Source organism: Scardinius erythrophthalmus, assembly GCF_964197995.2.
Source record: "Scardinius erythrophthalmus genome assembly, chromosome: 12".
NCBI classification, from domain to species: domain Eukaryota; kingdom Metazoa; phylum Chordata; class Actinopteri; order Cypriniformes; family Leuciscidae; genus Scardinius; species Scardinius erythrophthalmus.
In genome coordinates this window covers 34,937,772-35,049,871 of record NC_138232.1, presented here as the reverse complement: position 1 = coordinate 35,049,871, position 112,100 = coordinate 34,937,772, and the positions used below count along the sequence as shown (strand labels likewise).

At 38.1% G+C, this 112,100-nt stretch overlaps 4 protein-coding genes across 7 annotated transcripts; 3 read left to right on the top strand and 1 right to left on the bottom strand.

Moving 5' to 3' along the window:
- Positions 1–25,127: 25,127 nt before the first annotated feature.
- atg9a (ATG9 autophagy related 9 homolog A) lies at positions 25,128–34,870 on the top strand. The gene is made up of 16 exons (XM_081381389.1): positions 25,128–25,256; positions 25,562–25,623; positions 26,035–26,188; positions 26,969–27,012; positions 27,144–27,208; positions 27,351–27,500; positions 27,614–27,755; positions 27,987–28,735; positions 28,898–29,051; positions 30,148–30,327; positions 30,435–30,674; positions 30,886–31,121; positions 32,169–32,286; positions 32,488–32,692; positions 32,782–32,924; positions 33,614–34,870. The coding sequence occupies exons 3-16, from the start codon at positions 26,086–26,088 to the stop codon at positions 33,620–33,622; spliced, it is 2,538 nt and encodes an 845-aa protein (XP_081237515.1). The 5' UTR covers positions 25,128–25,256; positions 25,562–25,623; positions 26,035–26,085; the 3' UTR covers positions 33,623–34,870.
- A 1,891-nt stretch (positions 34,871–36,761) lies between these two features.
- On the bottom strand, positions 36,762–90,642 carry pcnt (pericentrin). Of its 3 annotated transcripts, XM_081381190.1 has the most exons (56): positions 90,428–90,642; positions 86,165–86,338; positions 85,386–85,580; positions 83,885–84,034; positions 83,359–83,454; positions 81,346–83,268; positions 80,981–81,169; positions 80,426–80,521; positions 80,204–80,347; positions 79,173–79,428; positions 78,989–79,068; positions 78,638–78,872; positions 77,719–77,819; positions 77,517–77,628; positions 77,070–77,316; positions 75,378–75,456; positions 74,879–75,095; positions 74,011–74,210; positions 73,340–73,773; positions 70,403–71,006; positions 69,990–70,298; positions 69,687–69,839; positions 67,336–67,482; positions 63,340–63,500; positions 62,986–63,167; positions 62,221–62,438; positions 61,262–61,424; positions 60,959–61,150; positions 60,703–60,729; positions 60,059–60,291; positions 59,789–59,908; positions 59,175–59,195; positions 57,572–57,808; positions 57,209–57,376; positions 55,791–55,943; positions 55,447–55,608; positions 53,100–54,095; positions 51,915–52,085; positions 50,511–51,011; positions 49,518–49,620; positions 49,199–49,371; positions 48,921–49,115; positions 47,203–47,373; positions 46,913–47,096; positions 46,579–46,801; positions 46,348–46,498; positions 44,458–45,156; positions 41,973–42,143; positions 40,859–41,014; positions 40,312–40,473; positions 39,871–40,097; positions 39,228–39,319; positions 38,976–39,123; positions 38,552–38,682; positions 37,464–37,586; positions 36,762–37,246 (listed from the first exon to the last, which is right to left on the bottom strand). In XM_081381190.1, the coding sequence occupies exons 1-56, from the start codon at positions 90,473–90,475 to the stop codon at positions 37,203–37,205; spliced, it is 13,047 nt and encodes a 4,348-aa protein (XP_081237316.1). In that variant the 5' UTR covers positions 90,476–90,642; the 3' UTR covers positions 36,762–37,202. The 3 variants fall into 3 exon arrangements, with proteins under 3 accessions (XP_081237316.1, XP_081237317.1, XP_081237318.1); XM_081381191.1 differs by lacking the exon at positions 37,464–37,586 and having other exon boundaries at positions 38,500–38,682; XM_081381192.1 differs by lacking the exon at positions 37,464–37,586.
- A 1,234-nt stretch (positions 90,643–91,876) lies between these two features.
- Positions 91,877–97,468, top strand: cUnh21orf58 (chromosome Un C21orf58 homolog; the record flags this gene model as incomplete). Of its 2 annotated transcripts, XM_081380612.1 has the most annotated exons (9): positions 91,877–92,067; positions 92,224–92,281; positions 94,164–94,237; positions 94,596–94,778; positions 95,002–95,113; positions 96,046–96,182; positions 96,279–96,463; positions 97,063–97,112; positions 97,227–97,468. In XM_081380612.1, the coding sequence occupies 8 exons, from the start codon at positions 92,014–92,016 to the stop codon at positions 97,109–97,111; spliced, it is 852 nt and encodes a 283-aa protein (XP_081236738.1). The 2 variants fall into 2 exon arrangements, with proteins under 2 accessions (XP_081236738.1, XP_081236739.1); XM_081380613.1 differs by lacking the exons at positions 97,063–97,112; positions 97,227–97,468 and having other exon boundaries at positions 92,014–92,067; positions 96,279–96,467.
- Positions 97,469–97,892: 424 nt separating this feature from the next.
- Positions 97,893–108,327, top strand: senp2 (SUMO specific peptidase 2). Its single transcript, XM_081379842.1, has 17 exons — positions 97,893–98,374; positions 98,855–98,910; positions 99,031–99,137; positions 99,243–99,321; positions 99,524–99,608; positions 100,099–100,255; positions 100,337–100,443; positions 100,522–100,610; positions 100,800–100,857; positions 100,952–101,030; positions 101,684–101,833; positions 103,130–103,261; positions 104,812–105,018; positions 105,261–105,340; positions 105,535–105,619; positions 106,744–106,839; positions 106,932–108,327. Exons 1-17 carry the CDS (start codon positions 98,211–98,213, stop codon positions 106,995–106,997), a joined length of 1,797 nt encoding a protein of 598 aa, XP_081235968.1. The 5' UTR covers positions 97,893–98,210; the 3' UTR covers positions 106,998–108,327.
- The last annotated feature ends 3,773 nt before the right edge of the window (positions 108,328–112,100 follow it).

Sequence of the window (112,100 nt, the reverse complement as noted above, 5' to 3'; positions counted from 1 at the left end):
GTCATCTCACATTCCCTTTAAGGGCAGGCGCGTTTGTTCTAAAGCGGATTCCTATTATAACGGCGGATTTGCCAGGCGCGCGCCAGGAGCGGTTCACTGCCGAAGAGAGCAACGCTCTCGTCAGGGAGGTTGGGGATGGAGAAACACACCCAAATTAACTTCGGTTAAAAAGGCGTATGATAATTTGGGTAAATGTGTAAGCTAGATGTATGCTTTTATAATAAATTGTCTATCTATCTATCTATCTATCTATCTATCTATCTATCTATCTATCTATCTATCGTAATAATGTATGATTTGCAAAAATGAAAACTGCTGCTTCTGTGTATGAGGGAATCAAAGTGCGCGTTGTGCACACGCTACATTGATTATGGCCAAGCTTGCGCCCTTAAAAATAGCATATGAATAACATGCGCAACGCGCCACTGACTTTAAACTATTTTTTCCTGGTTAGTGGCGCAATTGTTTTCTAAACCTGCAAAATAGCATGAAGGAACGTTTGCGCTGGAACACGCCTCCTTTTTTGCGCTGAACCGCCCAGGGAGCGCAAGTTCATTCCCTAGTTTAGCGACGTGCTTCTGTGGAGGGAAAAACACGCTTTGCGCGGGTGCAAAATAGGAATGATACATGCGTCGGTGTACAAAGTCAATTGCGCTGGGTGCAAGATAGGGCCCAATGTCTGCAAGAATATAATTATGAACTTTTACACAGTTCAGGGAATTTTAAACTGTTAAACTGTTTTAAAAACAATAATATTCAAACGAAGCCAAAGAAATTAAATAAATGAAAAACAAAATAGGTATCAAGAGATAATACCTACATCCAGTTATTTTGAACGACATCAGCCGATAGTTTGGTGGCTTCTGCTTTTTTTCTGCTGCTTTTAAAACACTGTTAATTAATTACACAGCTTTGAATTAAATTACTTTTTTTGCTAGTAAATGTGTATTACGCATAAAGTGCTTTATAACTTCTCAGCTGAAAGATTGAAAATATAGTGGTTACAGAAAAATGTAAAGGAAACACTGAAATGAAAAGCACCATATATTAAGAAGCATTTAATTTAATTCAATAATGACAACTGCTTCTAATGAGTTTAAAGTAGTATATTATTATAATCAACAATAATACAGTATCGATTAGAGATTAATTCAATGTAATGCAACGTAGAAAGATTTGTTGGTTTGTGAAAGTGTCAAATTGTTCCTTTTCAGTGGGTGACAGATTTTTCATGCTACAAATCGCAACTCTTCTGTCATTTTCCCACCAACCTGTTTTCCTCCCTCTTTTGATTGACAGGACATAACTGACTCTGCGGTTGTTAATAAACAACTGCTCAATGTCTTATACCGATGACTAGCTAATACATTCGGTACCTTCCACTTCCTTCCTTTCTACTTTCCTCCCCTCATATCTCCTTTATCTCACTCTCGTCTCCTAACCTCATGGATGTTCACACATAGAAGTGTGAAAATGCCATTACACTGCACTTCCTGTGCAGCTATCAAATATACATGACAGAAGGAGAGAGAGAGTCAGAGAGAAGAAGAGTGAGAGAAATTAATGATAGATGAAGCTGTTAGGCTTAAAGTTGTGCCTGAGAGATTCCAACCATATTGAAGAAAACAGAGAGATGATGAGGAGGCTTTGCTACACATTACTACGCCTCTCCCCTCCTCCTTTAATTTATGGCCTACATACTAACTCCCATTAAAGACACACTGGTTTTATGGGGCATTTTATTCTCAGCATGAACAAGGTCATTGATGTTAACAGGAGGAAACTAGAACACAAGAGACTAGATGAGATACAAGTCCAAAATGGATCTTGAGATTTTCTGAAGGAAACATGCGGTGCTAAGGTTAAGTTATTATAATGTCCTGAGGGATGTTAAGCATGTTTATATTTGGTTGCTAGGTGGTTGCCTACTGGCCCAAGTCTCTATGCATATGAAAAAAGTGAAAATCATGGTTTCGAGTTTGAACCTGTTTTGTTAAGTTTGCCTAAAAGTAAATAACACTCCCCAAAGAGAAAATTAATTTAAGACACAATTTTGGGTAACACTTTATTTTACAGTGTCCTTCTTACATATGTTACATGTACTTACCGTACTAATAAGAGTAAATTATGCATAATTACATGCAATTAACCCAAACCCAAAACCTAATCCTACCCTAACCCTATAGTAAGTACATGTTGTTAATTATTATTACTCGGTACTTCAATATATAATTACACTGTAACAATGACACTTTAAAAAAAAGTGTAACCCAATTTTGTTTACATATTTTCGCTTGACACCAGAGTGTTGATGTGCAGAACACATACTAACTGGTTTACTGACTGCAGAAATTATTGTGGGTTTTATTCATTTTTCTGGTGTTTCTTTTTTATAAGTAACAGAAAATATGCTGCGTATAAAAAGACATCACAATAAAGTTGTCTTTTATAGTAAGTAAACAAAATTAAACAGTGACAAAGAAAATTTTATGTTTTTGATCTTAAGTGAAAATTCTGCTTTCATATTAGGCCTATAGCTAATTTAGCTTTTTAGTTTGTGGTGAAATTAAGTTGCAAAAAGCCAAAATAAAATTATACTGACCTAAATTAAGTAACATTTTTGGCTTATGTCTAAAGAAAACATATTGAATAAGTATATGGTCTTCATAATAAATGATCTTTTTACTTTGTATAGATGGTTTTGTCTTGGAAAAATACATGTTTTTGATTAAATTTTAAATAAAAATTTATATAAATATAATTTGAGAAACACAAATAAACTTGGCTGTAAAAACAGTTTGGTCCAAAAAAGTTGGTCCAAACTATAATTTCTTTTAGTGTGGAAAATATTATTATTTTCAATAATAAAAAAATATTTAAGACATCAATATATTTATACAATATGTGAAACATATAGTGCTGGATTATCTACTTTGGTTTGTGATGGGCAGGCACAGACTGTTTTTAGTCTCTAACTCCACACTCTTTTCTCTTAATTCTCTCAAATCCTTTCTCACACTGTCCTTCACACAGTCTCTCTCACTCTTACCCCTATGCCCCATTTTGATTTAAAAGCAAGAACACTGAAGACTAAGAAATGAGACACCCTTCTGAGACCCCCTCCCTGCCAAGCCAGTATGTCTTCTTTTTTTTAAAGACCTGCTGACAGATTTATACATCTAGAAAAGGAGCGAGACAGAGATCTAAACGGTCAAGCGGTTCACCATGGCAGTAGAGGAGTTAATTGTCCATCAATGGCAGATATATGTTCTCTGCTGGACAGAGTGGGAATGTGTGTTCATGGACCACAGGTACTAGGGGTGTGACGAGACACTTATCTCACGAGACGAGACGAGACACGAGATTGGGTTCACGAGAACGAGACAAGACGAGATTTTTGCACAATATTACAGAAATCATTACAGGTCTAAAACAAGAATTTTTAAAGAGTAATGTCGGAGGAGCTTGAGTTTGTTGCTCAGCCCTATTTGTTTGAACCGCGAGAGGCATCTACTCTCACCTAAGCTTACGCTACGGCTATACATCATACGGCGGAACTTGACTCTCTCGTAAATGCGTGATTCAGGATGGCCGTTACCGGAAGCAAGTGATTACAGTTTATAAAGTTACGATTATATATTTTTCAAACAAAAACGTATCGCGTTGCTTTTAGAAAGCCTTGATTAAGCCCCTGGAGCCGTATGGATTACTTTTATGATGGATGGATGCATTTTGGGTTTCAAAATCTCTGTTACTATTCTTTCCCATTATAAAGCTTGGAACAGCCAGGATATTTTTTAATATATCTCTGATTGTGTTCGACTGAAAGAAGAAAGTCATGTACACTTAGGATGACTTGAGAGTGAGTAAATTATGGGATCATTTTAATTTTTGGGTGAACTTACCCTTTAATTTCTCATCAATTGTCATTATGTAGCCTATACTTATGCATTGAACCTAAATTGATTAGAAACATCCAAAAATTGCAGTATTACAGTAAAGAGATTATGATGTGAACCACAATTGAGTTTTAATTTAATTAATTATTAAAAAAAAGGAACACATCTAGATGCATTACAGTCATGAGAATCTAGGGAATAATGTGCTTATAATTCATGAAAAAATGTGACGTGGACAAATTGTGAGATTCATCCTTAAAAGCATAGCAGTGTCTCATAATAAGTGGTCTAAAAAAGTGTTGGGTTAACATGGTACACCCGTGAAGTCATCCATTTTGGTTCTAATCTCAGCAGGGTGAAATCACAGGGGAAACAATGCTAAATCAGGAAAGCCAAAGCTGCAATTGTAATGGCAAAGGGAGTTAATTACATCGCAGGCCTAGCTGTTTGCGTTCTGATAATTATAGGCCTATATAGCCAGCATGAAAGAAAACACACAAGCTGGGAATCTACCAAAAGGCGACACGCAGGCTTGTGCAATTTTTTACAGAACACATCATTTCCCATAAAATTTCCCTAGGAAGATTCAGACAGACGACCCTGGCCTCTATAAGCATTATAAAGGTACTATAATCACTATAATAACCCACTGTGTTACTATAATCCCACCAAGCTGCCACCTCTCCATCTGAGGGTTTAGCACAAGCACACGGCTGCCATAGCAACAGAGGGGCAGGGTCCTGGCAGCAGGTGTTGGGTGTGAACTAGGGCAACAGTGGAGTGGACAGGGCAGTAGGTTATATATTAAAATTGAAATATTGCATTGGGAATTTGGACTGATTTAAGGCACAGATGGATAATGACTAACACGGGACTGATTATTGAATGCCTGTGCAGAGGATCAAGAAAAAAAATATTCTAGTTCAGGTTGCAGGGAAAAGTCACATGCAGCATGGGTATATTTTTAGCCTGCATGTTTGTGTCTGTACTGTCGACGTAAACCACCTAACCTCATTTCTGACTGGTACTTCTCCCTCTCCCATACACACTTATTCTTCTGCATGTGCAAAGGCCTTCCTCTCACCTTACTCAGCTCATCTTCCTGAACATACAGAAATTTCTGTTCATATACTGTACAGTACTGTTTAAAGGTTTGGGGTTGTTTTATAAATGTTTTTTTATGTTTCTGAAAGAAGTCTCTTATGTTCACAAAGGCTGCACGCACAATTTCTAGTAAAAAAATAACTTTAAATAACTTTATTCCATTTGAATATATTTTAAAATGTAATTTTTTTCTTGTGATGGCAAAGCTGATTTTTGATTTTTCATTACTCCAGTCTTCAGTGTCACATGATCATTCAGAAATCATTGCAATATGCTGATATGGTGCTCAAGTAACATTTCATATTATTATCAATGTTGGGAAGAATCCATGATAAATTGGTACAAACATAAAATGCTTGGAATAGAAAGTTCAAAAGAATATCACTTATCTGAAACAGAAATCGAGTTATTTTACAAGTGTTATAAATATAATAAATGTTTTTATTGTCGATGTCTTTGAAAAAAACAAAACCCAAACTTTTGAACAGTAGTGTATATCTATACACAATCACATTACACAGTATTACAAAACTAACTTTAAATAGTTACAATATTAGCCACATGATATTATTATGTGGAAAACCTCTTATAACAGCAACTCTGTCAGTATAATTAGCACCTGCCAACTAGCCTCAACCTCAAACGGCATGGTCACATCAGGTCAGACTGTCTCTTTCTGTTTCAGTTCTTGAGCAGACTGACCTGTATTGTGGACCAGCAGCTGGTTGCAACAAACCACTTTATAGATGCATACCTTTTAGATGTTTTCTCAATTTAAAATAATTGCTTAGCCACCAAAAATGTAAAATTCTGTCATCATTTACTCCATAGATATTTAAACCATCATCATCTTCTTCCGCTTATTTGGGGCCGGGTCGTGAGGGGCAGCAGTCTAAGCAGTGACACCCAGACTTCCCTCTCCCTAGACACTTCCTCCAGCTCTTCCAGGGGAATACCGAGGCGTTCCCAGGACAGCCGGGAGACATAATCCCCCCAGCGTGTCCTAGGTCTTTTTTCCAGGGTCTCCTCCCGGTGGGACGCGCCCGGAACATCTCCCCGGAAGGCGTCCAGGAGGCATCCGGAACAGATGCCCAAGCCACCTCAGCTGCTCTACTCTGAGCTCCTCCCGAGAGACCGAGCTCCTCACCCTATCTCTATTTCGGCCGCCTATATCCGGGATCTTGCCCTTGATCCACAGCTCATGACCATAGATGAGACTAGGAACGAAGATGGACAGGTAAATCAAGAGCTTCGCCTTGCAGCTCAGCTCCTTCTTCACCACGACAAACCGGTACATCGATTGCATTACTGCAGAAGCTGCACAAATACGTCTGTCAATCTCCCGTTCCATCCTTCCCTCACTCATGAACAAGACCCCAAGATACTTAAAACTCCTCCACTTGAGGCAGGAACTCTCCACCAACCTGAAGCGAGCAAGCCACCCTTTTCCGACTGAGAACCATGGCCTCGGACTTGGAGGTGCTGATTCTCATCACAGCCGCTTCACACTCAGTTGCAAACCATCCCATTGCACGCCGAAGGTCCTTGTCTGATGAGGCCAACACGACAACATCATCCTCAAAAAGCAGAGATGAAATCGTGTGGTCCCCAAACCGCCCAACATGCACCGGGAACAAGTCTGACTTACTGCCGGCAATGCGAACCAAGCTCCTGCTCCGGTCGTACAGGGAACGGACAGCCCTTAACAGAGGGCCCCGGACCCCATACTCCCAGAGCACCCTCCACAGGACGCCGCGAAGGACACAGTCGAATGCCTTCTCCAAATCCACACAGCACAAGTGAATTAGTTGGGCAAACTCCCATGAACCCTCCAGCACCCTGTAGAGGGTATAGAGCTGGTCCAGTGTTCCACGACCAGGATGAAAACCACACTGTTCCTCCTGAATCCGGGGTTCGACTATAAGGCGAATTCTCCTCTCCAGTACCCTGGAACAGACTTTCCGGGGGAGGCTGAGAAGTGTGATCCCCCTGTAGTTGGAACATACCCTCCGGCCCCCTTTCTTGAAAAGAGGGAATAACACCCCGGTCTGCCAGTCCAGAGGTATTGTCCCCAACCACCACGCGATGCTGCAGAGGCGTGTCATCCAAGACAGCCCCACAACATCCAGATACTTGAGGTACTCAGGGCGGATCTCATCCACCCTCGGTGCCTTGCTACCGAGGAGCTTCTTAACTACCTCTATGACTTCAGCTTGGGTGATGGACGAGTCCCCCTCTGAGCCCTCTGCCTCTGCTTCCTCAATGGAAGATGTATTGGTTGGATCAACCGTCCTTCAACCGTCCGACGATATCCCCAGTTGAGGTCAACAGCTGCCCACCTCCACTGTACACAGTGTTGATAGGGAGACTGCTTCCCCCTCCTGAGGCGCCGGACGGTTTGCCAGAATCTCTTCGAGGCCAACCAATAGTCATTCTCCATGGCCTCACCGAACTCCTCCCAGGCCAGATTTTTTGCCTCCACAACCACCTGGGCTGCAGTCCGAGTACCGGCAGGCCAGGCCAGATTTTTTGCCTCCACAACCACCCGGGCTGCAGTCCGAGTACCGGCAGGCCAAGCGGATATTTAAACCTAGATTCCAAATTCAGCTGCTCCACACATCGACGCGTCCACCATTTTGGAATGGTCAACATTTATTTAGATATTCATTAGATATTTCATTAGATATTCACAGATTTGTATAACTACTGTTGCAGACTCACAATCAACTTGCTCTCCAATGTTCTGGGTTCACGGCCTATATAAACAGCAGCTAATGAGGAATCTATGTGTATAAATATCTATGATTTACCACGCATCACCCTCATGTCGTTCCAAGCCTGTATGACTTTCTACCTTCGGTGGAACATACGTTTTTTTTGAAGAATGTTGATAACAGTTTCGGTTCCCAATAGCATCCACTGTATGGACATAAAATACAATGGTAGTCAATAAAAACCAAAATTATTTGGTTACCAGCATTTTATCTTCTTTTGTGTTACGCATACATGTTTGGAATAACATGGCGGTGAGTAAATGATGACAGAATTTTGATTTTTGGATGTACTATCTATTCTCCTCGCCCAGTTCTTTATATAAAGTTGGATATATAAGTGTGTCCAACTTCATCCACATTCACACAGTACACTCAAAGCGATACTATAGCAAATCTCAACTGCTTGATTGCTTGTATCATGATTCATCATGACTGTCTGTAAAGCTGTTTTGAAACAATGTGTATTTTTACTTATCTTGCAGTCAGACATTTCTAATCTAAGAAAATAAGTGTGTCCCTTATTTTCCACGGCTAAAGGGCCTCTGGTTCTAAAATGTGCCCGGGTTAAAACCCTGTAATGATCAGAGGCTGAGATTAAATGGTGGGATTGAGGCACCCTCGTTTCTCTCTGCATGGGGTTTAGATCATATTCTGACAACCTCAAAGACAATAACTTGAGTAAAAGAAAAGTCTATCACTCCAGACGAGTGAGACTTTATAGGAGACCATTCTAATTATACACAAGGGACCAGAACAATGACTAGACCATATAATGATGCCATGAATGTACAGAGATAGAGAGAGGAAAAGGAGGAATGGAGACACAGGAAAGGGGAACACATGCATCAGCTGTGGTAGAAAGAGATTTGCACTTTTCCCTGGAGCGGTCTGTCAGATCTGCTCTTCACAGGCAGGCGGAGGCGGCTGATCTGGGTCAGGAGAGAGAACTTTGCTCAGTGCTTCTCTCTGCTGGTCTCTCTAACTGAGAACACAAGTGTGCACACATGCAGTAGACCTCAGTTTTTCATGTCTCTGTGTCCATCCTGATTTTGAGGCCCTTCATAGTCACTGCATATCCTGTAATATGGTTATGTGGGTGAACTGGAACTAAATATGTATACAATATATTAAGGGAGGGATAATGTAGTCAGACAATCACTATCGCAAAATAAATCCTGACAGGGTGTATCAGGAGACATTATCCTGCTTATTATGGCTACCTACACTGAAAAAATGTATATTTTGTTTTGGACCAAATTATTATTATTTTTATTTATTACATTTTTGGATTGGTTCAAACCTTAAATTGTGATTTTATATTAATAGAAATATATTTATTTTCCCAAAGACAAAGCTTTGCATTTAAACAAAGTAAAAAGATTATTTATTAAAAAGACTATACCATACTTCATATATTTTCTTTACACAAGCCAAAATGTTACTTAATGTATGTCAATGTAATTTTTTTCCAACTTAATTTTACCAAACAAAAGCTAAATTAGTTATAATATGAAAATAGAATTTTCACTCAAAATAAAACTAAAAACATTTAGTTAGTAATTGTTTAATTTGAATTAGTTTACTTAGTATAAATAAACACAGGAATATTCATGAAACAAAGTCTTTTTATAATGTGCATTCTGTTATGTAAAAAAAAGAAAAAAAGAGAATAATTTTACATTTAATGTTTTCTATGGGGAGTATTATTTGCTTTTAGCCAAACTGAACCAATCAGGATTAAACCAGGAATCACGATTTTCAGTTGGACCAATATGAAGATGCATTTTAAATAAATTATACAGTTGTTTTAATTTTTATGATTTGAGTTGAAATTATTTGTGATATACGAGAGACTTGAAACAAGCACAGCCATGTAGAAAAAAGTCAATTGCACAATTTATCAAATGTTGCATAAACATATCTGACCACCAAATGTCTTTTGTAAAAACAAACAAGAAATATTTTCCTTGGATGTCTGAGAACAATTAATAGTTTTAAAATCCCCGGTAAGATACAGTGTCCTCCACTAATATTTGCACTCTTTGTAAATATGAACAGGCTGCTGTGAAAATAAATCTTCGTTGTTTACTCTTTTGATCTTTCATTCATAAAAAAAAATCACAAAATTCTAACCTTTCATTGAAGTAAAACAATTGAAAGTGGGAGGAAACTCACATTGTGAGTAAAAAGAATATCTCTGAAGTATTTTCCAATTCATATTTAAAAAAAAAAAACTCAGCACATCGGGGTGACTGTAGGAGCATGAAATTGTCCAGCCATGACTTCCTGTTCCACAGGAGTTTAAATATGAGGAAACACAAAAGGCCAAATTCCCTTAATCATTCATGACAATGAGTAAAACCAAGGGGGTGAACTGAAGAGAAGCACCACCAACATGGATCTGGGAATCTGAAGGATTTGGAGAGATTCTGTATGGAGGAATGGTCTCTGATCTCTTGCCAGGTGTTCTCCAAACTCATCAGGCATTAAAAAGAAGAATCAGAGATGTTACAGTATATTGGGAAAATGACGTTGCAATAATTGGGTGCCAATAAATGTGGCCAAGGTGAACAAGAGAAAAACATTTATTTCATAATGTTTCAATATTTTACTTCAATGAAAGGTTAGAATTTTGTGAATTTTTTTAATGAAAGATCAAAAGTATAAACAATGCAGATTTATTTTCATAGCCACCTTTGCTCATATTTACCAAGGCTGCCAATAATATTAGTGGAGGGCTCTGTAAATAAAATACTTCTGGTTTTATTCAATTTAATTCCAAATGTAATGGTTCTGGTGAGATTCTGAAGTATGCATTAAATTGACATTTTTTACTATAATATATATTTTTACTAGAAAATAATAGGCAGCTCCTTACAAGAATCCATGAAAAATGCCTTTTCTAATCTGAAACTGAGAATCTGATACTTAAGGAAAGAAAACTTTCCAGGATGAGAGGTGACACACACACACACACACACACACACACACACACACACACACACACACACACACACACACACACACACACACACACACACACACACACACACACACACACAATGTAGCTCTGATGCACAATCATACCACATTTAAGGCTTTTCAACAGCAACCAAACAAGTACAAGGGGAAAAAATAAAAAGAAGACAGAAGATGATGAATTGAAATGGAAATTGATGGTATTTTTTCCAAAGCCTAACAGTATGTGATAACAAGCCAGTGCTTATAGAGCCCCCTACTTCAAACAACCTGAAATTAGTGCATTGCAGCAATGGATGAATCAAAAGAGAAGAGAGACAGCAGTGAAATAATGTTGCGTTAAGAGAGAATGATATGAGAGAGGGAAAGAGAGAGAGATTCACACTGGAACGAATCAAGGCCCTCGCTCTCAAATGAAGCTGCTATGGAAATATAGGTCACACATCTCCAGTGGCTGATTCCCTCAGAACCAGCGACACCGAGAGCGAGAGAGGACACCCAATTCATGTCATCATGAAACATGAATTCTGCTCTGACCTGGAAGAACACACACACACACACACATACAGTCTCTGTAATGCATGTAATAGAGGATGATACAGATTTATCATATGACACATCAAATGATCTTTATTTTCTGCTCTGTATCAAACATCTGCTGAAGCTCCTGCCACCTGTCAACAAATCACATTTGTTTCGCATAAAATTTCTCACGATTTATCTAACCAACAACTTCATATATGGAAACACCAATATTACAATTGTGCCTGCCTGATACTGAAAATAACCATAAAGATAACCAACAAATGGCCAATATTAAAATTCTATAAGTTGTCTAAAAAAAAAGATAAAGACGAAAAGGCTAAAGTTAATTTAGGCATGATAACATTATAACATACAAAATGAAAACTACAAAAAGACAATCCACCATCATGTGAGGATGATATCCTGAATATTTGTCGCCATTAAAGACTAAGGTGAACTTTCAACTGAAACCTCACAAGAATCCATAAGAAAACTGAATATTCATTTTGAGATCATGTAACTGGTATTAAAACAACTAGATTAGTAGGTGTTGGACGATGTTAATCTAAATGTAAAAATAGGTCAAATTAGTTGGACATGCAATAAATGTCCAAATAAAACCAATAAAGGATAAATAAAATTTGGTACCAATCCATCATGAGTTCCAATTTTATATATTAAATTTTCTACACTATAATTCTATAAAAATAGCCAAAAGCCATAAGAATGTAAATGACATGCCAACATCCATTCCATTCAGAAGTTCAGAGATAGTCAGTGTTTGCTCTATTAGCTTTGTTCTTATATTTCTCCATTTCCCCCCTCAATCCTTCAGCACTCTTTTCTCTGACTTCCTGTCCTTTTCTGCTTTACCCCCCAGCCCATGTTTATAAATAGGTCTCTGTGTCTGGTGAGAAACAGTTTGAGTTGGCACTCTCCACTAACCACTGCTGATGTTGCTTCAGATTGTGGACAAGCCAATGTGGCACAATTGTGTCTGCAAGTATTAGTTTCTGGCTAAGTAATTCTAAGAGACTCAACAATTTTATAAAGGAATTCAATTAAAGCCAGAATTTGACCTGAAAAAAGAAAAGACCAGGACAATTCCCACAGCTCAGGTGATTTTGTGTGCACATGGAAAAATGTTTATAAATCACTACCAAACCAAATTGAATGCAAACCCCAAGTTTTACACACATACACTCTCAATTGGACACTCTTTTCAGTACTGAGTGTTGTCAAAAAAATTATATTTCTCAAATAGAATGGGAATATCCATCCATGATTTTAGGATTTAGACCTACTATCACACAGTGTTTACATTTCATCAAGGCCAAGAATAAGTGAGGAACTCTGGTACTCTTATCAAAGGTCAAGGTTGGGTTTGCCAAATTGTTGTGACCACAGGATGCCAGATTGGGAGAAATTCAGTCGCAGTTGATTTGGCTGTTACACCCAACACCATTATGGAATGGTATTCTTTGGATAAAAAAGTCTTCCAATAAAATATGCTCTATTACATAAAAAAAAGAAAGAAAAGATGAACCTTAAAGAGACAGAGTTTGAGGATATTGTAGTTTGAACTGAGATTTTAAAAATCATGTGCATAAAAATAAAACCTCCTCTAAAGATGTAGGCCTTCACACATCTTCACATACAGGTCTCATCAATTATATAGTCAGTACTAAAACTTTAATCTCTGGTCTACATTAGAAAATTGCTATGAAAAGGAAGCAAGTCCACTATATATATATACACTAAAAACACTTTGTTTAAACCATTCATTTATATATATATATATATATATATATATATATATATATATATATATATATATATATATATATATATATATATATATATAAACTGTATACATATATATGCTCTGTATGATTCCAAAATTACATTCCAGGCACTAGGACCATGGGGTGACCCAGTAAAATAAAGCATGCCTCCTTTCTAATGTTGCTGTGGGGACTAGAGGTGTGGACTGTTGAGTCACCAAAATGATAACCTGAACTGTCACCACAGAGCAGACAGCAGAAAAAGGTAGAAAGAAAGAGGGAAAATAAAAAAAGAGAAAGAGAGCATGCATGTGCCTCTGTGTTGTGCTTTAAAGGGTCACTGAGCTTTCAGTAGCCTATCTTAAAAAACACCCCTGGGCTCCTGACACATTAGGATGTTGGGCTGAGATAAGGATATTAGTGGATGGGTCAGGCGTGTATTTTGGGGGGCTTAGATGCTCCACTGCATCTTACATGTATTACATCATTTAAAATATCAGTTTACGCACAACTCCCTTGGGAGGGAAGTTTAACCTCTGACCCCTACATTAACACTGGCTAAGGCTATTACTTTTTTTGTGACTTATGGACTAATGGATGCAAGCCATTTTTAGGGACCAGAAAATCAAAAGACAAGTTGCTGTTGACTTGGCCCAGTAAACAACAACCTTTCAACACTGAGACCAACCGCACAAAAACACACTAAAAACCACTCAAAACACAGTAGAAACCCCATTGGAAACACCTGCCAACCACCTGCAACACCCATCTGGCAGCCATTTTTGCATGGGTACCATCTATCTAGTTGTACTCATGCTAGCTGATGTATCACAAGCATTGCATTTATCTGAACCACTTGGAAAGACCAGCAATTAGAACCTATACAGAGACAAGTTTCACCATAAATGCCCCATAAATTAAATTAATAGCCTTTCCAGATAGTGATCTGTGAAGGATCTAAAGATCAATTTCTCCTGCTCTGTTCCATAGACAGGGAAGTTCCTATCGGCCATCATATAGCCTATTTTTTTGCAGTTTCTTATAGCATATCAAAAAACATGGATTCCAACTCCTCTCTCAGGTAAGTACAATATCCAGTGTTTGCATCATAAATTAATGTCATTTACTCACTAAGCCTTGTGTGCTGTCCACTCTGACACAGATTAAATGCTGACTGCTTAAAACCATTTGAAACATAGCATGTGCTCAAGAGGATAAATGGCTTAATGGGGATGCTGTAATTCAGTATTAGATCAAATGAAGGTGTTTGTATGATGTGCAAAGAGTGTATGCATTTAAAAGACAGAGAGAAGGAGCAATGACAAAATCATCCAATCAAGTAAGATTTGGGCATCCCAATCTAACTGTACTGTAAATGACAAAGATAAGCAAATGGTATAGAGAGATAAGCAGAAATGAAACAAATAGTTTAAAATGATATTGTGAGGCCTGTTCTGCAGAATTCAGATCAGGTAAACAAAACCACCATGCATTCACTCAGGGTGGCATGTTCATTAAAATTTATGAGCCCTTCTATATATGTTCCTGAACAATTCCTATCAGGCTCAAGGTGAAAGCTCTGAATATGGAATGTGGTAATAATCCCAATTATGTTCGGACAGCCTTCACAACACAGTCACGCGCTGACTTTGAGAGATTTCATGTCATTGATTTAAAACAAATAATGTAGATGCATGAAAATCAACAATTTGGAAAATGTGAGAGGTTTAGAAAACCTTGCATAGCACCCTTGAAGAAGCATCATATCAGATAGAGACCCTGCCTCTGCTTCAATGCGCGAGCCCCTTCCCCCCTCACGCGCGCCACAGCCCAGGCGAGCGCGAGACACCTATGCACGCGACATCACCATAGACTACTGTCAACGTGTGAAATAACGAACTGGTCGCTTTTAATGAAACACTTCAATGACAAACAGTAAAACGATTGTATGTATGTATATGTTATAGGCACTGACACTGTTATAGGAGGAGACGGCATTACATGCAACATCCTGAGGCACAGCCAAGGATAATTATCCACCGGTCTTTACATCATAAGACTACTGAGGACATTATTTCACAAATATAGCACATAATCTATTGTTTTTGCATTACACATAAAGCACAACAGATGAAATGACACATTCCCTTCATTAGCCAACAAAAATGAGCCCACCTCTGCAAAGAAGGTCTCCATCTTCCCTCAGAGGATGCAAGAGGATCCAGCTAATCAGTCACAAAACTGCAGAGGATTCGAGAAACGTTTGACAAGATGTATGTCTGTTCTGCAGTTGCTTTCCATTCACGAATGTTTACGAAGAGCAGGGAGCTGCAGTCCTGCGTGAGGTGGCAATTCGAACAACCGATGGCGCGAAAAAACGGCCGTTGGCAAATAACAGCCGGTGGGGAAAAGAAAACGCTCAGGTGTTTCGTTTCTTTAAGTGTCTTTTCTATTTACTCGAAACGCCGGTGTCCAAACACATGCCTCGCTGACTCCGGTGTCCGCACCAGAGCAAATGAGCCAGTGTCCGCTCGCGCATCTCCGGTTGGGCGGCGCACCGCGCGCAAAGACAACCCCCTAAAGTGTGCCCTTTTTACCGTGCATACCGGTAGTAAAATGAAGAAAATATGGCTCCGCAGAAATAAACATGACAGAAATTACTGCTATACTCTGAATCAGTAATACGGCATACAGTATAGTGCGTTATTGATGCACTATATGAAGTGAGATCGAAAGCGTTATATGTTAAAATACAGTAGCCTACAACAGGCTTCAGCGAGATTCCATCATCTGAATGATCAGAAATCCCATGTGTTGGATGTGGTACTGCTCGCGCCTCAGATGGGTTTCCATGGTAGCACTACTGACACATATTTCTGCATGCGCCATGCAGTGGGTGGGGTGGAGCAGATTCACTCATCAATTCACTTTTATAGAAGGTGTTGCGGTGTCTGCAGGGCAGGCTTACCCTAAAAACAAGTTCATATTTGCAACATCTTCAGATTAAATAAAGAGCCAGTTTGGTCACTCTCTGCATGAAAGTCAAATATAAAGCAGATGGTAGATGTATTAAATCATTAAACTCTTATATCCCACAGCTTGAGAGACATAAAATATAATCCAGATTCATTAGCTCAAGAAGAACAGTGTAATTTAAAATTTTCATTCAAAATGACAATTTTTAAAACTAGGCTATATGCATGTGCAATGTTTTTAAATGATTTGTTCTTTAAAGAAGTTCTTAATAGTTGTACATAAACATGCAAATACATAAAGACACAATCATTATTTTCATTTTTAAAAAAAGTTTTACTATGTAAAAGCATTGTTTGTTTGTTTACAAACATCGCTTGACTTTCTGAAGTCATTATGACATTTACTTGTGGTTATACCGTTTGACAATCTGAACTAACCATGTCATTAAAATAGCAAATTAAATGATATTTTAGGAGACTGACCTAAACACAGCGAAGCAATTTTTACAATGACAATTTTTATCTTAAAAAAAAATAGGTTTTAACATTTTAATCAAGAACTATATTCTAGTTTTTTTGTTTTAATGTTGAGGTCCAAAAACAACAAAAGAAAAAGTAAGACACTTGAGTACAAACCTGTAAATGCTCTCGGCCTTAGTGTAACTTGTGACTCTATAGAGTTGTAAATCTTTGTGATGTTTTCAATTTAAGGAGACAAAGAGCAGGTTTTCCTGAGGTCTTACAAGCCATTTGATAGACACTTTTCATTCAGAACCTAATAGCACACTAACTGAAGGAACAGCTCCCCTGGAGCATTGTGGGACTGCATGTCATTCTCAGAGTTAAAATACTGTATTTATCGAGCAGAATTATGATGAGAACTGGGTTACCTCTTTTAGGAATTGAACTTTTAACATTTGTGTTATTCAGATCCTTAACTGTCTTTAATGTACAACCTCTGTCTTTTTTCTTTTGGTATTGGAATTCTTTCTTTCTTCTTCTTCTTTTTTCTTTACCCTATTTGAAGGCGAGTCATCAGATGAATTCATTGCTTCAAGCTAACCATAACTTCGCCCCCAAAGAACATTAAATACATTTCAGAAGGTGCCAAAAAGTCTCAGATGATATTCATGATGCACATGCATTGTAATCCATGCAGGACAAAGTATCAATACATTGTAGCATGTGTGTTTGAGATAGACACACACTGAAGATTGATGACTGTATCATCTGACAAACAAATCACTGAATGAACTAAATGCAAGTCGTGCTCAATTTACACCCTAAAGCACGCACACACACACACACACACACACACACACACACACACACACACCTTTTAGGTTATTTTTCTTTTTTGTCAAAATGAGTATCAGCTATGCGAGTGGTACCACCTGTTCCATTATGGATTTTAACCTGCGGTCTTTTGGGAGAAAAGGTGAGGGGGATTGGTTACATAATAATTTTTTGCAACTTTATTTCAGGCAGTCAAATTGTTTTAGTATTGACACTGATTGAGCTTCCTGGCAACAAGAACCAAAATAATATTCATGATCATCTATTTATGCTTGCCAAATCCATCCACTCATGTGATGGCAAGAAGCACGCTCGTCTGTGCTCCAGACGGTCAGACTATAGAGCCCAGAAGCGGCCTCCCCTGGCCAGGCCTCTCTATTGTATGCTCATGCCTGTCACTGGGGGCCCTGAAGGTTTTAGGGGCCCCCCAGTAAGAGGTGTAGCCTGCAGCACACCACCCGTATTGCAGTCGCCTCTTTGTCTCCTCCAGCCTTTTATCCCTTGCCTCCCATTGTGGGACGTGAGCTGGGGTCGCACCACTGTAACAGAGCCTCACGTTCAGAGGAAGCTTGTCTCTTTTGTTTCATCTTGCTGAATGGAGCTGCTTTATTTTTAAGTGTTGGGGCAGTTCCACATGGTCCCCCCTTCACTAACATCACTCTCCTACTGTGACAACTCAATTAAACGTGAATGGGCTTCTTAATCATTCACCTGATGCTTTGCTTTCAACAAGCATGTGTTGCATGATGCGCATAAAGTTCCCTAAAACAGTAAAACAATAAAGTGACACACTGGCAGGCTTAAAGGAGGAAGATCCAGTAGGATTCCAGGTTTAACAGATGAGCAAGAGACAGAGAAAATGTCTCGGTTACGTATGTAACCCTCGTTCCCTGAAGGAGGGAACGGAGACGTACGTCGAACTGAAAGGGAACTAGAAAACTGAGAGCCATATCCCAAAAGTGTACTTCAGAATCAAATGTCATTTTAATGTGACATCAATCGGACTCACAGGGTGATGTCATTTTAAGTGGATAGGCAGATGAGAAGAATGTGATATACTATGTGACGAGCCCTGCGGTTGGACCATCATAGATTTTCTGCACAACTGGTTTTGTGCAATAAGACCAGATTACATAAAATGGCCCTTTCAAAATGTAATTCTTTTAAATCCCACTTCCATTCAAATTTAGAATTGTAATTGTGTAATTTAAATGGGTTATAATGTACAATGTGAGAATTATATTTACCATATACTTTCAAGTTTAAAGAAAACAGAATACAGAATTCTAATTAAAATTAAACACCATAAAACATACACACACACAACATCATTTCAGAAACATTTGATGATTTTGATAGGCTAATTAATGTTTGAAATGCCACCTTTGCATAGTTACATATTAAATAAAAACATTTATATATTTTATTTAACTGAAAACATACTTTTTTAATAGAAATAAATTCTAATTTGAATTTCTAATTTCCAACACCATACAGCCACAACATATTTTCAGAATTATTTAATTATTTATTGCAAAACACGTTGCATAAATCAATGTTGCATGATTGAATAACTTTGAACTGAAATTCATTCCTCTTCTTGTCATTGCAATTCAAATTCGAATTCAAAAGCCTGTGGGCGTGGCCAACTGCATTCAAATTCCAACTCAATTAATTCATTAGTTAAAGGGATACTCCACTTTAAAATGAAAATTCTGTCATTCATATACTCACACCCTCATGTTTTTTCAAACCTGTATGAATTTCTTTCTTCTGCTGAACAGAAAGGAAGATATTTAGAAGAATGTCAGTAACCAGTTTCTGGTCTCATTGACTTCCATAGTAGGAAAAAAATATACTATGGAAGTCAATGGTACCAAAAACTGTCTGGTTACTGACATTCTTCTAAATATCTTCCTTTCTGTTCAGCAGAAGAAAGAAATTCATACAGGTTTGAAACAACATGAGGGTGAGTATATGATGACAGAATTTTCATTTTAAAGTGGAGTATCCCTTTAACAGAAACAGCAGGCACCTGAAAAGTTTTCTCCATATTTTTGGGCAAAATAACGAATAGAACAATTGGCTCCTAATTGTTCTATTGTCTTAATTGTTCTATTCTTTATTTTGCCCAAACATATGGAGAAACAGATGAGAGACAAAGACAATTGTCATAGCATCTTGGGCACCACTGACAAGTTTTGCAACTATAACAACCATGTTGCCATGCCAATAAAAGAAGTATGTTTTTTGTAATAGGGCTGTGATGCGCTGACGTCAGATGGCACATGGACAGCTTTCAAATATGAGAGGTTGTTGATGAACTAGTGCTGTCTGTATGCACAGTTCTGTTCCATTTAACTGTCCAACTGTCCCCGAGTCATTGCAGGGATGGATTATTAGTTTTAGTTTTGCACCCCCATCGAGTTGAGTCCCCTGGGCTAGAACTTAAACTGTTCCAAATAAATAGTGGCATCTGAATGAGCCACCTGAGCAAATAGTACCAGCATTAAGTTGTGAAACAGTTAAACAGGCACATTTCAATTCTATTCTTTTTTAAAATACTTTCAGGCTTGATCTTCTCACTTGAATATGCTTTCTCCTCTCTGCAGTCTGGTGTTTTTACTGCCGAATCAGAAAGTAGTAAAAGCTGGTCGATACTGCTGTTATCACTGGGGTGAGAAACAAACATTACTGTCAATCAAAGGCACTAGCCAATAGCCATGCACCATAAATCCCCCTGATTCAGTGAACCAACAGAGGCCTTAACGTAATGAGATTTTCCTTTTGTCTAAAGCGTAAGAACAGATTAAAATCTCAGTGCTTCTAGCAATATGGTATATCTCCCCCAGTTTTGATCAGGTTTGTTTATATGCACGGAATTATGTAACTTAGTTGATGTTTAGTTACCTATTAGAAAAAACAAAAGAATCAAATTAGAATTTGGAAATAGTTTGCCTGCAAATATTTTTATCTCCACAGGCAATGGCCCAAAAAGAAACATTCAGGTGTAACTGTTTAACAGAGACAGACAGACAAGAGTCTTGGGTAAGATGACAAATATACATGAGACTAGGCGGCAGCATTAAAGAATTGAGAAAGAGCTGTCAAGACAATTTTCACTTCTCATGGAATAGATGTATAGCAAAGCAAAAGCATTGTATTTTTGATCATGGTGATGTCAGAAATATGGTTAAAGTCAAATGTCATTGGAGTAAATATTGGTAGATATTGGAGTAAAATGCCCAAATCATCTTCTGGACTCAATGGCTCGGGTCTTTCCTTCAGTGTATATCTATGGGACATTTTCACATATTTAATGTTCAACTAGTTAGACCTGCAGATCACTTGGGAAGTTTAATACTGGGCGTTAGGGTTAGTTTGTTCAAAACCATAAGCAATAATAACTGTGACACTTGCTTTGCTAAACAGCCATGTTTAGGTATTTTGATGGAATGGTACACGTTTTAGAGAAATAAGCGAGCGCACATCTTCACCACTGATCTCAGATCAATCAATAGCCATTATTGAGCTAGACGGCCATGAGACTGTTAATGCTGTAGTTAAGTGCTGGGTGTTGTGTCTGGAGGCATAATAATGGTTCTGCAATGGACAGGGAGGGTGTATTTTATGATGCCAGAAATCATTTTCATTGATCGCTGGTGAGTCTGTAAAAAATCTGACAATTTTTTTTTTTATTTACCTTAATTCTTGGTATTAAAAAAAACCCTCAATATATATTTTTCTACTTTAACTTTCTTCACAAAAGTTTAGGTAACTTTCAAAATGTCTAGAAGTCTCACTGCCCTCAATTTTGGGTTGCATTAGAGAATATGTGTGTGATCTGAAACTATAACCGGTCCACAGGAAGAACATCCATGGGAAAGTGAATATGTTTATTGTTTTTACAGAGAGCTACAAGAAAGGAATCAAGTTTAGAATCCTCGGATCATCTCAAGATTTGAAAGGATTGCAAACAGAAAGTGAATGGATTTATGATTTCATTCATTTATGAAGCACTATAAACACAGAGAGTGTGTGATTCCGCTGTGAATATATCAACAAACCTGTCTTCTAATCTATTTATTGGGAATGTTAGAATACATTCCCTTCCAGCTCTTGCCATTAAAGATGCTGAAGCTTTCCATCTTCAAATTGTTATAAACCACAGCTATAAGATAACTACAAAAATAAAGACACACACTTCAGCATGGCTTCCCTCACATTCCCATGCCAAATCCAAAATTATCCAATATTTCAAAAAAAAAAAAAAAAAGGAATCTGCCCCCCAGCATACACTCTCTATTCTATTATCCCTCAATACAGAAAATGATGCTTGTCCTAAATTTATGTGTGCACCTTGATCCTCTACAATCCTTAATATGAAAATGTCTGAAGCATAACACAGTCAAGCCCTGTGCCATAAAGCATATCTCTCCCTCACAAACATGCACACACTGCTCTCCAGACTGAAGCACGGACTACAGGAAATGAATACATGTGTGTCTTCAGATCCAGCTTCTTCAAGACCTGCATCAGAGAGAAGGGCATCAAACCAGATAGCACTGTATCTATTTTCATGTTACAAGCATTTATTTTTCATTTGCTATTAAGTAATGCAGTAGTGGGTTGTATTATTTTTTCAGTTTCACTAGTCCATATTCATAGTTACAGTTCACTAAGAAATAAGAAAACTAATTTCTAATAACTGTTAAGACCAACAATAGCTCAAAATCAGTACATGTATATTTACGTAATATGCAAATAATATGTTTAATATATTGATGCAACACAGCATCTTAAAATAGAGATGAGATAAAGTAGAAAGAGACCGGATAGAGATTGTGCAGAATGTAAGATGTTATTGAACAAATGATCAGAATGGTTAAAGATGTTCTTTGGAAGATGGTTCCTTATCTCATAACTAATGTAAAAAACAAAGATCCATTGATTTTATCCTGATGAAGATGAAAACATTAATTTTTCTTTTTTTTTAAAGAAGTTTTTTTTAACTAAATCTATTTGTTTTTGTATTGTATACACTAACTTGTATACACTTTGGTCATGCATTTATAAATTCAGTGCTGTGTGAACAATTTTGCTTTTACATCGATTTTTCTGAATACGGAATGAAAATGACGTTGTTTTCTGTATAAACATATTATTTATGTTAGTCTGTACCATATTCATAAATTTATATTTGCTATGAGCTGAAAACTCAAAAGTATAAGCACTGTGAGGATCAGTTGGGACTTTCATGACACTTTCACTAACTTTTGATGTGCTTTTATGTGATGTGCTGTTTATGCACCTTGTGCATTATAAAGTTATTTATAATCATATCATTCTATATGACAATATCAACATAGTAATACCGCATAAAAACACACAGGATATATTATGGCTGAAATGTAATGTTTATGCAGTCTTACAAGTCCCCTCTTAATGCTTAGGGAAAATATTGAAAAACTGTACAATGCTCCTATATGGTTTACAACAGAGGCAGTATAGAGAATGTGTGTGTATAGATGAATATGGTTCCAGCAGCAGTTCAATTTAATTAAGGATCCCCAGAGGAATGACTTCATCTCTGAGTAAGAGGGGTCTCCACTTATCATGTTTCCCTTCCTTCCTCCGGTCAATCCCAGTATGACAGAATTTCATCTGAATCAGTCCTCAATATCACTAATGCATGCAAAGGTCAACATGGGCAAGCATGCTGAAATAAAACCACAATCATAAATCCTGTTTTTCATCTTGTGTGTTAAATGTTGGTAACTGGTAACTGGTACACCACATACACCACTACATGTTATCAAGTAATGCAATTTTTCTGACCCAGTTGAGTTTTTATAGAGTAGGCTACTTGCCATGTTGCTGTACACAATGTTAGCCGTTCTAGACCAGGCTTAGACGTGCCCTCTATTCATACAATTATTATTATTATTGTTATAATTATTATGAATCACTATGAAAACCATATGGACAATTATTATCTTTATGCAGTATTGCAGTATTTATTATAAATGGTTTATCCGTGCAAATAATTTTTATTCATGTGCCCTCATAATCTGTTATCGACAGATCTCTTCTCTAATGACGTATTTACTGGCGTGAAGGCGGGACAATTTCCATTTCACTCGGATATACGTCACAATATAGGGAAGAAAATAATATCGCAATTTCCATTTTTTGCCGACTTTAACAGTTTATCAACTGAAAGAATTGACTTGTGTCCAATTTGTTTTATTATGCAATATATTTAGGTAGAAATTGTATGCATATTTCAAATTTATTGTTGTTTGTGTGTACCAAAAGTTGATGAAGACCAGATTTCTGAAGAAACAGACAGCTTTTACGCATAACCATGGTATTTTTTACCTGTCGATCAAAAGCAAAGGAAGCTTGTAGGGTGTATCTGTTTCCAGTAGCTCTCAGCTCCCTCCAGCGACAAAAAGCTTTACCGACATAGGCTTAAGATACTCGTCTTGTTTTTTTTTTTTTTTTTTTTTTTTTTTTTGTTCTTGACGCCTTTTGGCTTCTTTGTTTTCCTCCGTCTTCATTTTCCTGAAAGAATATTTGGCTGTATAAAGGGTTGTTGACAGATGAGAAATCGTAAACTTTTTTTTTTTTTTTTTTACTTCCGGCTTGCCGTATATGGACTGCTCGCTGTGAACGCGCAAAATTATTGACGGGGAGAAATCACCGGCCAGTTCTGATTAGCTAAATACTGAAGTGTAGATGCAAAATTATTAACTGAAAGCGTCTTATGACTTGCTAAACAAACAAGCACACAAACTTTATTTTACTGTTTACAGACACTATGGGGATGTTATTTCAGTTATTTAACACCTAGGCTACTCAAAAACATATTTTGATATCAAAAGTAACAATTGTGTTTTATTTAATTCCTTTGAAGTTGTACTGCACTTTGGTACACTCTGTGTTTTTTAAGGTGCTTTATAAATACATGTTGATTTGATTTTTAATTGTTTTACAATTGTACCACTATCTTACATTCTATAATAGCTTTCTTGTAAATGTGATGAGGGCATTTTTTTGATCATTGTTCTGTCCTTTTGAATACATCATGAATAGCCTACCATGACAGAGAGTGCACAACATATTTATACTCTGACTCTTTCCATAATCCTCTGTACCATAATCCTTAGTTTCAGCAATGAGCCAATAAAGAAACACATTAATTTTACCTTTGTCCTAGTCCATTAGATAAGCACTTTTTCTTCTGTACCACCCGTATAGGCTACACTTTGCGATTTAAATCATTTCACAATGCATTTATTCTGCAGTTAGTATGCAACAAAGCTTGACAGTAGGCCTATCTAAATATTGGCCTTTTTCTAAAATCATATCACTGCAGGCTTAAAATGATTTAAGCAGACATTGTTCCATTCAGTTATTTTTCCATATAACAACTAGTCACAAGGTGGAGCCATTGTATAGTGTAAACATGACCAAAATTTCGGCACTTTTTTTGAACTGCTTGATAACCTTATCATCTCTGTTGTTTCTTGTTCCCTCAAAACATTCTGCAAAATGCTTAATTTGTTGTCCTGTAAAATACAACCAACTATGATTAATCACTTTTCAATGTTTAACCCTCAGTGTAATTTAAATATTCAGGTGCGATTAATTATTTCTGTGTATTTATTCTGGGTTATTGAGATGGATGTTGTTTGCGGTATTATCTGAAAGAAGACCCGCCTCCTAATACCATTGGCTCGTTTACACCGAAAACCTGCTTCTGATTGGACAGCAAATGTGTCACACAGTGGACGCGGCCTCCATACCGTGCGTCAGAATCGAAACCAAAAATGCTTCAAATTGGAAAACAAAAGAGAACTTGGCATTTATAGCAGGGTGCGAATCATAAATCACCGCTGCTCACATTCGAATGAGGTAAGATTTCATCCAAATAATATTTCTGAATAACGAATCGCCTGTTTGTTGCTGCATAGGTGGTAGGTGTTTCTCAATGTGACGCGCATCTCATATTTTCCTCAGGCTTCTGTTGACATAAATAAATAGCTGGTTGCCTCCTGCCATGGATAATAACACACATTAGCTATTTTAAGCAAAGTATTAAAAGTCATTTAAGGATAATATATAAGCCTTCTAAAGGAGACTATGCGACTGTGCTTTGTTTTGTGCCTTTTGCAAGAATGGACTGAATGTGTTTATGTTTTTTGCGCTTTCATCTATAGGAAGAGCAGAATTGGTCCGGTAGTCCTTTTGGTTTCATAAATGAAATGGAGGGAGGTACAAGGTAAGAGTTGATCTTGTAATAAACCGTGTTATATTTTTAAATGCAGAGACGTTCCTTCAGATATCATTGTGTTTTTCTGAGAGGTTGGCATATTTGACAAAGCTGTCAAACTAGTCCAGCACTTGTTTTAAAACTGCTTACGTAATGGCAACAAAATCCAGTGATTTAAACATAATATATTTTGGTGAGTGTGTTATTTTATTGGTTTATTATACCGTGAATCATATAATGAGCGTGGGCCCACTGCTGTTGCGCAATGATGTTTTTGTGGGCTGGGCATTTTTTAAGTGCAGCCTGTCACGTTTATATATACTTGAATGACCTGAAAAGACAAATTAGACCACACTTATTCTATCATGTTTTGTGTCGTACCCCAGTGGGTTGCTTATAATAAGTGTTCTTTTAATCCAGAGGCACTAGAAGGGATCGCGTGTGACAGGAGATTTGGGGTCTGACAGCGGGATGGCCCACTTTGATACAGAGTACCAGCGCCTGGAGGCGTCCTACAGCGACTCCCCTCCCGGAGAAGAGAATCTACTGGTGCATGTTCCAGAGGGATCCAAATGTAAGATCCACAATAATTTAAATAAAGCAACAGTGCCATATAGTGTGTATGTCTACTGTATGACAGAATCATATGCTTTTATTCTTTTGGCAACCTTGCTTTAAATAAGGGGTTTTCAAACTGGGGTCCGGGGATTCCCAGGGAGCCACAATGGAGTGCTAGGGGTCTGTGGAAGAGGTTAGAGAAAAGTAGTGTAAAAAATATAAAAATAAAGAAGTGATAAAAATAGTTAGTAATAAACTAAATAAACAAAATTGTGATTTAAATAAACAAATACTTTTGATAACAATATATTACATTTGTAAAATATAAAAATAAATAAATTTGTTATATAGCAGTATAAACATAATATAACACAATCGACAGATTAAAAGTGCTTTATTTATTCAACATATTAATCTCCAACACGGTTGTACCACAACGCATACTCGCGTGGTTTCATAAAGCCACTGGAGTCACATGGATTACTTTAATGATGTCTTTACTACCTTTCTGGGACTTGAAAGTGGTAGTTGCATAGGCTGTCAATGGAGGGACAGAAATCTCTCCGATTTCATTAAAAAGATCTTCATTTGTGTTCTGAAGATGAATGGAAGTCTTAAGGGATTGGAATGACATGAGGATGAGTAAATAATGACAGAATTTTCATTTTTGGATGAACTAACCCTTGATGTGGGTTAAATGAGCAACGGATATGCACAGGGTTCTTACCATAGACACTAGAACTAAATCTTTCCATGTTGTTTTTCCATTTTTAATAAATACATTTGTTTATTGCAGCTCCGTGGCACCACATTGAAAATCTAGACCTTTTCTTCCAGAGAATATCCTTTGCACACTGAAATGAATTGCTTGTTTATGGGTTAAATAGATTTTCAAATGTTAGATCAAGTAGATTGACCTAAAATTAGTAATTACAGTCAACATGTCTTATATTTTTCTTAACATTTAATAAGTCTATAATCTACACCAGAAGAATGGATTTACTTGTATGCTGCTGGGTGAAATATTTGAGCTTGTGTAAGTATCAATTCATTTATTAAACATGACATTTTTGTGTAAAGTGATTGGACAAATAAGTATTGTCTGTTAACAACAGATCAGTGATCACATTAATTTACCCTTCTGAATTGTCATGTCATTTTTCCACTTATTTTTCTAGGCAACTGGTGTTTGTGGTGGCATTCACAGTGTTCCTGGCTAACTGTGTGGACTATGACATCCTTTTTGCCAACAAGTTTGTTAATCACACTGATTCCTCAAAGGTTACGCTGCCCGATGCATTTCTACCAGTGGACGAGTGCAGTGCTCGGTATATTTTCTATATTAAATGTCACTAATGTGGCGTTAATGTTATTGCGTCTTACTACTGTTTCAGTATAATCCATCATAAATCACACCATCCTTTGTCAACGTATGTTTTAGGATCCGTGACAATGTTTCGGTCATCTTCATCCTTATCATATCAGGGGTCTTTTGGCTCCACCGTCTCGTCAAGTTCTTCTACAACATCTGTTGCTACTGGGAGATCAGATCGTTTTACATTAATGCCCTAAAAATGTCCACGGTGAGCTTTTCTGCTAACTCACTATAGCACATTTTCTAAACCGTTTTGGTTCTAACAGACAGCACTGGAAGAAAGCATGCACACTCCACTTTTATGAGTTCTTGCTGTCTTCTTGATGCCAGTAAGCCACTTAAATTGCTGATAATTTTTAGAGAAAACGTACCAGAGGAACTGATGAAATTCTATTATTCAGCCTATTTAAATGTTTAATCAGCCCTTTTCTTTTGGTAGGCGGACCTTCCTTATTTTACCTGGCAGGAGGTGCAGGCAAGGATTGTTGAGATACAGAAGGAGCACCAGATTTGCATCCACAAAAAAGAACTGACAGAGCTTGACATCTACCATCGCATACTGCGATTCAAAAACTACATGGTCGCTATGGTCAATAAGTCACTTCTTCCTGTGCGCTTTCGTTTGCCTCTGCTGGGCGACACTGTTTTTTACACCCGTGGCCTCAAGTATAACTTTGAGCTGATTTTCTTCTGGGGCCCTGGATCTCTTTTTGAAAACGAGTGGAGTTTGAAGTCAGAGTACAAACGAGGAGGGAACCGTTTAGAGCTAGCAGATCGCCTGAGCTCACGGATCTTGTGGATTGGAATCGCCAACCTTCTCTTGTGTCCAGTTATCCTGATTTGGCAGATTCTCTACGCGTTCTTCAGCTACACTGAGGTGATCAAGCGTGAGCCGGGAAGCCTGGGTGCTCGATGTTGGTCTCTGTATGGCCGTTTTTACCTCAGACACTTCAATGAACTAGACCATGAGCTGATGTCGCGCCTCAGCAAGGGCTACAAGGCCTCCTCGAAGTACATGAACTGCTTCATGTCACCACTACTGACGGTGGTGGCCAAGAACGTGGCATTCTTTGCTGGCTCCATACTTGCGGTTTTGATTGCTTTGACTATTTATGATGAAGATGTATTGGCTGTGGAGCACGTGCTCAGCAGTATCACATTACTTGGGGTCGGCATCACAGTCTGCAGGTGCGCAAAGAGAGGAAAATATAGTATTTTACAGCTAAGAGTGACCAAGATTAAAGAGATCACTTGAACCAAGTCTTTGGACATTTTTGTCCTACTTATTTACTGGCGAGATTTGACTTTGAACAGTTTTGTGCTCATTCTTTTCTCCTTTTTCTGCCCCAGGTCATTTATCCCAGACAAGCATATGGTGTTCTGTCCAGAGCAGCTGCTTAAAGTGATTCTGGCACAGATTCACTACATGCCTGATCATTGGCAGGGTAATGCCCACCGCTATGAGACCAGAGACGAGTTCGCACAGCTCTTTCAGTACAAGGCTGTAAGTCATGCAGCAGTTAAAGAAATTCTTCTATTTGCACCCAACACCAGTGTGTTATTATTGTTAATGAAAACAAAACGATCACATTTTTGTTAACTGAAATAAAAATTACATTTGGAGAAACATAATTACAGTTTTATAACTTTGTAACTAAAATAAAAATCAAAAGGGCCAAAAATTTCATTTTAGTCTTTGATACACAACATGCTATATACATTACAGAGTCAAGACACGATTATGGTGACGATAATGGCATTTAAATAGTGCACATGACTAGACTGGGTAAATCCAGCCCGATCTGCTGGCGATTTGATTTCGCCCTGCAGCTCTGGCTGGAAACCTGTACATTCTTCTGTCCTGCTTCCGTTACAAATTATTTGCGGGGACCAATCACAAACTGGCTTATCCACCTGGCGCGCTATTAGTGGGTTTAATCCAATCCAATTCCACCTCGACGATGCTAAGTGGCTTCTTTGGTTTAGCAAACAAATCGCTCCAGTGGGTGTAAATACCACTCACTTTCATGTTTTTTTTTGCACAACCTGCAAAAATCGCTCTATGCCATTGCAGCTTCTGCAAACCACTGATCTGTGCTCCAAACCAACACTTTGTTGACACGTTTCCTGCCTGGTGTTTTCACTGCAAAGTACGTCACCTGGATCGTTGATCTGATTGGTTGAAGAACTATCCAATTGCATACAGAGTCATTTGAACTATGCCCGTTGATCACGCCTCTTGTGCAGTAGAAAATACAGAGCAGACTCCCCAGACCAGAATCTCAGACTCCCTAGACTAATGTTCTTCAAAGATTGAGCTTGGTCTGGTGATAGCCAGACTAGCAAATTACGTTTTGGAAGTTTTGTTGAGTCCCCTTCTGAACGTGATTAATAAATAATCAAGCAGTTAAATAATTAATCAAATTAATAAATTAACCTCAGTTAACACTAACTTTGGCAATCATTGAAGACCAGACCAGATGATTGAGTTTTGACATTTTGATAAAAAATTGTGTAGAAAAAAATAAAAAAATGAAATTCAATCAATAACATGGAGTTAGAAAATAGATTTTCATTTCATTGATCTCTTGTTTTTGTAGGTGTTTATTCTTGAGGAGCTTTTGAGTCCTGTCATCACTCCCTTCATTCTCATTTTCTGCTTGCGCCGCAAATCTCTGGAGATCATAGATTTTTTCCGAAACTTTACTGTGGATGTGGTCGGTGTGGGTGATACTTGCTCTTTTGCACAGATGGATGTCCGTCAACATGGTCATCCTGCAGTAAGTGAAACTTTTTTTTATTTCCACTTAGTTTCATTTTTGTGCTTTTGTATCATCCTAGTTCTCTCTTTATTGCTGACTCTGATGTTGTTTTTGGTCCACTACAGTGGATGTCTGCTGGGAAAACAGAGGCCTCCATCTATCAGCAGGCAGAAGATGGGAAGACAGAACTGTCACTCATGCACTTTGCGATCACAAATCCACACTGGCAGCCCCCTCGGGAGAGCACACATTTCATCAGTCTTCTGAAAGAGAAGGTGCACCGCGAGGCCGCCGGAGGACAGCAGGGAATCATAGCAGAGAATCCTGTCTTTCAATCAACCCATTCACTACAGTCTGATTCAGAGGTATTCAAATGACTGGACGGCCAACAGCTATCAGATTATTACATTTAATATGATATAATATCTTTTATTAATACTTCATATTAGGCACTATGATTGAAAAATGGACCAAGTAGAAAACCCACTTTTAAATTCAAATACAATATGATTATACAAATAACTGGATGGATTCTTTTTTTAAAAAGATCTAATTTTGGTTCTTTTTTTATTTCAGCCTCGCAGTCTTATTGCAAATCTCCTGATAGGACCCCCTTCCCTGGCCTCGCTGCATCTGGGTCGAGAGGGCTCCATCAATCCTGTGTCCATTGGAGTGAGTGAGGGAGCTTCCGCCCTCCGATCCCTCTCTCCGGTCAGCACGAGTCTACACCTCCGAGGCAGCTACCCATCCGCCAGACTGCCGCGACAGGACCATCCAGCTGTGGTGACTGGACGAGCAATGACAGGCTCTGGGTAATGATTCAATTAAAGTGTAATATAATCATTAACATACCCTATATGATATAATAATAGTCATGTGTTGTTATAAAATATTATTATTAATAATTATATACTTATTCAGTTTTAATTTTTCTTTTCTTTTCTTGTGTATTCTAAGCCTAAATTAAGGACATTAATTGTGTTTTAATTGATTTTCTGAATGGCACACTAGACATTTTGTTGTGTGGAATGCGCTTTAAAAATTTAGATAAGAGTTACAATTTATGTACATACACACCTGTTGAGAAAATGTGTGCGCAATTATTTGTGATTGAGTCCGGTTAAGGTTTTTTTTTCTTAAGGATTTCTTATTAAGAGGGAAGCCAAATTAATACAGCTTGATAGAATCACATAATTTTTTAAAATAGCAATTTTGACAAAACATTTAGATACAATGACAACCACACATTTACAATTTCAGAATTGGTGATCTGTATATGCTATTGTTCAAAATTTTGGGGTCAGTATTATTTAAAAAAATAATACATAAATACTTTCATTCAGCAAGGGTGCATTAATTTGATTAAAAGTGGCAGTAAATACATTTTTAATGCTACAAAAGATTTCTATTTCAAATACATGCTGCTCTTCAAATAATACTGAAAAACAATGCATCATGGTTTCCACAAAAATATTAAGCTGTTTGTTGACAATAATAAGAAATGTTTCTGAGCACCAAATCAGCATTTTAGAATGATTTATGAAGGATCACGTGACAATGATGCAATATTGATGCTGAAAACTCAGCTTTGCATCACCGGGAATAAGTAACATTTTAAAATATATTAAAATAGAATAAAGTGTAATAATATTTCATATTACATTTTTTTATTTTGTATCAAATAAATGCAGCCTTGGTGAGTACAAGAGACTTTTTTCAAAAACATAATTTTTTCATCTATTCCAAACTTTTTAATGCCAATATATTTTTAAATTGTCCCTGTCTGTGTAAAAATTATTTGACTATCATTATATCGTTCATTTGTTCTCCCTCTTACCTCTTGGATTGTCCTTGTCTAGCACTGACGCCCGTACCATCAGCTCTGGCAGTAGTGCCTGGGAAGGCCAGCTAACCAGTATGATCCTATCAGAATACGCTTCCACAGAGATGAGCATCCATGCTCTCTACATTCATGAGGTAAAGCAACAAAAATCTATTGATTCTACATGTATGGAATTTAGCAGAAGCTTCAATTAGCATTGTTCTCTGCTTTTCCTTTACTAATCCATCCAAATCAACCAATTAACCAAAAGCGTTTGTGATTGTCTGGTTCTGTTGAAAAATGTCAGTCTGTAGTCCGCACCTGAAGATTAGTAACTATATCGAATGTGTATGTAGATGCATAAGCAGCAATCGCGAGGTGAGCTGTCTCGACACACCTGGCACAGACAGGAGAGTGACGAGAGCAGTGAGAGTGTCAATGAAGACATGGAAGCTGCTCGCAACTTCCCTCGTTCCAGCACTTTCCCTAGTGCCACCAGCTCACACCAGCAGGGGGCAGCACATCACAGCGGCAGCCAGCGACGCTTCGACGGAACCTCAGGTACTAGAAATGACTGTTCGCAGATCACAAGAACGAAAATACGACCCCTCCACAGTCTTTACATGAGCGACAATCTATGTCTCCCGCAGATCCTGCTTCTGGAAGCTTTCGAGTCCAGAGGACACCTCGTATGCCTATGGGCGGCTGGTCTGAGGAGAACCAAATAGGCCGGCATCACGACCCAGTGCCCGAGGAGGGGGCTGAGGATGATCAACCGCCACACATCCATAAGGTATAACCATAGACTGTAAACCAAAATGTCACCGAAATAGCCACTGCCATCTTGGGCTGATGACATCATTTGGAGCCAAAGTATGCGCAGTAGTGATTGGTAGGTGGAGCCTCGGTATCAAGGTCTTGCCCATACCCCCGCAGACTCAATTGCAAGCACACACCCCTGAACTTTTTAAACAACTCATTTGGTCAATGCGAAACAAAAAATCAGTTATGGAAAATTAAAAGATAAACCTTGTTAAACCTCTTACCGAAACTCCCGAAAGAATTCCACTGGTGATGATGCCACACCCCTTTTTTATAGCATCACACAATTAGCTAAAACCAAACTTATTAGAAAAACAAACGTCAGTTCGATCTTCCTAAAATGACATTGGCTCACGTCCCATTCGTTTCATGGAGAGGGTGGGGTTTATGACCTATACTGCGCCACCAGGGGGCGATCAAAATGTTTTGGCTACCCTTTCAGGACTTGCAGGGTTTCCAGGGCTACTTTTAAATTGTTGCCAAGGTTTTTTTTTTGGGGGGGGTTATTTGGGAGAAATGCACTCTGGGCTAATTTTGATTGGCCATTGGGCTAGTTTAGTTGCGCAGGCCTGGCAACCCTGCTTGTGTGGCACACATGGAAGCAGCATTGATCTGTGCTGGATTCCTAATGTTTATTTCTGTGTTCTTTTTTTCTTCTAGGTGACTTAACAGGTATATCGTCGATGAAGTACACAAGAGAGACTCACACCATCTATTTTCTTTTGGACAGTGATCGGAAAAGTCATAATTATTCACTCCTGGATAGAACTCGAGATTCCAAGCTTGATCATTATGCCACATTGTGGCATCGTACTAAAATTTCACATGCATTACAATGGTTCTTAGTACATCATCAAAATATTAAATGATTCAAACATCTTACATATTGATCCACTTGATTAAAGGTGCAAAACTGATCCTGTAATTTTTTTTTTTTTTTTGCCATTATATTGTGAATAGGAAAGTCCTTGGCCTTCCGATGAGCCCATTGAGTAAACTGTCAAGTAGGATTACACTCAGTTGACCTTGACATTTCTGTTCTCGTCAAAAAGTACAGGTCGTGTTGATGCTAGAAGTTTGTGCTTAGAATTTCTGAGCTAATTTGAATAGTTTTGATAGGAAGAAGGAATATTTATAACATGCAATGTGCCATTATGAACTTTAACGCTTTGCAAAATTAGATTTTATTGTCAATCCCAGATATCTGTGAGGGGGGGAACCACTGAAGATCACTCAAGCATGGCACTGTAAAAAATAATGCATGCTATTTAAGTTTTATTATTTGCACAATATCAAACAAGAATGCACTTTATCATTTTTCAGATGCAAAGGATGACACAAAGGCAGTGGGCAAATCAGATTTGTTTTTATAAACATGCAGTTTTAAAGGAAGTTGTATATTTCTGTCTATAGGATAAGCATTATATATTCCAGATACCTCAGGACCGGCTTGTTTTTGGCACTGAAGTTGCCCAAAAAGTGCATGACACTTTTTTTGGGTGATTGACAGCTGCACCTTCCATTCTCAAACCCATAACTGCTAAAAGAAAGTTGACTAACCTTTGTGTAATTTTGTGTGACTGCAAAGATGTTGGATCTCGTTCATAGACCATCAATGCATAAAATAGCAAAAGTGTACATTGTTTCACTTAAACTTACAGCATTTCTCATATCTCACACTGCTTGCATACATCGTGCTTGCATAGAGATTGTTCAAGGTGCAAATTGTGCATGACCCTTGACCTTTATACTGGTATGTGTTTGTAATAATTGGCCTGTGAAATGCTTCTGTGCCCTTACCTAATCTACCAACTGCAGCTGTGCATTTTTCATTTTCTTTCGTTTTCAGTTTTCTAGGCTGTTGTATATTTACATTTTGTACAGTTTAAAATGCATCAATAAATGTATTTAATAGTTTGTGTATATTTTAATTTCAGACAATTATTTTTTTTAAAGTGTCAAAAGTGCAAATACTGTGCCAAAAATAAAATCATCCATGGGGTAAATAATGCATTTAGGGATGCCATTATATTTTCTGGTCAAGAATGGTTTCATAACGGATTCAGAAAAAGAAATAGATATGATTTTGAATGCAAACCTCTTTAGAACAAATCTAATTGTTTTTACACAATTCGAGAGTTACAGGGTTGAAAATCAAACGACCACATACATTTTTCGCTAGTAAAAGCAACGAAAATTTTTCCGCCCGAACAGGGACTTGAACCCTGGACCCTCAGATTAAAAGTCTGATGCTCTACCGACTGAGCTATCCGGGCTCTGAAGAGAGACTTGAACGCCCCCTATTTTCACCAACCCCTTTCTTCATCAATATCACCTTATCAAAAACAACAACGATATATGCTATACTACAATGTGTTAAATGAGTTGGTGTAAGGTGGGGTATGAACAACATCAAACGCTCAACGTGAGATGAACTACAGCTGCAAGCACGGTGGTAACGCAGTTAATACTAGCACTAACGTTATAGAAAGTAGTATAAAAAAACATGTTTCCTCATTTTTATCAATACCAAATAACCACAATCCGGTTTCAGATTTGGAAAAGATCTGTAAATACGTGCCTTAAACTTCGCAATTCGATTAGTTGTTCGTCTGCATTTCATCTATTCAGACCGTAATTTCAGCGCATGCGCAGTGGCATGTCGCCGCGCGCTGTTAAGAAACAGGCCGTTGCGAGAATCATTATTAATTTGATATTAACGCACACGCTGTATTAACAAATGTCTATCAATGATCTGCACATCACTCACTTTTCAGTCGGATCCAGATGGCGTTCATGCACTCATGCGGATTTACCTCACATTGTGACATAGGCAAAATACATTTTTGGGACCCCCTATAATTTACCTCATGAAATGGCCAAATGGGGACAAAAAACACTAAACTAACCACTTTACACTTTTTAAATAATTGAACACGTGTTGTCAAAGTGGTTTTTTTATGGTCAGACACTTGCATGCGTCATTATATTATTAACATTTTACCAAAATCAAGCTCAAATGGAGTAACGAGGATTTTGACCAGCGAATACCGGACATCTAGGCCTAACGTTACGTGTTCTGTTCGTCATTACGGTCGCATCAGAGGCTGGACTGTAGCTATGGTGTGTATGTGGGTGCTCAGTTTTAGACATTACTTGTGAGTCGACAAATGCTAGAATACTATCCTCCACATTATACTGAGAACAGAAAATGCAGTACTTATTCAAACAATCCGTTTTTCGTTTACCTTTGCATTGTAAACAAGCAGAGACGTCCGTCCGAAGTGCGTGCGCCACAGAAGCAGGGCGGAGTTTTGAGGTTTTGACTGAAAGTTTGAGGATCCAATGGAGTTACGAGGTTTAGTCTCAAGCTCTTGTTCATACTTTTCATTGGTTAAATATTTGCAAAACCCACAGACAGACGTAAAGGTTGACCAATACTAATTATTTATGGAAAAAATCGACGATGTGTCAGTGTTTTACAGACACGTGAAAGATTTGTGCATTGTGATAACGTGCATAAATCAGTCCTCATTACTGAAAAAGTCCAGACAAAATTAATGCGTAAAAAAGGCTTCATTACCTGCATACAGCAAAAAAGCGCTTCTCATTGGTTTACTCAAAGTCTTCCTTTCATTATTAACCATTTTATTATTCATCATGTGCTTGCAAAGTTTAAAAAAAGTGTTTATTACTAAGAGGTGCAACAGAGGGTTAAAATTGAAAGCACACATTAAATTTAGTACAAATATAATGAATACGTTTAGAAGAGCTACTCCTAGTATTTTAATATAAATGACACAAATCTCAATTTAGACTAAAATATTTATTGATTTTTATAGAAATACCGTCCATAAAAAAGGCAATATAAAACATTTTACAAAACATGTCCAACCAGTGCATTTAAACAGTGACATCCAAAAAAAAAAAAAAAATCACAAATTCAAGTGCAAAAGTCTTAAATGCTTTCTGTGGACAACATGTAAAAAAAAGAAAGAATATAAACTGAACATTTACAGACCAATCAAAATTGTTTACAAAAAAAGTGACAAAATAACTAAATAGCACTGGTTGCAAAACAATAATAATAACAACACATTATTGGTGATATTGTTTTAGCTAAAATGAAAATGTATGACAACAACAACACAAAGACAGCAATTAAAAGCCATTTATGAATGTAAAAAAAAAAAAGAAGAAAAAATGTAAAATTTAAACACAGACTGGCACAAGTGATCGATTTCTTCATTCATCGGTCAGATTTTCTGGCATATGGAAGCATTGATGGTGAACCTGAAAAAAAAAAAAAAAAACATGATTAGAAATGACATCAGCCCTGCATATGCCTAACCTGCCAAGCGCAGCACAAGGGAGTATCCGTGCAGACGAACAGGCATGCACACCTCTGTGAAACAAGAATATCCAGAACGTGACTGATCACACAAGAAGGTGAATTTGTCTGAACTCCTGTGACTGGGTAACATGGAAATCAGGCCAGACCGTCACTCACCTAAAGGCCGCATGGACCCCGGTGCCAAACAACTCAAATACAGCCAGGTTCTATTTTCTAGAAACCACTTCTGCCGAAAGCTCACGGTATCGGGGAGGCTATGCCTCCTGTCCGCTCTGGGGACTGTAAGATGGTAAGGTCAGAGGTCACAAACGGCCATTATTTCATTAACGTTTTGGACCCTTTCACCATCAGTGTTAATAGGGATCATAGTAAAACAAAAAAAACGAACCATCTTGTGTAATCAGTTTCAAAAACAAGGTCTAAGTTGGTTTATAAGTCAATTCCACTACCATTTGAATGCAAGACCACAATTCAAGAGTGATTATAGAGTGACATGCTTCAGTTGTCCAGTAGAGGTCAGTGCAAGTTTTTCTTCTGAAATATTCCAGGTTCATACAGTCAATAAATACATAATTCAAAATATATACTACTGTTTAAAAGCTTGCAGTCAGTAAGTTTATTTTATTTTACAGCATTTAAAATTGACTTCCAAAAGATTTCCATTTCAAATAAATTCTGTTTTTTTTTTATTCTGTTCATCAAAGAACCCTAAAAAACTAACAGTTTCTACAAAAATATTAAGCAGCACAGCTGTTTTCAACATTAATAATAAAAGTTTCTTGAGCATCAAATCAGCATATTAGAATGATTTCTGAAGGATCATGTGACACTTAAGGCTGGAGTAATGATGCTGAAAATTCAGTTTCGTCATCACAGGAATAAGTCACATTTTAAAATATTAAAACCGAAAAAATTAAAAGCCATTTTAAATTGTAATAGTTGTTCACAATATTTACAGTTTTTCCTATTTTGGATCAAATAAATGCTGCCTTGGTAAACATAAGATACTTTTCAAATACATTTAAAAAAAAAAATCTTACCAACCCCAAACTTTTCAACGGTAATGCACTTTTGAAAATGTATAGACTTATCAATTACATGTGCCTTTTTCTTTTCTTTTTTTATTTACAGAAAATTGTTTGCTATGGGTAATCAACATGATTCCACAAGTTATTAGTTGCAATTTTCTTACAGCAGTTAAGATTGAGATGGTGACAGTATTGTTTCCACTGGCCTCATCCTACCTGGATGACTGCCTCCCAGACGCTGCTGGACAGTCTCCAGATGGTGAATATACTCTGTGAGGGAACGTTCCTGATCTTGGGAAGAGCTGAAGGAGCGTTCGGCTGGTCCCGGCACAGAACTTGTGTACATTCTTGGAGTAAGAGAATAGGAGAGGAGTTAAGTCACTAAAACTATTTGCTTATTAGAAGGAAAAACAATCTACAATTTACAACATCTGAATATGTGAATGAAACGGATTAGAGTATGTTTTAAAAATACTGTTTCATTCTTTCAACTTAAAATTTTAATTTTCAATTCAATGTTATGTGCTGTTTCTTTGTAAATATTTGTGAAATTTACCAGCAATATCTGAGTGAAAATTGTTTCTACACCGATTTTTCTTTCAGTGTAGATCAACACTATTGTGAGTATAAGAAACGTCACCTATTATTCAGCCTGAAGGGTGATTTGATTGGTGGGACTAGAGACGAGACCACACCCCTTTGAGCGAAGGCGAGATCACGGGTGGGTGGAGAGTTGAACGCAACTCCAGTCTGCTGCGGCCTCAGCACTTCAGTCCTCAGAGCAGGAACTAAGAGAGAAGGAAAGACGGCACACGAATGACTAATGATTTAAGTTAACCAATCAAGCCTCTTAAATACTCCAGCTGAACAAGTGAATCACGTTACTGCTAACCTGTGCTTGGTCCTGTTCCATGCCCGTTAACGGTGGCACTGCCTGAGATTTTCCTTGTAGCTCTTTGCCATTTCCTGGTCAGGAACTTCAGTCTAAAAAAGTGGTAAGAAAATAAGTAAATCACCAATTCATAGTTTTCAGTCACGTGACTAGTACAGAAGCCTGCAGAGAAAAACATCCACACAACTGCCAATATTTCATCTGTTTCAAGCCACAAATATTTAATCACCTCTTGAAACAAAAACAAAAAAAGTCATAAACTTCAAGTACAATTTTAACTTTTGAAGTCACAGAGAAATGGTAACAGCATCAGATTTTGATCCCGTATTTTGACATGCATTCAAGTAAAACGTAGGGTAGGGAAGTAAGGAAGCTAGGTTCCATCCATCCATCGGTTGTTGGGATTTTGAAATCTGCAGATGAACATTAACTTGCAGGTTCAAATGGACTAAATGATTGGAGAAGTTCTGCATGTCAGAACTTTGTTTTCAGTTTATTTTCACCGTAAGGTCCAGCAATGACATGCTGCTTAAACACTGTTCACATGTATTTAGCAAATAGATGAGGTGAATTTTCACCCAAACATCATACTAACCCTGCCAGACACATAGTTGGGAATCCATGATGGCATTTTCTTTTTTACCTTGAGATAGCGATGACTACTCTGACAGACGTTCTGAAGCGGTTTAGAGGTTTGGAGACCTGCGATTGGCTTAACGTCGGCTGTGCGCCCATACGAGCTATGAGCGCAAGCGTAGCCTGCTCGCACTCTTGAAACCCTCCCAGCAGCAGCAGCAGATAGCGCTTCTGATACACCAGCGACTTCCTGTAACTCTCTGCTCGCAGGTATCTCTCATAGAGCCGCTGCACCTACAGGAACAAGTTCATAAAGCAAGCAGTTCAAACGGTTTAGAATCACATTTATAAAAGAAAAATAAAGTCAGCTTTAATTTCATGAAACATTTTTAATTAATTGACATTTATTCAATTAATGGCCTAAGCTTTTTCATTAAAATATACCGGTAAAGTAACGTGTGGGATAGGTCTACGACTTCATAGGGACAGATAGTACGTTGTGATTTACCTTGTTGTTTGAGAGATCATTGATGGGTCTGTTCTCATTGCTAGCTGTGACTCTTGACAGTTCAGCTTCTGCTTTTCGTAATGCAGTCAGAAGAGTCGCTTTTTCCTTCTGCCAGGCCAGTTTCTCCGATGACACGCACTGCTCTGCAACAGGAGACTTCACCTGACCGGACAGACAGAAATGCACACACAACCATCACAACTAAAATCAAAACATTAACATACTAAACATTAACACAAACACACTCCCTCAGATATGCAGATATGTGACACCATAGAAATGATGAACTGCAATTTTCTGCCATTTTCAACCATTACACACTCTCATTCAAACATTTTGCAATCGGTTGCATTGTGTCTTGCTTGCTGTTCGAAACGGTCCACCGTTTTTAATAAATCAAATCAAGTTTTATTTATAACGCAACCATGGTTGGCCAAAGTGCTGTACAGAAAATTAAGAGAAAAACAAAAACAGAGCAAGAAATTGAAAAATTACGGTAGATTAAAAGCACAAGAGAGTTTTCAGCAAATAAAAAAACAAAGATTACCTGCTGGTGACTCAAGCTTTGCAGGTCTCTCTCCAGACAGGATATAGTGTGTTTGAGGGAGATCTTCTCCTCACTCAGAGCAGCGAGACACTCAGAGAACTCAGAGTTCTCCTTCAGCAAACGCTCCATTAGAGAGGGAGTAAATGAGGTAGAGTCCTATGGAACACCGGATCAAATACATTACAATATCCAACATGTTATGCTTGCTTACACAAACAACTGTCACATAAAGTTCACACAAAGAAAAAAATAATGAATGAAACCAACATAGGTTGAACTGAAATAATAATTATCGAAAATAACCGCTTTTATAATCATTTAGCTGCCAACACATGAAGTAAAAAAAAAAAAAAAAAAAAAAAAAAGAGCTGTGTGGCTGTTCAGGGAAACCCCTATAGATGGCACGAACAGCATAAGGGACTAATCACTACATCACTTCACAGGAAGTTTAGAGGGAAATTTACCCACCTGTCATTCACATCACTACAGTACTGCAAGTTTGACTAAAATAAAACGCGGTGAAAAGATGCTGAGGCTCAGCCGTCATTGAGTCCCAGGTATTATTTATGCAGTTGTTGTTTACGGGTATAAAGTAAGCAAAACATGACAGTTACAGTCATGATTCTGGTTAAATAAGATAAGACATTTAATATATCCAAATTATATTTATCATTCAGTCTAGCACTTTCATATATGACAATTTATTTGATTAATACATTTATATTAGCCTAAAATACACATGGATACACAAAATACACAAACCAGGGTTTTTCTGCAACACCTACTGTCAAGAGAGTGAATTCACGCGTCCATTCAACCCGTCTGATATTTTTCCCCCATTGGTTTTAACTGACAAAAATCACATGCGAAAATCTGAATGTGCGCCGAACATCTGTGTTGGTTTCGTACTAACACAGTACCACAAATCTATTTTTCCTTATTTTTAAAATGTGTTATACAACTCATACATGCCATACACTTTCATCTGAGTGAAAGCCTGTGAGAATCAGTATTTTTGGGTTAGGTTTGGGTTTAAAATCTGACAGTACAGGTCTGACACACTGTCGCACGGGTACTTATTCTTCATTCCTAAATTTGGTATGGGTATTGTTACCTGAGAGATGTTTGCGAGTGTGTTCTGGGCGAAGGTCAGGCCGTTGGAGTGCGTGTCTCTCTGCAGGCGTTCTGATGTGAGCTGTTTCTCTTCCTGCTCCAGGTCAGCAAGCGTCTGCTGCAGCTGCCTCAATCTCTGCTGATCCTTCTGACGCAACAACTCCAACTCCATCTGAGAGAATAAAAAAAAAAGAAAGAATTTAGAACACTGAAGTTATGATGCTCACGTACATATCAAATAAGGTTGGGGTGAAAAAAAAATCGATTTTCATTTTGATGATCTGATATTGATTCCTAATTTTCTTGTGTGCGTTTTTTTAGATAATGTGTGAACAAATCTCAGTTGTAGCATGCCTCTCATCCAAGCTTTATGCCTTGTTACTTCTGATATGAAAAAGTCACAGCATTTATTGTTTGGATTTCATAATAAAATTGACAGAATTTGAAGGCGTGGCAGATCGTTGTAGCGCATGAATGAACATCAGAAGGTTTGTTGATACAGATTTTGGGAAGTTGTGCTGGTTGTTTCATGTTATATTGTATATAATCTGTGGGTGTCAGGGAGCCACTATCAACATACTGTGTATCGAAATCGCTTTTAAATTCGCGATCACACATAATCTGTGGGGCTGGTCCGAATACCATTTTTTGAGCTTCGTTAGTAATGAACATCGAATATCCGAAGCTTCAGAGAGAGGGTGCTGAACATATTCTTCTCTCTAATAAAGGCAGGAATCTCTATATCTGTCTGTCCGTTTGCATTTTGATTATTTCGAGAACCGTTCATCCAGTCGACTTCACAAGGGAGTGCAGTGTCGCATTCAGTGCAATATAGATGGACACGCAAGACACGACACATTCAGAATTAATAAACTTTTAATAAACTACAGAACAGCGCGAGCGGGAAGCGGTGCACCTCACACGGGCAGGGCTTACATGCTCCGAGAACGGACACTGCACTAGTAATATAAAACACACACACACACACACGTCTGTTAACTTAAGCAATACTTTTAAGGTAGTCTAATATTTTTCTGACTAACAAATTACTGACACAGTAAAGGGTAGATTTAAATAAAGAAAAACTAAATTTAAATAAAGAAAAACCAAATTTAAATAAAAGAAAAAACTAATTTTAAATAAAGAAAAACTAAATTTAAATAAAAGAAAAACTAAATTTAAATAAAAGAAAAACAAAATTGAAATAAAGAAAATCAAAATTGAAATAAAGAAAATAATTTAAAAAAAAGAAAAATGAAATAAAAAAAACGATATTAATTTAGACTGATAATAACGGGTAAAAAGGCTAATACATTGTTTCTATTATTCTATTTTCCACAACGTCAAAGCAATGCAGCTTAACCCAAAACACAAACTTAGGCATGCACCGCTGTTCTGCGCTCTAGCCAGAGAATACTCGCGTTGCAGGAACACTTTAGTAGGCCAAGAAGAAGCAAATATATTTATTAAGTATAAAGAGGTTGGGTTCCTTCAACTGTCCATCCTATTAAAAATGGCTAGGCTATATAAGATAATTGTAAAAAAGAGTATTGTATTTCGCCAGATTTAATAGTGTTAAACATATTCAAGCGTGAATGATAACCGTTTAGAGGGGGATGCCAGGTGTGCAAAAAACAAACAAAACAAAAGAATTTTCGAATGTCAAATTTTCAAATCGAATACCAACCGAACGAATATTCGGGTCCAGCCCTAATAATCTGCATAGAGAAAAGATATTTTTTACAAATGACGCTCAGGATATGTTGCGCTTACTTTTACTTTAACACCAAATGCTCTGCCATCGTCTTGTCAGTCATTCTCAGTCTCGTAATTGAAATCTGACTCCTGCTGCTAATATTTAATAAAACGGGTGGAATAATATTTGCGTTGTCATTTGCGGTGCGGGTCCAATAGCAGAAACTATTTTGACTCAATTTGTATTTTTAATAAAAGTTTTATTTTTCATGCTGCTAAGAGGACCAACGGCCACGTATAGGCTGCACGGCATAGTATCAGGAGAGACAACCACATTTAAATGCAGAGTGAATCTGCTCAAATGTCCCCGATATTATATGACAGTAAAGGCTCATATTTGGCTATGTGTTCTTTTAAATGAATGGCGTCTGTATAGTCTATTAATCTATTATTCAAAAATAGCCTGTATGGGCAGATTGTTCACATATAGGCAAAAGTTCTTCATTGTTTACACAATGGATGCACATTCTCCTTTTTTTCTTTTAACAATGTTGGGCTGCGTTCTCTGTGTTCTTTTTCTTAAACGCATCAACTGAGAATGCCTAATGTTGGTTTGATTGCTTGTGTTACATGAGAAAAAAAAAATTGTCAACCTGATGTAGTTGATTTAATGCGGGTGCAGTTCGGGTTGCGGCCTTTATGTCAAAAAGGTTGGGTACGGAATTAAATTAGTGTTGGGTGTTCTGTTAAGTACTGCGGATATAAATGATAAATATCAAGAATTAAATCACCAGTTTCTCATTGGTGCGTTCCTGTCGCCGTTCCTTTTCCACTTGCTCCTGTTTCTCCTGTCTCCTCTTCCTCTCCATCTCCTCCTCCCTCACTCTCTCCCTCTCTTTCACCACTCTCATCTTTTCCTTCATCCCATCCAGCTCCACTTGTAAGTGAGTGGCTCTCTCTCGCTCTGCCTCTAGAGTGCGCCCGACCTCCGTCTTCTGAGTCTGCAGGCCCTCCAGAGCACCACGGAGCCTCCTCACTTCCTCCTGCTCCTGGTGCGTCTTCCGCTCGGCCTCCTCCGCTTGCCTGCGCTTTCCTTCCAGGACCTGCCCTTGCAAACGTTCCAACATGGCTGCCAGGTCTTCTCCCTGACGCCGCTCGTGTTCTAGTTGTGCCCGTAGGTCCTGAATGAACTTTCTGTCGTGGGCACTGGCCGCTTCCTGTCTGCGGGCTTCCTCCTCTAAACGCCGTGCGTGTTCCTGGGCCTGGCGAGAGAGTAAATCCGAGAGCTCCGCCGATCGAGAGCGTTCCTCCTCCATGCGGGAAATTGCAAGTTCAGTGCGCTCTCGCTCCTGGGCCATTAGGGCTTCACAGCGAGACTGCTCGATCTGGAGCTCAGAGCGCAGGTTACTGCATGTGATGCTCTCCTGGTTCAGAGCGGAGTTAAGCTGACTGACACGTGATGCTTGCTCGTTCAAAGCCTGGTGCAAAGACTGTTTTATATAAATGTAAAAACACGCATAAGGGCAAATGATCAATTTTAACTGCCATTTATACACATTTAACCATGGCAGTGATACATATCATCAAATAGTAATTTGGTTAGTCACTGCATCAAACAAAATCTCAAAACATCATCCTCAATATCACCAAATAATTCACAAAGTTAAATTATATAACTACTATACATTCATACATACACTATACTCAAGCAATTTATTATATACTATATAGCAAATCTCAGATGAGTGATACAGTATATAGCTCTTTATATAAAATGTCCATCTTTGAGAGTATACTATATACGGATAAAGTAAAATATACCATATACTCCAGTAAATCTCAACTGCTTGATAGTTTATATCATCGTAAAATGTTAACTATATTATCGCCTAGCTCTAATCTGCTAAAGGCATCTAAGGTATGAAGATATTAAAATATAAACATTAACATGAATTTCTGTAATTTCTTTGACACCATGTGTACTGTGAAATAAGCTATGCAAATAAATTTGACTTGAACGATTTTTAAAATAAATGATTTAAGTAAAGCAGTGTTTTTGAATAAATCTTATAATGAATTTTTAAGTAAAAAAATGTTTTTGTATTGGACCAATAATATAATATTTTTAACAGTAATATTTTCTGTTTAAAATACTTGACTGCTTTTGTGCCTTAATAGACTGTAGTAGGAGCTACAGCATAGGCGGCTGAGACAGTATTTCATTGGTTGGATCTACTGAACAGATATGCCCCTGTACTGAAAGAGTATGTTTTGGACATAAACTATGAAGCCGGTTTAGGTGGCTAGCCAGGGATGTTTCAGTTTAGTTTGTGCCAACCCTGAGTTTTAGGCACTGAAAGTGGTTTGGATTTTAGAAGTGCTTATCACATCACCATAGTAATTACACTCCACGGTTAACCTGCTCTGGGACAGGTTATGTTCTACGTAAGAGATCTCAAACCAAAATTGGACCAATCAGCTGTGAGCAAAGTGGAAGTCACTCTTGATCTAAATGAAAAGGTCACCATTTAGTAACAGATTTTTTTTTTTAAGAAAATAATCTGTCTTTTAGCAATGATTACTATTATTTATATATTATTTAAATAATTATTGAGATTTATTCACTGAGATTAATTAAATCCCCACCAAAAGAAGGTTAGTACATCAAAAATGTGTATTACCTCCTGAGTTTGGTGGTTTTGCTCAATTGTTTGTTGACTGTTGAGTCTCTGCTGTTGAAGGTCCTCTTGCAGTTCCTGAACTCTAGCCTGCTCTTTCTTCACTGCCTGTAGACAGGCCTGATGCTCAGCCTCATCATTTTCCAGCTTCAGCCTTAAGGCAAAACATTTTTTTTTACGGCATAAGACTTAAGTGATCATTCATTTTCAAAGGTTTTTCAAAGTTTGCCATACCTGAGCTTGTGAATTTGGCTCTTTAATTCCTCTTGAGATTTGTATGCTGACTGAAGCTGAAGTCTGGTCTCCTCTAGCTCCGCCTTCAGCACTGACACAGCCTTTAGCTCTGCCTCTAACTGTCTCTGCTGCTCCAGTCCTCTACTCTTTTCAGCCTCCAGTGTGGAGCGCAGATCATTTGACAGTGTCTGTTCCTTTTGCAGCTGCAGCTGAAGATCTTCAACTAAACAGTGCACAAAGTTAAAATCTGCCTTGGTGACCAATTTTGTTGGTTTTTTAATATTTGCTGTCATTTTTTCCACTTTTTGACCATAGATGACTCTGAAATATTTACCATCTCTATGCAGCTGATGTTGTGTTTCCGTGCCCTGTTCTTTTGCGGAGTGCAGTGAATCCTGCAGTTGACGCAGCTGTTCTTGACTCTGCTGGCTGCTTGCATGCAGGCTACGCACCTCAGCCAATAGACTGTGACGGTCTGCGTTGAACAGCTGCTCTAAAGATCTCCACTGCTGCTCCTCCTGAAAGAGAAACGGTTAATGAATAACAAAAGCACTTGAATGCACTTGATCTATGTCAAGATTAAGATGGAGTGGAAACAGCATCACATGCTGGGCTGCTCAGCACCTGCTTCTGAAACAGTTTCTTCAACTGGTCCAGCAAAGGGGTGAGGTCCATCTGAGTGCTGGATGTCATGAAAGCCTGAAGCTGAGAGTGAAGCCACTCGCGTTCACTGTCAAACACACTGCGGACCGCATGCAACAGCTCGCGCCTCCAGTCCACGTCCCCACTGTCAGTCTTCATGTGTGTACACACAAACACAAAAATTCAAATACAAGTGGACTGTTGAAACACACACATACTGATGCAGACCATAACTCTAGACTACACTGTGAACTCTGGATCTGTTCATTGTGTTTCCATGTTACGTCTTTACCCCTACAAAGCCTAATCAACATGATCAAAACTTTACTGAAAAACCTGTTGTACACAATCTTTTACATGCCTTTATACATCTGATTGATTTGTATTTTTTTAGCAAAGTAAAAGGGCTTTTAGTATAATTCTAAAACTGTCCACCTTCAGGTCAGGATACACATCTTTTTACTGAGAAATCTTTACTGATTATATAGAGTAAACATAAGAATAAATTTTATATTGTTAGTAATATTTCAAGATAAACACTTATTGGACTGAAGCAACCTAGGTGTACTTTATACATCTTTTTTTATCATTTTAAATCTGAGTATCAAATATTGTACATCAGGCTTTTGAGGATTTTTTATCTGTACATCTCTCACTGTTTAAAAAAAATTAAGTATTAAAAAGAGCTTTTGACTAAACCACGTAACTCCATTGGCTCAAACTGTCGGCGAAACCTCATAACACCACCCGCCTCTATCGTGAATGAAGTGCCGCACGCAGTTTGGAGATAGATCGCAGTTTGTTTGCAATGCAAAGGTAAATAAATAACTGATGTTTGAATGAGTACAGCATTTTATTCACTCAAGAAACATTATGTCTATAAAGGCTAATGTTTTTTCTGTTTCTGAAGAGTGGAGAAGAATCTTAGTCTGGTATTTGCAGTCTAGTTGTAGCCAATATATGGTTTTAAATACCCTGTGCATAGCATTTTATCTTTTATATGTTGATATTTTGGCCAAATGTATTCAACAAGAAAAACTGAGCACCTATATAGCTACAATAAACTTGATAACCTGCAAGCTGATGAAAATGTAACGCAATGCACTTATTGCCTCAGATGCATTAGAACGGGAGCATCTGTCATTCACTGGTCAAAAACCTTGTAACTCCATTTGATCTTGATTTTCATCAAATGTTAATATTATAATGACATGTGCAAGTGTCTGGCCATATACAAAGCCACAATACCAACTTTGACAAAATATCAGGTTTCCACCCGACAGCGACAACCTGTAAATTTGTTGTTTTATCATCATCAACAGCATCATATAGCTACATACATGACCTTATTATGTTCGTATATGACCTTATTATGTTCCAACCTGACTTAAGCTCAGGTTTCACCTTAAATGCAAGTACCACTTTTAATGTAATTTCCAGTTTTAATATGCCATTTATGCATGTTTGTGCAATTTTGCTGTGCTGTGGGATGTATTACTTATTAAAACTGTGCCGTAACCAGAAAAAAGGTTGGGAAACACTGATCTAACCAGCAACCAATAGATGGAACCAAGTCCACACCCTACACTTTTTTATTTTTCTAGGCTGTTTCACTTGGACATGGCACAATACCGTCACTAATTCCGTTTCATCGTGACTTTAAGGATCTATCAGGTAAGCAATGCACAGATGAGCCTCACCTTGGGTTCCCTGTCAGCCATCCTGCAGAGCAGCTCTCTGAGCGATAGGATGGTCTCCTGTAAGGCCCGTCTCTCCCTCTGCCAGGAGGGGGGCGGAGCAGGCTCAGAATCTGGCCGAGACTGGCCAGATGGGGCAGGGCGATGGGACAAAGACAGGATTCTGCAGCTTTCCTGGTAGACACGTTTCAACATAGCCTATGCACGGTACAGACACAAATATAAATCACCAAATCATTTCTTGATGTATGAGTGAGGGCAGCATTGTGAGGACCGTTTACCTGTAACTCAGGTGTGAGGGCCTCATGGCTTTCATTCATGCTGCCTGCAGCGCTATCTGTGTTTTGAGCAGGTGACATTCCTCTGCAGCGCAGATACTCCACAAAATGAGCATCTAAACGCTCTGTATTCTCCAACTCGAGCTTCAGCATGGCCTCCAATTCTGAGCTCACGTCTGCACACACACACACACACACACACACACACACACACACACACACACAAATACACTTCAGAGAACTCAAAACAGGATTAAAAAAAAGTAACCTCTATTAAACGCACAGTCTCTCTTTAACAAACTCATGCATAAACACAACTCACTGCTGCCGTATCCATCGCTGACCCACTCCGGCACAGACTCGGGAGAGGTGGAGCCAAGTGGAGACCGAGATAGCGTTACATTTGAACTGTCCGATTCATGAACCTTAAAACATAGCCCCGTTATCACACCAATCACTTGCCAAACATGATGTCAACTGAGAGAACAAATAGCATATGTAGCACCAACTCCAACTACTGACACTTGTTTAGGACACATTCTACAATTACAAAAATCATAGGGAGCCAAAGTGTGAGAATTTTCAGATCTGTTCGAAAAACGAATAAAATTCACCTAGCAAGAAAAGTGGGTGGTTTCACACCCATGAAGTAACATTTTCTTGTAAGAAAACTTAACATTTAAATAGCAAATGTTGTTTTCAGGCATTAAGGTTGGGCTATAAATCAATATTTTTAAATCAAACAAAGAAAAGAAAAGAAAGAAGGTTCATGATACAGACACTCAAATGTCTTCACTATAAAACTGCAAAATAAAACTTAGAAGTTTTGAGAACTTGGAGAAATTAGAAAAACAGAGAACTAGCAACAACAAATCAAAACAATATTTATTAAAACATTTAATTTATTACCATTTCATCTGTTTTGATATATACTGTATACAAGCACTTTATTTATAAATTAATTATTTTTATGTGATTACGTTTTAAAAGACTGGTGAAATTGGTAAAGATTTATGAATTCATTTAATTCATTTATACATTTCTGATGATAAGTTTATATTAAAATCAAAAAACAGAAAATTTAATGGGGTCCTAAATTAAAAAGGTAGGCTACCTTATTCTTTGAAGTTAGCTTGTAAACAAGTTGTTTGCACGTTTGTTAGACCTCAAATGAATGTAATGAATTTCCTTCCCCGTTAATAGTATGAAAAATACTGATATTTAATGATATTGAAAAAATGTGGTGGGCTGGTAAAAATAATTTTTACTGTTGAGCCCTGGTACATTTCTTTTGAAAAGTTAAATGCATGCTTACCTTTTCTGCATCCAGTGAGTCGAGCACAGAGAGGTGTTCGGACAAAGAAAGCGAGCATGGGGATGCAGAGTTAGCGATGGGTTGGACTTCCTCTGAAGGTGGGATAAACATGTGTCTGCCGTGTGGTCTCTCCTTGTCCTGGTCCATGGGTGAAGCCTTGCTGTGGAGCTCCAGGCTGGCGTTGTGTAGTGCGCTGAGCTCGGAGAGATGAGATACCTGCAGACGAGAGGGGCGCTCTTCGCTGCAGTCCAACCGCCGCAGAACTTCTGGGGAAGACAGGGAGGCGGAGAGGGACGGGTCACGGGAAACTCCTTCGAGGAAGCAGTGGACGTGTTTGGGATGGTGGTCCTGCAGGTTGCAGCGCTGTCGGAGCTGCTCTAGCTCCCTCTGCTGATAGGCCAACTCTTCTTCCTGCACAGCCAGGTCATCCTGCAGACTCCGCAGCTCCGCCTTAAGGTGCTGGTTATGGACCTCGAGATCAGCCAACGCACGATCTTTCGTCTGAAGGTGAAAGATCAAATCAGAAAACTAGATTTTTTGCTGCCATGTTGCTGGGGTGTTGAAAGTCAGTGCCAGGTTTACTGCTACACTTCTAACTAGGGTGTCATTATACCACAAATTACGTAAAACTGTTACAATTTAAAAGCAGGCAGCATAATGGAATTACATGGCTCTATGGCATACTCAATTCTATCAAAGTATTAGTTTACCCAAAAAAGTCAATACTGTCATCAATTATTTACCCTCATGTTGTTACAAACCCATAACACAAATTAACATAAATGAAATTTGAGATTTCTGTCCCTCTATTGAAAGTCCACTGCACCAAAACTTTGGTGCTTCAAAAATTCATGGATTGCTCATATGGATTACTTTTACAATCTCAACTCTCAGGTTTCATTAAAAATATAAAAAGATGGATTAAAGTCTTGAAGGTTTGGAACAACATGGTGAGTAATGACAATTTTCATTTTTGAGTGAACCAATTCTTTAATATTAGTATTAATGTAACTAATATTGTTGAAGTGTTTTGTCTTGTTGCTAGGCTGATTGCTTAATAATGTGGATAAAAGATAATATACAGGTAAGATTATACAATTATTTTGAACTAAAAATCAATGTGTAACAATTAAATTGCAAACTAAACCTCCATTGACTGATCATCCGATCAGGTTCAGGACCAGGTGACAATATTTTCCCTTACTTAGTGAACTAATTAGCCAGTAAACTCATTATTTTGCAAATCAGGGTTGATGATACATTACTTGGGTAACAAGACTTTGGCTGTAAATAGGCAAGTCCTAAATTTGAAAATAAATAAATAAATAAATAAATATTTTAACAGATGAACCAGAAGATATCCTAACATGTGGATCAATGAAGGAAATAAAATACTGGACATACCTGTCCCTCTTCCAGTAGCTTCTCAGCTCTCTCTGTGCTGTTACTAAGACCCTCCTTCACTGCTGTTAGCTCCGCCCTTAAAGCATCATGCTCCGCCCTCAGGTGGATCAGCTGCTGTTCCCTCTCACGTAAAGCAGTCTCAGCTTTAGCCAAGGTCTCTTCAGCACATGTCTGCAAACAAAAACACTGAATGTCACAGTCCTTTACACCACTCACTCAAAATGCATTACATCAGCAGTTTCAAACTCACTTCATTTAGCTATAGCCATGCTGTGAAAAATGAGTAACAACCTCATTTTTAAAAGTTTAAATGCACAGCAAGTCTCTTGTAAACAAACTATTCCCAGCTAGCAAGTGAACATGAAAGAATTCAAATAGATAATGTCCAACGTTACAAGTTAAAGCAACCAGGGTTTTGCCTCCTGTTCAATCACAACAAAAAGTACACTTGTCACTCACTAGCAAGAAACAGTTATTTGATAAAATACCTCTCCATTGTACTCAGAACCCAGCAAATATAAATAGAGCGTCTCTCCACCTTACGTTGTGATTAACCAATCCAAAATTTAGATCAAGCTTAAAAATAAACAGTTTAAAAGACTTCAGACAGACTTCCTCTTTGTAAATGTACTTCCTGTGTGAAACTCTCTTGTTGCGTGCCAGAGGGCTGGACTAAATCAGTCTGTTCTCATTCCTCCCCCTTTTTTTCCTGCTGTAATTTCAGGCACTACAGAGGCTGCACACACAACATGGTTGATCTGTGACTAATTAAAGGCTCTGGAAAGCTGAAAACCGAAAGGCAACTTCCCAAATAACTCAGTGTTTACATCAAAGCACATGGAAAGTTTAAAGTTTACAGTCCAAGTCCATATCAATTACAGTTTGTTTGTATTGATGTGTTGCTCCAATTCCACCACAAAGAGAAATGAAATATATACACACACACTGTGTCTCTGTGTCTCTGTGTCTCTGTGTCTCTCTCTCTCTCTCTCTCTCTCTCTCTCTCTCTCTCTCTCTCTCTCTCTCTCTCTCTCTCTCTCTCTCTCTCTCTCTCTCTCTCTCTCTCTCTCTCTCTCTCTCTCTCTCTCTCTCTCTCTCTCTCTCTCTCTCTCTCTCTCTCTCTCTCTCTCTCTCAACAGTGAGCCAGGTTTAATTAATTATTATTAATTTTTACAAGTATCTCACCAGTACTTCTTTTTGGGCTTCCCCTTGTTTAGCCACCATCTCCTCCTGTTGCTCATGTAGTTCTTTTATGTAGTTTATCTTTGATGTCATTTCCTGTTTCAAGTGCTCTATTTCCTCCTGGAGATATCCCTCCCGTTTTCTCAGAGCCTCTCTCTCCATGTACAGTTCTTTTTTGCTGGTCTCCAAAACACTGATGTTGGCTCTGCCTACTTGGACGTGCTCCTCAAGCTCTGTGAGCGTGGACTGTAAAGCGGCCAGATCATTCTCATACTGCTCCTCTTTGTGCTGCAGCTCTGAGATCTGGCTTACCAGAAGCTCCTTCTCAACCAACTGGTTCTTCGCTTCCTCTTGCAGCCTGTCAAGCTCCTGCTGGACCTCATCTTTTCTCTCCTCCACCCTTCTCAACTGGAGCTCAGATTCTCTCATGCTGGACTGATGAGCTCGCTCTGTATCTTCCAACTCTTCCACACGGGCCGCCAATCGCTCAGCTTCTGTCCGTTCCTCCTCTAGCTGTACTTTCAGCTCATTCGCCTCCTGTTCCAACAGGACCACCTTCCCCCTTTCCTCACCAAGACTCCGGCCAAGCGCCTCCACCTGACTTCCATACTGTTCCTCCTGGGAGAGCAACAGCCTCTGAAGAGAATCCTTCTCTGCGACGGCACGTTCCAGCTCAATCTTTAACTCCTGCAAGCGAGCACGAGACGACTGTAGCGTGTGGCTGCTGAGCTCCTGGCACAGGCTTTCCTCAGATGCCCTCTGCTGGCGGGGATGAGTGGACCAGGGAAAGTCCGACGACTCTGGGCTGTCAGTGCTAGGGTCACTGACCTCGTGATGGTTGGGGTCAAGCTGGCTCAACTCCTCTTGAAGCTTGTTAATAACCTCATGGAGCTGCTCGGTCTCCTCTTCCTTTGCCTGCCGTAAACGTTCCTGGTCACAACGAAGACGTTCGACCTGAGAGCGCAGCTCTTCTATCTCAGCTTGCTTTTCCTCTAGTGTCTGAAAATGGTAATGAGGACCAGTTACAAGCCAGCAGCATATTTAATCAGTACAAAATAAATTAAGGAAGTCTTCAAACTAAGCAACTAAACCATAGTTTTACTTTCCTTGTGATAACTGTACTTCAAGTCACTTTTGATTATAGAATAAGCTAAAATATACATTAAAAGGTGCAGAAAGAGAGCAATGAAGTTTTAGAAACATGAAATGAGATGTGTCTGCTTCCTGAATATTAGGTATGGGAATTTAAAGGAATGTTTCAGATTCTTCGATATTCTAGTTACATTAACAATTATTTCTGTGTTTCTGAAGAATTTGTGTGTGTGGGTTGGGAAATAAAAAATAAATATGACAAATGTAATAATTTTCGAAAGGTTTGTTTACACAAAGCTTTTCACAGATGTAATGCAATAATGAATCCTATATTAAATAAATACTAAAACGAATAAAATATGCTAACATTTTTCAATCAATTTAATAAAAAACCTCTGACCACAATAATTCTGCCCTACAAAACAAAAAAGGCAGTAACTGCATTTTTGGTCAAAAATGAGTTATCATTTTCATGACATTCAAGGCATCCTTTGTTATGTGACAAAACATCTTATCTCAAATGTGTGTCATTTTGGAGAAAAACGGTAATAGTTTTTGGAGAATCTGTAGTTACTGCCTTTTTCCTTGGTATGGTGCCACGTTTTTGGTAAGTAATACAAAGCAAGTTTACAAAGCAAGAATACAGTAACTGCAAAATAGGGGTAAAATATCAAATTAAATATGAGGATTGATATGTACAAAGAATAAGCTAATATAAAGTAACAAAACCAATTGTTGCAAAACAAAACATGTCCAATAATCTACCTACAACTACTTAGGCTGGATGACAGGATAACTTTAAAAGTCATTTTTCTCAGTTCTGCACTCCGTGTAGTTACTGCCTTTTTGCTTTGTAGGGCAGAATACTTGTGCATAACATTATTAAAATCAAAAGTTAGTTCGCAATGCTTTAATGTTAACAAATACATGAACAAAGCGAATTATGTTTTATTAACTAACATTAAGAAAGATTAATAAATACTGTAAAAATTGTATCGCTCATAGGTCCATGTTACATTAATGTTAACGAATAAAACATTGTTACCATTATTATTATAATTATAAAATATCTTTACTAGGCTTTTAATTACTGTTATAAACCTTAAGTGCTACATAACTCTATAAAATATCCTTGGTCGAGTCAAGTTATTGGGTCAAACTTATTCAGTAACAGCTCTGACTGAATTTATGTTTTTGATTCACTAAGAAGATCTAATGACTAAAACTCATGTTTAGGAATCAGACACACTTGCCGTACCTTATTATCGTTGGTCATGTCCAGCTCCTGCTGCAGCTGGAGGATCTGCTGATTTAAGTGGTCGATCTCCATATTCTTCTCCTCCAGAAGGGCAGAAGGTAGCTGAAGGATGGATTCATCGCTGCCCTCTTCTAGCCGCCTTGTCAGAGTGTCCACAGTCTCCTAAAGGACAGACACAAAGAGGACCTTTTCACATTCTCCATAAAACTCCCCAAGCATATTATATGAAGGTACTGTGCTATGAATACAATTTATCCAAGGTCGTGAACATACTGGCCACAGGCCACCACAATAAGACTACCAGACTACAGTCATTATACAACTATACGGAGCCAGAGCCTTACCTGCAGGTGTGTGATGCGAGCGTGGAGCTGCTCTTCCGTAGCTCTGCTCTCTCTGTTTTTGAGCTCCAGCTGTAGTGTTAGTTGTCCGACCTCTTCCTCCCTCACTACTACATCCTTCTCAAGCTCACTTATACGCTCCGACAGCAACTCCACCTAAGAGACAAAAAGTTTCAATGTAACAAAGAAATACCATTAAGTGGACAAGAAACAAAGTTAGATCTTACTCATAAATCTGAGGTTTTGTCTTAGAAATAGAAACCATACAAATGTTCACAGTTCATTTCTGACAATGCCTGGTAAGCCATAGAGTGTAATGTTACTGCTAAAATCAACCGTGTTCTCATTGGCTGCAATTCTCATTTCCGCAGCACAAAAAAAATTACCATATGCAAAAAACATGTTGCACCTACAGTTGTGTTAGACTATGGTGTTGTGTCATGTACTTTTAAACTCTTAAGGCCCCAATATAATTCAAGTGAAATCAAAGAATGAACAATATAATACCAGAATATCTGTAAAAATAGCTGTAATAAATATGGAAGTTGCTGCAATTGGTGTGGCTCTTTTTTCATACATCATAAATTACTTTTGCTAAAAAACAGTCATGTTATCTTGCGCTCAGGAAACGGAATTGTGTGAGACTTCGGGGAGGAAATCTCGGGGAGGAAATCAAAGCAAATCATTCTGATGACAGACTTGGCTAAGGCATTTCAGAACGGTCAAACCAACAATTGAGATGCTGTGCGATGTGATTGGTTCCGCTGGTTAGTCCAGTTATCCAAACCACATCCACTGTTGAGGCAAAGTCACTTGAGTTTGTTGCACATCGAGGGATTTATTGGGTAAATATGTTTCCATCATAGTTTATGTGCACGTCTTCTCATCGGATAGAGATATCCGCCTCAAGTGTGTGGATAAATTGTTTAATATTACTGGCATATTGGTGATTCCATCCAGCATTTTTTTTTTATGTTTAATGGTGTATAAAATAGATAGCTTTAAAGCACTATATAAATAAATGTGGCTTGAATGGAGTGCCGAATTGCAAAGCTTGTGCAAACATTTCCATAATCAAAAGCTTTCTTAAATGCCGTCATTTTCTCACCACTGTCATTTTTGTTGTGTGCTTATTTTGTTGTAATTGAGAGTGAAGCGTGTTGCACATTTCCATATTCATCTAATCGACACTCAGCAGTTTTTGGATGTCTGCTAGCAGAATACCACTGCAAAGGTATTTCAAACTTTTTACCCACAAGCAAAGAATGAAAATGAACCAAGTATTTTGTTTATAGAACTAAATTAAAGACCTCTAAACTCATTGTAAAGCAAATGCAAACATGTTACTTGGATACTGTTACTCTGATTGTTCAATCATGACATTCCATAAATCTCTTTCAATCTGCTTAATATACACACACCTGTTGTTCTTTGGTCTGCAGATCCTGTTGTGTAGCTTCCAGCTGTTCCCGGAGGTTAGGGTCAGGGGTCATATCAGGGAAGCGGTGTCTGGTTTCATCGAGTTTGGACTGTAAGGCAGAGATCTGGAGCTTATTAGCATACTGCTGCTGCTGCAAAGCTTCTTTATCCTGAAAGAAAGAACACACAGATCAGAATGGGTTAGAACTATAGGTATTGGTGCAAAATGGAAAATTAATTGAATTAATTAACTGAAGCAGTGACTAGACAACCTAATTCTGGGCCCAAATGTGTGGCAGGTTTTTTTTGTATAAATCAGAATACATGCAAGACACATCTGAACTTGTATTTGTAGTTTTGTGCACCTGTGTGAGCTCCTGAAGGTTCTTGCGTGCTTTCTGAAGTTCTTGCTCCAGCTGTGTGACAGTTCGGCTGGCCTCCGCACAGCTCAGCAACGCCTGCTCCAACTCACGGATACGAGTTGCCAATTTCTCAATCTCTTCATTACGCTCTTCTACATCAAGCTGGCACTGCTCTTTTGCTGACAACAGTATACTATAGTCTTCTATCTTATCTTTGATCAGAGCCTGAAGGTTTTCCACCTGTAAAAATCACACGAATACAGAATATGGACCTAAATAGAGTGTGTGTGAAAATTTTAATACAAATCAGGGCTCCAGACTTACATTTGAGAGCAGGAGCACTGGTGCCACTAAGTTCAACAGATGGTGGCACCTGATTTGGTAGCGCACATTTGACTATAAAGCACTGAGCTTGAGTTGAGATTAAAATGAAATTAACTTTTATTAAAGTCACCCTCATGTCGTTCCACACCCGCAAGACTTTCGTTTACGCAAATGAAGATCTTTTTAATGAAATCTGAGAGCTTTCCTTTCAGCTACGCAACTACCACTCTTAAGGCCCAGAAAGTACTTTACGTGAGTGCTTTGTTTGCACACACACAATTTTTTTTTTTTTTATTAACAAAATTTCACTCTCCAACGGACGCTCAACAGAGCACTTGATAGTTGTGTCAATGGAGGAACAGAAATCTCTCAGATTTTAAAAAGATCTTAATTTGTGTTCCGAAGGTGAATAAATGTCTTACGGATTTGGAACGAAATAAGGGCGAGTAAATGATGAGAAAATGTTTATTTATTACCTTACCCAACCTTATTAAATTTACCATTGTTCTTCTATACAGTATCTATAGTATTCTATAGTATACTGACCAACAGCTTCAGTGGTTATAAAAGGATCACTTATTACTTGCCTTCTGTGTAATTCAGTTGCAATTAAGAATTGTTTTTGGAAAAAACGTCTTACCTCCTTTAATAATAATAAAAAAAAAATAAAAAAAAAAAAAGATTTCTTGATACATTGATTATTTTATAATAGTGATTTCATAATGTCTAAATGTAAATTCAAACGCAAAACCAGGGCGAATAAGTCAACAAGTGCTCTTCTGCAGCCACCTATTGGTTATAGTGGTAATTTCATGTCTTTTTTCATTTTTTAATAAAAGGCTTTGGGCAAAGTAGAGGTGGCACCAGTGTGACCTCTAACAAAATGTATTTACACTGGCAGGAAAAAAGGTCATGTGGGAATATAAGTGAATAAAACAACAGTTTTGCCAAGGATGGAGACTTTTAAAGGGGCTACAAGACAATCATAAAAGGAACAGATAAAGATGAGCCAAGATGGACGTAAGCAAAGTAAGCAATGACATTTGAGAGGAAAGAGGATAAGCATGTTTTTGAGTTTCAATGGGTGGATGAAAGTGGAAAAAAACAATAACATGAGTTACAGATGCAACTGATGTACTGCATATCTGCTGAAAAAAGGTTTGACAAGCAAGACAACGTAACGCAAAATAACTATCACATGCTCTACTACTTTAATGCATGCATAAGCCATGCATATCTGCTACAAGCCCAGCACATTAATGACTACAGCTTGATAACATACCTGAAGAACCAAGTCCTCAATCTACATCATTCAGTTAGGGAGGAAAAAAAAAAATCATCTATATGAAAAAATTCAAATCATTCAGAGATGTCAGAGTATAAGAAAGGTTATAGTTTCTGTCACAAAGAGTATGTGAGCAATCTGGTACAGAAGGGTTTTTAAAATTTTGCCTGTGAAGCATAGAATTTTTTTATGTTCTTTCTTGCTTCAAAATCAGTCTGTAAATCGCACCATCAAGATAAATACAGGCATGTTAAGTCTTTAACAGTTTAAATTTTTTTTTTTTAATTTTTTTTTATAAAATGCTTTCTATTCAAAGAAGCCTGAAAAAGCATCACTTTTAGTTTCCACAAAAATATCGAGCAGCACAACCTTCGAAAAGAAAGCATCAGATTAGTGTATTAGTATCATTTCTGAAGGATCATGTGACTGGAGTAATGATGCTGAAAACTGAGCTTTGCCATCCCATCACAGGAATAAATTACATTAAGGTATAATAAACCAAAAAAAATTTGCTCGCATACTCTTATCACAGATTATCCACTATTCACAAAAAAACGGTGTCAGACTGTTCAGACAATGACACATCTAAAGTTCTAGACATTGCCCCTTACCCTTTGACCCTTGCTGTCCCCTCCTGCGTGTCCTTTAGATGGTTGTCTCAGCTGAGCTTCCAGATTCTTGATTTCCTGCTGAAATTCATCTCTCTCATGCTCCCGTTCCACTGCTTGTTCCTGTACAAGCATAGTCATTTATTTGCCTAAGCTTACGCCAAGTCTGACATGACAAATGAAATAAAGTAGAAAATATTCACATTTTTCTCTCAACAAGGTGTGAATAGTTTTGGTGCAAAGAACTTCAGACAGACTGTTGGAAACGCTTACATCTATGAACTGGCGGTTATGTTTGAGCTGTTTCTCCAGAGCATCAATGTGTTGCTGCAGATCTTCAGTCTGCAGGCGGTGCTGTTCCTCCAGCTGATGTCCACGGCTCTCCTGCTCCTCCAGGGCCTGTTCCAGCATCTGTAGACGGGACGCCAACCCACCGCAGTCCTTCTCCGCCTGCCGCTGTACCTCCACACGCTCCTGCCCCAGACGCTCAGCCTCCGCTAGCAGAGCTGAACAGAGCCCAGGAGGACCAATGAATAAAACGTGCCACAACAGATCTCGTCATCAAAACTCACACAAACTGCAAATGCAAATTAAGATGCAAACATGCACAGGAGCTCCGGATCATTTGTGCATTCTCAATGCACAAATAAAAGCACAGCAAACTGGATTGAGAAGAAATTGGCAAAGAAAGATTCATAAGAAAAATTAAAAAGTACTTGGACCTTCAAAACCAAAGGTTTAGAACAAGTTAGACTGCAAAAAAAGATCACAGGATAAGCAAGAGCAGTAATAAACCACAAATTAAAAATAAATAAACTGCAAACTTCATCTGAAATGGATGCATTTAGTGTCCAAAAATGTAGTTATTCTTTTCTCAACTCAAACATTTACGTCAGCCGCAGATTATCATCACAAACCTGTGTCTTCCTCTGCATCGAGGAAGCCTACAGAGCAGAAAGAATTTGTAGGATGAAACTAAACCCTTCCATCATAAGCACACAACCTTAAAATTTCACTGTGTGCAAAGTAACACGCATATTTAACAGGCCATGACTATTTGGCATGAACCAAATGACAAAACAAATGTTACATAACTGCATGTTATGTAATTCATTCTGGGAATTAAACTAACGCACGTCATCTTAAACTAAATCACACCCCTTCCTCTCTCACCCTTCTCCGTGTCTCCGAGGCTGGCCGTCAGGGCTTCTCTCTGACGCAGGAGGAGGGCATGATTTTCGCTGAGCTGCTGCAGTTGGATGCGTGTGCTCTCCAGCTCCTCTGCCAGATGCTGCTCCTGCGTCTCCTTCTGCTGAAGCGCCTCCTCCAAAATGGCTTTCTCAGCTATGTAGCCTTCCATCAAACCTAGAGCCACACATGTAAATGCACACAAGAGAGCAAATAAGTTGTGAAAGCGAATGACATTGAAGTAGGGATACACAAATATTAAACATCCATAAACATGAAAGTCCTGACCTTCGGCCTTGTGCAGTTCCAATTGTAGTTGGCTCTTCAGACTGGCTTCATGATCCAGCTGCTCCAAGAGCTGAGAGTTTTGAAACAGCAAAGATGCTCCGGCCTCACCTCCGTCTCTGAATTGCTCGTTTAGTACGGCCTGCAGACCACACATCTGCTCCAACTACAGCAGAAAAAGACAGAGAGAAAAGACAGACATATGGGTTAATGGGAATATGGGTTAAACAGTTCCTAAAAAAGAACTTGTTCAAATCCATCATATTGAATTATGGTCTGAATCTCAAATACTACTGTTCAAAAGTTAGAGGCCAGTTTTTGATTTATCAAGGATTGTTTATTTTTTTTATTCAGCAAGGATGCATTAAATTCATCATAAGTGACAGCAGGGTTGTTACTGTAAACTAAAACTATTAAAAACATTTGTAGTAAATAACTAAACTAAGTTTAGGCACTAAAATTACTAACTGGAAATGAATAAAAAAAAAAAAAAAAAAAAAGAAACCTAAATAGTGCTATTAATTTTTTTTTTAAAGAAAATTACCAAAAAAATTTATTAAATCTGAAAATATAATCAAGTTATAGTATATGAAAACGAAAATAACAATAACAAAAACATTTATAACTGTTTACTGGGGGGGGGGGGTTTAATTTCACAAAAACATTAAGCAGAACAACATTATAAAACATTTGTAACATGTTACTTGAGCATCAAATCAGCATATAAGAATGATTTCTAAAGGATCATGCAGAATGAAGCAATGGCTGCTGAAAATTCACCTTTGCCATCACAGGAATACATTTAAATATTACAATTATTAAATATTAAAGTTGAAAAATGATATTTTAAATTGCAGTAATTTTTCACTATTTCTGGTTGCTCTGTCTACACAATAAACAGTATGCAAATCCAGCAAAAGTCAGAAGTGGGTAGGATAGGGAAGTGTCTCTAAGCACGGCACCTGCTGTGAGGATTCAGATAGCAGCTCCAGTAGTTTATCCACAGCGGTGCGCAGACGTGTACAGGATCCCAGCATGAGTTCCTCTCCCTCTGCCTCCATCTCCCCCTCCGGCCCAGAGAACACACTCTCACACAGCCTCTGAGACAACTCCAACCCCTCGTCCACAGCTGAAGACCACACACTACAATCAGCCTCTCCCTCCGTGCCAATCACCTCTCCTGAAAAAACAGGCCGATAAATTCATTGTTAAAATCTGTTTGAAAGTCAACAACAAATATTAAACGTTAACGGAACATTGAGATTATTAGTCAAAGGTTTCCTTCCAAATATTAAGATGGTGCAAAAGAAATGCTAATTTTAGCAACTGTGTGTAAGCATGTAATTTAGTCTCATTTGCCATCATAAAATATTTATACATTTTATATGCATATATTTGAATTAATTTATTTTTAATCATTAATTTGTACATTTTAATGTGTTTGAAAGACAAAATCCGACCAAAGACTTAGTGATAATTCAATTAAAAATGTATGTGTTAGTCAGAAGTTTAGATATGATTAGATATGCAATGTTGAGAAAACACTTCTTAAAGTGAAACACTTTCTGTAAATCCAGTGATCAAATGCCCTGGGTCAGTTTTCAGTTTTTTGACTAGTGGCTGGTCTGTGTGTGCAATTCCACAAACCTGGAAGACCTTCTGAACTTATGTTTTAATAGTCATTGATCAATACAGATTTTTCATCCAGCAAACTCACAGAAACGTACCCGTTTCATGTGAATCACGGCTACTCCTAGCGGTCATTGAGCTGGGTGTTTTGTCTCCAGACTGACCACCTGACACACAAGCTCCTAACTTGCGGCTTATGTGCTCATCCGTTGCCAAAGTGATCCGAAGCATCTCTATGAGCATCCGCTGTAGTTTGTCACGTGCTGTTTGCAGGTCTTGTCTGATAGGGACAAAAATAAATGTTTAAATGATCAGCTAAAAACATGAAAAACAAGGTTGTTAAAATATATATATTTAAAAAAAACAACAACAACAAAAAAAAAACAGTATGCAGACTGTCAGTTAAAGTTTCCCCAAAATCCCTCTTTCCGCATCTATGCAGGTCAGCTGACCTTTCCTGTGTGGCCGTGTTGAGGTCTGCTCTGAGCATGGCCAGTAGATTGTCTCCTTCCTGGTTCTCCCGGTCTCTGCGTTGCAGGAGAGTCTCCAGCGTGTCCATCTCTGCCCGCTTGCCCTCTAGCTCCACCTGCAGCCCGCTCACCTCCGATCGCAGCTGAGAGACAGGAAAACAGTCATCACATATGCAAGAAAGTGTTTGCCTGAGAGGTGTCAACGCAATTAACAAATGAGGAAGAGGTTAATGTCTAGAAGCATCATAAAATCAGCTTTCTGCCAAAGTAAATAGACAACTCCTGTCTGTGGTTGCTCCCGTAGTTCTACAAAACGAATCCTTCAGGCTCAAACAGGACAAACTGTTCAAAGCCAAAAAGAGGGGAAAACAGCTACAAAAGCAGATGAGACAATGTAGCACGCATTTAAATAAGGCTCCTCAAAAAATGTGTGGCGTATTTCACCACCAGCATGCAAAGATGTAACCATAACAACCAGCTCTACCCAAAAAATAAAAAATTTTATCTAAAAACAAAAAACAAAACACCCAGCTCTACCAAAGCTTACCTAGGCCCTTTGTTACCATTTCCACCCACCACTTCTTATGTAAAAAAATTAATGTTGTGTACCAGTATCTGAAACACCTCCTTAAACAGCAACTCAACTGTAAGGAAAGACAGATGAATAAAGCCTGGATTCTGTAAAACCTGTCTTTGCAGGGCTCGACAATAAGGACTGGCCCGGGGTCAGCATGAACGTTGCTTGGGACAGTTCACGGAACGGTCACTTGCCCAATCGGGCCTGTGCTGCATCGTAATGAAAGTTTAGCATTTGCACGCGTTTTTGAACCTAGCTAGTTTTAATATTCTAGCACAAGACGACGCAAAAGAGAAGTTTTGTGTGCGCACACATCAGAAGTGCATGTCCAGAAAGCCACTTCTCAGACAGCACGCGAATACTGAATTGAGTTCTCCTTCACAGTTACTTGCACTTGAGTGGACAAATTCAAACAAAATCAAAATGTCCGTTTTGGCGAGCATCTCGTAAACATAGTCGGTCTTAAGTGAACATAAACAAATGAGAAATAAAACTGTGTAACCAGGCATTAGGTCTTAAAGTGACAGAGGCCGAATATACCTGATGCTGTCTGTGTTTTTAATGTTAATCAAACAACAACAAAAAAATCACTTGCTCGTCTTAACTGAATGCTGTTATTTTACATTTGATTTAATTTCTGTATTAGAAGAATACTGTTAGATCTACCCATCTATTTGTATCTTTGCTCTGATGTATTTATTTGTGCTATTGCTATTTTTTGTTCTTATTGTATTACAGACTGTTTACTTGTTTTTAATAATATTTAAAGTTTTATATTAGTAAGGCTAGTAGTTTTTGCTGTGATATCAAAATTGAAATAGATATTACTCCAAATTTCAAATAACAGTGAAATTTCACAATTCTCTATTTATAAAAGTCACATGGGTCAAACATCATGAAAACAATAACTGTTGTAATTTATGTATTTATCACTTCTTTGTGGTGGAACCAGTGAAAAATTTGGCAGGGCAAGTTCAAATTTTAACCACTGGCCCAGTAGAAGAAGAAAAAAAAAATAGATTTAGCTTTAAGCCCTGCTTTGATTAAGTCATGTGACCAAGACCCATTGTTGCCGTCCCACCTAATATCAATACTAAAATGTAAAAAATAAAATATTTGTTATTATTAGGGCTGGGTAAAAAAAATATAGATTTCTCGATTTTAATCGATTCTCATTTTTACGAAACGATATCGATTCTTAAATCCCAAGAATCGATTAGTCATCCTGTTTTTAGTGATGAATGAATGGAACATTGTTGCGCGCATTCCATCCAATAAATCGCAATAATCTTTGTGCTTTGTTATTATTGATATGAAACAAAGCATCAGATTTCAAATTACATCCATTTTCTTACGAAATTCAAAAACATAATTACCGTTTCGGCGCTGTGGCGTGAGATCGCTCTGGCGAAGCTCAGCTTAAGAGAAGCAGAACATGACCTTCTCTTCCGCCTTAATAATACCAGTTACAGCTCGAAATAAACATGAATGAGCATCTGAAAGTGTGTTAAAAGATAGAGTACAACTTATCGAAGTCCATATCATGTCTCATGGAATCGCTCGAACAGTGTTTCAACCGTGGAAAGACATGTAACGTCACATTTACCTCAGAAAAAACATATGCAGTGACCATAAACTCGTTAGTCAGCTAGAAAAATTTACTCTAGAGAGGAGCATTTTGTTAAATATATGCACCATTATACATATGCATTATAATTTTTAATGTTCTTCAATATTTAATGTATGTTTGAATAAATCTGGAAAGTTTTTTATGACAGCCACCATTTAAATTTGTATATAATTTCATATAACTTTATTATTACAAAAATAAATAAAAGTGTATTTTAAAGGTATAGTGGAGGATTTTCTTTTTCCGGGTGGGTAGTGTAAACTATTGGTCCACCTGTCAAGTCTGGACACCTGTAAGTGTCAATCATTCTGGTGATATGTTTACGTAAGGCCGTCGTACGTGCTCGTCCCTTAGTTTTCGCTTTCTGCGCATGCGCACTTTCAGGTGTTTATGTGTGGTGAGCTAGAGCTAAGCCATTCATTGAAGCTCGCCATTTCACCGGGTCCTTTGAAAATGTCTGAGGGTCGCAAGAGAAAAAGTTTGTACGAACTGTATGAGAAGAAGAGAAAGGCCTCAGAAGAGAGAAACAAGATCAGAGTGTTTTTGGGAGATTGTTTCACACGATGGCGTGCGCTGAGAACACAGGTTGGGCTTCCCACTGATGCCTCAGTCGCGAAGTTTCTACTCGACAGGTAAAGTTTGGCATGCTATTTGGTGAAAAAGTGCAAATCTTCTTTTGGAAAGTAATCTTGTATGAGCGATGCCGACAGCAACTTGTAAACAGAGCGTGCACGAGGAGAACCTCGCACACGTTTAATAGGCGTTCCCTCTCGGGAGCATGTAGTGTGTTGCGCATGTGCATTTTTTCAAAAAGTGGAGAGGGCGGTTCTTATCTAAAATTCGGAAAGATCCTCCGCTATACCTTTAAGTGTTTGTATACAAATCAGTTATTTTTTACCTTCAATATTATAGTAGGCTAATGAAGCCTATAGGCTACAACTGACCCCCATAGTTAACAGCATTAGTTAAGAGATTTGTTTTCCTTGAGAAAATTTGCCATGTATTGTACCTGATATCCAAAATAATCGATATTGAATTTAATCGAATCGTAATCGAAATCGAATCGAATTGCAAGCTTGTGAATCGAAATCGAATCGAATTGTGAAATTTGTGTCAATACCCAGCCCTAGTTATTATTAATAATATTACTACTACATACAAATTTAAATGATTCTTCTATTTTGTTATAATTCCTATTTTGCTGGAATACTGTACACTACACAACTTTTAAAAATAGATTTTAACAGATTTTTAAAACACTAAGCATCATACGCTTGCCGAATTTGTAAATGGTTGCAGAGAACAGCTGGGCATAATACACTAAATGACTAAGTATAATACACAACACTACTAGACTTTAAGTCATTGCAATAACATCAAACGTGCGCAGAAACGTTCACCTACAAGTCAGTCAGATGAAAAAAATTTGTGTTCTAAAATCAGCTCAAAATATCTGATATACTCTGACTGGATGGAATCAAAGTCTGTGTGCCCATCATACACTACTTGATTTTCTGTGAAATCTGTCAACTAGCATCAACTCATCCAGACTAAACCAGGGCAAAAATCTGTGCAAAAAGTGTGTAGTGTATTCCAGCCTTTATATACAAATTAAAGGAATATTCTATTGCTTGTCTTGTCTTTCTTTGTTCAATATTATTTTAATTATTTAATACTGATACTGACAAGGTTAAGGTAATATCAATGCTACACTGAGCTGACTGCTCATTTGCTGTAGCTGTGTGACGAGTTGATTGATTGGGTGTTGTACCTGTGACACTACAGTGTCCAGCTGCTGTAGTTGTGCAGTAAGTTGGCTCATCTTGTCACTGTAGGTGAGTTCAGTTTGCTCATGTTGCTGTCTTAAAGCCCTTTCCAGCTCCTCAAGAGCAACAGCCTTTTCCAGGTCACTCTCCTCCTGAAACACACACACACACACACACACACACGTCATGAGCAACACTGCAGAAAAACAATGACTCGCATTTCACTCTCAGCCTTACACTCTCCCCTCAAACAAACATAAGCCAAATTATCTGAATATAATGGATCAAAATTTACCCAGTGATCTCTATAAAGAACAAAAATAAAATGATCATTGACACAAAAAAAGCCCCACACAAACCTCACATCCACATTCAGTCAGCAATCACTCACGTGTCCCTACACTTCCTCCCATCTGTTGGATTAATGCTGTCAGAGGACCTCTCTAATGCTCCAAAAGGGAAAGAGGCCAACTGACAAACCAACCAGTGTAAAATGTCAGAAAGTCCCCGTGCAGAGAGAGATTTGAGCTAGAGAACAGCTCTACAGGGTCAAAAGCAAAAGTCTGACAGTGTCCGATCCAGAGAAAAGGTTTACTGTGAATGATGGAAGCTATATTGTACAGTACACGGTGGGGATTAGTATTAATTTGAGCTTAGAGTGGACCGTCCCCCAAGTCCAGATGTTAACTCCCTCCCCCAATAAGCTCAGCTATTGTTTATAACAGTTTTTGTGAGAGTGGCAAATACACTTTCTCATACTGAACAATACGGTCACAGCAATAATGACAACAAGAACAAGTTGAAGGAAAAATGTTGAAAAATTTTATATGATGAATAAATACTGATTTAATAAGTTGGAGTGAGAAGCAGGCTTGTAAGTAAAATGAGCCATACTCTTTCTTGGCCCTAATTGTGAGCCAATGTTTACAGTTACTGCCTATTAAAGGTTTTAAGTGTAGAGAGGTAGATTACCGTTTCTCATGAATATTATTTTATTAGTAATTTAGAACCCCAAATTACTAATTTTGCATTTATGACATTTAAAGGCCTCAATTTAACGAAGAATTAAGTACCATGTTCCCCTTTTGTTTTATTCCAAGATTGGTTATTAACAATGTGGATTCTGAACTTGCCCTGATTTATGTCTATTTAATACAGGGATATTATGAATGAAACTCAAAAAAAAAAAATTCATGTTAAACTTATTTCAGCTAGTTCCAACATTTCTCATTTTCATTTAGTTTAGTCAATAAAAATGAAAACAGAAAATATAATCATGACATCTAATTCAAAATATTAATATAAACTAAAATAGTATCTCAATGATACTAAAATAACACTAATTAAAAATGCTGAGGCACACATTCAAAAGCAAAGTTTCAAATACTCAAGGCATATTTTTTTAAATCAATATAAATATTGAATTGAACATATGTACTGAAATTGATTTATGTACTAATATAATACGTCCGAATTAGAGGTCGATCGATAATGGATTTTGCTAATCCAATGCGTTTAAAGAGTCATGAAACACTTTTTTTTTTTTATATATACACACAGGTTGCACATTAATTAAAACAACTATAGTACTCATTACAGGTATTATTAAGGGAAAAGTGGTTATTTTTTTGTTTTTTGGAGCCACTTCATTCTCCCGGTTTAAAAAGCAAAGTTTAACCAACAGGAGGTATATGCGTTAAATCGGAGTGGTGATTGGCTGCCGTGGCTGGAGTGTATGGGCCTGTCATCAGTTTCTAAACCTTTCTTCACATTATACATGAGAATAAACTCTTTTAATCCAATCACTGCGTTGTTTTAAGCATTTGATCGCAGTACAGCAGAGAACTGACATTAATTCATGCCAACAATCTCCGAAACTGGTCATCTTCAAGCCAATAAGTGTTAAATGTGCACTTCCCCAATTTGCTCGAATTTGCCCTCTCTCTTCTCGCAAGTGACTCACCCTCCCTGATGGGATCTCTTGTGAAGCGTGTACTGTGACATACGGAAAAAATGTAACACAGTGAAGTTGTGAACTGGGTACTTCCAAAGACTTGATGCTACACAGCCTTAAAAGCATATATTTTTTGATCAGATTTAAGACCTCATTCGAAATTGAATGCCTAGCAGAAAAAATACAAATATTTGAGAATTTTTAATGGGCTTAAAATCAGGAGATTCTAATTTAAGACTTAAGACTTTTTAACGCTGTGCGGGAACTCTATTGGTTGTTGTATAGAACATTAAAAAAAACTCTACCATTGTTTTTGGTGCAAGAAATCATGACCAATAAACATACACCTTATCGGGAAATAGTAGCGTAGGATATGGCTACTCTAACACCACCTCTTCTCACCTTTAACTGTGCAGTTCTCTGCTGCAGCTGCTCCTCAGACTTGCATTTGAGAAGTTCTGCCTCTTCCAGGAAGTGGAGCCGTTGCCTTGACACTTCTTCCTCTAATTCCCTACGAAGAGTCTCCAACTCCCTGGCTGACACTACCCTTAACTCCTGAGCAACAAAGAGGAAGAGAGGAGAGCTAAGGTAAGAAGCTCTTATCTTCTTACAGTTCAAAACAAGACCCAACCATGCTAAATCCATGCTAAAGGCTGAACACATCTAAACGAAATGACATACTCTTGTCTTCCCGAACACACTCACCTGTAGCTGTTGCTGATGTTGAGTGGCCAGCTCATCCAGTTGTTGCTGATGTTGAGTGGCCAGCTTATCCAGTTGTTGCTGATGTTGAGTGGCCAGCTCATCTAGTTGTTGCTGATGTTGAGTGGCCAGCTCATCCAGTTGTTGCTCATATTGCTTTTTCTCTGCAGTGGCGATATCAGTGATCTCCAGAAGGGCGGCGCTATGCTGCTTCTCTAAAGCAACTACTTGCTGCTGAAGAGCTTCCAGAGAAGAAAGATGCTCATCATCCAGAGCAGCCCTCTGAGAGGAGACCGCTTCAGACATCTCCGCCTGCATAAGCAAGTTAACACACTTGATGTTGCTCCTGCAAAAACTATACATGGCAAATGAGCTAAACTTAAAAATTTGATGTTTCCCTCCATTACAATGCTCACCTGATGGGCTTGATGCAATTCTCTTGTCATGGCATTGAACTTATCCATATGGACCTTAGCAAGCTCCCTCCTGTGGTCCTCTCTGATGGTTTGCTCCTCCTTTCTCACTCTCTCAATCTCTCGAGTATAGTGTTCTTGAAGGTCACGCAGTTCTCTATCCTTCTCATCCCGTACTGCCTGAATTTCATTCAAGTATGTGCTCTCCAGTGTATCCATGTTTGCCATCAGCCTCTCCTCAAGCTCCTCCCTCTCCTGTTTGTGTCGTGCCTGAAGCTCCGCCTCTTGAGCTTCAAGCTGTGCCAGGTTGGTCTCCTGAAGGACGGCCTCTAATTTGTCGAGCTCCGCCTTGTGTTTATTTGTAAGTTCCATCTCCAAGGTTTCTAAGGCTGTCTTGTGATTGGTCCTCAGGGACTCCAGTTCCTCCAGGTGGTGTATTTTGAGATCCTGACACTCCTTTTCAAGATCCTGTAATTGTGCAGCTCGCTGGTCCAGGAGTGTTTTCTGGGCCTGCAGCTCCACGGCATGTTGTTCTCTCTGTTGGCCCAGGGCAGCATCTCTTTGAAGGGTCAACTTCTCTTCCAGTTGTTTCTGCTCTTCTTGGTGCCTACATGTATGATGATCACATTTACTACATCCAGAAACATTCACCATTTGTTGTACATTGTTCTGTTATATAATAATACAAATATTTAAAACAATTATATTTATTGCAAAAGAAAAAGTTACTTAGAGGGGGGGTTGTTCTAAAGCTGCACAATTAATCAAAATAAAAAGGATAACTCAAAGTGATTAAAAAGCAAAGAGTGCAAATTATTTTAATACGTGCACAGCATATATCAGAGTGACGCATGGCACCATGTTTTTACATGCGAGCAGCTCACGATCCAGTGCTTTCAGTTTCTCATAGCAGCTCATTTTACAGTAAATCCTGTTCCACACAAAATCCATCTCAAGTTTAGGTTGCTTATACTGTAACATGCATTTGGGAATGCAATATGCAGCATCTTCTCATACTGTAATGAGAAAAGCTTCTCAAATGAGGAAGGGACCATGTTACTTAATTAAGAGTCAGATATTAGCATTGCAATTTTATTGTACAGTAAAACAAAATAGTAATTTTTATTATTTTAATATTTTTGTTAATAATAATAATAATACATTTGGCCAAATTGTGCAGCCCTACAAACAAAAGCACAGCAAACCTGGAGATGAATAAGCAAACAAATAAATAAAAGTTTAAATTACAATGCTACAAATAAATATTTACTTATAATCAATTATTCCCCCCATATCATGCAGCCCTAGGTCGTAAAAAAAAAAAAAAAAGCAATACTAAAGCGTACAGATAATAGTAATAGGACCTGAGGTTTAATTTTTAAGCGGCTCTGAGGCCTGTTGCATGAAGTTAGTTTAACAAACTCCGGGTTTCAGAGTAGGTTTGGAGTTGACAAATCCAATTACCTCCAACGGGCTCACAACGCCAGGTTAAACGTTCTGTCTCAACTCAGGTTTAATCCAGAATTTGAGATTAACTCTGAAGCACGTGCAGCTGAAAGTGTGTCACATGCAGCGAATAGCCAATCACACAGAACATGGAGAGCGTCAGTTTGATTCACTTCTCGTGAGAGCTGCGCAATTTACTTGTCTGCTGAAGATCATTATGAAAAAATATCATGAAATTAAAAGCATTTACATGGCAGGAATAAACACTGCTGCTGCAACAAAAGTTTGAGACGGCAACGAAAATAAATTATTTTACTATATCAATACCTGATTCAAACAAATAGGCGTAATGTATATAACAAAGGGCTCAAAGGAATACACGTAAGCTTAATCCGTTTTAAAGCTTTATATAAAGCATATTTTATATTTATTTTAATTTAAAAGCAAAGTTAAATATTGTCAATTAATTTAATCATATGAATATATTATATGAATTATACATAATTATAATTCATATAATATAAATAATTAGCAGCAAAAGATTAGCAATTTAGTCTCTAAAATATTTTCACTATAAACTGCTTTAATTTGGAGTGAGAGATACAGGAGCAGTGGCTTTATTGCATCTTTACTCTCAGCTGATTGGTCGAGTTTTGGTCTGCAATAACCCAGAATTAAATCTTCTCCGGAGCAGGTAAAGCCTGGTTCACACGGCAGGATAATTAGGACGATTTTAGCCCCGATTCACCCCTTCCGACAATCTCGTCTGCTCGGAAGGAAGTCGGGACCGCTCCGATCTCAAATCGGGGATATCCAACATGTTGGATTTTTTTGGCCCGATTTCTCCTCGCGTGTGGTGTCCCCTGGGGACATTAGAGCACACAGCCTGTGGACTGTGGCGTGTAACCAATCAGAAAGCGAGGTGAGGTGTCATATCATGATGTAGCAAGTATAGTCAATGCTCGCTTTGTCTCCACTTCTTTGACCATCGCCTTTTCTTTTGATAAAGTTTTTTTTTCGGTTAAAAACAAACTACAAACTATCGCCACTGCATCCTCTTCGTCTGCCATGATTGTTTACTCTGAAGTCACGTTTGATCTTGCGGGATTTTGCGAGATTTCCTGTCTGACCTGGGAAGGCTCGGGAGTCAAATCGGTTCAAATGTGATGTGTTGATTTTGCCGTGTGGCTGCGCACCACACACTGTACGATCAAAACTGTTAGACCCGTGATTTTTTTTAATCGCCGTGTGTGGGGTCTCTCAGGTTTGGAAAATCGTCCGACAATTTTAAAATCGTCCCGTGTGCGCAAGTTGCCATAGCAATGAAACCCACTAAAAACCAATGCCACCTTCTTGAGCCCGAAAAACCAGAGTTCGCTAAAAACTAATCTTGAACTTACCAGAGTAGAAACTGCTTTGTACAACAGGCCACAAGACTGAATTTGCCAATAGTATTAAAATTGTATGCCATTTCAGTGTAATGCAGTCTCTGACCTGCAGAGGGCCTCTTGTAGCTTGCTCTCCATCTGATCTTGAAGTAGAGCGTTCAGCTCTTTCACCTCTGCTGCCATGGTACTCCTTGCAGTGCACATCTCTGAGTCATGCTGAGCCTGAAGTTTCTGCTTCAACGCCAACACCTGAGGGCTCTCTTCACACTCCAGACTCTTCTGCAGTGCTTGAAGGCTCTGCCTTTCCATATCCAGGAGCTTTTGGACCTCTAGAAGCCTCTGCTCAAACTCCTCTTTCTCTTCCAGGGCAGATCTCTGAAGCTGCTCTCTCTGGGAAGCCAAGCGCTCCTCAGCCTGCAATTGGAGTTGCTCCCTCAGTCGGGCCTGCTCTTCAGTCAACTCCTCACTCGCACGATTCCTCTCTGCCTTCTGTGCCTCCTCAAGGCGCACCCTCAAATCTTCGGCAACATCTTTCTGATGCTTTAAAAGGAAAATAACACAGCACTCAAAAAAAAAACGTATTCATAAAGACACCATTGATAATGGTATAACAGCATTGCTAAAGGGTCTATAATAATCAGCATTAGTTTCATCTGTCAACAGCATGACCACTATTTCTACGCCTTATGACAGTGCTTGGTACCAGCCTATGGCTACAATCTTCACCAAAGCCCTTTTGTCTTAAGTATAAAGGCCTGGTCTTATGTGCACTCTTACGGTCTCCTCCATCTGTCTGAGCTGCTCACGATGTTGCTCCTCCACTTTCTCCAGTTCCCCTGAGTGCATTAGGGAGAGCTGAGATAGCTGGGTTTCCAGCTGGGTCACCTTGGCCTGGTGCTGCTGAGTCCTCTCCATCACCTCAGCTTCCACCTGCCTCGCTACGTCTTGTGCAGACTGTAACCGCAACTTGTTTATTTCTTGTGAGAAAGAGAAAAAAAAAATTAAAACATTGTTTTTGAAGTCTCTTGTAATCATTTTCTCCTTTATTATATAAAATGTTAATCATTCCTGTGATGTCAAAGCTGAATTTTCAGCATCATTAGCATTGTTGAGCTGCTTTATATTTCTGTGGAAGTTACAATAGTTTTTCTTTAGGATTCTTTGATAAAAAAAATAAAACCAATGCTGTTTTTTGGACTTTCTATTTATATTAAATAGAAATCTTTGTAACATTAAATGTCTTTACTGTCACGTTTGATCCTTGCAAAAAAAAAAAAAAAAAGCATTAATTTCTTATGTATTATATACACACACACACACACACACACACACACACACACACACACACATATATATATATAAATATATATAAATATAAATACTTTTTTTTTTTTAAATTAATGCTTTTTTTAAGCAAGGATATTTAATTTTAGCATATATATATATAAATATATATTTGTACTGACCCCAAACTTTTCAACACTAGTGTATTTTCTGAAGAAACCATGAATGGTGCTTCCATGTAAAAGTTGCTTCCACAATGCTAGGGTGTTTTCTTAAGTGTGCAGTTGCTGAGGTGTTCGGAGTGGTTGCCAGGGTTTTTCAAAAGGACAAACACTTTGGAACACACTGAACAAAGCTTCACCTTTGATATGGTTGTCTGAGAGTTTGGCACGGAGCTGCTCTAGTTCATGGGCGTGTTTTGTGTTGAGCTGATCGATGTCTTTGTAGTATCGATCAGTGAGCTCAGTGCGAGCCTGGAGTAGATCTTCTTTATAAACCAGAGTCATTCTTGACCGCAGTTGATCCAATTCCTGCTGGTGTCTCTCCTCTAACTGCACCCGAAGGGAGTCCAGCTCCTCCTGTAAAAAAAAAAAAAAAACACAGATAAGTACTCACAAAGAACAGGGACTTGCGCACACGCACATTAGTTTGTCTCATTCTATTACTAATAAATTGGTCAATGGTAGTGAATTAAAATCGAGCTAGTGTCTGTGTTTTGATGAAAGATTAGAAAGAGAATTTCTTAAAAATAATGTGAAAATGCACAACACAAACAGAAAGTAAATCTAGGTTAAAGTATATATACAAGTATATAGTTTATAATTGCTAAAACTCAAACAAAACCAACTACAACAATTCACCTTGTGTTTCTCCAGTTGTCTTGTGATCTCTGCCATAGCTTCACTCCTGTCATCTTCACTCTTGCCTTCTGAGAGAAAACTACAAAACACAATACATTTTGTCACCCTGTGTTATGTCCTTTCATGTAGCTTCATTGTTTTATATGTAAAATGTTGTTGTTATGAGTGTATGTGCATACACACATGATTTGTTTTCTTGTTCTGCAAGTACTAGTGCATCAAAAGTTGCATTATATCCAATATAAAAATTATAGATGTTTTAATTAAATTCACTCACTCTCTACATTAAAGCCTAAATTCAATCTGTTCATCATATAAAGCAACAGAGTCTCTTAAAAATGTGGACTAAACCCCTCAATTCTTATGGATTAGTTTTATGATATCTTTATGACCTTTTTGAAGCCTCAAAGTGGTAGTTGCATAGCTGTTAATGGAGGGATAGAAAGCTCTCAGATTTCATCCAAATTCTTCATTTGTGTTCTGAAGATTAACAAATGTCTTCCGGGTTTAGAACAACATGAGGGTGAGTAATTAATGACAATTTTCATTTTTGGGTGAACTGACCCTTTAAATGGCACTTTTCCACCTTTTTCCCCCCTCATGAAATGGCATGTTAGGCCAAAACAAAGACCCAATTTTGGCCTGTATGCCCTAGTTTGGGCAACCCTGGTAATGAATCCCTGGTATTGTATTATTCCCCATTTGTACATTGCTTAGCATGTTTACACTTGATACAGACAATAATCTCAGGTGACCATAGCAGGTGCATCAGGTGTAAATAGTGCCTATAGTTTCCAATTGTATAATAAAACGTAAATGTAAGCTTAAAGGTGCAGTATGTAAGAATGACAACTAGTGGTCGAAATAGGTACTGCAGTCCAATTCAAAATATTGGAGATCATCGTTTTTCCCACCACCTGCTCCTCAGATTCGACACGGCCGGTTTGAGCACATGCAACAGGAACGAGCGCAATGGACAATGAAAATTGGCAAATTGGCAACGTGCAGTATCACAGACCAAAACAAAAAAACTTCCAGCCTGGAAACGCACATTTCAAAGTAAAATAACTGGCTGTAGAAGTGTTTTTCAGAGAAACCAGTATGTGAACTTAGCATGTTTCCTAAATATCTGCAAACATATTATGGTATTTGTATGCTTTAGTAGAGTGAAAGAGTTACATACAGCTAGGGTGACCATATGTCCTGTTTAACCAGGACATGTCTGGCCAGGATTTCGATATCGCCCAAAATGCCCGGGATTCGGCTTTTGCTTTCTACAGTCACCATTCATTAGGTTTACATTATTACATTATTTGACACTGACACGTACGTGCCAGCTTTGCAGGTCATGCATTCTGCTTCACAAGGATCCCGACCCAGACGAAAACACAGGAATTTTCTTAATGCTAAAACGCACATCAACCGATCACTTGTTTAGCGTTCATGTAAACACTACATTCAGATTCACCAATCGGAATTAATTCAGTCCTATTAAATCAAAAGGTGTGCATGTAAACAAAATGAATGGTGATGAGAAAGCAAAAGCCGAATGACGCATATTTTGGGCGATTTCAAAATCCCGACCAGACATGTCATGGAAAAAGAGGACGTATGGTCACCCTACATACAGCACCTTTAAGCCAAGATCTCAGATTACAGAGTCAATTTTAAAATGTAGAAATCCAAGCAAACCTTGCATCTCCAGTCTGGAGAACAGAGTCCTCAAGAGCTCCCTCTACGAGGCGCAGCTGCAGGAGTGCGATTTCTTCCCGATGACTCTCTTCTGTGACCTGAAGTCTATGCTCGAAATATGTGCGGAGGTTTTCCAGCTCTCCCTCATTCAGTTCTTTGATTTCCTGCCTCTGCTGAGCGAATTCTTGTTTCAGTCGCTCAATGTCATCAACCCGCGATGAGCGTGCTAACAGCTGCTCTTTCAGCTCTACAGAGACAAAATTACAATTCCTTGTAATTCACGCAAGCACTGAATAGTAGTAACTTGGCTGAAAACACAAACATCAGTTCAGAAGAAAATAAAACTGTTCTATTATAAATAATAAATGAGTAAAACAATACAGCAGCTGAAGCCTATAGTGATATTCAAAAGAGGAAATTGTCTCAAAGAGAAATAGCCCAGCGTGCCTCCGAGCTCCTGTCTGTTGGTTCTCATGCACTCCAGCTGGGACCAGAGGTTTGAGATCTCCTGTTCTGAACTGGCCTTCAGTTCCTCCCTTTCTGACTGCAGACGGTCAACCTTTCACAAACATGTTTGCTTCAGTACAAAACGAAAAGAAAACATTTGCATTGCAATTATGTTGCAACAAATGCAAGATTTGTTTGGTACCTCTTGCGTCAGCTCTTTTTCTCTCTGTTCCAAGGCTCGGGCATGTTCCTGTTTCTCCTGCAATGCTGCCTTGTGACATACAATCAACTCCTCAACTGCACCTGCAGGAGAAAGAATGGGAACTTAAGGCATTCTCAGACCTTCAGAACAGTTAGGTTTGATCTGAAACAGGGACTCGAATTGTTACAAATTTGTATTGGTTCGGTTCACTTCACAAGGCGCAACATTTCAAAGCATGCCATTTATGCAAGTCACATTTTAGTAAAACTGTCTTCTAATTGGTCAGAGTGCACATGTTTATTTTCAGTGGTTCTGCTCTATCCATCTTGATAAATAACACTGTGGCTTTATCTGTAGCTGTCATTATACACCCATATATACACACAAATGTATACAAGCCTTCATTCCCGTTCTAACTAATGAAATTGCATAGAGTGGAAATCAAGGCTTCTTCATGACAGCATTCTTGCAATGCTCCGGTTTCGACAAGAGCATTTACTTATTTTAACATGAAGAGGCACTCTATTGTTTTCACTCACAGAATCTGACACTGCTGCTCTTTATGTAACACATTTCCCATTATGAATTATTATACTGTTGGTTTGTTGGCCTGTTGGGTTGCATTGCGTTTTTCACCAATTGTTTCATCAATTGTTTCAATTGAACCGCTCCAGAATTTGTTTCGGGCTGATTGAAAACAATCTCGGACCTGTAATAAATTGAACCTTAGATTTCTGTGTTCCTCTTTATATGCCTAAAACCAAACTAAGCAATAAAATGTGCCAGGTTCTGAAACGAATGCTCCAAGTGAGCCAGGTGTGAAAATACTGTGAAAGTAAACAAAATACCTTAAACTGGTCAAGTAAACAGATCACTGCCAATATGGCTTAGTTTATTCAGGGGTTTAAAAGACACTCACGAGCAGCAGCATCTCTGTCAGTCAAGGCCTGGTTGAGCTCTTTCTCCAGATTCTTGATGTCTTGATCTGTGGAACGCTGCAGTTCTTCTAGCCTACACTGAGTCTCAGACAGAGCGGCTTCAGCCTCAGTGAGAGCCTTCTGGGTCTCACTCAGTTTATGATGGGCATCATTTAATCGACTCTGGAGTTCAGTTTTTGCTTCTTCAGCCTCCGATAGCAACTTGGCTTTTAGATCCTGCAGAGAAAATAAAAATAAAATTGCACTACACAGGGCTGTTTCACACTTAATTCTAGGCAAGCAACAATATTTCAGTGGGTCAAGATATCAGCCCATTAAAAGAGAAAGTTCACCTCCAGTTTACAGCCCTGCAACTGTTCCACAGAGCTTTTCTCTTCCAAAACTCTCCTCTCCCACTCCCGATTCAGATTATCTATACAGTGAATGAACAAATACACTCAGACACATATACTTCACAGTACTAGAGTAATGCTAAAAATAATCAACTTTGAATGAAACTACAGGGCAAACCCTCACCAATCTCTTGTTGGTACAGTTGCTGGTTTCGTTGCTCCTGCTCTCGGTTCTGCTCCCGAACTCTTTCCAGCTCAAACTGTTGGCGCGTCTGAAGCATGGCGCTCTCCTGAGCCCATTTCTCTCGTAACATGGTCTGCAGCTCGCTGAGGGCCACCTCCTTATCTTTCTGCATGTTGGTTTGAGAAAGCTCCAACTGGGCTGTGTGCAAGTTGGTCAGGCTGAGACGCAAGGCTTCAAGCTCCAGGTTGTGCTTGCTCTGATTACAGAGAGTAAAATCAACCAACATTTTAGCTGATGAGTGGAATTGAGGGAATGAGTATGTTTAGAATAGCACACTGCTGTACTGCTATTAAAAATTCAGTACAAATAGGCAGCTGTTGAATTCCTGTGCTGTGCTAATGAAGAGCTGTAGGCAACTGGCCAAGAAAAAGGCATTTACAGCTTTTCTTTTTTTACATTTACATGTTTACATGGAAGACTAATTTAAGTAGCTGCATACTGAATTTCATTCCATATACCATTAAAAAATACACACCATTGTTCAAAGGTTGGGGCTGGTAAGATTTTTCAAGTTTTTGAAAAGTCTCTTATGCTCACCAAGGCTGCATTTGTGAAAAACAGTGAAATACTTAACTTAAAATAACTTAATTTTAAAATGTAATTTATTTCTCTGATGGCAAAGTAGAATTTTCAGCAGCCATAACTCTGTCAACTCTTCAGCCGTAACACAAGTCTTCAGAGTCACATGATCCTACAGAAATCATTCTAATATGCTGATTTGATGCTCAAGAAACATTTCTTATTATCATCAACAAACAGTTCTGCTTAATATTTTTGTGAAAACCATCATTAAAAGTATCTTTACCATGACTTGATCAAATTCATGCACACTTGCTGAATAAAAGTATTTATTTATTGAAAATATCTCTTACTGACCCCAAGCTTTTGAACAAATTGCATCACGCCAGGCCTTATATTCCAAAACATCCCCCGAAATGTCAAATCAAATGAGATCAAAAACAAAAAGGTACTTGTGTTTGGTGTAGCTCAGCCTGGTGTGCAGCCTCCAGCCCGTCTTGAAGATCCCTGACAAGCTCATCTTTAAGTCTGGCAATTTCATCACTCTGTTGGGCTGCCAGCTGCGTCAACTCCCTTTCATGCTCCCGTTCATAGACCTAGTACAGCACAGGTCTCGTATGAATGGGTGATATACACATGGCTAGAATAAATAGGTAAATAGTAAGTTATTTAACCTGTTTGATCAAGCTGGTCTGTCTTTTCTGCTCATCTTCCAGATGAGCACTTTGCTCAGAAAGTTCCCGCTCAAATCTAACATTCAAGTATTTAACCTGGAGGTAGGGAAAGATAAGAGATCAATGGTTATGGATGTACAGCATTTCATGTAAATGCAGGGGGCTCCAAACGGCAATCCCTCTGAATCTTTCTTCTTCAGACCGTTGGCTTCACACCACCTGAACAGCACCTCTTCAGCGGACGGCATTTTGTGAACAGAAGAGTCCTGATCTATTATTCTATCTTTTTTATACATTTTTAAATGCAACACAAAGTGAAACAATTGCAGGTGTTTTTCATTGCAGGTTGATTAAATAATTACTTACATTTTCATAATTGTTTGTGAAATGTTTTGGTAGTCTGAGGTGTGTGGGGGCATAATTTTTTTAAAGTTAGGGGGCGTGACCAAAAAGGCTTGAGTGTGCAATTTTCTTGTCTCTTAATGACAAGTGCTTTTCTACTTTTTTTTTTTTTAATGGACATTCTCCCCAGTGACTGTCACAACCTTCACTCACCTCTTTCTGGTGTTTCTCTTCCAGGATTCTCAGCTCCTCCTCATGTTGTTTCTGTCTTTCCTCTAGATTCTGTTTGACTGAGATTAGTTCTTTCATTAAGGCACTCTCCTTTTCCATGTATTCCTCTTCTGCCTTCTCATGTGCTTCCCTTACTTCCTTGAGCTCTGCATCCTTTGATTCAAGTTGGTGCTAAAGATAAAGGTACAAGTTACTTGGAGGATCACATTCACGTCAAATAAATAATATATTCCAGGTTTTCCACATTCTGAAAAAACAAATGGCACACAAATGTATGCATTTTTCTTTCTTATTCTCAACTTTCACATTATATATAAGAGCAAAAAAAGAGCAATTAAGATTTAAACCTCAAAATTCTTCAATTCTGATTCTAGAACCTTCTCCATGCTCTTTGCTTGGTCCTCCAAAACATCAAGACGTCTTTCCAGGGTAGCTTTCTCCTCTTCCATGTTGGTGAGGTTCTCTTTAAGGCACACTAGTTTAGACTCAAGGTCTGTCTTCACTTCCTCCAAGTCCTGTAACCTTCCAGCTTTCTCCTCTACTTCAGCTTTGAGCTGCTGAAGCTCTCTATCGGCTTGATCCAGCTGTAACGTCCTTTGACCAAGCAGCACTGAAGTAGCTTGGTGTTTTTCCCTTTGTTGCTCCAGCTGAAGTTGAAATTCATCTCTCTGAGCTTGTAAAGTGGAAAACTCACTACTTACAGGGTCATGGACATCCTTTACTAGCTGCTGCTGAAGTTTGAGCTGTAGCACCAATTGAGCCTTTTCTTCCCTTCGCAACTCCTCTGTTGACAAAGGGATTGAGGTCTTATTAGAATCAGAGTTGTGTGGCATTATCCTTTCATTGCCTTGAACCTGCAGGTCACTCAGTATATTCTTGAGGTTGTCTTCATTCATTTTCTGGCTGATAACTTCCTCGTACTGAATTCTTTTCTCACGTTCAATCTCCAGCTCCCACTTAGCTTCCTCAAGTTCCTCCGAAGCTTTGCTCCAACGCTCCCGTGCCTCCTCGACCTCTTCCGCAGAGCGGCGAACCTCTTCTTGAAGAACCTCGAGTTGCCGTTCCCGATCCTCTAACTGCTCTGAAAGGTCTTGGCACTGCTGGATCAGAAGCTCTTTAGCCAAGTCCACAGAGCCTGCACTCTCATTCAGCTCTTCAATGGCTGAGGTTGAGGTTTGCCACTGGGCATCATTGAAGGACATTTCATCAGGTTGGTGCGCATCAATGGCAGAAACTACGGGCAGTCCTGGCTCTGACTTATCACCATCAGATGTGACATTATGGTAATCTGAAGCATGAAATATGACCTCACTGTCAAGCTCAAACCTGGACGTCTCAGAGTTCTCAATCAGGCTGCGTTCCTCCAGACTCCCTTCAAGTAATGAACTTTCTTGAGGCCCTTCAGAAGCCAAGTATCGCTCCATCAAAACATCCTGGAAACCCCCTGTAGAGACATCAAAACTATAGCTGTCTCTCACAGCACACTCAATGACTGTCTCCTCACTGTAGTGCTCTTTGGATATTATGTTCCAGGGTACATCTGCACCATTGTCTTTGGAAATGTTTTGATGAGAATCAGACTGTTGACTTTGGGCCTGGTCCAGAAGCTCCTTGATGCGATTGATCTCGTCAGAGTGCTCCTCCTGCAGGCGCCTAAATGCAGCCTGGTGAGCTTCGGTAAGCTGGGCTACATTCAACTCCCTTTCCTCCTCCAGAGTCTGAAGCCTGAGATCATAATTGGAAATATCAGCTTCATATTTGGAACGCATATGGTGCCCTGTCTCCTCCTCTTCGTGAAGACGATTTTGAAGCTCCTTGACAAGGTTATCTAATCTGGCCATTTCTTGGTTCAGTTCATCTTTCTCTGCTTTATAATGCTGGGCTTCCTGGGCTTGTGTTTCAACAAACGCAGCCAGATGAGTTTCCATCTGGGTCTTCTCATCTTCCAGACTCTGTACCCTCTTCTGAAACGCTTCTATTTGTTCTTGAGCTCGCTGGCTGTTCTTACGCTCTTCCTCTAGCTGAGCTCTAAGGCTTTGCAGTAAAGCTTCAGAGTTTGAGTTAGGACTGTTCTCTGGGACCAGAGGGCTCACATTGGATAAATCTAAACCACCGTGTTGGTCAAGCCTTAGATCTGATTGATCAGCACTTCTCTGGGTAAAGGCATGTTGAAGCTGAGAGAGGGATTTTTCCATGACACACAATTTCTGTTGTAGGTCTGTGATCTCAGCTTCTTTTTGGGCTAAGAGGCACTGTTGCTCCTTAGTCACCTATAAAACAAAAGAATTGTGTTACTAATACAAATACATATTTTGCTTCATTGACAAGCTTAACTGTTAAAAAGATACAAGTGGCCTGACCTGTTGTGACTCCTCCAACTGTTCATGCAGCTGATTCGGAGCAGTCTGGGTCGGATCCACACACCCTTGACTTTTGCTACGTAGATATTCTTTAGCCTGAAAAGAGTATTACATTTAATTTGTTTAGACTCCTTTACTGTTGCGTTTTATTGTGAAGAACAAAAATTAAATGATTTGTTGCACAATGGAGACAAATAACAATATAAATATAAATTTTGTTCATTTAGACATTAATGAGACCAAACAGTCATATTAGACCATCAATATTCAAGGGATTAGATGCATTGTTGGAAAGTCACGGAAAGTCAAAGTCAATGCAAAGTCACTGCTAATTATCATTTTTTTAAGTCAAAGAGAAACTAGCATGTCTCTATTTGTTTTTTCCAACCCCAAACGTACACATTTTAGGTGTACAAATCTGACAAAATCACTTATAAAAGCACACAAATTTTATTGGGTGTATTTGAATAATCAATGCAGGAGTGAGATACACTAATGGATGTTTTTTTTCATGCATGAAGTTTACCTGCTGTAGCTGCTGTTGTAGTGCCTGAATCTGACCCGAGAGCTCCTGTGCCTCCAATTGCACCTGGTCTCTACTCTGCAGTGCCACCTGCAGGTTCTTACTAAGCTGTGATATGATCTCATTCCGTTTCTCAACTGCAGCCTGTAATTGCTGTGTGAAGAATTAAAAAACAGTAATTTTAAAGTTTCTGTAAAAAGATCCAAAACCATATTTCTAAATTGGACTCCACCAAACAATAAGTGACATTTTACAGAATAAGCACAAACACTTTTTGGCACCTAAAAATCTAGGCTTCCTCAGGAAGAGTAAGTAAAAACGTGATTGGAGCAAGTAATCATCACCATTAACTCCATGAATGCAATGAACACCCGTAATGTGGATATGTTTAACCTCATCCATGAAATCTAATTGGTTCTTTCTTTCCCTCTACACCATCAGAAATGCAAGCAAATCAAATATGGTAAACACTATGCTCCAGAAAGCAGTACTCTCTGCCTCAGGTTACTAGATGCATTCATAACCATGACCATGAATTAGTCCAGTCAAATGGGCAGATAACCCAGTTTGAAGAGACTCTTTCTAATTTCAATTTCAGGATAATGGCTGTACACCACTATTCAACACAACAATATCTGAGAAAAGAGTGTTAGTTATAGTCCTCAAACAGTTGGGATTAACTTGACAAAAAAAAAAAAAAAGTGCATGTACTACAAAAAAAATTACATATATAAGACAAATATACTGCCAAATAAACAAATAAATACTACTGATTAAATAAATGCATATTTAGTTTTTGCTAAGGTGTCTATTCAGCTGCTGAACTAATGGATAGGCAAACATACTGCACAGTGTTGTCAAAAATATCGATATAAATAACTGAAACGATTCCAATACAAATATATATATAAATAAAAATAAATGGTTTATCCAAATAAATAAATAAATAAATAAATAAATAAAGACAGTTTAGCAAGTACACTAAAAAAATGTACTAGCCAATGGCCATTCCATTGCAAAGGTGTGTGTAGAGGGTTGTTGTAAGCATTAATCTGTATTTAATTAAATGTAAAATAACACTATTATCTTCATTGTAAAAATTACTTTAATTTCTGTAGTATTTCTTACATGAACACTACTGTTAATCACCTGAAAAACTTAAAGCCATGTTTATTTCATTTGTCTTTTTATTATATTGTATTTATTAGCGCTATCATTTGAAATTTGTCTTTTTTGTAAATTTAGTTTAAAGTTTCAAATAAGGCATTATTTTGCTGTGTGAAAGCTATTGCAACACAACTACCCAAATTATCAAAAAATGATAAAAATACCTACATGGGAGTTTTGACCGTGGTATCGAAAACGTGATCAAATATCTATATAGTATCGTTTTGAAATTTAAAAAATTCCAGTATCGTGACAACACTACCACACGTGCATAAATGCATTGGAAAACATAACTTCAAGTGTATAGGACTGTCTTGCATGTTCCATAAATGTTTACCTTCAGTTGTTCTTTGCCAGTATGTGCAACTATATTCATTTCTGCAAGTTCACCCTCTGCCTGATCGGGCGGCTCTGACTCTGCCAGAGACCCAGATGAGGAGCTCTGTTCCTGGGCATTGGTTTCATCGGCCTCTCTGCTGCACTGATGAACATCTGGAACACTGCTTTCTTTGCCGTCAGGTCTGAGTGACGCCTAAATGTTTAGACAAACATGCATGTTTTCCACAGTTTGTGTTACCATGACTACATTCCCCCCAGCCATGTTATGCTAACTGACCTACTTTTTGTCAGATGGGGAGGGAAAACAATTATACCTTCTATAGACTTGAAAATAGAATGAACAGTGAAAGGCTTTATATTAATATTGTCAAGCAGACTAGGCATTAATTTCAATTAAATGAAAGCATCAACTGACCTATTTCTAAAATTTTCGTAATCATTATTTTCCCCCCAATGCCTAGATATATTTTAGAAAATTTTAGTGCCATATTTTCTACAACCTTCTATACATTACAAATATATTCTTTGATTTTTAAGATAAGGAATCTTGTTAAAAACGTAATTAAGTAATCTGGAATTATTGTTTATCTGGAACTTGATAATGTTTTCCCTCAATTGCATTACTGTGACTGATGTGTTGATGCATCTGACTAAAGTCACAAAGTCGCAAACTTTTTTAATTGCTATTTTGTGCTCGTATATTTAATAATTTGTCAGCTGTACCAAAGAAACAGGAAAAAAAATTCAATTTAAGAAACGCTTAAACTAAGAGCAAACCTCTGAGTATTCCTTGCTGATCTCTCCATGACAATCGTCTGTCTGTGGCTCCTCTAGGTGGCGCTCTTGCACGGAACAGGCATTCGTTTGGACAGTCGGGCCTTTCCTCTTCGTCGTCTTTTTCTGCGTGCTCGAACTGTCGCTTTTCGCCCGGCGCTGTCTAAAGTGAGCAAGCTGCGCCAGAGGTTGAGGGACAGGTAGAGGGAAACGTACATCAGGATGAGATAGCAAGAACATAGAAGCAGCATTTTGCTGGGCTTGAAATATGAGCCATGTCAAAGGTCAAATGAAAGCATCTCCTGCATGACTGATGTCTCATAATTAGACCAAACAAAATAAGGCAAATTCCTCTTAAGGGATGATTTAGTTCATAATATGAAAGACAACAGCAAGAAAAACAGGTTTTAGAAAAATTCAGTATCCAAATAGATGATATTTCTTAAGGCAGGAAAAATGATGGGTTCTTCATCTTCTAAAAACCATCATCCTCTTCCTTTTTTGGAGAATCCCTGATCCTCAAGCATGGAAATGTGGTGACGCCTGAAATACGCACAATTCTGCAAGAGATATTACTCACAGCTGCCTTAAGAAGCTTATTCCAGATTAAAGCAAGCTGACATGAGCCCTGCTGGACCAAATATTACAATGGTGCTTCTGTGAACAAACACCAGCACAACCCCTAAGGCTTTTAAATTAGTCACATGACAGCAATCCATCAACCAAACAAACAAGAACATCTTATGATTCCTGTGAAAGTCTGCTACTACGAGAACTAAAGACCACCGAGTGAAGAGATGTTCTCTGCAGAACCCACTGAGAACCAAATGAAAAAGGAAAAGAAAGGGGAGGAGCGAATGCACACAAACCATTCACATAAATGCACATACTATGACCTAACTTGGACCTAGTACCCTCTGGTACTACAAAATGCTGCGATTTTATGGAATAAATAAATGTGGGCCGTCAACGTTAACGCTTTAATAAAGATTAGATATTATAGTTGATATTATACTATAAGAAAGAGTCTATATTTAATGTATGCCATACAGACTGTTTGATAACTTTGTTCAATTTCTGTATGGCCTACCTGTTAGAGAGTAAGGGCACAGGTAAAATATGACATTTATTTTATACTATTGTACTACTGAGACAATAACAAGTTTGCAGTAATGCAAGTCACTATTTTTTTTTTATTATTATTATTTTAATTTGAAAACCCTGTGCATTTAGTTGTTGCTAGTTTGAGTTGAGAAATACACATTTCAGCATTATCACTAATCTGTGTGTGCATTTTACTTGAGAACCAAGCAAGTTGACCCATGAAACATTTATTATATGGCAATCGCCTATCGCAATATTGACCTCAATAATCGCAATATGACGTTTACCCCAAATAGTGCAGCCCTAGTACGAATACACCTGAAAAAAAATCCAACGAGCTGGGTATTCAGCTGGATTCCTTTTGACCTGCTTTCATAAACATGTAGGAAATCCGTTTTGTCTTTCGCCTGAATGTCAAATCATATAAGATGTTGATCTGGAGCCTAGGGGACTTACATACAATATTCAGGCCACTCTCTGTAAAAGCCATTAAAATAGTGTGCACATCTGCAATACATAAAAAGTATATAAAAAATAAATATACACACACATATGGGTGCGTTTAAAAAATAATAATATTATGATTTAAGTGGAAGGTCCACTTTTTGATTAAATATTATCGGGGGGTGGGGGTGGGGGGTTAGTTATATTTTAAAGTTAAATGGTATCAATTTGGTGCACTTTGAGTTCAAATTTAAGAGCTCCAAGCCTCCAACCCATGTCCAGTGTACAAACTGAACAAAGTCTTTTCGTTGAACAGTTATTATTATTATATATTATTATTACCATCCTATTATTATTATCATCATCAACCTAAGAATGCTAATAATAATATCATCATCATGTATAGCCTAATAAATATAAATGAAAATTAATATTTCATTATTATATTTATCTTTACACTACAGAGAAATCACAATACTTTTGTCCTAATTTGTTCGCTTGCAAGCAGGGATGCTCATAATTAACTCGTTAACCAACAGTAAGTATTTTGACTGAATAAAAACCAATGTTTTTTTTAACAAATGCCATGGCAACCAGCAAGCCACTCTGCAACAGGTTAATCTTTGAGCTAAATTAATCTACAAACACACATCTAGACACATTCCATAACCAACTGATAAATACTTGAACATTCATGCCTTTCATGTGGCTAAAGTGACAAATTAAATTCAACGCTTAAAGGGAAAGTTCACAAAAAAAAAAAAAAAAATCTACATTTTGTCATTACTTACTATCCCTCAAGTTGTTCCAACCTGTATGAGTTTCCTTCTTCTATTGAGCACTAAAGATGATATTTTAAAGAATGTTGGTAACCAATAATACAGCAACCACTAACTTCCATAATAGTTTTTTCCTACTATGGAAGTTAATGTGTGCCATAAACTGTCTGGTTACCAATACCAACATTCTTTTCATTTAATTTCATTTCATTTATTCATTTATTTCAGGCAATGGCACAAAAAAGTAGGTAGACAAAATATAGTTAAATCATATAGTGCAAAACAGAATATACAGTATTTAAATATGACGATCGAATTCTGCCTGAAAGGGAGTGGGAAGAAGAAAACTTATTTAATCCCACCCCATCTAATATCTTTGAAATATTTTCTTTTGTATTCAACAGAAGAAAGAAACTCATACAGGTTTGGAACAACACAAGGGCAAGCAGATGATGACAAAATCTCTTTAACAGTATGGATCCAATGACCCAAAGCCAATGCAAGAGAGATTCAGGCCAGATGATGCTTGAGAATGCAGCACTCACCTCTGATAGGGCATCTTACATTGATTATGAACGTGTAAACTTATACACCAAACACTAAATAATTTGAATTGTATGTATTCAAGTTGGTTGTGAATTGTGCAAAATTAAGTTACTACAGGCAGGGATGTTAGCTGGATGAGTGGATGAAAATGCTTGATTGTTTGGAAGTTGGAGTGAGTTGAATAGTATTGCCAAACCAGTAAGGTTACGTCCTTTTAATAATAAACTTTTAACGAGAAATACAAGCTCTTTTGTGACTAAAAATGTTGCCTAAAATTATGATATTTGTGAATTGTGTCATTACTCAACCTCACAGTACAAAATCAGTAATGAATTTCTTTTGTGGAACACAAACGACTGAGGACTTTTCCCTATACAATAAAAGTACATTTTGTATGTTGCACATAAAAATAAATACAACATGGGGGTGAGCAAATTATGACAATTTCAACGCATCCTTGCAGTGTTGATATTTTAATCTTGTGGTGCCTCCTACAGGTCTCTTTACAAATAACAGGTTGAATTCTTCTGTGGAATGAATAGTGTCATTCAACATCTAGTAATTCAGTCAATATCGTGTTGTTCACATCATTTGACCTTTAAAAGCAAATTTAAAGATCGGTCACTTCATCTCGGTTTTCCTCTCAATGCGGATAAAGCGCAGTTCCCTTAAAAGCTCTCGAGCTAAATATATACTGTAGATACCTGTGAACTGCACTGATCCTGCCTAGAGACAGAGCTGTATCAGTTTCCACTCATATTCAACAGCAAATATAGCCTAATTTTATGTGCAACTTGAAACAAACCATAAGCAAATTAAGTTTCCGCTACAAAGCAAGACAATTCGCATACAAAACTTCTTGTTCTTTTTTTTTACCTCAAATTCAAACAAATAATTACCCTAAGCTATATAAACGTTATAAAAAGTAATAAAGTAAAAATACAAATCAAAAACCTTCAAGCTGAGGAACATTGTTCTGAATTTGAGAACCATAGCAAATGAAAAGGTAACACGTTAGCCTATACACTCAGAGGAAATGTAACGTTAGAGTTTAAGCCTAACTTTGTCCATTATCACTATGATATGATAATACTATAATATTCAGCACAATGGATCGTGAGACAGCTAACGTTAGGCACTGATGTGCTGACAAATAAATTAGGGCTGATTAGTTCCTAATTTTTTTATAATAAGACATTGTGCAGCAAGAATGAAATGAGTGACTGTGATATCTGTGGCTGGGCCGAAATAGAAGTGGATCTCAAATGAAAGGAGAAGAGCCTTAATTAAATGTAATAGCTGATGTAATTACAGACATAAACAATATCAAGTAGTATTCAAATTCAAAACAAACCTAGGCTATGTTAAAGTTACTGCTAATGTTAGCGCGTACCTTTGCTCGTCCGGCCTCTAATTTTCTCTGCCTTTCATCCTGATCCATCTCCTGGATCAAGGAGTTTCATGGGAGTGAAGGAAACGCTCAAGTGGCGGCAAGCGGACAAAAATATTTTTGTAAAACTCTCCTAACAAATTTTTCGCAATGTTTTGTGAGTTGAGTGATTTTCCTAAGGAGTAACTGTCAGTGTAATTTTCAACATGGCCGCGAATGTGTTTATCCCCGCCCTTATCGGATTGACAGTCTGCGAGAACCAATTAGAATAAAGGACGTGAACTTGGCAGCCAATGACATTTCTTGTTGCAGAAATCCACCTGCTCTTTTTAAAACGCCCTCCTTCAAACGCATTGGGCCCGAATGGCCAATTAAAAAGCGTTTGCAAGCATGACCCCTTGATTGACAACTTCTAGAGCCTATCGCGGAGCATGATAGAGAAAAACGACATCCCCCGTAGGTTGAGAATTTGTTGTGGAACTCTCGTTTCCGATAGTATGAGTGCTTGCCATAGTGATTGACAAATGAGAGGCGCGGGTAAAAGCCCGGGTAAATAAGATCAACCAGTAGGCAGAGCCATAAAGAGATGGCTCTGCGAGTAGGTAACAAAGGCTGAATTCGGAAACGACATAACAAAAGTTTTTTTTTTTTTTTTTTTTCACCTTATATCATCTCGATAATATAAGTCTCATAAATGATACATGCTAGACCAATTAAACACACCTTTGATAATATAATATTATAAATATGGAATAATAAAAAGAGCACAAATATCATCATTACCTTTTATTTGGAGTATAAAGGTATAAAAATGTTAATTCCAAAAAAATGTTATTATTATATGTATTATCTTTATTAATTATGACATATTGATAATGTTGTATTTTAAATGTATAAATAACTCAACTAACTTCAATTTGTAAATGCTCAAAACACATAAAAAAAAACAAAGAAAGAGGTGCAAACTCTGCCCTAAAGTTATGTTTTGTGAATCTTATAAAAAAAAACTTCTGCCTCTGTCTGAAAAGATAATTTTCACATGATCTGTGAAGAATGTGGAGAGTGAAGGTTCAGACTAGATTAGAATATATACTAGTAGATCTAAATTAGTTTAGAGTTTGTTTAGAAAAAGTACAACTGCATTTTAAAAAGAATCTATTTTATCTTTTGTAATGCATATATACAAGGAAAGTGGACAAATAAACAAGTTTGATATATTAAGACATTTTTGTATCATCAATTATTTTTATTAATTTATTAAAGGGACATAATTTCTATTATTAATTTCAAAATGGCTTATTTTGGCCCCCTTTATGCATTTATGTAGGTTTTTTTTGTTTATGCATTCTAGGGTTAAGTGCACATTGAAATAGTTTGTTTACAATTGTAATATGCTATTACATTTACTTATTTATTTATTTAATTTAGAGCAGTCTAAGATTGGACTACCATAGCGTAAACAAGAGCCTCGGTCTGTAACTTAGCAACGTGAGGGTTGGCAAAGAGCAGAAATGTTTTTGACAACGGACCTCTTTCTACAGCAATCATGGACAATAACTAAATAATCTTATCTAAAAGGTGTTTTTAAAATGGCAGATTTGGTTGACCAAATAACAAGGTTGAGATTGAAAATGCTGGAGAAGGTAAGTTGGTTTGATCATGTCATAAATACTTATCTGTTATATATACTGACTTGGTTGTCTTTATTTATTGTTGATAACTTTCTGTCATGAGGATAACATTGTCTATGAAGAGACTATGATGCTTCATTATTATATCATCTATGTGTTCCTCTTTAGAGACTGGAGAATGAGAGAAATGACAACATTGAACGAGAGGGTTCAGCCCTTTCCACAAGTAGGCTAACGTTACACAGATAACGTTAAGAGTGATTTGAGTGTGTGTGTGTGTGTGTGTGTGTGTGTGTGTACTTCATTATTGTGTTTTTAGAATAATTTGGGTACTATATTTCATGATTGAAATGATTTGTGCTTTGTCTCACTTAGGCTACGTTACTAACTGACCTGGAAAATAAGTTGCCAGTTGGGCTGGCCGATATCGTAACGAAATCATATGGAGATCGCGATCAAATTTACGGATATAATAACGATGACAAGCTCGGGACATTTTTACTCGATATGGGTTAATCTAACAGCCTGTCACACAGCAGAAACACACGCGACAACAACCAGTCAGTGATTATGCGTGTCACTGTGTGAACGGCGGGGTTTCGTCTGATACAAAAACTCATACACATGCGACGCTCACGGTATTTTCAACGTCTGCCGTCTCAATATGAGGACATAAACATAAACTTAATCTCCACAGCTAATTGAGAGTCACTTCGCAAGCTTTTTCCTGCCTCTTTTGAGAAAAACAACCGACAAATACACACTGAAACTGAAACTAAAACTGAAAGTAATGAAATATCTTCACGACAAACAGTCAAAATAAAAGTTCTGTTTAACTTTTAAAAAAATTACAGAAATATATCACTAATGTATACAAAAAATTTTGCTTCTCAAAGTAATAATATTATTATTTCTAAGGAATATACACCCAATATATTTTTCATCCATTGATACGGTTCTGTTGTGCAGCATCTTATTTGACAAAAAATAAAATGTAATGTGTTGTTATTAATTGTTATATTTTCATTTGATTAAATTTTCAAAGTTTGATTAAATTGTTAAAGTTCAGCTATACCAATTTGTATTGAATCCCAGAATCCCCCCAAAAATGTAATAGAAAATACAGAATTTAGGGAAAGATAAAACTAATTCCATGATTCCCTAAATTAAAAGGTAGATACTCTGAGTTTAAAGAGATGGTTCGGAGTAATTTCAACCTAGGGTCCTTGACCTCGAGCCAAACATTTCCCAAACCCTGTTGTTTGGGAAAATCCCGTAAAAGTCCTGGCAGAAAGCGATGCATAGTTCCAGGAATGCACTAATATTTTGTTGGTAGTACCAGTTTGCATTAATTATTATTTAACACTAAGTTGTCAACGCTTCGGAAAAATAATAAAAAATGCATGTTACACTACATCCCTATGCATCGCTTTCTGCCAGGACTTTTCCCAAATCACGGAAGTGACCTTGACGTCCGGGTTAGCAGTAGCATAAGCCATCAGGCAAGTGTTATTTAAATAAACTCCTGATGTACTTACAAACTTTCCAATTCCTCATTTTATGAGTACAGAACCTATATGTACTACTGGAGAAGTTTGGTACCATTCTGGACATTATTAGTGGGGTAATTTACGAGATACAACCTTGGATCCATTAGCGCCTGCACTAAGCCATTCGGCTGATCTCTAAATAAGCTCTAACTTTAATAACGTTCGACCAAGGGGAAAAAAGCTTATTGGGGGGTGTTTGGCTCGAGGTCATGGTGCAAAGGACCCTAGGTTGAAATGACTCCGAACCATCCCTTTAATTGTGAACAAACAAGTTTACTTGTTGTTTACCTTCATTCTCAAGGTCTAACAAATATGTGGAAAACATTTCCTTACCCATTAATGGTGATAAATATAGCCTATCGTGTGATATGGAAAAAAATATTTTTGGCCAAAATCGTCCAGCCCTAGTTGCAGAATGCCTGTTTTGTAGTAATTATCTCATTGGTTTATTCTAAGCCTAAATAAAACCTATCAAGGAATAAAAACAAAAGCAGATGAGGATGTTGAAAATACAGAATACAACATATATGACTAATTCCTTGTTTTTTGATGCCACAGGAAGTTATGATGGTCAGGCAGATGCATTACACAACGCTCTGAGACGGAAAAGAAACCTCCTACAGAGACTGAGGGTATAGTGTTTCACAGAAATTATACTAAAATGATTATTCTTCACACTATAAGAAGAGTTTCTGTCAAACTTATCAAGATGATTCAAACAAAGACAATCATGAAGTAGTGTGGACCTAATGGGTGGAGCTTAACCTAATTTAGATTTAGGGATAGGGTAAGCTTAGGGAAGGGCGTGGCTGGACCTTCAAGCTCCACCCATTACGTCCAGAGATGGGGAGCTGAAAGTCAAGCTCCACACCTTGGCTCTGCAGTAAGCAGCCTCTCATCTTGAACAAAGTGTCATGTAAATAGAAACTTTTTATCACTTAAATCACAAATATAAGTGTACATTTGGGTATGTTTATGTGTATGTAACAGGAACAGCATATGATGGAGGATCTGGGAAGGCCACACACATGGGGTGGATCTCATAGGCAATATCATTATGAACCTCTTCTTGGGCCACTCCAGCCTGTGCCCCCCATCCATGTCCACCAAAGTGCACCACCTGCTCCCCTCCCTCCTCTAGTCCCTCAGCCCCCTCAAATTATTCAACACACTGTATGTAAAGTTTTCTTATCCTCCAGTTGTTATATTCTCTTTCAAGCACCTAATACTGGCCCGATCCTGCACCGAATATCTACATTTACTATTCCAGTTCATTTAAATACCTTACAGCTGTTCAAAAATATACAAGTGCATCTAAACTATTTGTGTATATGTGTCCATAACAATGATATATTGCTGGCAATCCTCTAATAACTTATATTTCTACTTCCACAAGGTTCCTCAACAGCCAGCCACCATTATCCAGCAGTTACCACAGCAACAGCCTCTCATAGCTCAAATCCCTCCCCCACAAACCTTTCCTTACAAATCAGGAAGTATTAAAGAAGGTACACATACAGATAAAAACATCAAATACAGAAAAAAACAACAGTTATTGTATACTAAACCTTGTAGCATTGTATACTATAACAACAGTTATTGTATACTTATTTGTAAGTCGCTTTGGATAAAAGCATCTGCTAAATTAATAAATGTAAATGTACTAAGCCAAAAAGTAAATAAGTAATAATAAGTTAAGTAAGTAATAGTGACTACAGGACATTTAAACTTGCTTACAGGTACTTCCCAACAAAAAGCAACTTATAAGAGAGAAAATATATTGTGCTTCAGATCATTCTTTAACAAATAAAAAGTTTTGGGGTCAGAATTAAAAACTTTTTTAGTAGTTTTATTTAGCAAGGACACATTAAATTGGTCAAATGTGACAGTAAAGACAATTTATAATGTTCCAAAAGATTTCTATTTGAAATAAATGCTTTTCTTCAAACTTTCTGTTCATCAAAGAACCCTAAAGAAAGCTCTTCCTACTTTCAATACGTCATTAGGCAGCATAAACATTTTCAATGAATAATAAGACATGTGTCCTGCACAAAAACAGCATATCACAATGATTTCTGAATGATTTCATGTGACTGAAAACTGGTGCAATTTCCACTGAAAATGAGTTTGCCATTATGAAAAAAAAAAAAAAAAAAGACAATATATTGAAAAACAGTTATTTGAAATTGCAATAATATTTCACAAAATTGCTGCTTTTGACTTGTGATCAAATAAATGCAGTCTTGGTGAACAGAAAAGCATACATTTTTTTTACTGAACTCAGACTTTTGAACGGTAGTGTTTCAAGTTGCATGCCTGAAACATCAATAGTCTGTATTGATGTTTTGAAGAACTAAAGAAATAAATGGAGTTTAAACAACAGTTCAAGATTTAAGCTATAGGCCAATAGTTCTTCACTTCATTATTCTCATGACAACAGATATGGTGGAGTTGATGCTCATGCAGAATGCTCAGATGCACCAGATCATCATGCACAATATGATGTTGAAGGCTCTTCCACCAATGGCCGTGTCCCCAGGAGGAAACACACATCACTCAGCCTCACATTCAGGGCAGGTAACCATCAGGGAATGTGTTCAATATACATAAAGTTGATATGCGTTCATTTCACAACGTATTATTAAGTTACAATGCTAATTTCATGTTGGTCAGGAACTTCATTCAGCAGTGAGAGAAGGGGCTGTCCATCATCATCATCACTACGGCTCCCATGGACCACCTCTCCCTCCAATTGGCTACTCTGTTTGGCCCTCTATGATGTCAGCAGGACAAGGCGGGACTTATCAGCCAACAATGCAGCATGTGATTGGTCCTGTAACTCTGCCTCCTTTAAACACGTAAGAGTCAACAGTGTAACAATATCAATAAATAATAATAAAATACATTTAAAAATGAATCAGAAATTCTTTGGGAACAGTTGCTTGTAAGTTTTGTCTCTATACTTTATAAGCTGGTTGGCCGGTTTCATTAACTGCTTAGACTAGTCTTATAAGTATGTCATCTAATTTTTATATTTTGGTCATATCGTTAGTAAAGTCAGTTACAAAAAACCATATCGGTCTAATTTGAATCAGAAAAAGAAGAATTGATTTCTCCTTGGCTAACTGCTAGTTGGTCAGACTAGTTCTTAAGACTCAGTCTTAGTGACTATGTTTATGCAACTGGCCCCTGCAGGACCTTAACTCAACTTTATCATTTACAAAACCTGGTGTTGTTTACATATGTTTTTCATACATATATGAATGCAGTGAGATGTTTAACATACTGAGTGTACAGTACAAATGTTTTGGCCAGAAACATCAAAATAATTTTAAAATTAGCCTCATCGTTAGTTATGGGTGTTTTGTGGTACTTTTGGTTTAACATTCACTTGTCAGTTGTTGTGAATCATATAGGCCTAATGTAGCTACTCATGTTAACTTATTTTGCCTTAAAGAATGGGAACTGATGCAGTGAACTCCAGGAGGACTCCACTTGGTCTCTGAGGTAAACATAAAGTAATACCCCTTTCTCTATATTTATATTATTGTATTATATATTTTTTCTCTCCAAGATATTAGAAGACAGTTTAATATTTTATTTCGTCTTTCCTTTTTCCAGCCAAATTGCCAAGTGCAAACGGATCCTGCCTCATCTTCAGAGACAGATAACACATTGACATACATGTTTTTTTTATATTTATTTTACAATATTCAATACAGCTGGCATTTTGTTTTTCCTAGGGATTTATTTTTGTGATTTTAATTTTGTTATAATAAATGATGGATTCATTAAACATTATTACAGCGATATTTTAAAAGAGCTTCAACTGTGTTACTCAGCTTAATAAAAATGTTTATGTCACTGGTATGTAGTTGTTGTGGCTGTTCTGCCATTCAACCACTGATCTATATAGAATGATATGATATATGAATGTCATTATATAGATCAGTGCATACAACACACTTTTAAAAAGAACAGTTCCTGTCTTTGCAGTGTAGTCATACTACTGTTTGTCATACAGGCAGTACAGTGTGCTTGCGCAACACAAAGATTAAACCCCATAAGTCTGGCTAACTGAGGGTGTCATGTCAAGTAATGATGCTGTTTAAAATACTACACACACACGCCTTCTCTGCTGTAAAAGGTTTAACAGAGATAGAACATTCAACAGGTAAAAGCACATCCAATCGATATTTTTCTTCCGCTTTGAGACATGTGATGCTCAGTGCCGCATCTGATTGGTTGCATTCCTATTTTTTTAATTTATTATTGGTTCCATTCCTTGTCCCGCCAAATGTTTAGCAGTACAGCTAATCGTTTATCAGTTATTTAATCAAACATTCACGGAATATACGGATAAAAAAACAGTAATTAAATTATGTGCCGGTTTTAATAAAACATCGTTTCGTTTGTGATGGAACGTCAATCTCAGTGGATAGTGGGAGGGCCCCGCGGTTGACAAATAAGTGACGCAGTAAGCGTAACTGCTACGGAAGGCTATAGAAACACATGAGGGGGTCCGTTTCTTGGCTCCAAAATCTTTAGTATAGAGACCTGGCACTAACAAACGAAACAGAGTCTTATTCATCGTGGTGGTTTGTGATGTATGAATGGATAGTTGACGGATTATCGTCGCTGTTCGTGCCCTTTTCTGGTGAGAAATCCGCAGCCTGGCCTAGTGAGCACGGTAACGGTTTAGCAAGAGCCGCGGGCACAGACTCCCAGCGGCAGGAGAACAGCAGGCCCGCCAAACGCAACTACCAAAGGTGTAGTATTAGTCTTTTGTATTCCTCATTTCTGAATGAACCGAATTTGTATTGTTTCCTATTTTTGGTAACACGCAGTTTGCTTGCTTTGTTCTGGCTGTTGTTAGTTTGTGTCTTGTTCATTTAAGTTACATGAACAAAAGGCAGTGTAGTATTAGCAGTTGTCTATTAGGGGCAGGAATCAGTCCAATGTAAACAATTCATCAATAGACAATCTATTCACGGCAAACAACTTAATTTATGGACTGTTTGTCGTAATTGGTCTTATTACAGGTTTGGTTGTCATTCAATGAACCTTGTAGACAATTTTTATTGTGTATTTTATGTTAGTCTTTATTTTGTTGATCCATATGAATAAAAGTGCATGTTCTTTGCTAAGGGATATTGCTAGTGGTTCTGAGGCTTAGTGGGTATTATTTGAAAGGTTTTTCGTCTTAATCCGTCTGATGCACTGACTTGAAGTGTTCTTCTGGGTTTCAGTGTGTACTCTGCTGATGGTGTGGCAGAATATCCAGAGGTCAAAAGAGCAAGACATGGTAAATATTTAGACCATATCTGCCATGTAAACAACAGTGCCTAATGCAACTTCCCTGAACATTTCTCACTTACCTACTATCAAGATTTCCCCCCCAAAATATATCATTGTCTGTCAACAGATGTGATCATTAGGGTTGTGAAGAAGACTTTTGCAGGGATTGCTGGGCTGTTCCGTTCGAGACACCGCAGGAAGGACGAACATGAAAAGCAGAAAGGCTTTACGCAGGTATGTTTGTGTAATCACCACTAAGCACTTGCAAAAACATGCATTGTTTGTACAGCCTTGGTTTCATGCACATTGTCTTGTTTCTTGTGCTTGTTGGTGCCTCAGGTTGGCAAGGTTGCCTTTATGGGTATTGATGACATATACAGCCACAGCCTGAGTTCATGGAGTGAGATTGACGGAATGGGTGAGTGTGACCTACCAGCATGTCTCTGTGATCTGTGAAATTTTCTACATATAGAAGCATCTTGAAAAAAATGTATCACAGTTTCTATAAAATTAATTAATAAAATCATACTGTCCCCAAACATTTAAACGATAGCACATAAAGTGTATTTCATACGTGCATACAGCCTGTCAGTTTTGTAATGATTTCAATCTCTATTTAGATAAACAGTTTGAAATGGGACTTAAAAATAAAGAAAGGACAGCAACCAACGTCCACCACAATGTCCAGGCTTTACGTAAACCTGAGTAAGTATCATTTAGTCAATTTTTGAAGTGTTTCTCAATTTTAATCTTGTTTTTTTTAGTCTTTTTAAATTTTGTTTTATTATCTGCCACCGTTTTAAGGATTATCTTTCTTGATGAAATGAATATCCAGTTGAAATGGTTTATCATTTTTACATGATTAAAGGGGAGATTGAAAACTTCTATTCAAATAAAAAGAGCCTAATTTTTCTAAATATTCCCACATCCTATGATGTACAGAATATGGGTGTAATTCAGCCAAACAATAAACACTCAGCAATTATGAATAAACATGCATAATGGAAACAATAAGAAGCATTAATGAAAGATGAACCTTACCTAGGCTACCATGTGCTAACAGAAGTATCAAAACAAGGCTTGAGATACATACTTCTGCTTTGTAACTGTAAACCATATTCTGGAAGGTTGATGATACTAAAATGATTTGTCCTTTATATGGTCTGTAACAGTCTGTATTTATCTCCTTGAGCAGTGGAGCAATGCTGTACAAGGGAAGCCAGGACAGAGGCAGGGAGATGCGCAGATCCCTGAAGCTAGTGCCGACTTGCACCACCCACGGGCTGAGCACAAGACCGCCTGAGATGGAGCACCCGAGCCGCACACACAAACCTTGCCTGACCGTGGAGGAGGTAGGAAAACTCAATCTGGATGTACTGGGAAGCTTGGTGCGTCGATGTCTTTGATTTCCTGAGCGTTTCTATTTCGAGTAGGCATTGAGAGAGAGCGATCGAGAGCATTACAGGAAGCTAGTAGAGATGGCTTCGGAGAAATACTCAAAGAGCAAACCATTACCATTTGGACGGATGAAGCCTCCAATGTAAGTCCTTAGAACACTTTTGAAATCATTGTAGCTTTGCTGGAGAAAATTAACGCTATGTTTATTAAAATCTTTTAGCTCAAATTTCCCTCTTGATGGACACAAGGCTAATGGACACACATCCCTCAGTTTCACTACTGATGTGAGCAGACCTGCTCCAGTAAGAGGTGAGCTTAATTAACAGCTAATATACACCCAGCAATATGAGCCCATCCCAAATGAGTGTTGATGATAACGTTACCCTAATAAACTGCTTTTCTTCTGTGCTGTTTCCCTATATGAAACGGTTTTAACCTTTTAATGAGAGATTCCATTATATTTTTTACAATCAAATACAATTTTCTGTTTGCCTTCAGCCCTCCCTAACATGTCTGTGTGGCGGGAGCCAGTATCACTGATGCAGACTAAAGACAGGTAACATTTTAACATGTTGCATAAACATTATTGATTATAAATGCATGTCTGCATTTATTGATTCAAATTTCTTTAATTATTAAATCTGCTATAGAACAATAGATGTTAATCGAAGCACACCAGGAAGTGATGTCAAGCAACGAGCCTTGGATAATCAAACTGCAAGAAAAATCGTAAGTGCATCCGTGTATCTTCAGATTATTTGGTTTTTTATTTAATATTGAAAGCAATATTTTTTGAAAATTGTTCAAAACATTTTTTGTTCAAAAGTAGAAAATGAATAAACAGGTTAAATATTCAATCTCTGCATGTGGACGGGAATGAAACACCCCTTTCTGCTGATTGGTCAACCATGCAGTCATCAGTTGTTCCTCAGTTCCACACAACAGTACGGATTCTTAAAGCAGCGGATGATTATGATTCTATTGATGTTTGGTTGACCAATCAGCAAAAAGGGTTTTTTCATTCCAGCCCACATGTAGAGATTGAATATTCAAGCTGTTTATACAATTTCTACCCCTGAATGTAAAAACATAAAATCAAGCTGAATTCTTGGTGTTTTATTTTCTTCATTTTTCTGCTTTCAATATTAAATCAAAAAAGGAATGAATGGAAGATAAATGACTTCAGTGTCTTATTCATGTCATGCAAGTGTTGCTGTCTACAAATTAAATTTGGAATTTTTTTTTTATTAACATCATAAATGCTTTTTGAAAACAGTGTTATGTAGCTGTAATTTGATCACATTTCAAAGCAATATGGTATTTAATGTCGTCGTATAGTCCGTTTTATAAGTGCAGTTCTGTTTTCCTCACCCTCTCTCTAGCCTGTAGACGTGGATCTGTCAGCTGAGGTTGAAGCCAGGTTGAATCTTAAGGAGAAAGACGCCACTGCAGGACCCTTGCTACCATCCAGATCTGAACTGATTACAGATGCAGTAAGGCGCAGTGAGGAGGAGTTTCCCAGACTGACCAAGGTTAGTGTTTTAAAAGAAAATCCTGCCCTTTATAAATGTTGTTATACCTCTCTGTTTGATGATTGATTTTTTTTTTTACTTTTTTTTTTTATAAGTGTTCAAGAAATATTGTGAACATGCATAAACATATTTCTTTGTTAATTAGAATTTGGTGAAATTCTGATTTAATAATGTCTCACAAATGTGTTAACCTGATTGCTATAAATTCTAGTTTCTAAAAATTCTAACATATCCATTGTAACAGAATAATTATTTTAAATCTGTGCATGTACATGCAAAAGTAATTTTGGGTGCTATTTATGATAGTAAATAGAATATGTATGTATATATTTATTTAAAGCAAGCCTTTAAAAGAAATTAGCATTAATCAGTTTACATATGAGTGAATGTAGCAGTGTCATGCCTTTTAACTTAAAATTTGCAGTTAATTGCAATGAAAGGGTAAATTCACCCAAAATGGACATTTGTCATTAATTACTCCCCCTCATGTCGTTCCAAACCCATAAGACCTTCGTTCATCTTCATAACCAAAAATATATTTTTGATGAAATCCGAGAGCTTTCTGACACCTGATAGACTGCAATGTTATTACCACTTTTAAGGCCCAGAATGGTTGTAAAAACATCGTCAAAATAGTAATAATGTGACTACAGTGGTACAGTGGAAGCAACGAGAATACTTTGTGCGCAAAAAAAAACAAAACAAAAATAACTTTATTCAACAATTTCTTCTCTTCCCTGTCAGTCTCTGATGCTGTTCACATTGTAAACAGTGCAGCGCTTCCGGCTTCTATGTCAGAATTCTGGCTCAGTATTGGCCGGCTCCTGCGTCAGCATCACACGCATGTATCATGGTGCTCACATGAACAGCATTCAGCATTTTTGTTTTGTTTTTTGGCCAAAAAACGTATTCTCGTTGCTTCAGTTAATGATAGATATTTAAATTTTGGGTGAACTAACCCTTTAATGAATGAAATTAAATTTCTGGTCTCATTTCATTACTGCGCGATTAAATTGCTGACAATAAATTACAAAAGCGAACATCTCCAATAAGAGAATTGTCGGGGAAAGATTTGCTTGGGTAGCTTTGAGTGCCATGTAAACAGGGATATTTCAATATCTGAAGTGTAAACCCTTTTTTTTTTTTTTTTTTTTTTTTTTTTCTCGGAATAAAGGCTTTATCAGAAAATAGAACTTAACTGAACAATGATGTGCATGCAAATTCTCAGTTTTGTTTCACTGTCACATTGGTTCCTTCTTGATTGAGTCTCATTTTTGTCTGTGTATCATGTAACAGGAGATGCAGCAGGAAGTGAGTGCTGCTCTTGCTCAGAGTGATCCAAACCTGGTTCTGTGCAGTGCTTTCAAACTGCGTATCACACAGAGAGATCTGGCAACCCTGCAAGAAGGCAGCTGGCTCAACGATGAGGTAGTGTCATTTCAAAAGACTTTTAGGAATGCACCGTATATTGGTAACATGATGGTCATCAGCTGATAATGGATATTTAGTTCTGTGTTCTCATTTTTCCCCCTCTATTTTTACAATACTTTTGCCATCATCTAATGTTCGCCAAAACTTAAAAACAGTAGTAAATTGATTAAACTGTACTAAATTAATTTGTTAAATGTAATCTTTAGCAAATTTTAGAATCAATATTCTAGAATGTTGCCCATATTAAGCCCATTTAAATGTTTTTATAGCATTTTTAGTGTTTTATTTTTCATTTAAGCAAAATAGTATATAATTTATTCAGCCAATTAACGTTTATTGGCCATAACATGAAAATAATTGTTGTTTTTTTTTCATAATTTTTGTCCATCATACTTATAAATCAAAAGGCAGGTCAGACCAGGGCCCGTATCCCTAAAGAATTTTTGTGCAAAAAGTGGCTCCTAGTGGCCAAATTCTAAGAAAATTCTCAGTCATGACGTTTTCTTAGAATTTCCCCTAAAAGTGACACGAAAATCCCAGTTAATATAAAAGCTATTCCTCAAGATTCCTAGCGCTTAAAAGGGCTCCTAAGGTGAGATCTGCTAAGAGCAGGGAAGAGGACTTTTAGTGGCTTAGGAGTTACCCTAAGCAGCTGCACAAAATGGCCAACAGAGGAGGCAACCTTTATGTTCGTTCACCAACTGGGCCAGCAACAAACCTTGCTCCTCAGTCCAGTTCAGTTTGCGATTCCTTTTTTTCTCCATTTTCTGTGTTTGTAGGATATTTGTTAACAAGCCTTCATAAATAGACCAGCCAGCAATCACAGACATTGATAAAAGCTGAGCCGTGTTACCCTCGTTAAGACCACACTGAGTTGTAACGTTGCAATTTCTACTTCATTAAGGACAGCCCCTTGAGATAGGCCATCTTGTTTTCAATGGGGTCCATATGGGAGTGAAAGTACAAAATATGCCAGCTAGGATATTAATATGAGCAAATAAGACACGAATCATTATTTGAACAGGGTGTAATGAGCTTAAGTTTTCACATATTTTAGATTCTAATGTTAGGCTATGACCCCTACAGCTTACTATTCATTTTCCAGATATTTTCTTGAATGTGAAATATTATTTACAATTACAGTCTGCATAAGATTAGAGTGTATAATTATGTTTATTGATTTGAGGGTACATCCTTTGCTCATTATCACCAAAAGTTCATTTTCATCAAACTTGTAGGATCAACCAATCACGGCTTTTGAAATGATGACTCATACCTAGCAACGGGGTCAACCACACCTCCTCACTAAGATAGGATTTTCCATCCATTCCTTGCTCAGAGATCACTGAAAATGTTCTGGAATCACTTCTAAGCTAAAACTCCTGGCAAGGAATTTTTAGGTTAAGTTAGGAGCTCTCTGAGAGGATTCTCAGAATCTTTAGGGATACGGGCCCTGGCCTCTAACATAACAAATAATGATACACAATAATCTGAAAGTTCTTATGAAACATTACCTTTTATTAAACATGTAACCCTGTTGCTCTCAGGTGATCAACTTCTACATGAATCTCGTGATGTCCCGCAGTGAGCAGGAAGTAGGAGGCAGGAAGGTCTACTCTTTCAGTACTTTCCTCTTTCCCAAGTTGCATGGCGGTGGACATGCTTCAGTACGGCGCTGGACTAAGGCTGTAGACCTCTTCCTGTATGACATCATTCTGGTCCCTCTTCACCTGGGTGTTCACTGGTCCCTTGCTGTGAGTATTTAACCTTAACTGTCATGGGTTCAAACATTAGAAACCCTTATATTAACAGTAGCAGTCTTTTGCGGCACAATGAAAAGGACACACAAGCTTTCACTGTTTGGTGCCTGATGAATAGTTTTACAGGACTGTTGATTGGCTGGTTGATTTGAATATTTTATTAGCTTTTATTTAATTTGTGTCTGAGTGATGACGTTTAGATTTGTGTGTAATGTTTCCTCCTTTTTCCACGGTAGGTTGTTGACTTAAAAACGAAATCTGTACTATCTTACGACTCCATGGGTCAACGGCATGATGACATCTGCAACATGATTCTGTAAGTGTTAATGTTGTGGAGCGTTATACTTCACTGCTTATATTTTTAAGACAAGCACTTTGCAGTTAAAATGAGTTTGTGTAATTGTGCTGATGAGGTTAAATGTATCCATGTTAAAGTTTGTGCTCATAGTTTGTTTTTCACAGGCGACTGTACACATTTATATTAACCTAATGACTGCATCTGTCTATCAGGCTTTATCTGAAAGAAGAGTTCAAGGTGAAAAAGGGAAAAGATTTGGACATGTCAAAGTGGACCTTGAGCAGTTTACGACCTTCTGTAAGCAGTTGTATAATTACATAATATTAATTCATTTCATTAAATCCTATAAGAAGATTGTAAGGGTGTGTTCACACTTGGCAAGTTTGGTTTGATTAAAATGAACTGGTGCAATTGCTCTGTTAGTGCAGTTCCTTTGAAAAAGTGTGGACACTGCTGTTTAAAACCTGGTGCGCACCCAACAAGCAGACTGAGACCCCTGAAAAGGTGAGTCTCAGTCCGCCTCCAAGCGACTGATCTAGGAACGGACCAAAGACATTTAAACAAACCAAAAACAGGGTGTGATGTCACAAGATGTGACCCTAAAAAGGACAGAATGCTCAAGCGTTGGCTCTTCAAGGCATAGGAACTACATTGCCTATCAGTTCAGTACAGCCATCGGAAATGCCGTCTCCTTGCAGCAGATCTTCATTTGTGTAAAATTGAAGAATTCCTGGTGCTGTTTTGACTCCTTTACACATTGTATAAGCTCTTCGTGAATTCTCAGCTGGTAAAAATTGCATCATACCGGTATGTAGGTACGCACACACAACAAGCACGTTTAGGTCAGAATTCAGTATTGTTTTGGATGTTCGTTAAGTTCCGTCACAAAATAAAAGCCTTTTTTATTTAATGTATTTTTTAGGTTCAGTCTTAAAAATGACAGTGTTAACGCTAAGCAAACCAGGGCTAAATTTATTATTTTTCTTTTTTGGTCTGGACCAAAAGAACCAAGAGAACCAAACTACACGTTTGAACACACCCTAAGACTGTCAGCATGACTGAGAAAATTGATTTTAAAGTTTTTACTTAAATATTACCAAAATTCATTATGAATTTAATATTATTTCAGGGTAAAGGTAACAAGCCCTCAGTGATCATATTTTTTTTAATCAGTGTTGTCACATCAGTCCACAAGAGGGTGCAACAAATAAATTGAAACAAAACGGCACTGAGTTATTGTTAGCAGACATCATTTCTAAGTCTGCATTCGGTTTTATGTGTTTGCCAAACACTGTTTTTGCACTCAAATGCAACCCATATACAGAGTTCAAAAGTTTAATTTGACAGCTGTAGAAGTGTGTTTCATTCTGGGTCAGGAATGAAACTTGCACTATAAGCTCAGGTCTAATTATTGTTTGCAGGAGATCCCTCAGCAGAAGAATGGTAGTGATTGTGGTGTGTTCGTATGCAAATATGCTGACTATATCTCCAGAGGACGCAACCTCACATTCAGACAGGTACTGCTTATTTACACCCACACAATTTCTTGTATATACTTATGTATAATTATTGCAGAATTATATTTACAATTTATTCTTTCTCTCTCTAGAATCATATGCCGTATTTCAGGAAAGTTATGATCTGGGAGATCCTCAACCAAAAGCTGCTGCAGTAGGAGTGTTGGGAATGTCGTACTGACTGAATCAGATTGACCAAAGCACAGGACCATTATATGTCTGTCCCTCCTGCTCTTTTCTAGAGACTTTTGGCTTTATATTGGCCTGTTGCAAAATTCCACCCAATTCCTTTAACAGACTGGATTGCTGGTTCTCGGACAGTTTTGTTTGCACAAATAACCAACCCCTGCTGTATTAATCCAAACACTAGAAGCGCAAATATGGTTCAAGGAGCAGAACACTGGACTGGGGTGTGAGTAGATTTGAGCAGATGGAAGCCTCATTAGCAGTTGTTTTTGTGAGGCTGGGATCGTTTCATTCCAAGAATGTAGTCTTATCGCCCCCTACTGGTTCTACTGTGAGCAGTTCCCAACTCACAGAAGTAGCTGTTGATGTTACAATGGGGGGGTTAAAACAAAATGAACTTTATTCTCAGTAAGCTTTGAGTTTCTTAGCATGGGGATGTTTTAGCATTAACATATATCTTTTTACATTCTATTTGGATTAATAAGGAATAATAAATATATTTATTTAGTTTGAATGATATTCAGTTATGTCAGCTTAGTATGTCAAGACTTGTTTAAAAACCAACAATCGTACCCATTAGTCTCAGAGCATCTTACTAGCAAGGTTTAATGTGCATGACGATGATGGTACTTGCACTGAAAGCAACAGTATTCGGTGGATCTGTTTTGTTTCTTTTGTGTCTCTACACAGTCCTGGCCTCCAAGTGCCTTGATCCGGGTGAATCTCATATTTGAAAGCCGTAAAAAATAGAAATGTTGAAGATTTTGGCTTTACACCTCTTGCTGGAGCATCCGACATGCTTGTTTTTTGTGTGTGGGGAAGCAACAGAGCTTAACACAAGTAAAAACCAGAGCTAGATGATGGGGAGGGGGAATGCATTGGTCTCATTTTTCTGATTCTAAATGCTATATTCATAATCCCAATGGCTGTATTAGACATTCTTATTGAACTGGAACTGTGGAGCAGTGAAGTTGTGCCAACTGACATTTCTGTGGTTCATTTCTGCAATATTCCTCTCTCATCCAGTAATACAGGATCAAAAAGTGCTTTAATTCTGACTTGAAGTGTAAAAGAAGAAAAAAGGTCTATATTTATTTGTTCGTATGTGGCTCTTCTGATTTAGTTTGAGCTTGAGTGCATATCCTGAAGTGGAATTGTTTGTGAGAATGGAGAGCGTTTCGATTGGCAGTGAGTTCTGATGCAAGCTTTAATATAGAAAATGAAAAGGCCCCACTGCATATGAACTGTTTTTGTCATTAATGCAGAGTGTTGGTACTTATTTTTGTAAGTAATAAAGAAGTGAAAAAGAAACATGTCGTCTGTCTTAGTCACACAATACAGCACGTAAGGTCAAATTCCTGTCACAAGAAGTCCATACAACTGCAACATAATTCAGAAGATCTTCTAATAGTTGCTACTGTTTTGTTTAATTGGTAATCAAAGCACCATATGCAGTTAAAGAACTGTATTAATGTTTTGATTTGCAATTTAGTTGCATATGTTGAGCTAATGCTGTCTTACAGGTGTCATTTTTGTTCACTCTTGTTCCACATAGATGCATACATTTATTTTGTTGCTAAAAGATTTCTATTTCAAGTAAATGCTGCTCTTTTATCCAGTTTCCACAAACAACATTGATAAATGTTTCTTGAGCCAGATCAATAAATTAGAATGATTTTTGAAGGATCGTGTGACTGGGGTATTGATGCTGAAAATTCAGCTTCAGAATACATTACATTTTAAAATATATATGAACAGAAAACAGATATTTTAACTTGTAATAATGTTTGACAATATTACTGTTTTTTTTATATTTTTAATAAAATAAAAGCATCCTTAGTGAGCAGAAAAGACTTCCAAAAACATTTTAAAAATCATACCGACTCCAAACTTTCATTTATATTTATTTAATAGTGTAATATTCACTTTAAAATTTGTAATCTTTTTTTAATTATTATTATCGTAAACATTGTAAACAGATATGGACAGGCAGCACATGAGTTTGTGGAGGCAGTCTTTTTATGTGTGCTATACAATCAACAGTTTAAGGTGGCCTGTATTCTTTTCCCATCCATTACACTATTCTAACCAGTAGGGCCACCAGGTGTCAAATAAGCACACAAATGTAACCTTGCACTATCCTTGCCCTCGTTTCACACACTATCTGGAAACAGTTCCATGGTGTAATGTTCACAGGAGACGACTGTCAGTGATGCACTTCCTGCTCTGCCATCACGTGATCTATAGGCTAATTTATTGATAGGCCTGAATTATTTAGACGGCCCAGTGTGTTCGAAAACACAGCAGATGGTCTTTACATGATGAAACTAATATCTTCCCTAGCTTTTTGCCCTAACGTATCTCTTCTTGCCCATTTGTATCTGGATGGGTAAGAAGCGCCATTTCAAAACTGATATAAGTGAACGTTACTGACAATATGTAAACAATACAATACATAATTTAGCACCAGGTTTTGTGTCTAAGATCAGTCTCTTTCCATTTGTATTATTAATATACTGTATTATGCGTGTTTTTCTGTCTTACAATTATGAAACTCAAAATGTTTCAGTATAGATAATTATTAGTCCCACTTTATATTAAGTATCTGTAAGTACTATGTACTAACATTTAAATTAATCATTCGATACAATGCAGTTATTACATGTTTTTACATTGTATTATATTTTAAAAATACCTGCGTGTAATTACCTCTGTAATTAATTTCAGTAATTACATCTATAATTACACTTTTGACCCTTCCCTTACACCTAACCATACCACCAAACCTGGCCATAACCTTACCAGTATCCCACCGCAATAGCAGTCAAAGTGTTTTGCAATGCAACATGAACACAATAAGTACATTGTACCTAATTATGTAAATACATAGTAGTTAAAGACAAACACTGTTAAAAATAAATGTTCCAAAAGGGTGTTTCTGCAGCAATGCCAAAGAGGAACCATTTTTGGGTCCCCAAAGAACCTTTCAGTAAAAACATTTTTTATATTATTATTATGGTGAAAACCTTTTTAATAATCTTAGAGTATGTTTACATGACAACGATGTACTAAAAATGGAAGCGTTTTTTTTGCGTACAGGCGTTCCCCGTTCACATTGATATGTGAAAACGATAAAAAATATTGTATTATGCATGCCAGGCCAGTAGTTGGCGATGTAACTTTGAATGAATGAATGAAGCATTTATATAGCGCTTTTATATGTACTACTGTACACCCAAAGCGCTTTACAATCATATGAGGGGTCTCTCCTCAACCACCACCAGTGTGCAGCTTCCACTTGGATGAGGCGACGGCAGCCACAGTACAACGGCGCCAGTGCGCTCACCACACACCAGCTATAGGTGGAGAGAGGAGAGAGTGATAGAGCTAATTCAATGTAAGGGGATTATTAGGAGGCCATGATTGGTAAGGGCCAATGTGTGGAATGTGGCCAGGACACCGGGGTTCTCTTTCAAACATTCGCTCGGTATCTCACTATGGGAAACGCCTCTGGGCGTGACAGATCTGGAAGTACCAATTACACCACGTCTGTCAGTTGACAGACCAATCACGACAGTGATGCGGGAGTCCCCTAAACCACTGTAGTGGTCCCTACTTCATTCTTCGATCTCTTCCCCGTGAAGATCAAATTGGAAGCTATCTTTTCAGTAGGACATGTCTCGAAATAGTTGTTTAACGGTTCTGAGACGAGCCGTCAAGGTACGTCGCTGAACGCAGCTATTTTTGTGAGCGGGTTTTTCTTTCCACTGTAACGGTGTTATTAATCTGGTATACTTAAGAGAATTAACGCGTTACGGCGAATTCTTTTAGATATTCCCTTATTCTGAGTTGCACGTGTCGGTGAACTTAGATAATAATACTATTATGGCTACTACTTCAAAGTCTGCAAACGGCGGACCGAAAGCAGAAACTTCTCGCCCGTGTGCGTGCGGCTCGATGATATCGGGCAAGGATCCTCATCCTTTATGCATCGCATGCCTGGGGGTGAGACACGCACAGGCAGCCCTCGCTAATCCCGAGGGCTGTCCTCACTGTTCTCTCTTCCCGTCGAGGGTGTTAGAGAGAAGAGTGCGTGTCGCGGCCACTAACAAGGGTGATCCCTGCTTTTCTCCGCCACCCGCGGAGGAGGCTAAACAGCCTCCGGCGTCCTGCAGCTGGGGCGAATACATGGACGAATTCTCCCCGCAACTACCTCCCCTCTTCGGATCCGTAGGGCTTACGGATGTGAGAGAGGAGGATGGCGAGGACGACGAGGCCATCGCTCGTTTGTTAGAGAGGACGATGGTGAGGATGATGACGAAGATGCGATCCTCCCGCCAAATCCACCCCGGCCGGACAGCGCGTTAAGCGAGGGTTCACCCTTCCCGGCTCAGGCGGAGCTCGACCTGCTCGAAATGTGCCGGAGGGCGGCGGCAAAACTCTCCATAGACTGGCCATCACAGCAGTCGGGCCAGGGGGCAGAGAGAGATCTCTATGACGGCAAGAGACTGCCGTCACGTGCCCCACCAGCTAAGCAGCTCATTCCAGCGGTCCCCGCGTGCGTTTCGGAGATGAAACGTTTCTGGGATAAGCCATTTTCTCACAGAGTTCCCGTAAAGGGATTTTCTAGGCTGGATGTGGATAAAATGGAGGAGTTAGGGATGTCAAATTCCCCTCCTGTCGAGCTGTCGGTTGCACACCATCTCCACCCTAACCGCAAGACAGCTTTTTCCTCGGCTTCAGCCTCACTGCCAGGACGCACTGATCGTCTAACGGCCTCAGTGTTTCAGAAAATTTATCGCTCTTCTGCACTGGCAGTGAGAGCTCTTAATGCCACCTCTCTCCTCACTGCTTATCAGGCAGAGCTAATGGAAGAGATGGGGAGGCAAATGGATGCTGGGTCTCCAAACCCAGCCCTCTGGGAAGAGATTTGTGTTATTGCAGATCTCAACCTGAGAACTTCCAGAGGTGCGGTCCAGAGCTGCGGCCGCAGCATGGGCTTGGCAGTGGTCGGCGAGCGAGCTCTCTGGCTGGGGCTGTCAGGGCTGTCAGACAGAGAGAAAGCAGACTTCTTG

Bases quoted from the DNA above. Each gene is read 5' to 3' on its own strand.
- atg9a (XM_081381389.1), top strand. From the start codon at position 26,086: ATGGCCCACTTTGATACAGAGTACCAGCGCCTGGAGGCGTCCTACAGC. The intron at 26,189-26,968 runs GTAAGATCCACA...TGTTTATTGCAG, and splicing joins TGTTCCAGAGGGATCCAAAT to CTCCGTGGCACCACATTGAA. The intron at 27,013-27,143 runs ATATCCTTTGCA...AACATTTAATAA, and splicing joins TAGACCTTTTCTTCCAGAGA to GTCTATAATCTACACCAGAA.
- pcnt (XM_081381190.1), bottom strand. From the start codon at position 90,475: ATGGATCAGGATGAAAGGCAGAGAAAATTAGAGGCCGGACGAGCAAAG. The intron at 77,317-77,516 runs GCACGCTGGGCT...TTGTCTCTGTAG, and splicing joins CAACAGACAGGAGCTCGGAG to AGCTGAAAGAGCAGCTGTTA. The intron at 39,124-39,227 runs GTTAGCAGTAAC...CTTCTCTCTTAG, and splicing joins TGGAACAGGACCAAGCACAG to TTCCTGCTCTGAGGACTGAA.
- senp2 (XM_081379842.1), top strand. From the start codon at position 98,211: ATGTATGAATGGATAGTTGACGGATTATCGTCGCTGTTCGTGCCCTTT. The intron at 100,256-100,336 runs GTAGGAAAACTC...TATTTCGAGTAG, and splicing joins CTTGCCTGACCGTGGAGGAG to GCATTGAGAGAGAGCGATCG. The intron at 101,031-101,683 runs GTAAGTGCATCC...CCCTCTCTCTAG, and splicing joins ATCAAACTGCAAGAAAAATC to CCTGTAGACGTGGATCTGTC.